The following is a 144,179-nucleotide window of genomic DNA, read 5'->3' on the forward strand; positions in this document are numbered from 1 at the left end:
CTAAAAGACTGGCTCCCTTGCCTATCCCACAGGGCATGCAGCAGCGGCTGGGACCTCATTTAAGGCTGAGAACTGCACTTACCTTTTCTATGTGGCCACCTGGCTCCCTGGGAGCATTGTAACTGGGTTCCAAGAGGGAGAACCTGAGGGTGCTGAGCAGAAGTTACATGACATTTTACGACCTAACTCTGCAAGTCACTTAGCATCTCTTCTACCCTCACCACAGGCTGCCTAGATTCACAGGGAAAGAGGGTGGGCTTGATCCCACCGTGGGAGAAGTCTCCTTGTAAAACTGAAAAACCAGCCTCCACTTCAGAGCAAAGCCTGTCCAAGGAAGGGACATCACCTTTGGTCTTACACTCCTAGGCACATTCCCACCCTGCTAAGTGGTTTATCTACAAATAACAGGAGAGATCTGCTGCGCCAGGTGTCCCTGACTCAGTCAGGCTAGGTGGAGACCCATAGGAACCCCATAGAAGCCACCAATCAGCATGAGAATGAAAGGGTAAAGTTTCTAAGCTACAAAGCCTAAATTAAAATGTAAAAGACTGGGCATTGTAAAGTTTCTAAGCTGTGCAGTTTGTCACAGGGCCCGAACCAATCAGTTTGAATATGTACCCTGCTTAGGAGTGACCAATCACCCCCGCCGACCTGTTCCCGCCAATGAATGTGCTAATCATGTCTCAATTTTCCTGTGCCTCATGATGATTTGTTCTGATGTATGCAAAGCCCCCCCCCTCCAAAAAGTGTACTTAAGCTCTGCTTGACCTCTGCTCGGGGCTCTGGGCTGCTCTATCTTCCTGAGTGAGCCTGGAACCTCAGCATGCTGAATTAATAAATCCCCTTTTGCCAATTGCATGAAGCCAGTCTCTTGTGTGGTCTCTTCCTCTGGACCTTTACAAGACAGGGAAATACCTGGGATGCCAGATGACCCTCCCAGTAGTTTATGGTGGTTGATAACGTTTTGGGAAACCCCGTACACCCCTCTTGGCTTAAGCCAATCAGTTCAAATGAATACCCCTTTTGTAGTAACAATCATCCCTACCCAACTTGTTCCTGCCAGTGAATGTGCTAATCATGTCTTAGAATTGTTATTTGATTTTCCTGCGGTGTGTGAAGATTTGCTAAGAGATGTATGTGGGGGTCCCTGCCTTCTCCAAAGAGTGTATAAAACTGCTGCAAACCCTGGGTTCGGGGCCTCTCAGCGTCACCAGTTGCTGTGTGCGTGGACCGAGCTAGCTCGAAATAAACACCTCTTTGCTGTTTACATTGATCTTGGTCTCTGGTGGTCTTTTGGGGGTCCCGAATTCGAGCATAACAAAACAGGAGACTTTGCTGTGGCCAGCTGGACAATAGCTTCCTGCCACAGAGAGGAACTGGCAGAGGAATGGAGTCTTGGGCTGCTTGTGTGAAAATTAAGGGAAGACAGGATTGTTATTTTTTTCACTTTATATAGATAACAGTTCTCAAAAGACTGGAAAAATATGGTGGGTGGGGGTAGACAACTGGCAATGTAATAGGAAACAGAATTTTCTTAGAAAACAAAGAAAAAGGAGATAATTTGGAACATGCTGTAAAATGAAGAACCCAAATTGTTTTCACACAAGAATTGTCTTATCTAGAAAAGCCTTCCTTACAACAAGATTATTCATCCAGAGTTGGGATATAGCTCAGTGGTAGAGAGAGCACGTGCCTAAAACACTCAGGGCCTTAGGTTCAATCCTCTGTGCCCCTCCCCGCCCCAACCCACACACACACAGGCACACACACACATACAGGCACCCACACACACGCACTCACACACAAATAAGATTTTCATCCATATCTTAGTATTCTTATGGTTTAATTTTTGACACATGCGGAAATTAATTTTTTTTAAGAATTTTTTTTTTTAGTTGTAGATTTTATGTGGTGCTGAGGATCGAACCCAGTACCTCACACATACTAGGTGAATGCTTTACCACTGAGCCACAACCCAAGCCCCTGGAAATTATTTTGATGAAAGGAGAGAGGTAGGTGTTCAGATTAATTTTTTTAAGTGATTAACTAGTTGAAACATGTTTATTGAATAATCATCTTTATTTGAAATTTTACTTTAGCTGGGTGCAATGGTGTGTACGTATAATTCCAGCAGCTCAGGAGGCTGAGGCAGGAGGATCCTAAGTTCAAAGCCAGCCTCAGCAACTAACTTAGCTAGTCCCTAAGCAACTTAGCAGGACCCTGTCTCTAAATAAAGTACAAAAAAAGGACTGGCATTGTAGCTCAGTGGATAAGTTCCCCTGAGTTCAATCCTTGGCACCAAAAATAAATAAATAAAATTTACATTCTTATACTAAATTCCTGTATATTTTGGAGTCTACTTCTGTAATCAATTATCTATTTTCATCTACCTTATCCTAGTAAGATAACACCCCAACCCATTAGCCAGAGTTGGGTGTAAGCTTAGAAGCACCTTTACTCTGGCTACTTGATCTCTTTAAGCCTCAAATTCTCTCTAAGTTTGGGTAAATATGCATACTTTATTGGGTTATTTTCAAAACTAGGTGATTTAATATATGCACAATTGGTCAGCATGGTCTCCAGCACTTCTGCAGGCTAGGTTCTCCAGGAAATTAACTCTCACATGGAGATTCATGTGCAGGATGTTTATTTGCAATGCTCTCAAGATCAACAGATGTAGACGGGCGGGGAAGGAAGCAGGACTGGGTGGAGGGAGATGAGAGTCACAGCCTCAGCTCACCTACTGGGTAAGTCTGAACTCACAGCCCCGCAGCATTGCCTGGTGTTGAATAGGCTTTTGTACACCCACACCAGTGAGTCCTTGCTTGGGAGCCACCATGGAAATGGAAGAGGTGGCTCTGTGTGGCTAAGGACATTCCCTGAGGAGCTGATAGCTAGTGGACTTCCAGCATCTAGGAGACAAGTGCTTGGTTAAGAAGGGATCTTGGTTGCACATCACAGTATCCAGTATCTTGTTCAAAAATGTTTTGAGTTTTTCTCTTCTTTTTTCCCCAACTCTGAGTGAAGAGCCATTTGAGAAAGCTTCATACTGAAGGGTTTTTTGTGCAAGGGTCTCTTGTATGTTGAAATTTCGTTATTGTCAGCATCATGGCGACAGAGAAAAGACATTAAAGATGTACAGTGTGTGTGAGATGCAGGAAGACGAACATGGCTGACAGAGAGGAGCTGGACCAGGATTTGGCAAACCTGAACTTTTCATCTTAGATTAAACCACTTTTCTTGTGATAATTTTTTGTTGTTGTTCTAGATCAGACAGTTGACTCTAAAGGGGGATGCTAATGTGATAACCAGAATATGGAATGACCCCCCCACCCCACCACCACCACCATGATTATCTGGAACGGGAGCCAGATTTAAAGATAGGTAGTTAGTGTAGTTAGGTAAATCAGGTCTAATACTGAGTAAGATAAAGAAAATGGAGACCATAACAAGAATGGAGTCCAGGTGACCAGAACAACACCTGGGGAAATTGAAATGTTAATATCCCCAAGGCCCTCCTAAAGAACTGTTAATGAAGTGGCTGCCAGCAGATTGCTCCTCCAGTCCACCTATCTCCCACCTTCGGCCTTCTCACCTGCATTCTATCTCTGCAGGATACAGGGAAACAAAGGACAGGAATGTGGGAGGACTAAAAGAAGACCTTTGTTATAAAAAAGGGAAGACCTCCCCTTCCACGGATTCTGCCTTTCAGGTCCCCTTCTTCCTCCGGGAGGAAGTCTTTTCTTCTGTCCTTTAATAAAGCCTTCCACTTTCCACTCTCCACTTGCCTCTGCGTCCTTCTCTGGTGTTATACTTCAGCATTGGGGAAGCAAGGACTTGTCACTGGTCAACGGTGGTAACAGAATCATCTTGGGAAAGTATTAGCATAGATCAAACAAAGTGAGGTCAACAATTTGCTTTTCCTTTTATTATAAAAGTAAAATAAAAAATAGCATTTATAAATCCAACATTTTTCCTTTAAAGTATTTGATCTAAAAAAAAACATATTTACAATAGCAAAATGCAGAAAAAGGGGAAAATATCATTTTCGGCACTGATTATAACCATGTTTAAATATTGATAAGTTCTTCTTTTTTCCAAATCACTGAGATAACCACATTAGAAAAAGCAATGAGCCTTTCTTTTTTAATTGCACACTAAGTGACTCTGATTTTAAAACACCTCTTTTCTTAATCCTTAATCTGAATGCACAACTGTGCCTTGGACGGCTAGAAAGAACACCAGGTGGGGACACCCTTTAATGACAGTGGGAATGCAGCAGAGGGACAGCAGCAATGACGACAAAAAAAGCAACTGTAATCCAGCAGCAGCCAGTAAAGCTCAATAAACTACCTCATCCCCAGGTCACATCAGTTCAGTGCAGTGAGGGGATTGCTAGATACTTATCTGCAAGTGAATCAACTAAAACTCATTGAAAAACCAGGAAAGGAAGCCACGTTTAGACGGCCTTGAATTAAATCCAGCATGATTCAGGCAGGCCGCTGTTCCTCTGAGCACCTCTGGATGCACTTTACCTTCCTTCTTTTGGACAATGCAGTGGAATTTTAGGACTTTGGTTTACACAGCATGGGAAACTGCCCGCAGGCTAAATTTTGCCTTCTATAGGTCCTTCCTGCCCATAATCGTGGGGCATTTTGTTGAGAGTTAGCAATGAGCTGCTGCTGGTCAGAGACTCTGTAAAGCTGAGTTTGCGGAAGGATGTCTCCACACCACTGTCACAGATGCTGTCATTGTCTCGAAGCTCATCTAAGGAGAGAAAGCATGAATTCATTGGGGGCACAGCTAGGACAAAGATAAAGCCTTTGTTCTCATACACCTTATGCTCCAGCTAGGCACCAAGTTTGCCTCTGAAAGGCTGTGGATGGACCTTGATGTACACAGCCTGCCCGCTGGTTCCACCAGCCACCACATACCCCTTCTGTGACTCCTGCTCATCAGTACTGTTCACAGTGATGTGAAGGGAGAGGGTATCAGTGACCTTACACACTGTGGAGATGTCAGATCCGGCCAATGTTTTCACATCTTTCTCCTGCAATCTAGCCTTTGTTTATCAAAATCTTTTCTGAATTCTCTTGACTCAAAATACACCTTTTTTTTTTTTTCTTCTTAGAAATCAGGTATAATTTTCCAACCACTGCATTACCTATTTTATAGCTGGAGAAACTGCTGATCCTAGACAAAACTAATTGGTAATCGAAGTAGGAACTAAAAATGAGATCTCTCTCTGAGCCTCACATGTTATTTAACAGTATACATAGCCTCAAAAACATTTCTGGTAGCAAGAAAGATGTTTTTAATACAAATGCACCTATACTGGAAAATTAATGTGAATTCTTTGTTAAAAAGTGTCTTTAGGAATCTAATCAATGCAAATTATTTCCTACATATATGTAAACAGAGACGAGGCACAAGTCTAGAACACACTAAGCATAATGCTATCTTCTTATATAGATATGTGTTAGGATATTAAGACTTTAATGATAGTGCCATGCTATTGTCTTGGTACTAATTTACTCAATCAATCAATCATCTTTGGTATCTATTGAGTGCTGGGAAACGTGGTATTTTAAAAATAATACTAATTGACTTTTTTCTTTAAATATTTGTGTAGACGGAATACCAGGAAATCTGGGGTGTTTTCCTGATGGACACATTATTCCTTTCAGCACTGTGCAAATCCTACCTGTCTTAGTACCCAAGGAGGCCCTGCTGTCAAGGTGACATTGGAACTGAAAGTGAATGGCCAGAAGCCGCCTGGTTAGGGAGCTCTCCAGGGAAGGGGAAAAGAAGGTTCAAAAGCCCTTGGGCTGCATCAGACTTTTGAGATCCAGCCTTGTGAGCCGAGGACACACTTGGGAGAGTCAAAAAGCCGTCTTTGAAAGAGTGAAGGGCAAAGCAGGGTCCTGGCCTGATCTCTAAAACCTGAACTAGTGCCAGGCTTACAGTATATGCCAGATAAGGATTTGCTGAGTGGATGAACTGGAGGGAGCGCAACTGGAGACCCATGATCCCAGTAACTGGTGGACCAGAGATTGGGCCGAGGGAAGACACCAGAACACAAACACAGAGGAGGACGAGGAGCTACAGTAGGAAACCAGGCAAGAAACGAGGGTAGACTGGACTGGGGAGCTGATGGGTTGGATGTGAGGGGAGGAGGGCCATGAAGTACTCATGGGCAATTCTTAGACTTGGTCTTAACCCCCTGGAGGGGGGCAGTGCCTCTTACAGATGGAGCCAAATGGAGTGGTGTGGGTCTCAAGAGGGCTGCCCAGAAGAGGCAGGCAGGCGCAGGACAGGCTCTAGAGGGCTATAACTTGAATAGGTGGGCATGGAGGAAGCTGCAAGGTGGACGCGCTGTGGAAAGGCCAGGAGTGGAGGCTGAAGTGGGAGGGAGTGGCTGACAGTGATGCTGAGAAAATGGGAAGGATGACAACAGCAGAGCTGGTGGGGGGCTGGGGACAGAACCCACTGGGGTTCAGGTAAAGGACAGAAGGTGAAGAGGAGGAAAGAACAGCTTCAGAACATTCTTTTGAGAAGTGCTACTGTGCAGAGGAACAGAGAACTGGGCTGCAGCTAAAGGGGATGTGGGATCAAGGGGGCCATTTTTTTTTTTTTTCTGTTTTGTTTTTAGAGATGAGGAAATTCTAGCCTGCTTGCTAGGTGATCCAGTAGGGTGGCGGGTTGAGGGGCGAGAGAGGCAAGGATCAGGGAAGCCAGGACCCGCAGGAGGCGGGAGGGGAGGGACCCTCAGCACTAAGCCCTTTCGGAAGGGGTCCGTGTGAGCACGGGGCATGGTCTGGGGGCTGCAGACTTGACGATGCCAAGATGAGACACTTCTTGTGGCTTTTCTATTCCCCATGGTGTGTGAGGCCAGAGTACAGGACGAGTAAGGAGAGCGGAGGGGTCCTGGGGGGCTTAGAGACAGAAAGCATGAAATGGTTGTCCAGAGTGGAAGAATACAATGATCGAGAAATACAGGACGCGTGGGCTGTGTGGAGGGTCCACTCCCTACGGGTCCGTGCTTTCCGGTGGGATGACAGATGGCAGGTCAACACGGGGAGATGCAGTCAGTGCCACGAGCGAGCACGGGAGAGGGAGCCGAGGGCAGGGGACCACAAAGAGGAAGCACATGGAGAACTGCGGGGCGGGGGTGGGGGTAGACACCCATCTGTCGTCTGGGTTCCAGTCCTCATTCTACAGACCTTAGACTTGACATTTTTCTCTCTCTGAATCTCCCTCTCTTGACACTTAAGAGAGCGAGAACAGGAACAGTACCCTCATGAAGAGTAGCGTCCAGACGGGTAGAGAGTAAAACGGAGGACAGACCAGTCTTACCAGAGGATATATTCAGGAGACGATGGGGAGGGAGCTGGAATATGCCAAGAAGACACCAGCCTCGGGGAGCAGGGAGGTGTCTCCACTGCTTTGTCTGTCTTTTATCTTTACCTATTTGCTGCCTTGTAGAGGAAGGCAAGAAAGGCAGTGAGTGGGCCTGAGAGGTGGTCTTCACGGGGCTGGAGGCTTCCGAGGTGCAGAAGGCCGCCTGGATCACTTGGATTGCTTCGGTGTAGCCCATCTGTCTCAGGGCCTCTACCAGCTCTTTGATGGTCCCCCCAGAGACCTGTGAGGAAAACCAAGAGCGTGTTCTTTTGTGTTTGAGTCGCCATGCAGGCTGTAGACACCAACACCCATCCCTTGTCCTCTTCCAAGCTGTCTTGTCTGCTCAGTGAGAGAGCAATGTGGGACTGGAAAGGGCAGAGGGAAAAGTGACTGAGAAAACACTCTATCTTTGAGTCAGGTTTCCTGTTTCTGCTCAAAGATCACTCAGGAAATCACAGAGAAGCAGTTTATCGAGAAAACATACCACACACACACACACACACACACACACACACACACACACACACAGAGCATGTGTTGAGGCAATAAAACACTACCTGGAGTAAAGTACCCTTGTGTAAGCCAACACTGTGAAATACACAGAGAGACAATAGCTAACAATGCCACTTTCAAAAGAAAATAAATACATTCCATGTTCTTCTCCCTTTTATTTTTAGAAATGAAGCCACCACCTGGTAATGGCTCCACCAGGAATCACCCAGCACAACAACGATTCCGTGTCCTGACATGTGACCAGAGCATTCTCCTGGGGTCAGGAAGATGTGTGGTTTTGTGACAACCTCAACTCTCTAAGCAGCATTTCTTCAGGAAGTCTCCAGGTGTTTAAAAACAGGCAGCTTCTCAAAGCTTCTGAACACAGAAAATGGGCTTCCATCCTGACCTGGGTGCCCACCTATGCCCTTGGGACAGAACTGGTTTTCTTTGTCCAAGTTAAGGAGCAGGGAAGGGGCTTGTGCCTTGGCCAGGGATGGTAACAGGACAGAGTTAAATAAAAATGGTTAAATATATAAGGAGATGTGGTACCTCATAGTTGTCCATGAGAGTTTTGGAAGGAGCAGGACTCAGCCGGAAAGCATTATTAAGTATCCCCAGACCTAACTTCTGTGCCAGAGTAGCCCAGTTTTTGTCTGGATCAGGGATTTCTAGCAACTTGTAGAGCTGCAGTTTTGCATCTTCGGTCAGCTGTTTCATGTCTCCTGAAGGAAATGAAGAAACACCGTTCGTCCTAACCTACAGAGACACTCTGGAGGGACAGATTCCTGCCACCTGGTTTGCCCTTCCTCCTAGTGGAAGCAACCAAGCTACTCAACTTGAAGGCCCAGCTGAGCCAAAGCAGGATATATTTATGGTAGATTAAGTCCAGATAGTCCCCTTTTCAAAACTCTAGGGCCTTTTGATTCTAAAATGAAAACTGTGCCTTTCTCAGGACACCCTGGATAGTGCTGCCTCTCCCCCTCCCCCTTTGAAAGGCAGTGTGGAGCCAGTACTGGTGGAGAGAAGCTGGTTCCACCACAACCTACCTTGTGCCAGCAAATCCTCAGATGTAAACTCTGGCTCATACGGCTTCCCATTTAAGATGTCAAATACCTGTTAGGAAAACACAGGAACACATTACACAGAAATGTCTTAAGTTAAAAAAAAAAAAATCCATAGCTATGCCAGTCTTTCCAGTGCTCTTTGTGAACCTGGTGAAGATGATCCAGGGTCACTGAAGGAGGTGAGCTTTCTGTGTTCTGGGGCAAAGCCTTCAGATGAGGTACCATCATGAAGGGGGCTGAGGGGGATGGGATGACTGTGGAATCTCCAGGTCACTCAGCCCTACACGAACTGAACTGGGCCATCAGGAAGCACATAAGCATCTCTCTCTCTCTCTCTCTCTCTCTCTCTCTCTCTCTCTCTCTCTCTCTCTCTTTTTTCAGATGTGGAGTGCTTGCCCCTAGAAAAGTCCCCTGTGGTGTCAGAAGTCTGTATGACGACAGCTCCTCCCTCTGGCTCTTTTCTCTGGGTCACAAAGACCTAGTATCTGCTCTTCCCCTTTAGATCTCAGTTCAGTGGCATTTTGAGAAAGCTCTGAATCTACTTATCTGTTCATATTTATGGAAATCCTCTGAAGAATTCCCCGTTTATTTTTATGTTCCAAAATCACTCACCTAAGTTCTAAGCAAAGGATAGTACTGATCCTGGCTTCAGAAATCCAGCCGGTAATAATTCTGGCACGTGCTTGAAATGCAGAACTCTCATGTGAAGTTTGTGCTCCCTCGTTTCTAACCTGGCTCACATCTCGACTCTGATCTGATTAGACATACGCTTTTACATTCTGAGCCCATCTGACCTAGATCTTTCATGGATAGGCTTTTCAAGATAAATATAAAGTTGGCTCTTGACAGGCAGACTTTCTTAACAATGAAAGCATGTTTCTTTAGGGAATAAAGCACCCGAAGGCCATCTGTTCTTACCTTCCTGAACCTCTGGCTTCCTCAGCAGCCATCAGATGGGCGGAGCAGCACTCACCTGCCAGTTGGCGGCCATGTCTAGGGGTGTGGTTCCAGGCACAACCCCTTCGTCCTCTCCTGCCTTTTCCCAAGAGTCATCCAGGTCATAAAGGGGCTCAAAGTTCTCCACCAGGGGATCTGCTCCTGTGAAGTTGGGTGGCACTGTGTTAGGTAAACCCAGATCTCAACCACCAACAGCCTACAGGGGTTGCATTTCAAAAGCAAAGCTGGAGGTAATTACCTGGACGATTTCTAATGCATGAGACATGTTTCTACTGAAATATCCTAAGAACATCTTTTTAAATTCTAATTTACTTCCACTATAAAGGTGTCCTAGTACCCAAGGCCATTATTGAAAATAAGACTCCAAATACTCTTTTACATTCAACTCTATAGGATATTTTTCAATTGAAAGATGTCTCTTAATCTGAGGACCAATGGACAGTTGTTAATAGAGACGAGGGTGCAGTCTGAGGGTCAGTGTCCTAAATGTTTAAAATTAGGTCTGCCCATGAGCATCTCTCACCTTCTTCTCTCCCTCACTCAAAAGAGCAAAGACGCTTGATGTCTAGTGACAGCCTGGTCAGTTTTATTCTTGGGTACAACACTGCCAGGGCCCTGATCCTTAAATAGAAAAACATCAAAAGAATCTTCGGCTAGGATGTGTAGTTACTAAAAAATTTAGGGCCAATGAATCTTGGGAAATCTAGTCTATTCTTGTACTTCTAGCACAAAACACCGAAAGTAACTCAAAGATTAGGGTGAAATCACTTATCAAAGGTTTTAAGACTATTCCTATTAGAGAGTGATTAGCCTGATGTCTAATGAACTACTCAGCACACCCTTTTGGGACAAAGAACTTGTTTTTATTTTTCTGGCAGAACATTTGTTTTGGGCCAACTTCAAAAATGGAGGACTGCTTAATGAAAGCCAAAGAAGGACTGCCGAACTATGTCTTGCTTTCACTCCACCAAGCCTGGCCTGAACATACGAACGTGGAGAAACCAAGACCAACAATTTCCAGGACTAACAACTGGAGAGGTCGAGTTATGGCTGTTCTTCCTTAAGTGCTCTTCTTCATGCCTCTGAGTTTGGAACTAGGCTTTTCATCTGAGAAACTGCTGTCTAGCCTGAAGGCCATTTCTTCCATAAAACTGGTGACTTTTAAAACAATTTACCACCTCTGAGACCAGGGCCTCTCAGCAAAGAACACATTCAATTTAAAGGCTGCTGCGAATGTGGGGTATGAGTTTTACTTTGCAGAAAAATACGGTGCCCTCAAAGAAAAGTTCTTATATCTTCAGGACGGCACCATAGCCTGCTCTGTTTTCTTGAATTTCTGAAGCATTTACCTTCTAAAAATTTTAAAATAACTTCTAAATTAAATCAGATATGTCAGGGCAAGCTTGAGATACCCGTTTCATTAAACATTTTTTTTAAGGTTCTAAATATGCAAGGTACTGGAAATTTGAAGATGAGTAGAAATAATTTTCTATACTTTGCAGGATTAGAGAATTAAATGGAATAACATCTGCAAACTCACAAGCTAGGAAGATGGGAAAAACATGGTGAGAGGATAAAGTCTGGAGTTTGGTCTGTGGAGGTGTGACACACAGGAATGGGGTCTAGTGGCCTCTCAAGTCTGATTCCTTGGTTCTAAGATATTAGATGAACAATGCTTATCTCAAAGGGTTATTGTGGATTTAGTGAGACTAATGAAACAGTGCATGTAAAATACCAGCACAGTGCCTGATACACAGTAAGGCCAATATGTGATAGCAGTTTTCAATGTTTTATGTGTAACAATAGTCAATAGGTAGCCCATTGGCTTTTGCCTATTCTTTCAACTTCTAAGAAACCTTTCTTGTAAAATGAAGTTTTTAAATTATTTCTTCCTTTCTTGTGAAGGAAGTCTTTAAATACTTTTCTTCTAGAGACTTCTGATGTAATCAGAGACTGACGCAGCTCAGAATTCTCTTAGGAAGTAAACTCTACTTTAAGAAGATCCCTTGCTTTGGGAATCAACCTAAATAATCCAAATCCAATACATACAGATAAGTCAGAGAGTAAAAACTAACATGATGATGAGAGTAAAACCCTGATCTGGTCCAAATAGTGCCTTAATAATAGTTGAAAATGTGATTGGTCAATAAATGAGCCAAGGACTGAACAGACACTTCTCAGAAGAGAATATACAATCAATCAACAAATATATGAAAAAATGCTCATCATCTCTGGCAATCAGAGAAATGCAAATCAAAACTACTCTATCATCTCACTCCAGTCAGAATGGCAGCTATTATGAAGACAAACAACAATAAGTGTTGACGAGGATGTGGGGAAAAAGGTACACTCATACATTGCTGGTGGGACTGCAAATTGATGCAGCCAATTTGGAAAATAGTATGGAGATTCCTTGGAAATCTGGGAATGGAACCACCATTTGACCTAGCTATTCCTCTTCTCGGACTATACCCAAAGGACCTAAAAACAGCATACTACAGGGACACAGCCACATCAATGTTTATAGCAGCACAATTCACAATATCTAAACTGTGGAGCCAACCTAGATGTCCTTCAGTGGATGAATGGATAAAAAAAAATGTGGCATTTATACACAATGAAATATTACTCAGCACTTTACAAAAGAACAAAATCATGGCATTTGCAGGTAAATGGATGGCGTTAGAGAAGATCATGCTAGTGAAGTCAGCCAATCCCCAAAAAACAAATGCCAAATGTTTTCTCTGATATAAGGGGGATGACTCAAAGTGGGGTAGGGAGGGAGAGTATGGAAAGAAGATTATTTCTAGATAGGGAAGAGGGGTGGGAGGGAAAGGGAAGGGGAAGGGGATTAGCAAGGATGGTGGAATTTGATGGTCATCATTATACAAAATACATGTATGAAGATTTGAATTTGGTGTCAACATACCTTATATACAAACAGAGATATAAAAAATTGGGGTTTATATGTATATTAAGAACTATAATGCAAAAAAGAGTACATGTATAGTGGCATAATTTGGTGTGAACATACTCTAAATAGTTACAAAAAATTGTGCTGATTATGTGTAATAATGAGTGTAATGCATTCCACTATTGTTGTGTATTTAAAAAATAAATAAATTAAAAAAATATCATCTCACTTTTCACCCAGTTTAAAAAAAAACAAAGAAAATGTGATTGTTCATATAATATTTATACCCACACTTTCAGCAGCATGTCTGAGGCCACAAGGCAGCAACAGTGCTGCTCTTAAGTCAGGTTTGCATTTCAGATAACCGTCCATCAATGATGGCAGGGCCACCTACCTGCTGCTTTTAGAAGAGCTGCCAGCTTGGTGGACCCTCTCCCGGCTGCGATGTGTAGGGGTGTAGTTCCATCATAGGTGGTACTGTCTACGTGGGCATCTCCCTAAGGACAAGCCCACACAGAGAAGAGTTAGTGAAAGGTGCTCTTGGCCTTTTGCCCCCACCTGCCCCTGTATATGACCCCTCAGGTCACATTACTAGCCCCAAGTTGCTACTTGGACTGGCTCTGCCATTGAAGAAATCCCTAATTAGAGATGAGGGGCAAAAGGTTGGGGGAATGCCTGAAGGTGCTACTCTGAAGTCTTGCAAAAATGTCAAATAAGTAGAGCTAGGTGTGAGGAGGAAGGCTGTTACTGACATCATTCTTTGAAAAGATTTCTCCCCTGGGAATTCAATGCAAAGACAAGTGTGTCTTTCACCTCCAGGAGCAGGCAGCCTGCCAAGGAGATGTTGTCATGCTCCACAGCCAGGTGCAGTGCTGTTCGCCCGGACTTCTGCTCCTGAGCATTGACGTCTGCTCCGGCGGCCACCAGCAGCAGCAGACACGGCAGGCTGTTGCTCATCACGGCTATGTGAATGGCATTCAGACCTAGGGCCCAAGCACAGGGACAGACACAGGGTGGGGATGCTGCTCACTGACAGCCCTCAGTGAAGCTGAAGGGATGGCAAAACTGGATCCCAGGGAGGGAAGCCGTCAGGTTTCAGCACTAACAGTGTTGAAAGAGTCTCAGCTCAGGGTTTTCTGTAAAGGCTCTGTAAGTCTATTGTTCTGTCTTAAAAACCCACAGTCTCCTATTATGCTCTCAAGAGACACTGAATAAATAAACATTCTCCAAATAAATGATGCTTTATGTACTTCAAGACGAATGTTTGCTCAAGCCTCTGCTTTTTCCTCCTACTGACTAACCATTCCAAATTGTCTTTAAAGGCATTAGTTACAGTGAGCCACAAAATTCCACCAAGATAGGACCAACTCCAGGTGACTAAGGAAAAGCACTGTGAGTGAAACTCAAGTAACACACATGAGTGAGCATCTAGAAGGTGAACAGGAGAAGGTTGTACTAGCAATGGTGACTCTTACCTTCCCCGTTGGGATGGTCGATAAGTAGTGCTGCCTTTTTGTGCTTGAGTAAGACACTGAGAACTTTATCATGTCCTTCTTTGGCAGCTAGGTGCAAAACAGAGTTACCCAAGCGGTCCAGAAGGCTCAGGTCAGCCCCGGCACTCAGCAAGTCCTCTACCACATCTTCTTGCTTAGTGATCACTGCCAAGTGCAAGGGCGTCTAAGTAGAGAAAGGGAAGGAGATTCACTGTCAGTGGTGAGCATCTACAGCCCACAGGTTGGGAGCTGTCATAGCAGTACAGGACATCAGACTCCAGGGCCCTTTCTCATTCCTAGATTATCTCCTGACCTTGGCAAAGGAGCTCCCTGTTGCATACCATCTTCTAACAAAGCAAGTGCACTAAACTAACATTTAATCATTCCATAATTGAGATTATTAGGGTGATTTTACATTTATCACTTTCAACAGCTTTCTTGTTTCGTTTTTTTGCCATTATACGTGTACTTTGTTATTTTTTTTTTTTGCATTATAATTCTTTCTTTTTAAAAATATTTATTTTTTTAGTTGTAGTTAGACACAATACCTCTATTTGTTTCCATGTGGTGCTGAGGTTCGAACCCAGGGCCTCGCGCTTGCTAGGTGAGCGCGCTACCACTGAGCCACAACGCCAGCCCACATTACAATTCTTAATACACATATATACCACAATTCTTCATATCTGTGTATATAAGGTATGTTGACACCGAATTCAAGTCTTCATACATGTACTTTGTATAATGATGACCATCACATTCCACCATCCTTGCTAATCCCCTGCATCCTCCCTTTCCCTCCCATCCCTCTTCCCTATCTAGATTTCTTGTTTCTTTCTTTTTTTTTTGAGAGAGAGAGAGAGAGAAAGAGAGAGAGAGAGAGAGAGAGAGAGAGAGAGAGAGAGAGAGAGAGAGAGAAAATATTTTTTAATATTTATTTTTCCGTTTTCAGCGGACACAACATCTTTTTTATTTTACGTGGTGCTGAGGATCGAACCCAGTGCCCCGCACATGCCAGGCGAGTGCGTTACCACTTGAGCCACATCCCCAGCCCTAGATTTCTTGTTTCTTAACATAGCCCATTTGTCATTTCTTTAGCTCATATCATAGTAAATATGGTCCTTTTGAGTTTCTAGTAACAATCTAACTTCAGTTGATAATCCCATTTGTTAGCAAATCAAGACTATGATTTTACTGAAGGAATGTAAATAGACTTCCAATAAAAAAAAAAGATTAACAAAGGGGCCATCATTATATACTGATACAGAAAATAACTGCATTAAGTTAAAAAATATTGTTGCATAGACTGGGTTCCTTGTAACTCCCCTACTTCCGATTCATAGTTGGTGATTATAAGTGGCATAATGAGGACAATACAACTATGTCACTAAAAGGGCTCAGATGAACAGAAAAGCTGAGTTGCTGGAACCTAAGAGATAAAACAGTTCATTAGACTACCCTGCCCACAAAGTGGTGGGCGAATGCAAATGTGATGTTTCAAAAGCTGTGTTTTCAAAACACAGCAACGAACCCAACCTTGAAAGCATCTTTCAAAAAAAACTGAATCGCTGACAGAGAACAGGGTATATTTTTAAGAATAAAAATCAGTCTATTTCACAGGAGCCTAACTAGAAAAGCCAGCCTGCCCAGCGGCGATTTGTCTAAACTCCCTTATAGCAAGCAGTTGCTGGCCACGGCCGCAGTGGAAGGGGAGCCACCAACATCCTAGACATTGTGGGCGGCCACGCCACAGGGAGCTGCCACATGAAGATGGCCAGGCTGTGTACATGGCAGTTACAGCAATTCTGGAACCCAGCAGAAATGAGACCGGAGTGTGTGTGTTGCTAACTTATCATTCTCGCTCGATTCTTTCACATACTAGAATTATAAATCCTGGCTTGAAATGGAATGATCTTCTCAAAACTTGTGGTGTTGTTACCAAGAGCCTTCAACTCAAAAATGAATCAGTCAACAAAGGCTGTGCTTACTAGACTGCCAAGGGAAGTAGGAAAAAGAAAGAATGACACTGTAAAAAAGACCTCAAGTTATAAGGGGTGTGTGTGTATGTGTATAATTACAGGTACTTATACATATAATTCAGAAATTGAGATTTATCCCTAGTTTTACTATAGTTTTTTATGCCATACAAATTTTCTTATCAGGAAAAAAATTTTCTTTTTAAAAAAGTTTTTCCTTCAGTGCCACCAAATGTTTTCTGTGACATTTTAGGTTTCTGGATCTTAAAACCCAGGGTTGTATCTTAAACAATTATAAGTGTGGGACTCTGGGACCACACATGCCATGTCTTGTGGTACCACGTGTGTCTCCAGCAGATGTCACACGGAGGACCAAGTACATGCTCAAATGTCGCAGCAACCCACAAATCTACCAGAGGACGTGGGTGAAGAGGCACACTATGGGATTCTGTTCAGGAGCAATAACAATGAACCATATGCAGAACTTTATGGATAAATTCAATAAATAGCCAAGGTAGAAACAGTGACACAGAATAAAATGTCACACATTTAAAAAATGCATATACGAATAACTATATGTATTTTACAAATAAAAGCTATATGTGTTATATATAAATGTTATATATACACATATAATTATGTTTAATATAATTATATATTATACAGTAGTGTGTATATTAACATTACACCCACAATTTTATTTATTTATTTTTTTTGAAGCCAGGATCTTGTGGCATTACCCAGGCTGCACTGAACTCTTGGGCTGAAGGGCTTCTCCTGCCTTAGCCTCCCAAATAGCTGGGACTACCTACATGTCACTACTCCTGGCAATACCATATGCACAAATAAGTGCATGTAAGACTGGAGAAATCTCATTAGGACCTGTGGATTATATCAGCATTATTTGTTGGTTTATATATTGTGCTATATTTATGAAGCACGTAACCAGTGGAAGAAACTGGATGAGGAAATCTCCTATTAGCAGCCATTAAATACACTACCATCTCTCACTATGTTATAACTTCCTATGAATCTATAATCATATCAAATTAAAAATTAAGAAAAAGGTTAATGCATGTGGCAAATGCACGTATAATATAATTTGGGTGGTTGTATGTGAGAGTACTACAGTACGTATTTCAACTGCACGTACACATATAGCCAGCTCTTGGGAAAGTACTATACCTACAAACGCAACAGTTAGCTTTGGAAGTAGGGCTAGAGGACTTGTGCATTGCCATGGAGGGCAACTTGGACTTCCCAATGTTTATCCTTTTGCAGTATTTTAAAAAACAATAACTGTATGTTATATTTATTAAAATTAAAAACATAAAAGAAAAATACATGCATGGAAAACACTAATGTTTTATGGAACATATACAATATAACAATTAATGTCAAATAATGGAGTGGTTGTTGTTGGGGAAGGTAAATATAATTTAAAGAGAATATTCTCAGAAAAATCCTAACTCCATGCTCTTGGTCTATTTTGAACATCTCTCTACAGGGTGGGTGGGAGAGGAATTTGATCATGACAGATGGTCACAGAAATGTACTTTCAAGATTAGTGAAAGGTATCTGGGGAAAATGTTTAAGATGAATACCAAATAATCCATATAACTTAGATAACTGTATCTTTTTTTTAATCAAAAATAGTTATCAGAAAACTTGACAACAGATAAACGAGAGTTCACTTCTTAGCATTTTCTTGTTCTCAAATTCAAGGTTGTCACCAAAAGGCATACCAAGAAATCCAGACTGTCTGCCCATTAACCAGAACAGTGGGGAGCTGGGGAAAATGGAGCTGTATTCTCCTGAGGGTTTCTGAATTAAAAGGGGCAGAAGTGTTCTTGGCTGTGTAATGAACTGAAGTCTCTAATGGATTGAAGAGTCTCAATATATGTAACCAAATGATACAGAAAGGAGTTTAGCACATAATAAATCTCAGCTACTAATCCTGTTGTGCTGTGTCCTTTGCAGATCCTATTTATAAACAGAAAAACAAGCAGCACTTCCTTGAATCTGACCTACAGACAGTGGAGGCAAGTAGTCTTTGAAAGGAGGACTGAGAAACTACGCCATCCTGCTCTTGGTTTGATTCATTCACTTGTGATGTTTAAAGAAACAATCAAGACTCTGAGAGAATAAATCTTTGTGGGACAAAGGACTTTCCAAATACCAACAGCCCCCAAAATGATATGAAAGTCTGAAGAAGATATTCCTTTAAATATAAATTTAAAATCAGACGTCATCCTAGTTATTTTATACAGTGAGTTAGTGAAGAGTCCCTACTGTTATTTTCCTCTTGATATGAAGCACAACAGCTAGAGAACAAAACTAGTGTCCAATATTGAGTGAAATACCTACTTCCAGATAGAAATTTACTGAGAACTACAAATCAATATTTCAGTACTTTTTTTTGTGTAGAGGTAACCGGATTGAATATAGGGGCACTCAACCACTGAGCCACATCCCCAGCCCAGTTTTGTATTTTATTTAGAGACAGGGTCTCACTGAGTTGCTTGGTACCTCGCCATTGCTGAGGCTGGCTCTGAACTTATGATCCTCCTGCCTCAGTCCCAAGCTGCTGGGATTACAGGCATGTGCCACAGCACCTGGCTAATATTTTTGTACTTTTAAAGCACATTTTAAAATATGAAAATAAAAAGGAAATAAATGAACTTAAATGCTCTGCACTCAAAACAAATAAATCCCAGGGAACTGGAGCTCTTACTAGTAAATAATTATACACGATGGCTGGGCATATTTTGGAAAGACAGCTCTGTGGGCAAAGGGTCCAGGGGAGGGGAGAGGAAGAATCCCTCAATGGTGGAATGGCATCTTGGACTTGGACTCTGGGCTCCCAACACCCTGCACCCAGGCTTTGGATATGTCCAAGCACTTTCCACTGGCCGTCCCTGCCTCACCCTGAAATCTGCATGTACCCATCAGGCTCTCACTGAGTCTCCAGTTACCCTCGTTTTCTAATGTAGAGCCCCTTGGGTAGCTTTGCAGGTAGGGCCCGGCTAATTTCTGTTTAAAACTCACTAGGGCAAAAACTCTGGTGTACCCAATTTTTCCACTTTGATCTGTTTTTCAGTTTTTGAAAAACACCTTTTCCTCCTCATGTAACCCCTTCACCTCTCTGTGTTCAGATTTCGGTACTCTTGATTTGATATACATTTAATCTGGCTGTTGTCAAAGTGCATTTCGGTAGACCTCAGAATTCTCATATAGTATTGGCTTTTCAGAAAAACCCAATTTTTTTTTCAACTTTATTTTTCTTGACAGATGTGACATTTTTTACTCTAGGTTCTCTGTCTAAAATGTAACTCTTTGATTTTTAAAGTTTAAAGTGTGCCTTTCCCCAGCGGGATGCTGACTTTCAGTATAGGGTGATTGCTATCATCACCATAGATAAAAAGATTCTAATTCAAAAAATAACATTCCCAACTCACAGGCTTTTAGAATTACCAACAAAGTTTTGTTATGTTTTTGATGGAAACATTACCAAAATAATATATACACACATATTAAAAAAAACAAAACAAAACAGTTTTTCTTCAGTTTTCCTCCTTGAGATTTCTGCTTACCTGGTACAGATCGTTTCTCATGTTGATAATGTCATCAGAAATCAAACCAGATGTAACTTCTAGCAGATCTCTCACAAGCTGAGCATGAAGGTGGATGATGGCTAAGTGTAAGACACTGGAATGGAAATACAGAATTAACTAAGGTGTTAATGAACAAAAAGAGTCTCAAGAAATGATTCGACTTGAAAATAGAACCTGACTCTCATACTTAGTTTTATTTGGTCCTAAAACGTTTTAAATTTATAAAATGTCTTGATTGGAGGTAGAATATTCTCTCCAGAGGATCTGCCCCTCCTAACCCCTCATCTAGGACTGCTATTGGTCTCTGCCTGGCCTCCGGAGTGTTTGTATATGACCCCTTGAAGTACAGAGGCACCCCGGCTTCAAGGTGGAGGAATCTAAGCTCAAATCCTAGCTTTACGTCACCACAGCTTTGGGCTTCTTCTTTGCTACCTCTTCTTTGATGTTCTCAGACAAGGAAATTTTCAGAAAAATTTAGTTACTTAGCCCTTCCACCTGCTTCAAGGTATAGTGTTGTGCCTTTTTGAAGATCTTCCTGTATCCCAAGAGAATGGAGGCAGACTTAACTACTGGGAGAAAAATCTGAATTCCCTGCTAGGTTAGGCAACTGCAGTTTTCTGTATGCTACACTCCTTCTCTAGCTTGTGGTCTTTTGGGGGGCAGGTTCAATGTCCAGTCAGCCTAGAAGGCCCTCGCACACGCTTTAGGCAGGAACACAAGAATAAAGGAATGTTGGGGGCTGATGATAAAGAGTTTGAAAATACTGGTGGGTGTCAAGCATCATCCTGGGATAATTCTTTTAAGTTGTTAGAGCACTAATTATTAAAATTAATTTGAAACAACTCATAATGACAAATGTGGCTTCTGTTTGTTGAGAGATTCTGCTTACCAGACTATGATAAGCATTTGATGTACACTGTAATCACAGCAACAATTCAAGGTAATCTTATCTTTGTGTCTTGGATAAAATAGACTTAAAGGTGCACCATAACTCAGCCAAGGTCAACAGAGCCAGTAAGCTGCTGTGAAGCTTGCAATCAAGCCCAAGCCTGTCGTCAGCCATCCTACATAAGCGATAGATGTACCCTGCTCTACAAAGTTGGAGATGAACACCTAAGAGGACTACTCCATGCATGGACAGACTAAGATGCAGAGGACAGAGGCAGTACATCTGGGCTTGGAGAAGCAGGCTAGATTTTTTTTCAATTCAAAGATATAGGTGCCATTTTACCTAGGCCTCTCTGTCTTAGTAATAACATGTATAATTTATTTGGGATTAACTTTGGCACAGGAGGTTCAAAGACTCTTAAACTGTGATTTTAGCACTTGACAGATATTTTTCAATGGGTTTCACTATTTCACGGGGTGCTGGAAGAAGACTTCCGAAAAGGACGCACAGTCTGATGTGGACCTGATGCACATGTATCAAGAAAAAAAATTCACTTCAAAAACTGCCTAAAAATTTCCATGTGCAGCTCAGCATTTCATAGCAGAAGTACATTCCTCCTCCCCCTCAAATCCTCACGCCCTCATGGGAATTTCCCCAATACCAAGGGGCTTTATAATTTTTTTCTTTATTTTAATTTCTATGATGACTAATGGCCCCAGGATTCAGATTGTTAGCCAAATAAGACAAACTCAATGAAAATAAGAGGCTGAGCTACGATGGCCCCAAGCTGCCCCTGTCTATGCTTCTAAGAGGACTCCTATTTGGTTTTGGTTCCACTTCTCTGGCCTCTCAGAGAGCCTGACTGTGTGAGTCAGTGGGTCCCAGATAAGTATTAATTTCCTGCTTAGGCCAGGGAAGCCCACCTCCCCAGCCCCTTCAGGTACGTCCAGGGTCTTTATGTGTGCTTCCCCCAAAACACCCACTGGAATGATGTGCCCTGCAGACCTTCCATAGTCCTCCCTTCAAGTATCAGCATTCCCTTTCTAACTTGCCTGTGCTCATCTTCCTGACACTCATCAATTCAGCAGGTCCCCAAAATGTCACTTGAAACGCGGCTGTCCTGTCTTGGCTAACTGTTTTCTCTTGTGGTTATATGCCATTAGAATGCTAATTAGATTATTTAACCCTGAGAAAACATTCTACTGTTCACGTCCTTACGCAAAGAGACTTGTACCAGTTCCTCTTGTACTGTATAACAAGGCCAGTGGTTATACCACATCCTTGGTTATGCTGCAAGGAATGAGAACAAAGGTCTCTGCTTGAAACCCTGAGGTTGGCACTTTCCTAAAGCATTTGGTTGAGTTTTTAAAACAGAGACTTAAAACACGACACACAAGAGATCTTCCACAGAAAAGCATTTCTCAGCGTTGAAGCTATTTTTAGAAAGTTTTAGATAAAGCACTTGACTTGAATCTGAAGGCTGGTGTCTCTTGTTATTTCTGTAGGCTTTTGAGATCATTTTAGAAGTCTCAATGAAAGGACCAAGAGGACCTTTTTAGAAGGAAGCCAGGTGGCTTTGCAAATAGAATCTCAGTAATAGCAGGAATGGAAGGCATGGTGTTTGGAATGTCAGACTCCCACACAGCATGGGTTGGAGCGGTCACAAGAGTCTGAACCACTCACATTACTGGTGACTACAAATAGAGGCAGAGAAGAACCAGTAACCGGCAAAGAATGACAACCGTCTCTGAATCACTTTACTGTTGCTGCTGTCTTTTATTGGGCTTTTCCTGAATACACTATCCTTTCAAATATACGGTTGGGATCAGAATGCTTCAGGAATTTGGAATCTAATGATTCTCCCAATATTATTTCAATAAATAAGACAAAGTTTTCAAAAAAGTGCCATCACCAACACAGATTAGTCCCAGGCCCCCACCCAGTGAAACCTACTCTTAGATGAGCCCTTCAGCGACTCCAGAATCTAACAGGGTGACTTCAGCAGAACAGGAAAATAAAATCATGCTACTCAATCTCATGACACATTCTTTTTTTTGACAGGATGTTCCTGTTATAGGACCCAATAACTTTGAGCAAGTTTTTGTATCTCTAGCCTCTCTGCCCTAACCTAAAGCAACCCTTGTCCTATAGAAGCCCTGACTTACCTGTCCCCATTCTCATCCTGCACTGCAGTGAGGTGCCGCTGGACAGCCAGCAGCATCTTCACATCTCCCGTCACCGCATAGTCGAAAAGGGCGTTGGCATGCCGCTTGGCAAGCTGCATAGCCTTCTCCAGAAAGAGGTTATCTGCAAGACAATGACCACAGCACAGTTGAGTTTCCTACACCTGCTCCAAGGGCAGGGCAGGCTCCAGGCCAGAACCATGAGCATTGGTGTTCTGACACCGACACACATTTTAATCAAAAATGCTCCTTTCAGCGCTTCTGGGTTGTGTTCACTAGAGAAAGCACAATTAGATACTGACTCACTGAAAAATACAGAGATTGACCTAAAAAATCTGTCTATGGCTTGATAGGGGGAAGAATTTAGGAATGTCTGTTATTTTAAGGAGAAAAACCAATGTGCATTATTCTAAGGGCAACTGATCAATCCCCATTGTTGATTAGATTTGCCATGATTTTTCAATAATTAATTTCTTGGTAAAATGATCCTTCTCTGGAATTTTTAGCAACTACCTGTCTAGTTAATGTATTAAAAAACACAGGCAGGTACCTTTCAATCAGCCATTGGTGTTTTTATGAGATTTGTTCCCTTGAAGTCAGGTGATGGCAAATTGTGATCTTTGGGCTCCAAACAGGACACATTAACCACTTTTTAAATGTCTCCCTGGCTAAACATGGTTCATACATTTTTAAAGGGGTATTACAAATAAAGGAAGAAGAAAGAATATGCAATAGTGGCCACATGTGGCCGCCAAGCCCATATTTACTTTCTTTCCCTTTACAGAGGTCTTTTGAGTACTACAGGAGGTGACCTAGAGTCACAACATAGCAAACAAGGACTGTTTCAAAGGAAACACAGAAGTACTTTCCCTCCGAATCCTACCTTTCAAAGAGGGCAACAGGACAAAAAGAAAAGTTCCGTTTTCAGGCAAAGTTCCATCTAGTATGTCCACAAGCTAGACACTAGAGAGGGGTGACTAAAAGATGTGGAAACCATTCCCTATTATCTGTGCCAGAAGAGAAGCTGATGGTCTCTCCTGATCCCCGCAACCGGCACAAGGACAATAGGAGGATGGACATGCTCATTTCTGTGCTTTAGGTTCACAGAGAAAAAATGGGAATTCCAGTGTGAATAAAATGACCGACATCTGCTTTTCAAAAGGTGAGCACACAGAACTGGAGGAGAACATAATAAGTGCATTCAGGTTAACAGAAAAGAGACCTCCATTCTGAAGTCCGCTTGGTACCTAGACCCCTCCCTAGCCAGCACACACAGAGTGCTGCTCTGTGCACCCACCTACCCTGAAACAGAGAGTCCTCTTCCTTTACTCCCCTGGTGCACGGCAGCGTCACCTCCTCATTTCTGTCCATGGACATGCCCAGTTTATCTTGTTCTGTGGTTTTGATAATGTTCCCAGAGAGATTTACAATCTCTCTGCCACCACTCTTGCCACAATCTTCAGGATCCCTTTTAGATACATCATTCATGGTTCCTAAGAGAAATGCAAAACCATCAGCCATTTCTCAGTAAAATTTATTAATTAAGTTGTAATTCACTGTTTCAAAGTAGATCAGATAAAGGCAAGAAGCAAGTGAATTGCAAAAGGAAAATAAAAATCGTAATTCGAGATCTTTTTAAAATTTTCATATCATAAATAATATTTTGTGGAGCTATTTTAAAAATAGCTTCTAAAAATATTTTTCAAGCATACTTCTAAAAAACTTAGATCTCATTTTGTTTATCTGTAAAGGAGAAAATTGAAATAAAGCTCTGCTGTGTATTGAAGTGAAATGGAAATTTTTTAAGTTCTTGAAAGGACAGCTCTTATTTTTATTTTTTTTTTAAGGCAAGTTGCAAAGATGTGATCTTGATTCTTGATTCGCATTCTTCAGTGTGGGAGGTCTCCCAGTGCTCTATTTCTAATCATGGTCTTTCTGGTACAAATTTGTTATCTTAAAGGTTCTATGAGAGCACCTGGGGTTTACAGGCAGACTGAGTTCAAATTCTGATTCTGCCACTAATAGCCATGTACTTTCAGCGAGTAAATGAACATTTCTGAGCCTCAGCACCTTTCATGTACAGGTGCTAATATTTTCCTTACAGAGTACAAAGATCAGAGTTAAGGGAAACACTTATTCTATTTTATGGAATGAAATGTTGCCTGATTCCTGAATACAAAATAAAGTCAATTAAAAGCTAAAATAAAAACAAAAACACCAGGCACAAAACAGGCATTTAATAAGTGGGAAGATTTACAGAATTATTTCTTCAGTGCATACACTAGTATGTAATTTTAATGTAAGTTGGGAACACATAGTATAACAACTGCTACTTAGGGAAAACACTTGATTGGAAAAGACCAAGCCCATAAAACTCAAAACGATTTCAAAAGTGTAGCACTTGAGGGAGAAAGACAACAGGTAAGTGTTGTGGATCTTTTTCTAATGTTTGAACAGTCAAGTCTCTGTCAACTTCTCTGTAATGTTCTTTTCTTCTGCCCCCATTTATGCTACTTAAAAAGTAAATACATAAACGAATATTAGAAACAGAATCTATACTCTCCAGAGGAAATAATAAGGTTTTTGGAAAAATATTTTCTAAAATTTTTTAAAAGACGATTTTGTTATTGTGATAAGTAACGATGAAAAAACATCCTTTTCAGCATTGATTTCTTCTCTTCCCCTGTTTTAAAGTACTACTTACCATGCTTCAGCCCAGCATTGGATTTAGTGGTTCCAGGGTGGAAGGTAATTCCACCATATGTAGGAAATCCATAGTGCGGGAAGCCGTACCCTGGAATGGCAGGTAAAGCACATGTAAAACTCAGTGTTGGTCCCTTAGTGGAACACAGATTTTGGTGTGGGAGCATAGTGTGGTGCCCACAAATGGAGCATCAGCTTAGAGTCTGTAAGACACACCGATGGGGCCACTGAATTCCACTTTGGCAAAGTTAAATTTTGGCAGCTCAGGCAGTGTTCAGATTGGCACATGGAGGAGTTAATGCTGAGAATGTGTCCCTCTCCCTTCTGAAGGAGAGAGGCTACTGAGGAAGGGTCACACCAGACTCAGAATGGTCTATAGAGAAGACGTTAAAATAAACTCAGGAGGAAAAAAACAAACAAAACAGAGAAAACCTACTGACGCCTCAGAGGAGAATGGCCACCACTGTCCATTCTTGTGCGTTTTGGGGGAGAGAATAAACTGGAAAAATTCTATAGGGAAGCAGCTGGCATTAGATGTTATACCCTTTGACCTTGTACACTTACTTCAAAGAATCTAATTTAAAAACAATCTTGAATAAAAGGAAAACCATTTAGATAGGAGTTTGGTGCAGGATTTTATGTAGAATAGGAGAAACACTCAAGTAAGTTACACTATGGTTTGTTCACTTGATGAAATATTATGAGTCATTAATAATGATGCTTAACAAACTGTGCTTATGTGAAGTCTATATTACCACGAGGAAATATGCTTATGTTAGGTGAAAGCAGCACGTGACTCTAGACACACAATCATGAAATGATGATAATAAATAGCTGCTATAAATAAATAATAAAGTAATTAGCATGATGATCATAGCTGCACTTGGGAAAATTCATAAATATTTACCATAAGATATGGTAAATTAAAAATGTTTAAACTTCAATGGCAGGATTTTATGTTTTCAAATTTTTCTGTAACATAGTATATATAATCTACAATGTAGCCTATGTAGATATATAATATACATTGACAATCAAGTATATTATGATATGGAATCTTTCTTGGGGGGTGGGTAATAGGGATTGAACTCAGGGCCACTCGGCCACTGAACCACATCCCCAACCCTATTTTGTATTTTATTTAGAGACAGTGTCTGAGTTGCTTAGTGCCTTGCTTTTGCTAAGGCTGGCTTTGAACTCACGATCCTCCTGCCTCAGCCTCCGGAGCTGCTGGGATTACAGGTATGTGCCACCGCAACCAGCATAATATGGAATCTTTTAAATGTTTCCAAACAATACCAAGACAACTAGTACACTATAATATTTAGAGAGGTATCTTTCTGTAGTTAGATGATTTTTTAAAATTTAATTTTTTGCTTTCTGACAGTATAAGGGCTTCAACTCAAGGCCTCACACAAGCTTGGCAAGCACGCTCCCACTGAGCTATATTCCAGCACTGGATGAATTTCTTTCTTCTTAAAGTTTTTGGAAGACACCACATATATATAGTAGTTTTCTCTTATTCACAAGGGATAGGTTCTGAGATCCCCAGGGGATATTTGAACCAGGGATAATACTGAATGCTACATATACCACATTTTTTCTAATACATACATACCTATGACAAAGGTATGCAATTTGTAAGTTTTTTTTAAATTAGGCACAGTAAAAGATCAACAACAATAGTAGCAACATATAATGCTGAGAATGATATATTGTAATAAAAGTTATGTGAATGTGGTTTCTCTCTTGAAAGTCAAGATAACTATTAGTATTTTTAGACTGAAGTTGACCACAGGTAACTGAAACCATGAGAAGTGAAACTGTGGATAAAGGGAGTCTGCACTGTAAGACAAACATGTGTTTTCTGAAAAATAAATTTACAGTTGTAGGGAAATTTTCGTTAATTGAAACTCATGTACTTGACAATGCCACTGCCACTCAACCCAGAGACCTGTTTAGAAACCCAGGGAAGGAAAACAGTACTCTCTCCAATTTGAGAAAGCTTTCAAAAGAACAGACTGTTTTGTACCTGGACCCGTACTTCCAGTGCTCCCTCCTCCACCGCCGCTACCGAACATGCCTCCACCTCCAGCCCCGGCACCACTGCCGCCTCCGAAACTATCCGAAAAATTGGGCATGAGCTTCTGCCGTTTCCTCTGCACTTCCTCTTTATCTGTATTTACAGGAAGAGAAACCAGAGGAGAAAAGATTGATTCGGTTCCACCACTAGCCACAGAAAGACTATTGATTCTCATGGTATTTTTAAACATCGTAAAGGGAAATAGAAAGCACTCAAGGAGGAAGAGATGCCAAATTTCAAGAAGCATTATAATTATTCCAATAGGTACGAAGAATGAGAACGGGCCTCGGAGAGACCACAGAGTAGTACACACCCAATTCCACTCTGCAAGCGACAGCTTCCTGAGTCCCCAGCATTGGTAAAATTGTGAGAGATTAGATTGCCCATCAAAGATTGAGATATCAAAGATACGGAATACAAAAACATGACTGTACACGTTTGGTCACACAAAATTATTACCCTATCCAGCTAACATTCATTGTGCACTTAGGGTGACCTAAATGCTGGGGATAAGGAGAGGCACAACAGGTCTTTGGTGTCAAGAACTCTCCTCCCCAACATTAGTTCTGAGGTAGCTGGGGAGAGATTTAGCAAGACAGCACTCTAGTGGTTACATGGTAGATTGATGGTGCAGATTCATAGGACATGGACTAGGAGGAAGAAGATGAGGAGGATGTTCTGGGAAGGGAATACGAAGGGAACAGGGTAATGAAGGGAAGACGTGCCTGGGGTGCTTAGAGAACAAGATGTTTTGGGCTTAACTGAAAGGTTAGTATGAGGAATTCTTGAGAGGTGGGACCACGCTGAGATGTATCTGGCGTATGAACCTAAAGTTCTTAATTCACAGGTGGAAAAGCTATTGAATGTTTTTGAGTGGGGGAATGATGTGTTTGGGCTTGTAGTTTTAGGAGATTCATCTGTCACTTGTGGACAGGGTTAGGAAAGACTCAACCGAGGCAGGACAGTGCAGAGACAAGGTGGTGGAGACGTGTTCCTTAACGGTCACCATGATAACAGAAATGGGGAGGATCCCAGAAACACACTGAGAGAGGCATCTGCAGGCGCTGGTGACTGATGTTACAGGGGTCCAGGAGTCTCAGAACACTCCTTGACCAACATGCAGGGACAGCCTCTGAGACCCTCGATGGTCCAGGTCCGGCTGCCATTTGGAACTCTTTCCCCCATTCCTTGTGTGGTCCTCGTTTTCTTCTGCTTCCCACCAGCTCCAATGCCCCTTCTGAGTTCTGTCACTGCCTTTGATGTCCACCTTTGTGTTCTCTTTCTCTTCTGTAATTTTCCTACCTATACTTTGTTTTTTCTCCCTTCTGTCTTTTGGGCTGAAGCCGTGAAGGAGGTTTTTCTTAGTTTACATTAAAAAACAAAAAACAAAACAACAACAACAACAACAAAAAAAAACAGTCAATGTGTTTTAGTCAGCTTTTTTTCAGTCAGCTTCCCAATACTTAAGAACTGTCCTATTTCTGATGCTTCGGTGTCAGTTTTTTTCGCTCATTTCTAATTCTGTGGTTGTTTCAATCATCTCAAGGCTGGACGGAGGCTGCTGTTTACTGATTATCTTGTGATCATCTCACTGCAGTTGAAAGACAGAGCAGAGGAAAGTAGGGTACAAAGTGCACTGAATAGTTTAAAAACTGAGTATGCCCCTACTTATCAGAAGAGAAAGGCCAAGGTGGGTGAATTTTTAGAAAAATAAGCTTCCACTAGAAGGGAATAAAATCTAACAACTTCCTTATCAAAGAATTATGGACAGATTTGTAAAATTTCCCCATCTGTTATACCATAACTAATTAATGGCTGTACTTATTCATTTTATCATATAAACTATTGATCTCACATAGAAAATTACTCCATTGTGCAAGTATGAACTACAAGAGGAGAGCAGGCAACTTATTCATCTTTGGGAATAACTGTTATTTATTGACATGATTTCCAGCAAAGACATTGGTCAGTATTTTCTATGAACTCTTTTTGCCTTTTAAAGTAGACATGCTCACTGCTTACATTTCACTGTACAATGGGAATTTTTAAAAAGATTTAAAAAAAAATTTTTTTTTGTTGCACATGGACACAATGCCTTTATTTTGTTTATTTATTTGTATGTGGTGCTTAGGTTTGAACCCAGTGCCTCACACATGCTAGGCAAGTGCTCTACCACTGAGCCATAACCCCAGCCCATTAAAAAGATTTTTTAATTTGTTCTTTTTTGATACACATGACAGTAGAGTATATTTTGACATATTATACATACACGGAATGTAACTTATTCTAGCTAGGATCCCATTCTTGTGGTTGTACATGATGTGGAGTTTCACTGGTTATGTATTCCTATGTAAACACGGGAAAGTGACGTCTGATTCTACAATGGGAAGTTTTAAGAAACAATTCTAAAAATATTAGCTATACTACAGCCAGTATGATTCCAATGACAAGAAACCGATTCAGAAAATCCTGTGAGACACTCTTTAAAAAAGAACCTAAAGGTCAGAATCTCCCCAGAATGAAGCGTGGAAATGATGTTCACACTTGGTCAAAGGATGACAGCACCCTTGTGGACTGCCTTTGACAGTGGCACCAGGGAATGAAAGAGTGACCTACTCCAGAAGGGACCCAAGTGGCTACCACCACAGATTCTCCTTTCACAGAAGAGAAAACTGAAGCCGCAGGGGTTAAGTGACTGGTCTGAAGTCAGGGCAGAGTGAAGATCAGATCTGAAGTCTAGTGATCTTTTATTATATTTGACTGCCATCCTCTGGGAAACACTCCAAAATAGTTTTGTGGTAATAACTGATTAATAATCAATGATTTTAGATAGTGGTTCATGATTTTAGATCATAGTTTAATTATACAGATAGAATTTTAGCCTCTACCTCTTCTTCCTGTTTATGTGCTCTAAGAGTAGCTCATCCTCACTTTTTGGGTTCTAGTTTACAGGTTGAGATGCCTGCATTTACTCTGACCAGACCTTTCCTAACTTAAAGTCGATGATTCTATTTCTTCCTCATCTCCACCTTTTTAGACTGACAGGTCACTGTGGTCTTTCTCTGCCTTCAAATAGCAGTTCCTCAACTATGTTCTTCCCTTGCCAATCATCCTCCTTTTGATTACTGTAACTGTGTCTCCTGAACCCAACCTTCTCCATGAAGTTTTTGTAAGGTGCAAAGCCAATGACCACAGAGGACACAAGAGTTCAGGATTGGATGATTCTATATAGTGAGAGGACAATGTTTTATGATCTAGCGTCTTACTTGATGGCACCCAACATATTGCTGGCCCTTTGCATCAGATGGCAACTTGCCTGGCCAATCAAGAAGTCAGCCCACAGACAATTAATGTGCATCTAGTATATGTGACAAATGCTTTGTTGGATGTTAGAGACACAAACACCAAGTCTCTGTACTGAAGAAGATTCTTCCCACTAGGAATGGGAAGAAGACAAGAGACAAGTAGATAAGACAAGTTTACATACTGATAGAAATAATTAAGAATACATCATTAGGCAATGAGATAGGGAGTGACTACAGGGACTGGGGTAATGACAGGTGTGTTTAGTGACTTCTGGGAATTGTAAATAATGACTCTGTTGGTTGTACAGTTTGGATGCATGCAACCTGGCAAGGTTATTTCTCCTTTGATCTACTCTCTTGGGTTTCTAGTATAACTCTGAAGATTTTATAAAATAAGACTGCTAGACTTAATAAGACAGTTTTTCTTTCTTTCTTTTCTTTTCTTTTTTTTTTTTTGGTACTAGGGATTGAATGCAGGGGCACTAAACCCCTTTTTATACTGTATTTAGAAACAGGGTCTTGCTGAGTTGCTTAGAAGGCTTCACTATCACTAATTTGCTGAGGCTGGCTTTGAACTTGCAATCCTCCTGCCTCAGCCTCCCGAGCCACTGGGATTACAGGCATTGCCACTGTGCCCAGCCAAGGCAGTTCTAATAATTACTCAATTATATACATGTTGGCCATTTCTTCCTTTGGAGCTCAATGGCTAATTCTCCCTTTTCTAGATGGTTCTTACAATGGTTGTACTGTATGGAGTTTGAATCACTGTTAGCCTCTAAGGTAAGTGCCTGAAACACAGATACAATTTTGAATTTTCAGGAGACAACTCTCTAAACCTACTATGAACAGTCTGAACATGCCCTTGCTACAGCACACTTTCTTGATGTACAAACACCACTGGAAAAGGTAGACAGGTAGTCTAGAAACTAAGTTCGGCTTTGACTATTTCTAGGCTCCTATTTCTTTTTCTGTGTCTACTTTAGAAGAAGGGTGTTTCAACCAAAATGACGATTTCCACAGTTCTTGTGTAGATGGAAGCATTCAGAAGGCTTTAGGCAGTGCCTGAAGGTGGGGAAGAGAGAAGAGGCAGGAGAACCTCCAGGAGAGGCCAAGAGGTGGCCTCCTGCCCTATTCTCTGGTGCCCATCTGGCCTGGACACTAGGATTCCCCACGATATCTCATGTGAAGTTAAAGGAGGCTCTTATGCTGGCCATGCTTGCTGACCCCCTGCCCCAAGTGCTCTGCCAGTCTGACCAAGCAGCGATGAGGTCACAGCTTCAGAAAGAAACACGAACTCAGAGTAGAATTTTACAAATGCTCTGCCTCAGCGTGAGTTCTAGGAAAGGAAAGCCCTCTTCATAGATCACCCTCATGATCTGCTATCACAGGATCCAACATCGTGTGGCTTGCTGCTGCTGCTGCACCTTTGTGGTTTCCAACCTCAGCCAGGACCTGGGTGCTGTCTACCTGACCTCCCTCTCCAGTCTCACTCGCATCTAATCCAGAGGTTTCTAACTTTATTGTACCCCAGGCCCTTATGCAGCCTGGCAGAGTGTAGGAACATCTCAGAATCATGGTTTTCAATATGTACTATACAAAATAAGGGGAAAAGAACACTTTAATATAGTTAGTTTCTCCACAGGGGTCAGTGCAATTGGATTAAGAAATGCCTCTGAATAACTCTCCAGTTTGGTGCCGGTCCTATCTCATCTCAAGATGCTTCTGAATGCTGAACCTCCCATGCTTCCCTTCCTTGAATTCCATTCCTGCCCTTTGAGCAGCCTATGAGGATTCTGCAGTTGAACTTCCACAGAAACCTAATGGTACATGTTTTAAGCTGAACTCCTCTTTTCCACCCAAACCTACTTTTTCTCCCTTGTTCCTTTCATCTAGTCAACCATGATATAAGCTCCCCAGTCTGGAAATCCTAGAATCATCTATGACTCCTGAATCTTCCCTCTTTCCCAGCTCACCGAACATCCAGGTCCTCTTGACGCCATTGCCACATTGTCGACTGGATCCACCCCTCCTTTTACACCTGAACACAGACACCTTTGCTAACCTCACGGTTGCTCACTTGGATTCTTGCATTACTCTTCTGACTCACTGTCTGACTCCCAGACAGTGCCCTCAGTGTTGGCTCAGACAAGTCAGGGCCATCATTCCAACACAGGTGGGCCTGCCCATCCCTCTGCAGAATCAAGGCAAAATTCTTCAGCTGCCACTCACAGCACCCTCCGGCGGCCCAGCCCTGGCCTCCTGCACTTGCCTTGGCCTTCAGCGGTCCACCTCAGCACTGTAATGGCCACTTCTCTCTGAATACAGATACAAACTGTCACACCATTGCACTTGAGTACCTCCAGCGTCCTAAATCTAGAAAAGTTCTGAGTTCTGTTTATCTTTATTTCAAATTCTATTCCGAATGCTATCTCCTGAAAGAGGCCTTCTCTTTGGAGGCTTCTTCGGAGTGAAGGTATCAAGGGCTGTCTCCTCCCTACTCTTCCCTGCTTCTGGAGATGCTTCACTTTGGGTACTTACTAAAATCATACTTTGCAAAATAAATTTAATTAAGACTATTCTGTCCCTTTCTTGAAGTTTTTTTTTCTGTGTGTGTGTGTGTAAAAGAAAGGTGCGTTATTCATTTTATAGTCCTGCGTGCACGGTGGCTGAGTTTTCTGCTCCATGACCTGGGGCTGGTTGTCTCAGCGGCTGATTCTCTCCAACAGCAAGACTTATTTTCTCATCTCAACTGTCTGAAGCCTGAGTTACTCAATAAATAGTGGATTCCCAAATTCAAAGACCAACTCTCAAGTGCCAGTATTTCATACAAGTTTTTTAAAAATATTTTCTTTTAGTTGTTGATAGACCTTTAGTTTTTATTTATTTATATGCGGTGCTGAGAATTGAACCCAGTGCCTCACACATGCTAGGCAAGTGTGCTAGTACTGAGCCCCAGTCCCAGCCCTCATGCAAGTTTGATGGAGAAAACATTATTTTTAAGTTGGACTAATTCCATGACCTGAAAAATAGTACATTACGTACCCGTCTCTTCTCTAAAAGATAAGTGCCATGGATGCAGGGACTGCTTCTAGGAAGCTGGTCAAAGGAGGCGACTAGCCAATTTTTTCTAATTAGCTTGTCCTCTAATCAAGCATGGGAGTCTGAACACCTTAGTTACCTTTGATTTCAGGGTAGTAGAGAAAAGGTTTTGGTTCACTAGTTTCCAAATCAGATTTTCTCCGAAGCTGGACGAAGACAGAGGCTGGCTTTGTAATGTTGACATCTTTATACTTTGGGGTTTTGAAGACGATGGCGAACTACAGGATACAAAGATCCAAATGTTGGTTTGGAAGTACATTTTTTTTCTTAGAAACCCTGTACATTAAACACATTCCTTATGCTTTTATTTATACCCAGCGCTTAAACAAAGTATGCTAAAAAACACAGCACCTTGGAGAAAAAGTTCAAAACTCAGTGTTCAATACACACGCATTTTTATTACACTGTCACTGTGAAATTGAAGTAAAACACTGTGTCAACAGATTGCAAATCTCTATTATTTCAATTTATTCATATTTCAAATGTCTTCTAGTCATAAATGTCATACATACAAAATTCACTGCATCACTTCTTTATTCTCTTTCAAATCAGCCTCAAAATATTCCAAAACCATTTAAAAGCAATGTCAGAAAAGTTGGGTGTAGAAAAAGTTGAAGCAAAGGGTCTAACTAATCAGCCTGCAGTGTGGCTGGTGAGAGGGAGTAAACCAACCCTATTCAGGAGACACCACAGAACATTAATTCCTCTGCTGGCATTGGAATAGTTATGCATTTTAACATTTTTTTAGTTTGATTTTTTTTACAATGTAAAATATTCATAGGAATCAAGACTACAAAATATAAAAGGCATACACAATGGTATACATTAATAATCTTCCTTGCCATCCCTGTTCCTCTTCCACACAATTCCTAAGAATGCCAGCCCCCAGAGACATGCACACTTGTTAGTTTCTTACATCCCCATCCAGAGTTTGTGCATATCCATATATGAGCACAGAACCACTTTTACATACACTTTGTTCTACACCTGTCCTTTAAGAGATTTTACATTTGTATCTTTGGGATCTTTCTAACTTAATACACAGGGTTCTCATTTCCTGTAATGGCTACATAATATTTCACCACATGGATGCCCCATAATTTATTTAACTAGCTACTTCCTGATTAACATTAGGACTGTTCCCAACTTTTAATGAAGACAGTATTTCTCAATCACTCATAAGAAGGAGTATAATCCTGAGGATGGGGACTCAGAATGTTTATCCTCTGGTTATATAACCAGTTGTCCCTGGGAAATCTTCATTATCAGGGTAACATCAGCCTTTACTAGAAGATCACTCCTGTCCATACTCAGCACAGTACCTTCTTAACAGGTCTCACCCTAACCACTTCAATAGAATACCTAAACATTTCCACTGAAGGACTGAGAGCCACTGCCTTATGGGACAGAGGCTCAGACACCAAATGAAATGCCTTGCCTGTATCTCAGAACCAAAGTTCTATTAGAAACTTTCCCGTAATTCTATGATAGGTTAGTTTTCTGCATAACCCACAAGAGTCTTAAAAATAGTACTGTTTCACAGATGTAAACACTTGTGTTTTTTCCATTTTCATATATGGAAATGAAATACTGAAAGTCCACAAGGCAGAAAATGTAGAACGATAACAACAGTAATAATCTACTTACTTGTCTATGAACATCTGTGGGGGAGAAATCTCCAAATCCTTCCCAAACTCCACCATTTTCCTCCTCTTCATAAAACCGAATCTGGATATCATCTGTAAATAGTCACATCCAGGTGTAATTGCAAATAATGTAATAATATTTTAAAGCATGCTGAAAAATAAAGCTGATTTAACCTACTGTATACTTAAAAAGTAATTAATATGAATAGGTTTTGACGCATTTAAAATTTTCTCAAGTTGCTGACTTTTTATTCAATGGTAGAATTAGATTAGATTTACCTAATCAATCTGAGTGTTCTCTTAATCAGTGTTTGACCTTCCCACTTTTTCGTCTTTAAACCAAATCATTCCTTGAGAAACATGGAGAATGAGAGTAGAAGAATATGGGAATCTCCAAATGTGGTTCAACTTGATATATAGATGCACATAATAATAATTAACTTGTATGTTTTACTATATGGCAGATGCTGTTCTAGGAATTTTACATGTAAATATTATTCACTTAATCTTCCCCAAACCCTGTGATGTAGGTGTCCTGTTATTATTCTCATTTTGCAGAAAAGAAAAGGGTCCAGAGAGTTTTTCAAGTAACGTACCCAAGGTTGAACAGAAAGTGGACGAAGAAGCCAGGATCTGAACCCAGACATCGTAGTTTCAGAGTCCAGGCTCTTAAACACTACTGTGCTGCCTCCCTATAATACTTTATCAGTCCATATTGAGTAACTGGTCAAAGTACTGTGATGGTCAGGTCCTTTGTGATTAAATCAGACTAAATTTCATACTCTAGGCATAAGCTCCACTTCAGCAATAACAGGATAATCCACACAGGTTGGCATCTCCCTAGCTTCAGTTCCCATTTTGTAGGAAGGACCACACTATGGACTAATGAAACGAAGTTTCTATTTCTATTTTAATACAATTTTAGAAATAGTAGAGTTGGATAAAACATCTCATGGGCTCCTGGTTCAGTCCTAGGCTATCCTGGGCCCAGTTATTCAGCTCCTCTATGCCAAGTATAGGACTTCTCTTACGAAGATGTCCCAATGCAAGGAGCAAGATTAAGAAATACAGTGGCAAATAAAGGTACTAGAATTGCATTTACTCATGTGCACACACTCAGGAATCTGGAATGGAGTATTACTTTACTCATTAGAGTGGTTGGAAGAAGGCACTGTAAGCAGAGAAAGTGCAAACATTTTTTTTACATCTTTATTTTTATTTGTTTATTTTTACGTGGTGCTGGGGACTGAACCCAGGGCCTCACACATGCGAGGCAAGCACTCTACCACTGTGCTACAACACCAGCCCATTGTGCAAACATTTTTTTAAAATAAAGTATATATTTACTTTATAATCTGATCCCATTTCTTCTGGCATTTAATCTCAAATGTGATTTTTTTTTTGAAAAGCTATAATTCCTTTATTTAAGGACCATTTCCTGTTATATATCTGCTTACTTTGAAAATGTCTACTTTGTATAAGTGGGGTTTTCTTGTTTTTGTTTTAATAATGTCAGGGATCAAACCCAGGTCTTCATGCATCATAGTTAAGTGCTCTACCTAGCCTAAGAGGTATGTTCACAGCCCTTTGTACTTTGAGACAGATCTTTTTATGTTGCTGAGGCTGGCCTTGAACTTGTGATCTTTCTTCATTAGAGCCCTGAGTAGCTGGGATTAAGGAGTGAGCCACTGTTCCTGGCTTCCATTTACCATTTTATTTTTAAAAGTGAGTGAATTTTGAGCAAATAACATGGACTCAACAATTTTACATCATGTAAAACTTAACATTTATTCTCTGCATGTGTCTGTACATGGGCTATTATTCATTTATTTGAGTCTAACCAAGTACAGATAGCAAAGCTTAGAGCATAAAATTACGGAGAGTCACTAGTTACAATCATCATTATTTTAAAAATTTCTCTTTATTTCTTTGGGAAATTTTAAAATGAATTATTTGGTTTGGTTTTAAAATATAACACAGACAATTTACACCTGGGAAATATGGAATGTGCACAAGTTTTTAAGAGTTCTATGGAAAAGAGGGGATATTTCTATTCTGTTGCTGAAAAGGGACTGATATACACTGAGAAAATTATATTCCACATCTTGAAATCGGAGTGTATGCTTACCTTTCTGAACTTTGTCACAGAGAAGATAAATTTCTTCCCCTCCAGTTACACATCCAGCTGTCCTGTCCATTCTTACAATTTTCAAATTGGATGCATTGGGGGCTTCTGTTCAAAGGGGGAAAAATAATAGACTTCAAGATTTATTCTCAGCTTCACAGGCTAATCCCCTCTGAGGGATGCTGCACTGACCACACATTACCTGAGCAAAGTTCACATAGATGCTTCACTCCTATCACTTTAACAAAGGTACAAATAAAACAAGAATGGCTTCCAAGGTCCTCAGAGCCCCTCTGGGGCATGGGCCATTCCTTATCACTAAAACAGGTGAGGTAGAAAGGAATAGATGAGGTGGATTAGATGATGGTACCTGTTCTCCTTCTAGCACAGAGATCGATACAGAAAGAGAAAGAGCTTTTATAGTGTTTCAGGAAGTACCAAGCCAATAGATGGCTGGAATTTCAATTAGGGGAAGATTACAACCCCAAACTTGTTTCCATGCTAACGCTATCCCATTTATTAAAGTCCAAAATTTCTTAGGAAAAATACAGTTTTTTTTCTTGAACTACTGATTAATTTTTATTCTACAAAAGGAAAAAAAAAGGAGATGTTGTATTTCCTTTCCCCAAACTAAATTAGAATTTCTATGTGGTTAGGGGGCAAAAAGTTTCATGTGGTAATACTGTAAAGCTTCCTTTTTTTTTTTTTTTACTTCAACAGCTGCATTTTAAGGTGATCTGTGATATATATGTCTGTATCATTTTGTAAACCTTTCACTTCCCTTCAATCTTGTTTAAATTAGAGAAATCAGTTAGCTGTTGTATTTGAGCATGGAGTTTTCTACCAATACCAAACTCCATATAAGAAGCCCAAGTACTGCATTTGCAGGTTCTCTAGAAATATCTGCTTAATAAATCCCATGCATACCAAACAAGTTGCATGGTGAATGCTAAAGACCACCGTGAAACTTTTTAAAATTGAAGGCACATACTATCTACACTATTCATTCTATTAATTTGAAGTTCCTATCTTGGTAATGTTTAGTAACCATGTGGGAATGAAGATGGACAAGAATGATAATTGTCTTCTATTAACGTCTTTTCAGAACCTCCAAGAAAACATATCAAGATACTTTTTCCCTTCGAAGAGCACAAACAGTCTATCCTTGAGTAATAATGCGTTCGTTCATAAATGAGAGACTTGTAAGAGTCTATCATGCACACCTGAGGAAAGATAACTACATTTATTGAGCATTTCTTAAAAATACTGAATGGAGACATAAGCTAGACCGCAGTGCTCACATTTGGTAGATGTTAAAACTCAAGGGTCAAAGTGGTTAAGTTACTTTCCATACAGCTCAGAGCTGGCTACTAAGTGGTAGGGCAGGGCTGGAAGCCTGTTTTGACACTGTTATCGAGCTGCGTCCTGTTAGAAGCCAACTACTCACTGCTGTCATAGATGGCGTCTGACACCACGGGTTCCAGGCGCCTGGTGAAGCTGCCCGTGCTGTCGGGAAGAAAAGCTGTAAACATGAGCCGCACCACGCTGAGGTCCATCTCCTTCGTCTGCTGAAGAGCTGCCTGGCGGATGAGCTCCTTTTCCCGATCTGGAATCACACAGCACAGTCGTTCATGCCGAAGGACGGTGGACAGTGTGGGCTTTTACAACAGCTTTTATAAAGCCCAAAGAATGGGGCCTTAAAAACCTATTTTTTTTCCCCTCTCTTGAAATTCTTTATATTATTAGTAAACATTTTTAAGTAGTCTCAGTTATGTCATCTAAATTAAAGTTATCAAAATAAGATCTGAATTTTTTTCTGGATTTTGGTAAAAATTGTCTTCCATGTATCAGACTGCCTCTCTTCTCCTGTCCTCCCTCATTCTGCCTGCCTTCAACAAGAGTCAAAGGCACAAAGATTGTGATAAAGTGGGATGGAATAATTCTATTATGCACCAGCTATACAGAGAAATGTGAAAAACGATTGTTCCAAAAGTTCATTAAGCACAGGAACTGTGCTCCTTTCATAGAGGAGAGCACAGGGCCTGGCACATAGGTGCTCAAGAAATATTTGGGAAGAAACCAAATGACTTGATCACATTTGCTCTTTTCCTCCTAATGACGCTTACACCCTGATGGATAAAGTCACATTTAATTTATAGTATCCTAAAAGGGAACAGTTTAAGTGATAAGTACTGCCAGAGAGCTACAGAGGAGTGACGTGGGATTTTGAGGGAGGAGAGTTCAGAGGCTTTGAAGCAGAAAGAAGAGACGTTTGCTCTAAATCTTGAAGGGATGAAAGAATTTGAACATGTGCAGACTGTGGATAAGGGCATTTCAGGAAGAAAGGAGAGCAAGAATAGAAAAAATGTGCCAACTCTGGGAAGTGAGAAACCTTGGTTCTTCTATGGAGCGGTTCTGTTTGACAGCAAAGGGTGGAGTGGGGAACAAGAGTCAGAAATGCAGATGGGGGGGGCCCAGCATTTGGGAGGCCTAAGATGGCAGCTTGCAGAATTTAGATTTTGTAGGCAATGGGGAGATGCCAAGTAATGGTGAGTTGCAGGGTTTAGTGAGATTTATCCGCCACAGGGTGTAAACTGGACCAGAAGTGGAGGGACAGAGACCAGGGAGAAGATTCTCACTGAAGCCATGAAAATGGGGTATGGAGTGGAATGCCAGGGAGCACAGCGAAGAGCTGGAGCAGGGACTGAAGAGGCAGCACAAGTGAGAAGGAGACCAGGATGAGGGGCAAGCTCAGAGGCTGGGTAGCAGAAGACGGAAATGCTTAGTAGAGAAATGACCTTCAGTTCTATGATTACATGAGCATGAGATGATGACAGGAGGGCCAAACTAAAGGACAAAATGGGCCAGGTGTGGTGGCACACACCTGTAATCCCAGCAGCCTGGGAGGCTGAGGCAGGAGGATTGCAAGTTCAAAGCCAACCTCAGCAACTTAGCAAGGCCCTGAGCAACTCAGCAAGACCCAGTCTCTAAATAAAATACAAAAATGTGCTGGGGATGTGGCTCAGTGGTTAAGTGCGCCCGAGTTCAATCCCTAGTACAAAAAAAAAAAAGACTACCCCCAATATAAACAAACAAACAAACAACAACAAGCCAAACCAAGTAGAAAAATCCCAACAATCCCTGAAGGACAAAATGTAAAATAGAAATGGGTCATTTGATGGGGACAGGGAATAAAGTTCAAAGACAGAATACATTCTGACTACAGGCAGAAAAATAGAAAATCATTTCATTATGATGATAAAAATAATACTTGGATGTTTTCCTTACAATAAAGCAAGCTGGGGGTGGGTATAACAGGAGGTGTTCTTTGGACCAATCATGCTTTGGTTTTGACTGGCTGAAAGGAAAGGATGGGTGCTGCTGGCAGAGAAGACATGTAGGTCAGTATGAATATGCATCAGGTGTTCCCAGAGCAGTGAGAGCAAGAGGTGAGAGCAGGGTGGGGCTGGAGATGAGCCTGGGAGGATGGCAGGTGACAGAATGGGAGGGCTTTGGACGCCAGGCCACGGAGGTGTCCATTTTATTCTAGAGGCTGCAGGACGCCATCAAAGGTTCTGAGCAGGGAAATGGCGGGAGCTGTGTGGGGTACAGACTGGGAAAAGGAAAAGCCTAAAACAAATAGATGAACGTAGAGTTCCATGCCTGAGAAAACAAAAGCCTGAGCTCCTCAGAGGAGCAAGGCTGGGACAAAGTGATGCTCACCTGTGAGCTGCCGGTCTCCTCCACCTTCTGCTTGCAAATAGGCAAGGTCAGGATGCACGAGAAGTCCCGGATTGTAGCCCCTGACACACGCGTCTGTCATCCGTGCTTCCAGTGTTTCAAATACTTTTTTCTTTGTCACATGAAGTATACCCAGGTTTGCAAAGCTGGAGGGACAATAGTGACAGCAACAGCAAAAACAGTACAAGGTTACTTAATAAACGGAGTGTCTGGCTTCACTTTTGTAAGGTAGATTAAAGAAATACACAATGTTTTATCCAAATCTCTTGAGCTAGATACTTTAGAAGGGCACTATATGGAATATACTGCATATGACATAATGCTCTCGTCAGGTCTAAGGGGCACAATGTCATCAAACATGCTAACGTCTGCAGAGAAATCCATAACTAGACGCACCAAATGGAAAAATAAAGATTATAAATAGCTGCATGTCAGGTCAGAGCAGATTTTGCTACCAAGTGAGTCTGCAGTAAACTTAAATGAATTCCAAACTGTGATTAAGGGAGTGGGTTGTATTTGCATATAGATCTCAATAAGGAAGCTGTACCTGGATTCCTTTTAGGGCATTTTCTATGGGATCATATGAAATAAAATTTAAATTCCAAATATATACTAATATCTCCAACACATTTTTATATTTTATTTAGAGAGAGGGTCTCACTGAGTTGCTCAGAGCCTTGCTAAGTTGCTGAGGTTGGCTTTGAATCTGCAATCCTCCTGATCAGCCTCCCAAGTTGCTGGGATTACACCACACCTGGCCCATTTTGTCCTTTAGTTTAGTCCTCCTGTCATCATCTCATCTTGAAGAACAAGAAAATCATTACATTTGGAAGAAATCTTTCTTTCTTTTGGATCATCCTTTTTCTTATGGATCATGCTGGGTGAGATTTAAAGTCTACTTGGAATCCCATTTCCTCCCTGGTGATCTATAAGGTTGGAATTACTTATCACCACCAGAATGTCATCTAATTCCACAGCACTCATGTACTAAAAGTGCCCACATAATCAGGGACGGAGAAGCTTTATCTCACGAAGGCTACATATTTATAGAGCAAAATATGTTCACAAGCTAAATAAAGTAATTGAAAGGTTTTAAAAAAATTAAATGCTCCACCCATCAAATTTTTAAAGTGCATGAAACAAAGAAATCTATTTAATAAATGTGATGTGACACACTAATAAATGATAAAAAAGCACTTTATCAAGGAGACTTATTTGTTCAACAATATTTAAGAAAAATAAGATAGGAATGAGGAATAGAAGAAACAGTAGGAAAAGGCATGACACTTTAAAATAAGGAGAGATCAGGAAGAACTCAGCAAAAGGGTGAAAACTGAGCAAAATCTGAGGAAGATGTGGATACCGGGATGCAGAGTACCAGAATGCAGGAGGAACAGCAAGTGCACACATCCTGGGATGGGACCAGACTGGTGTTTTGAAAACACAAGTGTCCAGAGGTCAATGTGGCCAGAACAAAATGAGCAAGGGGTTCCCCATAGGAAAGAGTTCAAAGAGGTAAATGGGGCCCAGACCTCCTAAGCACTTGTGAGCTTTTGTAAGGACTTTTTTTTCTCTCTCTCAGAAACAAAATATGTCCGTATCCACAGAAACTTATGTAATATAGTATAATATCATATAAATCAGTAGAGGAAAGAATGAGATGTTATGACAACTGGACTGAATGAAAGAACAAACTAAAGTGGGAAGGTCATATAAATGAGGGAAAAGAAAGAGAAGAGGTGAAGACAGAATGAAATAAGCTTTCACATGGAAGCCCAGACATGGGATGTGTCTAGACAGAGGAGATAAGGTGGACAGCAGAGACACATGCAGAGAATAAAATATACCAGTAAAAGATATGCTCCTTGAGGGTAGAGATCTCTAATGGCTGGGACGCTGCCTGACACGTGGGACTTTAGTACATGTCTATTGAATACACGAATGCTGCCCAGAAAACTATGCACTATGAAGACCAATATGCACAGAGGCATCAACCCTCAGCAGCACCTGTATTACTTGTCCCTTTAAATCCTATTCCTATATAGAATATCCATAATGATTGGAAAACAAATATTTAAGAAAAACAAATATTTAAGAAAATGGTGATCTCCTAGGAGTATCCATCTTCTAGGAATAGAATGTCAGACACCTATGCAGCACTTTACACTGCATCATCTATAAAATACGTTTTGATGTTTATTTTGATGTATATTTAATTTACCTTCTATGAGAAAGACATCATTCTTGTTTATTAGGTGAATCACGAATGGTTTAATCTGGTTATAAAACAATGTGAAAGTCAGTCTTCCGCTTTAGGTTAATGATGGAGTAACAGATTGCATGGAAACTCACATGTGAAAAAAATGGTTGTCAGAAAACAGGCAGCACAGAACAGCCAGACTTCAGAAAAGAAAATAAGTAATGTGAGTCTTACAATTCTCTAGCTTAAGACTTGGAAAGAGTCCCAGGCTATGGCATAGGAATGGGGAACCTAATCCTAGCCTCCAATACACTTGATTTGAGGAGGCACAGTTAGACATCTGAGGAGGCCAAGGAGGCTGGGATTCCCAGGCAGAGCAGCAGAGAGAGACGGCATGCAGTGAGACTCAGAGATCCACTAACATCTTCAGCTGAGTCCTAATCATAGCATGTATGGGGGGAAACTACTCAAGGCTGGGAAAGGAGCCACCATAAAGGAGCAGGTGCAACAATTCTTATAGCATAAGGAGAGCTATAAGCATTCAAGAAATCTCATAATGCATGGAGCATCAGATTGAATATTCAGAAGGTAGTGCCAGAGTGATGGTGTTAACCTAGACTAATGGCTTCTCTGGTCTCCCTAATAAAGCTTAAAAGTAAGTCTAGAAAGAGTCACAAGTTTCCCAAATTCAACTTCATTCTAATTCTCAAAATTATTTAAAGGCATATCCACACACACACATACACACACACACACATACACACACACACACAACACACACACACACACACAACACACACACACATAAATCCAGCATCCAACAATGCAAAATTCAAAGTGTAAGGCACCTAATAAAATATTACAAGGCACAGAAAGAAGTAGAAAGATATAATTCATAACGAGGATAAAAATCAACAAATAGAAACAGATCCAGAAATGTTTCAGATGACAAAATTTGTAGACAAGTACATTGAAATAGCTATTATAGATAGATTCCACATGGTCAAAAAGAAAGCAAGCACTGGTGTGTCAAAGGAGAAACACTGGAGATACCAAAAAGAGCTCATACAAACCGACAGATGGAAACTACAATTTCTAAGGAAAAAAGTACATTGGATGGGATTAATAACCTACTAGACACTGTAGAAAAAAAAGATTAGTGAACTTGAAAACATACGAATAAAACTATTCAAATGAAACATAGAGAAAAAGAATTTAAAATAATAATAAGAAGGGGTGGAACTTAGTAGTAGAGCACAAACATGCTCAGGATAAGGCCCTAGGTTCTTTACCTGTTGAAGGAAAAAAAGAAAGGAAAGAAAAGGGAAGGGAAGGAAATGAGTCATTAGTGAGCTCTGGGATAATTTCAAATGGCTAAATATGTGTAATCAAGGCTACAGAATTAGAGAAAAAGAGGAGTAGGGAGAAATAAAATCTTTGAAAAAACAATGGCTGAAAAGTTCAAAATTTAATAAAAATATAAGCCCCAGATCCAAGAATCCCAATGAACCACAAGGACTACAAACAACAACAACAACAACAACAAAAAAAAACTACACTAAAGTCCATCATAATCAAATTGCTTAAAACTAATGATGAAAAAAAAAATCTGAAAAATGGCTGAAGAAAAAAATTACACACTATGTTCACAGGAACAATGATATAAGATTGACAGGAGATTACTTGTCGGAGATAGGCAAGCCACAAGACAGTGAGGCAACAAATGTTAAGTACATGAAAGAATAACACTGTTAGCCTGAAATTCTCTATTGTTCACAAATCTCTCTGAATAACAAAGCTGAAGTAAAGACATGTTAGATATATGACAACTGGAAGAATTCATCGACATCAGATCACCAGTACAAGAAAAGCTAAAGGAAGCGCTTTAGGCAGAAGAAAATGATACCAGATAGAAATCTTGACTTATAAAACAAATGATGAGTGAGGCAAATGGTAAATATGTGTGTAAATATAATTTTTTCCCTAATTAAATTTTTTTCTTTCAAAGATAACTGTCTAAGGCAAAAAAAAAGTGTAAGATCTATGGCACATGTATGACACAATAGCATGAAATGTGGAGAAGGGAAATGAAAGTACACTGTTGTAAGGTTCACACATTATACAGAACAGGAAATAATGTTACTTAAAGTTAGATTCTGATAAGTACAAGATGTGTAGTATGAACCCCCAAATAATTGCTAAAAATACAAAGATGTATAAACAAAACAAACAAAGATAAAATGAAATCATAACAAATAATCAATTACTTCAAAAGAAGGAAAGTAGAAACAATAAACAGATGTGACAGAAGAAAAAAATCAAGATAGTGGACTTAAGCACAGCTTTATCAATAATCACATTAACTATAAGTGGCTTAAACAATCTTATTAAAAGTCACTGTCTGAATAAAAAGCAAGACTGAACTATACATAGTATATATTTATTTTGAGTATAAATACTTAAATGGGTTATAACTAAGAGGATGGGAAGAAAATGTTCCATGCTAACATTAACAAAAGAAAGCTGAAGTAGCTTAGTATCAGTAGATTTTTAAGCAAAAAAACTTTTTTTAAGCAAAAAAATTTATCAAGGATAAAAGAGGACCACTTCATAATGAAAAAGGGATCAATCATTAAGAGGACATAAGAATCCTATATGTTTATGCACCTAATAAAAGAGCTTCACATTACCAGAAGCAAAATTTTATAGAACTGAAAGGAAGAGTAGATATATCTATAAATATAGTGAGAATTTAAAAAAAATTTTTTTTTAGTTGGACATGATACCTTTGTTTATTTATTTCTTTTTTATGTGGCGCTGAGGATGGAACTCAGCATCTCGCACATGCTAGGCGAGCGCTCTACCTCTGAATCCAAGCCCCAGCTCCTATAGTGAGGGATCTTAACACCTCTGTCTCAATAATTGATTGAACCAGTAGACAGAAAACCAGTAACAACATAAAGATTCGAACAATACTATCAAACAACTTGACCTAATTGACATTTATAGAATATCTACTCAGCGAGACAAAGATAAACATTATTTTTAAGTACATATGGAAAAAAATCTTAAAAGACCATATTCTGAGCCATAAAACAAGTCTTTAAAAATTTATAAGAATACAAATTATACCTATTATATACTATACTATATATATTATATAGTATATAATTTGTATATCATGTAAATAATATATATTATGTTGTTTATAAAATATACAAATTATATACTATTTTTTACCATAATGGAATTGAACCAGATATAAATTGCCAAAAGACATTCAGGTGGGAGTATATTTAAATCAAGACTGGCCATGTAATAATTGTTGACTCCGGTGATGGGTTCAAAGTGTAGGCTTATTGTACCATTCTTTCCTCTTTTATGTATATTTGAAAGTTTCATAATAAAATGTAAAGAAAACAAGAGCAGACTGTTAATACTAATAGAATAAAGGAAAAAACAGGATTACACATATGAAATGCATAGAAATACAAAATGGTACAATCGCTTTGGAAAGCAATTAGGTAGTTCTTAACAAGATATACAAACACTTAGCATATGTCCCAGCTATTCCACTTCTCCATATCGACCCAAGAGAAATGAAAACTATGTTTACATAAAAAGCGCTTTTCATCAAAAACTGGAAAGAAACCAAATATCCCTCGATAGGTGAATGGATAAATGTAATGCACTGATATCATGAAATACTACTACTTACTATCTAAAACATATCAACCACTCATGCACAGAACAGCATGGAGTAATCTTACTGCATGACACTAAGTGAAAGGAGCCATACTCAAAAAAAAAAAAAAAAAGCCACATATGCTGTGGTTCCATTTACATGTCACTCTGGAAATGGCAAAACTATAGGGTTAGAAAACACCAGAAGTTTTCAGGGTGAGTTGGGAAAAATAATTGAATAAAAGAGAGTATACAGGGGACTTGGTGGGTCATGGAACTATTCTGTATTTTGATTGTGGTGGTTATATGAATATTTGTCAAAATTCATAGAAATTGATATTTTAAAGGGAGACTACCATAATATTTAGATTATGCTTCAAAATACTTGACAACATTTTTAAAGAAAGGTTATCACTGCTAATAATGAGACTGAGACTACAACCCTGTTTCTTACTCAAAATGACATATTTTTGGCACAGTGGTTTTCAACACGTAGTTTCTAGACCACCAGCAGCAGCAGCATTAACTTAGACTTACTATGATACAAATTTTAGGTCCTACTGCAAACCTACTGAATCAGAAACTCTGGGGTTGAGTCTTATCAACCAGTGTTTTACCAAACCGTCTGGTTGCTTCAGATGTATCCTGAGGTGTAAGCGCCTGACTCAACAGTACTCTTTCCAAGGAGATTAGGGTCTCTGGGAAGGGGCCTGGCATCAGAGTGACCCAGGGTGTCTTTAAATAGTAGCCAAGTTCAAACTTGCTGCAGTCTGCCAGATGCTTCCATCATGTAATCATCTGGGACCGTTGCTGCCCTCCAGCTACATCTGAATCCCTGTCATTGGGCTGGAATTCAAAAGGGGCCCCTTTCTGTGGCCTTTCTTTTTCTCAGGACTCTGCCACTGACTTCATAGAATTTAAAAGCAGCCTCTGACTCAAAATACACAGTCTAACATGGAAGTTTGATACTTCCCACCTTTGGTCCATACTTAGTTTTCTTCAGTCATCTCCTTTAATGCATGTTAAGGTTCAATCCAATAAATTATCAATCATCAATTGATTTTGGATCTATAAAACAGTGATTTAACATGGTTTACACTAGCTCAGTAGCAGGCCTGATGTTTCTCCTTTGCATTTTTATATTTATTTTTCCACTTCTAGGGCTTACCTGTTGCTATATACTGTATGTGTTAATTGTGAAAGAAAAAAGTATTCCATATCTCTCTAAACCCAGACTACCAGGAAGCAAACAATGTGTGGTGATTATTGCTGGGGAAAGCCACCTACAGCAAAGATAAGTAATTACAGAATTTTCCATTGAATGAAAATTTCAAGGAACTAAAATGTTGAAGAAATTGTTGATATTCAATAAACAGGACCATATCAAACTAAAAAGCTTTTTCACAGCAAAGGAAACAACCAAGAATTTGAAGAGAGAACCTATAGAATGAAAGAAAATCTTTGCCATCTGCACTTCAGATAGAGCATTAATCTCCAGAATATATAAAGAACTCATAAAACTTAACACAATAAATAAATAAATAAATAAATAACCCAATCAACAAATCAGGAACTGAACAGGCAATTCACAGAAGAAATACAAATAATATGGAACCTATTGTCACTGTGTGAAAGAATGTTTACAACTGCATTATGTGCAAATGGGAAACAATTCAAATATGTATCAATAATTAAAGAATGAATAAAAAGGCTCTGTTATTTAAAAAATAAAACTATGATTAATTATTAGATATTTGTTTTTCAGTGATGAAATATCTGAATGAAAAACACAGCCCCAAATTGTGGGCTCAGTTTAAATAGTGTCAAGAATAGAAATGTTTCACCAATTCCAAATATTTATTTGATATATTTACTTTTCTTTAGATGATTGGTATTAATGACATTAACAGCTGGACTTTCTTCTATTGAAATGTCTTATATTAGTTTGATCTTGTTTTGTAAAATTTACAGTTTGTTGAATAAGAATAGAATATGACCATTTGTTTTTAATAAACTTTGAAAAATAAAAAAACCCAAATACATGAAAAAATGTTCGACATCTCTAGCAATTATAGAAATGCAAATTAAAATTTCCTCAGATTCTATCTCATTCCAGTCAGAATGGCAATTATCAAGAGTAGAAGTAACAATAAATGTGGGGGAAAGGTACATTCATATATTGCTGGTGGAACTGCACACTGTTGAGATCACTCTGGAAAGCAGTATGGAGATTATTTAGAAAACTTGGAATAGAACCATTTAATGCAGTTATTCCACTTGGTCTATACCCAGAGGACTTAAAATCAGCAAACTAGAGTAACATGGCCACCTCAATGTTTAAAACAGCTCAATTCACAACAGCTAAGCTATGAAACCAACCTAGTGCCTTTCAACAGAGGAATGGATAAAGAAAATATAATACACATACACAATAGAATATTACTCAGCCTTAAAGAATAATAAAATTATGCCATTTGCAGGTAAATGGACGGAGCTAGAGAATATCATGCTAAGCAAACTCAGCCAATCACCCCCCTCCCCAAACCCCAGAGGTTGAATGTTCTATTTGATATGAAATGCTAACATACAACAAGGTGGGGAGGAGGGGAAGAAGAGAAGTTCATTGGATTAGACAAAGGAGAATAAAGGGAAGGGAGGGGGAACAGGAATAGGAAAGAATAATGAATCTGACATAACTTTCCTATGTTCATTCATGAACACATCACTGTATGTATGCAGTGAAACTGCATATCACATACGCACACAAGAATGGGATCCTTATTAGAATAAGTTATACTCCAGGTATGGGTAATATGTCAAAATACACTCTACTGTCATTATATTGAAAAAGAACAAACTTTTTAAAATGGGAAAAATTGTTGATATTCCAGGTCAAAATAAAATACCAAACTAAGGCTCTTTTTTTCAAGAAAGATAGTAAAAGCTAACTAAATAAATGAATAAGAAAAAAAAAGAAAAAAATGAAAGATAACTAAAAAAAGAATTAAAAAAGCAAAAAAGACAAATCTCTCACAGTAAAGCAAAAAACCCTATAGTTAAGACTTCAAGTGCTGGGGAGTGATACTGGCCAAATTAGACTGTTACATTATGTATTGTACAAATATATAACAATAAATCCCATCAGTATGTACGACTAAAATGCACCAGTAAAAAAAATGTGGGAAAAAATAAGGAACATTTTAAAAGAAAAAAAAGTTATTTAAAACAAATAATTTAATAAAGATAAAATAGTTTTGAAAGCTACAGAAACCAAGATTATTGAAAATTTATGCTGAGAGAAAGGTGAAGATAAACACTCCAGAGAAAGGTAATTCATTTGATTTTAGGAATTTCTAAGGCTATTTCTTTTAAATGTAATTTATTATGTATCTTTTAAAAAATTTGTTTTAGATGTAGATGGGCACAATATCTTTATTTTTTTAAATGTGGGGCCAGGAATTGAATCCAGTGCCTCTTGCATGCTAGGCAAGCACTCTACCACTGAGCCACAACCCCAGCCCTATGTATCTTTATTTGGTGTGTTAGATCAGTGTTCTGCTTGTGAACCCATACTCTTAGTCTAATCTGTACTATTGAAAACAGATTATCTTGATTCTATTTCTAGTATTGACAAGTCTAAGGAATAACTCTGGCTATCTTCCTGATTTTTCCATTTGATATTCTGGCCTGCAAGTCAGAACGTTATAATAATAATCAATGTCATGCCACAAAAAACATATGTGGGCAAGTTTGCTCATGTTATTTCATAATATTAGCTAGTGTTAGCTCAGTCTAGAAGTTTGGAGATATAAAGAGCCTGGAGATAGATTCTGTAATACAAACTCATTTTATAAGGGAAGGGATTAAGGTCTCCAAAAATGTCACGCCACTTGCCCCTCGTCTTACTCGTTTATAGAGTAATAGAACTGAAAATAGAATTCTGGTTTTCAGAATGCTTGCATGGTTTTCTTTCTACAAAAGAGCAATCAGTTCTGATATTGAAAACTAAAAACGAGAGACAGAGACAGAGAGTGACAGAGAGAAAGACAAATGAATTATAAAGGAAACAGTGTGCTTTGACAAAAATCTCTCCGCTAACCAATCAAGTGAGAAAGGAGTACCAATCTTCACAGGCTACGGAACAAGAAAGGCCGCTGAGTCTATGTAGCACTCGGGGGCTTCTCCTTGATTAAATTCCTCAATGAAATTGTCTAGGGTGAGAAAATCTCACAGAGCTACCACCAAATCAACATCAGAGAGTTCAAACTCGGGAGTTTAACATGTTCAAAATGTTTGATGAATGAATAAATGAGTCAATGAACGATGAATGCTTCCAGCTTCTAAGCCCTCTTTATCCCTTCCCCTCCACACTTTGAAGGAATAAAGGTACTAAATTTTCACCTTACTTGGAGATAGATAGGGGATTTACTTGTACTATTATATGCCCATTAGTTCCTTCTAAAATCATCAAAGATTGCTAAACAAAGCTCCAGAAACACTAGACAATGTACTGGAAGTTTACGTTAACAGATATTATTAGTAGGGAGCTTTAACTATAATTTCCTCCAAGAGAAAGATAAGCACACAGATTAAACAAGACCAAAGAGAATCAACACTTCAAACTAACAGGAACCCATTGGAGTAAATCTGTAGAAACACTAAGTGATGAATGAGTTTAAAGTGATAACAATTACCCTCCATTTCAAAGCTCTCCTAGGCCAGTCAGAAACTTGGAGGGGGTATTCCAGAACAGACCTCCAACCGAAGGTGACATTCGGCAGGAAACAGGCCAGTCTTTCAAGAGGATGTTGAAACAAGTTCATATGAAACATACTTGAATTTTTCAAATCAACTTAAGCTTCTTCCTTCAGTCTAGAGTCTTTTTTTTTTCTAACATCAAAAGAATCAGGTTTTAGTAACTTAAAAGAAAGCTCTCTCTCTAGGTTTTTCACACTTGAATATTTTCACAGTCAAACAAAGAAATACCTGGGAACATAACAACTCAACCTCCTTGGTAACAACCAACCTGAAACTTGACCAGAATTTAAAACCTGAAATGCTATCATCAGCTTAATGATAGATGAGTTAAACAATTCCTTCTTTTTGAGTGAATAGCCCACATTATCTAGAATTTTAGCATTAAACTATTTAAACCAGGATTAGAAAATGGTGAAAGATATTTTTAAAAATTAAATAAGATTAATTAAAAATTTCTTATCTCTGGTTTTTGACGAATCCAAAAGTAGAACTTAAAATAACCATTCTAGGGGGGCGGCTGGAGTTGTGGCTCAGTGGTACAGCACTTGCCTAGCATGCACAAGGCACTGGGTTCGATCCTCAGCACCACATTAATGTAAAATAAAGATATTGTGTCCACCTAAAACTTAAAAATAAATATTAAAAAAAACCATTTTTTGGGATTATTGACTATAGATATCAGTTTATGTCATGTGTTAAATTACCATGTCGTGTGCTATTTTAGTGTGCTATTTTAGGAAAATGAGAAAAAATTTATTCTTTAGCATAATATGTTTTATTAAAAATTTTCTTGATTCTTTTGGATTTACATTATTTCTATAAAACTTCATTCATTAAAAATTGTTTATTTGGCCAATCCTTGAATGAACATGTCACTTTCTATTTACATTTCAAGTCTATGAATGACCAAACAAATCTGCATTCCTTGGCTTCTTATCTGTGCACACTTTTAAAGCAGCACAGAGTCGGAACCATATTTATCTACTTCATGCCCCAAAGGTTCACACTAGAAATTTATTAAAGGCATCATCAAGAACAATGCAAAAACTATCTCTAAAGTGTTGCTTTCTGCTACCGTTAGGGTTCTTCAAATTTGTCCTGATCTTTTTTTCTGAAGGAAAATATTGTTGAAAGTGACACAAATGCCTTCTAGTCAAGTAACCATGTAATTTATCATCCAAACTGGGCCACCTTGGAGAGCAGAAGAGGGTGCTACAAATAATTAGTCTAGGATCACAGATCCAAGGGCTGTCTCAGGTAAGTCCGCTCTGTGGCCACCCTCCTCCTTGGAGTCCAACTGAGAGCAAATGCCCCCCCCTTCCCTTTTAAGGCCTGCCGAGGGTCTTAGAAAGGTGCCTAGTGAGAAAGGCTTGTTATTCCTCATCTCTGCATCTGGAGTCTATCTGCTCCCACCTTCCGCAGCACCCGATCGATGCCCTCGCTTACCCGACCACCATGTCCTTGGGTCCGGCATTCACAGTGCAGATTCCATCCTCACAGTGTTTTCCCACCAGGCTGTGGGCGTGCAGGTGGATATTTTTCCCATTTGTGACCAACTGAACAATCACCTTTGCAGGTCCCACATAGTTGCAAATCTATGTAAGAAAAACATTTAATAAGTTAGCATATCTGACTGCAAGATCACATGAAAAAATGTATGATAAACTGGTTAAGTAGAAGAAGTAAAATACGAAATCATGCATATCCATACATATGCCTGCAGTTCTGTTTTGAAATGTGATGAATAAATGAAAGGAAGGAAATGAACTGAAATGTTCATGGAAGCTGTCTTATGTGCTGAGAAGAACACACTCCAGAAGCAGGCCATGGAGAAGAAGACAGTATGCATTGCTCAGGCTGGCTCCGCACATCCTGGAGGATGCCGTGTGGTCATGAAGCATCCCTTTACCACTCACCGAGAATGTGCTTTTTCTCTGAACCCTCATCACAATTTCTAGTTACAAAATCTGGGTAAATGATCAATGAGAAAGGAACGGGTGATTGATGGAAACCAGGAGAATAAGGGAGGTAGACAGAATAGTGCATTGTACGCCCCTGCGGTGTGATTAGGCAGGAGCTTGCCAAGGACCTGGCTCTGAAAGTTGGCTTTGAATACTCAAGCCGACTGAGCTGGCTGACAGTCATCTGTTAGAACACCTCAGCATTCAGAAGTCCTCACTGCCATGAGTTCTGTCAATGAATTAACATGCACCACACACACACACACACACACACACACACACACACACACACTCAGGTCACTGTTAAGTTTCCTTAGTTAAAAAAAAAAAAAAAAAAAGTGCACTCCCTAACTGCAAATTCTTAGATTTCACACCTGTTTAGTTGTTTAGTTCTTAGTTTATAAAATCAGATTTTTTTCCATTTAAGGTCATTTATCTTTTTAATTTGTGTATCCTTAAAATGAGGACAGCAAAAAGGGAAAAGCAAAAGATCTTGGACACCCCTTCTCCTCCGGTTGTTTATCCAGCCTATCAGCAGACCACAGACTCCTTCCTTGAGAAAGTCCCAACACTGAAATCAGACCCACAGAAAAGACCCGTGGCCTCATTTTTACTCTACTGAATCCTATTAAGTTAGAACCCAATTGTAAATTCAGGCAAATTCTTGGAAATGCACGGTGTCTCTGGAACTCCTTCTGACATACACTTAAAGTGGAACCTACACTTGCCAATGAAACTCCCTGGAAGGAGGGAGAGTCCTTTATAACCAGCCTGCTTCTATTAGAAACCCTGTCAACTGGATCCATACTCCACGGAGGCAGGATTTTTGTAGGATGTTCCCAGTACGGATTTTTTCCCAGTCCAGTCTCTGACTGCCAGAGTTGATCATTGCTGGGATTATTCCCCTGATGCCTAAGGAGTGATAGTGTCCCCTGAGCAAAGGGCAGACTCCCCTCCAGTAACTGTGTGGCTCTGCTAGGTGCTTTGGGCCTCTCTACCCAAGCTCTAGTGTTGAGCTGTGGCAGAGATTAGTTCTGAACCCTCTTTTAACACCTACCAATGGTTGGGACACGCACGCCACCATTTGTGGAGAAATCTAACGCTCGCTGTGAGTATTAAGGAGGTAGAAATTTAATCCAACTCCAGACTGGAGGCGGGGCCTTTGGGAGGTGAGTAAAGTCAAATGAGCCACAAGATGAGGGCCCCGATCCAACGGGGCTGGGACTTTCTAAGAAGAGGAGGAGATGCTTGAGTTCGGACATTCTGTCTCACCATGTGATGGCCTGTGTTATCTTGGGACTCTGAAGACAGTCCCTCCAGAAAGAAGGATGTGGCTGCCCAGTCCTGAACTTCCCAGCCTTGAGAAGTATGAGTCAGATGAACCTTGACTTTATATGAATGACCTAGTCGATAGCATTCAGTTATAGTAACAGAAAACAGACTAAGACATCCTCACTCTCAAGGCCCAAGGCCACCTGCTGGGGATGGGCTTCCAGTCCTTGCAGAGACTAATTACAAAGGGGGTTTCAGATTAAATTTGATTTTGACCACCTCAAAGCACAAATCAATGTCTGAGGCACAGTGTTTAAAAACCCTTCTGCGCATAAAGCTCATTATGGATTGAGCATGTTTCCCTGTTTTACAACAGGCAGGAGGCCTTTGCTTCTGAGTGCAGGACAGGGAATATGGAGTGCCCGACCTGCTCCAGGCTAACTGTACTCCCTGGATTACTGTAGTTCTGGGCCTTGGAATGACATCTGAAATCAGTCTTCATTAATGAACAATAAAAGAGCACTAAATAAACCAAGTAACTTCACTTCTAAGGTGACAGTGAGCACAAGAGCAGGAGAGTGAGGCGTGATAAAAAACTTCACTTGCATAAAAAGATAAATGACCTTAAATGGGTGAAACCACCTGAGAAGTCCGGGATTAACCCGATCGCCCTGGACACTTGGACCCTTCCATGTTACTGCTACGACAGAGTTACTCACTAGCACTGATGGAAAGTGGTGGGAGGTGTGTTCACAAAGCACTCACATCTTCTTCTTACGATGACTTCATGCCAGGAGGGTGGCAAGAATGAGGAACTGGGTAGTCTCTGAGGTAAAGGATCTGAAAGATTTGCCAGTGACTAATGTGCTGTTTGATCCATTTGAAAGAGTCCAACTCAGCAGAGCAATGTTTGGTTTTTACACAGACCACAGGGCAACAACAGGGAGGTCCCTGGGCTTTGTGGACTTTCCAAAATACCAACTGAAAGAAGAAAGCTGAAGTGTGAGGACAGACAAAAATGATACTATTTGCAAGTTATATGGTACATGAAGACCTTAGCAAACTCACTCCAGGGAGACCATCCTTCATAAAATGCCATGACTGATGCTCACCATCTCTAGCAGTCAGAGAAATGCAAATCAAAACCACCCTAAGATACCATCTCACTCCAGTAAGATTGGCAGCCACTACGAAGTCAAACAACAACAAGTGCTGGCGAGGATGTGGGGAAAAGGGCACACTTGTTCACTGCTGGTGGGACTGCAAATTGGTGCGGCCAATTTGGAAAGCAATATGGAGATTCCTGGGAAAGCTGGGAATGGAACCACCATTTGACCCAGCTATTGCCCTTCTCGGACTATTCCCTGAAGACCTTAAAAGAGCATGCTACAGGGATGCTGCCACATCGATGTTCATAGCAGCATAATTCACAATAGCTAGACTGTGGAACCAACCCAGATGCCCTTCAATGGATGAATGGATAAAAAAAAAATGTGGCATTTATACACAATGGAGTATTACGGAGCACTAAAAAAATGACAAAATCAAGGAATTTGCAGGGAAATGGATGGCACTAGAGCAGATTATGCCAAGTGAAGCTAGCCAATCCCTAAAAAACAAATGCCAAATGTCTTCTTTGATATAATGAGAGCAACTAAGAACAGAGCAGGGAGGAAGAGCAGGAGGAAAAGATTAACATTAAACAGAGACATGAGGTAGGAGGGAAAGGGAGAGAAAAGGGAAATTGCATGGAAATGGAAGGAGACCCTCATTGTTATACAAAATTACATATAAGAGGTTGTGAGGGGAATGGGAAAAAAAACAAGGAGAGAAATGAATTACAGTAGATGGGGTAGAGAGAGAAGATGGGAGGGAAGAGGAGGGGAGGGGGGATAGTAGAGGATAGGAAAGGTAGCAGAATACAACAGTTACTAATATGGCATTATGTAAAAATGTGGACGTGTAACCGATGTGATTCTGCAATCTGTATTTGGGGTAAAAATGGGAGTTCATAACCCACTTGAATCTAAAGTATGAAATATGATATGTCAAGAGCTTTGTAATGTTTTGAACAACCAATAAAAAAAATAAAAAATAAATTTAAAAAATGCCATGACTGAGAGCTATTTGCAACTGATTCAGAAATTCATTTGATCTATGGAAAATTTGTCTTCATGTTTTCCCTTTCACTTCATGGAACAGTGACGTCTTTGAAAATTAAGTTGATAGAGAGCAACTGTATCTGTTGGAAAGGTTTTCCTGAAAGAGTCTGTACAAGACTGACTTTTGATCAGTACTGGCTTAAACATAAATTAAACTTCCCAATACAGCCAAGGAGATAAAGGTGAAGTTACCGAGCAGTCAGGTATGCAGGGACACTGTAAGCACATGGACACCAGGCCAGGCAAGCCGCATGACCTTGCTCAGTTTCCTCATCCATAAAGTGGGATCATAGTACCTTAACGGGTTGTGGTGAGAACTGCCCATGTTAATCACTCAAAGCTTTTAAAAGAGTGCTCAGCAAATAATAGCAGGATACAGTGTTAACTGATAGCTTGTTTATGACTGTCATGTGCTCTTCCCCCTACAGATCGTTTGATAACAAAATCGCCCTGAGACGACTTTTTAAAACATCCTGTTTAAAAGTGGGTGGCAGGAATGAACGACCAGTTCATGCCCCTTCTATTCCTGGGGTAAGTCTTTTATAGTCCTGAGTTACCAGGCTTTGTTAATTTTCTAGTAATCACAATGTCTTTATACTAGCAGCTGACATTGTTGGGAGCCTTCTTGGCTTCCTTGATGACATTTGAGACTTTCTTCCAGAAGCTTTGGGACTCGCAGATTACATCTGCTTTTCAAATAAGAAGTAGAAACCAGCAACTCAGGAGGCTGAAGTAAGATAAAGTTGAAGGTCCTGTCTCAAAATAAAATATGAAATTTTAAAAAAGGGCTGGGGATGTGGCTCAAGGTAGAGTAACCCTGGATTCAATCCCCAGTAAATCTCCCCCACCTCTCCCCCCAAAGAATTAGGAACCAAGGGTCTTGGTACTGATCGTAGACAAATCAACTACTTTCATTCAAAATAATTCTGACATACTATGGAGAAGCACTTGCAGGTTGGTTCTTCAAAGTTGGCTCAAAGAAGTTGTCTAGAATGAATTGGAAATTATTACTCTAGGTGCATATGATTACACAATCAGTGTGATTCTACACCATGTACAACCAGAAGAACGAGACGTTGTACTCCAGTTATGTATGATGGGTCGGATTGCACTCTACTGTCATGTATAACTAATCAGAACAACGACACCATTCTAGTCTAGAATTTTTGGGGAATCAGAATTTGAAATATCCAGTTTCCTCTCTGGGTCAATTTGGCCAAATCACACTGGCAGAAAGCTCAGGCAGCATGAATGTAGGATGTGACACATGAAATTGCTCTTCTCTGCTTAGATTTTCCTGTGAAGTAATAATGGCGATGATGACAGTGAAGAAGGAAAAGACGGCTAACATTTCTGGGTTTCAGTTTTTCCATCTTGAAAAGCATGAATATGCTTGCTGTTTTAGGGTTGTTAATACAGTGCTTGGCACCTAATGGGATCAGCAATCCCAACTATAGATCCTCTCTCTCAGCAGGGCTATGACTTCACTGATAACCAAAACTCATCTATCTATTCAGTGAGCATATATTAAGCCCCTTCGAAATGTTCCTCCCACGGTCGTGCATCAGGGAAAGAAGGGACACGCCGTGAGTGCAGAACAGGTCTGAACCCTGTTCTTACAGGAAGTAGAGTGGGAGTGATACCAATCAAATAATCTCACACACAAAAACACATAAAGGCATAAATGTGAAGAACTTATCAAAGAAAAGATCTGTAATAGGGTTTTGACCTGGTCAGGAAGTTCAGAGCTTTCTGAGAGAGTAAATCAGGGCTGAGATCTAAAAGAAGAGTAGGAGTCTAACAAGAAGAGGGGTGGTAGGGGCCCAGAGTGTGTGCAAGAGCTCAAAGGTGAGTGCCGCCCCCCCCCCAACACCGTGACCCTCAGACTTTCTCGCTGCCACTGTATGGTGTTCCTTCAAGTGGTTCTACCACCCAGGGGTCCTTTCTCTTTCCAGCCAAGAACCATCCACTCCTCCAAGGGAAGAGCTAAATCTGAATCTTTCGTGACACTGTCCTCACTACTTTAGCCCACTAAGGCCCTGCTACTGTCCCTGTTTCGGGAATGTGATCAGAGGGGACAGGACAGGAAAATCACATGCCATCAGCTACGAAAGAGTCATTATCTTACCTGTTAGTTAATTTTCAGGCCATCTCCATCTTTACTGGCTAACTTGCTGTGTTTTTGAAAGGAGAAGGAAGATGTCAACTCAGTCAATCCCCACAACAGCCCAGGGTTGGGATGGGGTCAGCAGTGATACCCCATTCCACAGCTGAAGGAAAGGAGACCCAGTAAAATGAAGTAAACTGCCATGGTTCCTATTCATGTGGGGACTGAGCAGCTTCTTGAGCTTGGATCTGTCCACCTCCAAAACTCACATTTTTCATTACACTGTGCTACCATTGGACTCCATCACTTTGGTATATGTGCAAACTCTTCAGGGTTTTATAGCTTTACTTTGTCTACCACAGTGTTGGTACAGGACAGTTATTCCTGAAAAACCTGTTTGTTTGGTATTGTTGGTGTGTGCTGTGAGAAAGGCCTCGCAGACAGTTGTGAAAGGTGGGAAAAGTTCTCTCGTCCCCTTGCATGTCTTCTTCATTTAAAAAAATCATGTGGGGCTGGGATTGTGGCTCAGCGGTAGCGGTAGAGCGCTCGCCTAGCACGGGTGGGACCTGGGTCCGATCCTCAGCACCACATAAAAATAAAGGCGTTGTGTTGTGTCCATCTACACCTAAAAAAATAAATATTTTTAAAAAAATCATGTGACAGACATGAAACCACACATTTATTCTTTTCTGTCAGGTTGCAAGTCAGGTTATAAGGAAAAAAGAGAGGAAGAAGAAAAAGGAAAGAAAGAAAATTATTTTGCCTTTTCTCTCAAGGATGAAAAGTATCCAGTTCTTACTGGTTCCTTGTTATTTATTACTTGAACAACCAGAAAGTACAGATTAATTTCACTAAATGACAGCATGCAAAGCTGTGTCTCACGTCGTTACTGGCATAGGAAGATGCTCAGTAAAGTTAGTCTCTTCCTTCTCTCTAAAGCAGGGGATATCAAGTTCTGAGATCAATTCCTAGCTTTCCCCCCTCCCAGATCTGTGGCCCTACACAAGTTAGATAACTTCCCTGAGCCACAAGCTCCATGTCTACAAAATGGGCCAATAACGTGACATCAGAGGGCCGCCGTGAGAACTACACAGTGACCGGCATGTGGTAGGTGCCATGGAAGTATAGGTTTTTTCCATTCTCTCTTTTTGCAAAGGCCTCCTAAGCTTCCTGACAAAATTGTGAGGTAGGCATGGTTGGCACTATTACCCCCATTTTGCAGATAAGAAAACAAGTTTAGACAGATTGAGTAGCAAGAGATATCACCCTAAGTTAGACAGCCAAGACACAGAGGACCCTGGAAATCCTTCTGGAAGTCTTGTGAATGTCTTTGATCCATTTACTGTTTTCCAGTAGTGCCCAGGGATTTGCAGTAATTTATTGATGTTCTTTTACCTTGCTTAGTGCCCTACTTGATTGACCAATGGCACATATGGTTCAAGATGTTAGGCTGGGTGGAAAATAGCAAACCACCATATCTCAACATCACAGGCCGAGAGGGACTCATCCACGACACAGAAAAGATGAATAAAATCTCTATCTACATATAACTCTGCTCTGAAAGTTTAATTTTTTGTGTGTGTCTCATGCTAACCTAGGGTTTCCTTTTTTAGGTTTTTATCTTAATTTTCAGTTTTATGACATCAGATACACTTGTTTATAAATCGTGCTTCTTTAAGAAAATCAAGTACAAGAAGTATACTATTGTTAACAGAACTGCTGAGGGTCTTGCACCTCAAAAAGTGTCAATAAAGCATTAACAAATTATAAATAAATCCTCACCCTTTGTCCAGTCAATTAACCATGATTGCAAAAGGATATGGAAAAAGTAGAGTTGGCGATTTTGGGATGAATTGTGTTAGAAATGTTCCTACATAAACCAATTTTTGCCAGTTGGGTGCATTCTTGAGCAGATAAAAAAAAAGTTTAACATAGTGGAATTCTGGTACCGTTTCTTTCTCTAATTAATGGATTCTCAAATTCCTTTTTAGAATCAGATATAATATCTACAATATCAAGTCAGGTCCTCAAAAGATACCCCAAGTCTGACCACTTCCCACATAACACTGCCACTTAGATTCAAGCCAGTATCCTCTGTCTCCTAGGTTTTTGCTCTTAACAAGTCTCCTGAGCCTGTTCTGCCTCCCCACAACTGATCTGCCTGAGCAACCCTGTCCAAGTCAGGTCATGCCAAGGCTTGTTATTCCTCTGCTCAAAACTCTCCAAAAATGAAAGTTGTCGAAGCTGAGTGATTGGTACAAGGGAGCTCATTCTATTCTTCTGAGTATACATGATTAAAAATCTCCATGTAAAAAAGCAAAACAAAATGAAACAAACTTTCCAATGCCTCTCCATTCTAAGAGCCAGAGTCTTTATAACAGCCAATGAGGCCTGAGGCCATCTGACCCCTCATTTCCTCTCTGATTTGGTTTCTCACACACTTCCCTGTGGTCACATCAGACTCATGCTGTTCTTGAACTAGCAGGTGAGCTCCCACCTGAAAGCTACTGTTCATGATGTGTCCTCTGCCTAGGACGCTCTAGCCAGGATCTGTGTGCATCCCTTACCTACAGGCTTTGCATAACTGCCAATTCTCAGGGGGCTTTGTTGGATATTGTACCTCTACCTACGCTCACCCATCCCATCCCCACATTCCTTATTCCTCTCCCTATTTTATTTTTCCCTGGACATTATTGCCATTTAATATACTACACATTTCATGTGTTTTAATTTTGCCTCTCTTCTCCACCAGATTGCAGGCTCTATCAAGAAAGAAAACACTGATCTCTCTCCTCTTATTCCCCAGTTCCTGGAGTAAGGTTTTTTTATATTATGGACATTCAATAATTAATTCTTCAACGAGCACATAATTACATAATTAAGGCATAATTAAAAAGTTATTTAGGGGCTGGGGTCGTGGCTCAGTGGTAGAGTGCTCACCTAGCACATGTGAGGCACTGGGTTCCATCCTCAGCACCACATAACAATAAACAAATAAAATAAAGTCATGTGTCGACCTAGAACTAAAGAAAAATATTTTTAAAAAGTTATTTAGTGAAGGCAGTTTACTGAAATATAGAGTTGTGTTAGGAAAAAAAATTAAGGAGACTATATTCTTTCTTTTATTATCTTGTCTTTAAAAAGAAGGCTAGACCTAAAGTAGCCTCTCAACAGGTGATTTAAAATACACTGTAACCACCCTGCACCAGAGCAGAACACTGGCCTATGCTGGTGGAAGGATGTCTAGCTAGGGACTCTGGTAGCTGCCATGACCTATGGGTAAGAGGAATGTAACCTTGAAGAGACAGGAGTTCCAGCATCTGTGGGGCAGTGAAGGGAAAGTGACTTTTACCTCATCATCCTTGGAATATCAAGGGAGCAGCTCTCCTCTTAGATCTCAGACATCCCTCGTACATCCCTCTTGCCACCCTGACTGCTGCTGCCCATGCGGTATTCTCCCTTGTACTGGTGAGGCTCAGCACTAGCCTCACACATTTCCTCTACGCCTGTCTCAGGTATCCAGGATTCACAATTCTGGTCCATCCAATTTCACATCCCTCACTCTTCAAAGGAGAGTGTCCCTCCCTCCTATCAGTGGCTGATAGGAATCTTACCATAGATCTTATCAAAAGATCCTACCATGATGTGGTGCAGGGCTACACTTCCAAGATCTCAAACCAATGGACTCTCTCTTTCAATAAAGAGCACAGGCTTTGGAATCAGATGGACCTGACTCTAAATCCTGGCTCTTCCATTACCAGCTTGGTGACCCTGAGCAAGTTACTTGGCCTTTTCTACCTGTTTTTTTTTTTTCATCTGTTGAAATGTGAACACAAATGCATAATTTCTGAATTTTGATGAGGATTAAGGAGACCAAGTGTTTAGTACAGTTCTTTATAAAAAGCAGGCATGAAATAAATGACAGCAATTGTTACTTTTCTTTTCCTGCCTTAACAGACATCTACAGTAGAGATATCCTCTGATTTTAATGAGAAGGTAGAACCCACAAAGCCTGAGTTCCTTTAACCTCCCTTCTCCTTACTGTTACTGAGGCTCAAAACACCCTGCTATTTCACATATCCCTCCTAATTCAGAGAAACGCAAGTCTGTTCTCTTTTCCAGGAATAAGTACTCCACTGCTCATTCCAGACTTTGAATCACCAGCTCCCTCCTTCCTCTCTGAGGGGTCCATTCTTTACCTCAATTTCCAGACAAGCACACTGCCCTTTCTTATTCTAAAAACAACCCTTTCTTGATAAGGGGATGACTTTCAAGCTTAGCATTTATTGAAACCTATGGAGCTAGCCACTAACCAAGAAATGAAGACCTGTTCTTTCATTTGATGTTTCCCGGATCCAATGAGAAATGAGAAAAGATTCTGCTCATATCTGCTGGAACAGCATTCTCTCTCTCCCTCCCAAGAATGCAAGAAAGTCTCTAATTACCAAAGTGGAATCATCTACTTCATTTGCAGCCTTTCGTAAATTAACTAATTCCCCTATTCTTAAAAAAAAAAAAAAGTGCTTAAAGGTCATGACTGACTTCAAGTTTCCAAACCTACTAGTCACTTCTTATTTTTTCACCCCACTTGGCATCTCTGAAGCATGGGATGTGTTACCATTCCCTCTCAGACCCCCCCCACACACACACACATTACTGGCTGCTTTGACTAAGGCACTCTTTTCCTTCCCAAGGCAAAGTCTCTCCAGAGATTGCTCATTGGTCCATTTCTAATATTTACCATGACACCTTTGACACTTACCCACTCTGGACTTAACTGTCTACTCCATGTGGATGATAACTAAATTTAAGTCTCATGTTCTCACTATTCTTTTAATCATATTTGACATTTCATCAGCTCTCAGAACATCTTATTATCTATACCACTTTTACAACTCTGTGCCCAAGGCTGGACTGAGCACCTTCCTTCTCAAACCCATTCCACCTCTGTTAAATAGCACTACCATCTTCTAAGCAACTGCATGGAAACCCTCCTATCATCTTGAATTGCTCTGCTTCTTAGCTTCTGTAATCAATGGCTACATTTTAACCAAGCGGTACCTCCCAAATCTCTGCATTTGTCTCTTTATTTTCATTGCCATAGGTTATACATTTTAGCTTGAACTCTAAGTTTAACTTACGCTAAATCACTGCAATTCTTCTAACTGGTGTCCCTGGGCTTTTCCCTTTCAAACTATGAGATTTATATTCCTGAAGCACACTGCTGATTATGATATATATTAAAACTTCTATTGCCCCATTTTCACAAAAAGGTTAGTCTATATTCTTGCATGATCTGTCCTGTTATATCTTTCTGGCCTTATTACCACCTGTCCTCTCACGTATTCTTCATTTCAACAGAATCTCTCACTAGTCCCTATTTGAGCTCAGAGATTTCTATTTTTGAGGCTTTGTTACTGATTTTTCTGCTTGTGCGATTTTCTCTAGATAGATCTTTGCTTTCAAACATCTACTTTTCTCTTCAAGATCCAGCACACATGCTTGATTCCCTCAAATCTTCTATAATGAGCTAGCTAATTCTCAGAAATTTATCTTTGCTTGAAGCTATTAGATCATTTATTCTTTTACTCAAAAAAATATTTTACTCATCAGGTCCCATGCAGAAACTACTGGTTATACAAGGCTGAGTACAACAAAGAAGATATCACTGTATTTCAGCTATTTAAGGGCCTCTCTTAGGGCTTCAGTTCAACTGATTGATCACTGAGGACAGAGACATTAATTGTATTTCCCCAATCCTCTGCACAGAACTAGAAGCTGCTGAATCAATATCTGTATATAGAACTAATCACTGGCTCCAGGTTACACTGAAGAAGGAGGGAGCCAAAACGTGGTCAACTGCCCCGAGCAGCATTAGGAAAGGATGCCAATAGCAGGGCCACCAAGCCATTTTCCTTTAAGGACTGTTGAAGCGTTCCTGTCCTGAGGGGTTCATCTCAATCATCTGACTCTAGGAATCCCTAAGGACTTTCTGAAAAGTCCCAGCAAAGGTGAGTAAATGAAGCCAATTAACTTGTGAAGTTTTACTGACTCACTGGCTTGATATCCAACTTGGGAACACCTAACCTTGGCACAGCCATTTCCAAGAGGATTATTTTTTGAAGCCCTTGTACTCTCTTAGCCTTTTCCACTTAGAAATAACAACTTTCATTTCCAGAGAGGCTGGCAGCAGGAATGCTAAAACATCTTTAATTTTCCTAAGTTTAACTCTCAGGTAGAATTCAACCCTGAAGCACAATTTCCTAACTGTGCTGGGGCTTGGCCAAGGTGGCAGGACGGGTGGAAAATGATCATGAAGAGTCAGAGTCGGAGCTAGATGAAGCAGAATTGAGACGGGGGTGGGAGGAGAAGCCCAGCCTGGGCTGCAGGCCCCGTGTCCGTGTCATCTGGACATGCACCTCACATGTCACTGCCAGCGAACGGTGCCAGGACAGCCACAGGCAGGCTTCCCATCAGCGTCCCCAAGACACGCTGTCACTCTCCCACTGGCAAAGAGTCCCAGCCCTACAGCGTCAGTTTATGCTTCTGAGTCATTTGAAAATATCTAGAAGTGAAAAATCAGGAAACTTTTCACTACCTCAAGTTGTACTTTTTTTCAAGTCTGATTCCAGGTTTGGAGAAAGCATTTTGGATGTTGATGAAGAGTCTGAATAAGTTGGGTTTAATCTATCTGCCTCAAAATTCTCAAATTTGAGAATGTCCAAAATTTCCATATGGTATAATGGGAGAATGTTCCCCTTTCTACTAAATACATTAGAGTTAGCAAATCATTTCCTGAAGATGGCATGACATGCTTAACTTTGTCAAAAATATTCTAACTTCTTGTTCACTTAGAGGCCTGGTTGAATCTGCAGTTGTTTTTTTTTTTTTTTTTTTAAGGTAAGAATACTTGGGTTAATTTTCAGTGCTGTAGTAGGAGGCCAGGGTCCTAGTCACCAGTTATTACTATGATTTTGCGTAAGTCACCTTGCCACTTTGGGCATTTTGTGTGTGTGTGTGTGTGTGTGTGTGTGTGTGTGTGTTGCTGTGGATTAAAGTCAGGATCATGCACATGCTAGGCAAGCACTCTACCACTAAACATATCCAAAGCTCTATTTTACTTTAATTAATTAATTAATTAATTTTGCAATACTGGGAATTGAACCCATGGGTACTCTACAACTGAGCTACATCCTTAACCCTTTGAAAAAATTTGTATTGAGACAGGGTTTTTGAAGGGGACCTCAAACTTGCAATCCTCCTGCCTCAGCCTCAAGAGCATTACAAGCCTCAAGGGATTACAGGCATGTGCCACCATACAAAGCCATCTGGACCTCTTAACTTTTTTTTTTTTTTTTTTAGAATGACATATTTTCCAGCTCTAAAATTCTATGATTCCTAGTCATATATATAAGACACACAAAAGACAATACCCAAAGATCACAATTTCAAACTGCAGAAAAAGAAAGAGGAAGGAGGGAAGAAGGAAGGAAGGAGGAAGGAAGGAGGAAGGAAGGAAAGAGTTTAACACCATAGAATTTCAGAGATGGAAAAACCTTATAGATCAACTTAATTGAAAAATTGAGAACATTTTAAATACATTTTACCACAATTACAAACTGAGAAAACATACAGTCAACACTCAAATTACCTGTTGTAATGGGGCCTCTGGTAGCATGGAAAATCAAAATTTAGAGACAAAGAAAAACCTTTATGTTAGGCAAAGATTTCAACTTTTGTCATTAAAGCTGAAACTGAGTACCCAAAGTGTTTATTTTCAACAAATCCAAAGAGTGCCCTGCCCTGGGTCATTAAATGCTGATAATAAAGAACTGTCTGTTCTGGAAATATGTCAGAAATGCTTCAGTTATACAAGTTGGCAGGGAGGTGGGGGTCAGGCAAGCCAACAAAATAACAAATTTTAATCAAAAAAGTTTTAAAAATTCCTTTTGAATAACTTAAAAATAATTAGAGGGACTGAAACACATGTTAGGTGTGATTGAAATAACTCCAAAATAAATATTTTAGGACTCTGACATTTGTTTTTTGAAAACAGAAATTGCTAATATAAATGTATAAATCTCTACCATTCTTTTAAACTGTTTTTTAAGTCTCTTAATACTTTGTATGTGGTGGTGGTGGTGGGATGCTGGGGATGAAACTGAGGGCCTCCAGTGCACTAGGCAAGCTACTGGGCTAAATCCCTGACCCTCAACACAGTATTTTTCTTTTCCTTCCTTTCTTCTTTTTCCCATTGTTTCTTTCTTTTTTTTTTTTTTTTTTGGTACTGGGGATTGACCCAGGATGCTTTACCACTTGGCCACACCCCCAGCCCTTTTTACTTATTTTATTTATTTTTGAAACAGGGTTTCACCACCCTCCTGCCTCAGCTCCCAGAGTTGCTAAAATTACGTATAGGCATTCGCCATGATGCTTGGCTACCACAATGTTTTTCAACCAAATCTAATTTGAGATAATGAGGGATTTCTCTGACTCTGAAAACTCATTTGGAATTAAATATGAAACTCATTTGGAATTAAACATGACTGATTTCTTTCTTGGTGGAGGCATATAGTCACCTCATACTCTTCTTGCTTGTTAAACCTACTCTATCTCCTTCGCAGAAGCCTCTGGTTAGAGGAGCAGTGAGGCTTTCCGTGATTGACAGTACTTAGAGACCTCCTTCTGTCTGGAATTTAATTTGTACCCTAGTAAATACAGCTGCCTTGTATAAGAATTTGGGCTACTCTGGGAAGAAGACAATGAGCTGCTCTTTCCTTTAGAAGGAAAGTACATAAGATAAAGAGCACTTGAGCTATTCTCCTGTGATTTCCTCTGGAAACCCCCTACTATATTAGGAGAATTACAAGTGAGTAGAAATGGGAAATTTTCTTTGTCTGATTTCTTGGTGTCACTTTAATTGTCATTTCACACCCCCAGACACTAGTACGGCAAAAAAGAAATCATCCTCTAAGTGTCAGACTGAGGTTAACCAAAATATTGTACCATCTGCATACTATGATGTAAACAAAAGTAGGAAGGGGGAAACACCAACATTTCTACCAACTTCTAGGATAACATCAGCCAGTAACTTAAAGTATAACAGTACTTTAAACCAGGAAAAAAAAAAAAAACAACACTCCTTTCGGGTGGTAAGTAATTTAATGTTTAGCTTATATAAATAGATTAATACACAAGTATATGAAATAAGTCACACATTTTGAGCCTTGGATAAAATGGTTTGCAAGCTACTGGTTTCCATTATTTTGGGGATTTTTCAGAGAATCTAAACTGCCCTATAACCATATCTTGTTTAGCTGTTATTATAAAGTTATGGCTTATTTAATTCTTTCTAAAGACAAAGTGGGTGGAAGGGAAGGGAGAGAGGATGGACGGAGGCAGGCAGGCTGAATTGACTGGCTAGTTGTAAGTCTGTGCGGAGCATCTTAGTCCAGGTGGCTCCCTGCCCTGTAGTCCTCCAGTTAATTTTTGAACCGTTGCAGTGGCAATGAACTCACTCATCCTGATGCTCTGCATTCCACCCGCAGGCAGCTGAATCCTTGCTCTCCCAGGGCTCCTGCTCATGGCTCCCCATTCCTCTAGTGACAGGACACGTTTCATCCTTCTTTTCATGACAGCCATTCAACTAGCTGAAGACAACCAGACAACCCTCCAGGCTGTAAATATTCTTGGGCACAATAACCACTCCCCATTTCAGCAAAGTTTGAGTCCTGTCACTATGCTGTTCTGAACAGACTCACGTGGGTTTCTATCTCTGCCAGCGAGGGGCCCAGCAGTGGACACGTATTCCTGGTGTGATCTTTCAATAGAGTGAGAGACTACCACCTCCGTGGGCTTACATACTATACTTTTATTAATGCAGCCTAAATTCCTTGTTTGGCAGTCACATGGTCTTCTTGGCTCACGATGAGTCTATCATTAACTCCTAGATCTTTTTGCATGCACTCCTGCTAAATCATCACTCCCACCCTGTACTTGTGGTAATTTGTTTTCTGGATGCACGTATCTCTTTTTAAACGTCATTACCTAAGAATTTGGCACTTTGTCCCAGCTTTTTAAGATTAATTTAAATTTAAATTATTTGCTATCCATTACTTTATGTCACTTGAAAATTTGGTAAGAACCTTAAAAGGGCTCAAGATTGAGGAAGTATATTAAAATAGTGGGGTAAATAGATCCCTAGGGTTCATCACTGGGAACGTCCCTCAGGTTGTTTGTCACCAGCATGGGACATACAGCTAATCTCTGAAGTTGCAAAACAGCGATCTCCAGCATCTTGCCATCTCACTATTTTAGAAAGCCTGACCCAGAAGACAGTGTGATAGGTGATGTGATCTATCACCTCACATTGATGGATAACTTAACTGAAAACAGTTTTTCTTTCTAGATTGAATCTATGGGTACTTAACCTCTGAGCTACATCCCCAGCCTTTTTTTTTAAATTGAGACAGGATCTCCCTAAGTTTCTTAGGGCCTCACTAAGTTGTGGTATACCCCCATGGCCAACATAGGAAGGACCACCTAGTTGGGGAGTGATCTTAGGAAGATACAATTCCCCCAGCCCTCCCCAACACACACACACACACACACACACACACATTCTCTCTCTCTCTCTCTCTCTCTCTCTCTCTTCCAGCAATTCCCTGGGGCAGAGAGCTGATCACATTCAAGTGTGTGACCACAGAGGACAGCACTGCGTCTGGCAGGTGGTGTGCACTGGATAACTACATGCTACACAAAGGCGAGGCAGAAAGGCCAACCAAGGAGGCTCTGAAACCTACAAGGGAACATTCCGGGTGTGGATGAGTTCACGTTCCTGAAATAACCATTCAGGATGCACTTTAAATCAAGGCTCTGCCTGCTGGGTTTTATTTTCCTATTTTTAAAAGTAATAAAACAACTTGACTTTATAATAATTTAGAAAGGGTCTAGTGAAACTCACATAAATGAAAAATTACGTGAGACTAATAAATGCTATATTCAAAAATAAAATTAAATCAATAGGAATGAGAAAATTCCTAAAACTTGACATAAAGATCTGGCTTAACTCTGTAGCTTAATGAAAATCTAATTACCTAGAAGGAAAAAAAAAATAATACAAAAGAACATTACTCTGAATATCCTGAATATATTTGGACAAAAGAACTGCAAAGAAATCTCAAATTGTATTTAGTAAATTTGTAGCTAGAATTGGTACTGGCACAGTAATTCTAAAACTATACAACCTTTCTTTTTTTATTATTATTATCTTATTTTTTTGCATTACAATTCTTAATACACCTTTATACCACAATTTATCATATCTCTGATTGTATATAAGGTAATAATATTTATTTTTTATTTGCCATTGGACACAATACTTTTTTTATTCATATATTTTTATGTGGTGCTAAGGATCGAACCCAGGGTCTCGCACATGAGGCGAGTGCTCTACCGCTGAGCCACAACCCCAGCCCACAACGTTTCTATTAATGTTTTTGTTTGTGTATATTACAGGACTCAGCAAATGAGTGAGTACATTGCCATCACTGGCAATAGGGTTTTTCACTATATAAGAAAGATGCAAATATGGGATGGGGAACGGGCAGGAAGAAGCCTGTGGTGTTGGGATGGAATTAGTGATGTGGATTAGAGTATGAGTCTAAGACTCTTAAAAAAAATCAACTTCCTAGTCAGGGGTGGTGGCACACACCTGAAATCTCAGTGGCCCAGGAGGTTGAGATAGGAGGATCCTGAGTTCAAAGCCAGCCTCAGCAAAAGCGAGTCACTAAGCAACTCTGTAAGACCCTGTCTGTAAATAAAATACAAAATAGGGCTGGGATGTAAAAAAAAAAAGAAAAAAAAAATCAGTTTTCTAGTTCTAATGAAAGAGTCTAGAAGAAATTTTTCTGCCAAAAGGAATGAGGGCTTCTTGGAGAGATGCATGATATTCCGGGACTGGGCAGGGAAAGTAGAGGGTGAACACAGAACAGCTCATGGTTTCAGAAATAAGAAAGCATTAAAAAATGGGTGGGGCACGTCAAAAAGGCAAGGGAGCTAGCTTCTTCAGCCACATGGTAACTTGGTGGGTTTATAGGGAGAACTACTGTGGAGGTAAGAAGGACTTGGGCCTCTGTATCTAAGCTGCTGGCTCCTGTGAGATGGAAGGCTCCCATTGGCCAAGATGAGGACGATTTAGGAATTGTAATGAATAAGACAAATGGCTTACAGTATCTTGAGTAACAAGAGAATCCATGATCACATTTATCTGAAATGCCTGGGAGTAGAAATGGTTCAGATTTTGAAGTATTTTGGATTTGGGAATATCTGCATAGATTTTATCAGTTTTCCATCCTAATTTAAAAATCGGAAATTGGAAATGCTCCCAAATATGAAACTTGTGAGATGTATATATATATATATCTACACACATACATATATATGGAATATTTTATACATTTATAAAATTTAGGTACATATACATATGCTTACTGTTTATGTTTGGTATATATAGACAGATAGATAGCATAAAACCATGAGAGGAAGGAAATGAAGAAAGAAAAACTGCTTTTAGTTAAGTTATCCATCGAGCTTGTTTCTTAAACTAAAAATTGAGATAATAAGATTTCCCTTGCAGAGTTGTATGAGAATTATGCAACACCTGGTACACAGTAAGAGTTCAATAAATGACAAGGGGAAACAGCATAACATGTTTCATGTGACTTCTATTACTCATTGAGGCAATAATTGAGTGCCCAAAGAATGAAAAGGACTTCAATTTAATTCAGCAAATATTTATTGTACATCTACCAGCTGGAGATGATATAATGAAGCACAAGACATGGTTCCTGCCCTCAAGAAATACAATCTAGAGATGAGGAGACAGGAGTGTAAGTAACTGAAGCAATAGGAGGCTCACAGCAATGAGACATGCAAGGGTATCATGGCCCATTATGGAGGGATACTAAAATGTCACCTGTAAAACAGCTGATCAAATGAGGGCAAATCAGGGCAGACCTTCTGAAGAAGTAGTTGCGCTGAAAAAGACATCATGAAAATACACAAGAAGTAAATGAAATGACAAAGGGCTGAAAATAAAGCCAGGGGGGAAAAAACTGGAATTTGTGGGTGCAGTGGTGCATGTCTGGAATCCCAGTGGCTTGGAAGGCTGAGGCAGGAGCATTGCAAGTTCCAAGCCAGCCTCAGCAACTTCGTGAGGCCCTAAGAAACTTAGCAAGACCCTGTCTCAATAAACAAACAAACAAACAAACAAACAAACAAATAAATAAAAAGGCTGGGGATATGGCTCAGTGGTTAAGTACCCATAGATTCAATCCTTAGTAACCAAAACAAACAAAAAATAAATAAAAAATTAAAAACCCAACAAACAAAAAAAGAATTCATAAGAAATAAGGAACATTTATAAAAGGAAAGTTTGATGGATAGTAAAAGGCAACTAAATGACAAAATGTGTTCAAAAGTCATAAAGACGGGGTTCAAGCGGGATTATCATGACAGGCCTTTGGAGCATGTCCGTGATAAAGAGAGAAGAGGAGATGGATTCAGAGGCTGGCAAAGATGTTGTGCACAAAAGCAGCAATAAGCAGCTGTATATGGTCAATGAAATGGCACACAGTCATTATGAAGAATAAGATAGATATTCAAACCTGGCAGACCACTTACCATGGGACAGGCACTGCTCTTTACAATACTATTCATTTCATCTTCCCAACAATACTGTGAGGTAGATGCTGGGTTTTTTTTTTTTTTTTTTTTTTTTAACAGAGGCACAGAGAAGTTAACTAACTTGCCCAAGGTTACACAGCTAATAAGAGGCAGAGCTGGATCTGAACCCAGGATAGCCTGCCTTTTGAGGTTTCTATTAATCACTTTGCAATCTCACCTCCCTAGATATCTATGAGATTCTAAAGACTGTTTAAAATTCATTAAGTGAAAGAATCAAAGGATGGAATATTTTATACATTTATAAAATTTAGGTACACATACATATGCTTACTGTTTATGTTTGGTATGCATTTGGACATATAATATACCTGTGCTTACAAGAATACACATTTGCATGCAAGCTTGTAAATGCATGGAGTATTTTTGGAAGCCTACTTAAGAGATTTGTAATGGTGATTCTCTCCAAGGAAGACAGAGATTTTGGATAAAAGGGAAAGTTGCTTTTCACTATTCTTTGTAATTACTTGAATTTTTGTTAAATGCAGATGATACTTGTAAATAAATTAAAAACTAGTTCTTACTTAAAAAAAACAAAAAAGAAAGAAGTCATGCATTGGGGATAGCACCAAGAAGATGATTTCCAGAGAGGAAGAACAGAATCACACAATCAGTAATGAAAAAGGTTTGGAACTCTTAGGAGACTGTGGGAGAGAGAAATTATTTGATGTTACTTCTGAATTTTACCAGTACACGGATCTCTTGCTTGGAACACACAACCCAATTCAGCCCACATGTGTGTGGTGCAGCTAAGCCCACTTCCAGAATCAGGGGTAAAGCCTAGGAATGTCTGTTAAGGAAGTCACTCACTTGGCCCCACATTCCCTATCTCTAGGGTTACCTTGAGAGGTGGGTCGCCAAACAACTCAGACCAACCAGAACCTAGACACCGCCAGTCTCAGATCTCTCAAACCTCTCTTTCAGCTTCCAGGAAAGCAGACTCTTTGCTGCATTTGGACATATAATACAGGTGCTCTCCAGGTGAGCCTAGAGCTGCCATGAGGGCCACCTTCCCAGCTGCAGGTGAAGCCCATACCAACGGAAGCCACACCGTATCATTTCATCCCCGAATTTAGTGGAGTTAGAAGCCACTTAGTTCTTCCCCAGGAATTCTCACTTTTTTAAACAACTATGTCTCCTTGTTGGTTTTTATCTCAGCTTATCATTTTTTCCAATGGATTGAAAAATGGATGCAGAAAAGGCCATTTCAACCCAGAAAAGGTTTGGTGATATGTCTAAGACCTGAGTTGGGACTAAGACATGGCCGTCCTCACTACAAGTCAAGTGAGGTTGGAGAGGAACAGGAAAAGAAGGCTGGGGAGATGGGAGCACAGGGAGCACACCTGGAGGGAGCCTGGGGGCCTGGCTGAAGACTTGTGCTGCTGCCAGTCACAACCTGGTATTATCACATCATGCTATCTGTTTCTTCCTTAGTCACATCATGGCAGAAGCAGTGCTGCTTATAGGAAGAGGATTCTCACCGCTTTCTGCCCACTGAGCATTTATTCAATATGCAAACAGCCACTGGCCACCTTGTATACACTAGTCGTCATTCCAGGTGCTGGAGACTAAACAGGCGAAATTCCTTGCTCTTATGGAACTAACAATCACATTTCAGGCATTCTTCATGATTTTTAAAAATTAAAAAATATAAATATGTCCTGAATGAACATCTAATGCTATATGCATGCCAGGAACTATGCTAGTTGATTGCATGTAAATTACTCATTTATTCCTAGACTCTTCCTGCAAGGTAGATATTTTTATTTTCCACTTATACATGAGGAAAATAAAGTTTGAAGAGATTAAGCAAGTGGTTGAAGATCACACAGTCTGCAAGTGGCACAATCTGGAGTAAGATCTAGCTTTTGCTTTCAAGTATGGTGTTTTGCCCACTAAACCACAGCTCTTTTTAACTACTCTACAACAGATGTCTCCACTTCAGCAACTTAATTGGTTTACTCAGATCCTACAAAGTCCTTGGTAATTACATTATGTAACACATCAGAACAGAACCTTATAGGAAGCAATTTATTATCTTCTCTTGATTTGACTACTGATCATTGGGTTAATATCTAGGATGTAATCTCATATCTGTTTTCTTTATGAAATCTTGCAGTGGTATGTTGGAAATAGCTTGACCAGCTCCAAAGGGTCAAAGGTTACATTTTCAGAAATTTTGCAAGCCACTTAAATTCACACTAATATCTTAAAATTAAATATGCAAGAAAATTGACAGATGTTATAAATCAGGTTGTGTACATGTGTAGGGGTGTGTATGTGTGTAGGGCTCCTACCTGAGCTAGTTGTCAGACATTTACTAGCACCCATCATTGACTCAATGAGGAAATATCGTTGGGATTTCTTTTTCTTGAATAGAATAAAACACTGGTAAAACTGGCAAACACCTGTAACTTAAAAAGATTTTCTACTACTTCCTAAATAAATAAAAATGACATACAAGGGAACACCACATGGATACATGTAAATTTCTTACTGAGTACGTCATGGGGCTGAAATAAGCATTATCCATACCTCAGGACTAATGGTTTATCAGCTCAATACCAGTATGCACTTGTAATGGGTTGAATAGTGTCCCCCTAAATTCATGTCCACTTGGAACTCTAGAATGTGACCTTACTTGGATGTGGATTCTTTGCAGATGCAATTATTTAAGGTGAGGTCTTACTGAATTATGGTGCCCCCATCCCCCAAACATGGGTTGGTGTCTTTGTAAGAGAAAGAAGGAGATTTGAACAGACACACAGAGAGAAAACAACCACATGAAAATAGAGGCAGAAATCGGAGTGATACAGACAAAGAATGCCAAGGACTGGAACTGGAGACAGGCAAGGAAGTCAGTTTCCCTCGGGTCCACAGAAAGAACATGGCCCTGCTGACGTGAGGGTGGACCTAGAGCCTCCAGAACTGTGAAAGAATGAATTTCTGTTGCTTTAAAGGGGTCAACACTCCATCATGTAGGTACAGGCAATGACTTGCTCAATACAACCCATAAAGTTTAGGAAATAAAACCAAGAATCAATAAGCGGGATGCCATCAAACGAAAAAGCTCTGTACATCAAAGGAACGGCTAAGCAAGTGAAGAGAGAGAGCCTACAGAGTGGGAGAAAATCTTTGCCAGCTTTCTTCGTACAGGTGATTAATATCCCTAATATATAAAGAACTCAAAAATCTTAATGCCAAACAAATCAAATAACCCAATTAATAAATGAGCCAAAGAACTAAACAGAAACTTCTCAAAAGAGGAAATACAATGGCCAGAAAATATATGAAAAAATGTTCAACATCTCTACTCATCTGGAAAATGCAAATCAAAACTCCACTAAGATTTCATCTAATTCCAATCAGAATGACAAGTATGAAGAACACAAACAATAATAAATGCTGAAGAAGATGTGGGGGAAAAGTACACTTACACATTGCTGGTGGGACTGTAAATTAATATAAGCACTATGGAAAGCAGTGTGGAGAGTCTTCAAAAAACTAGCAATGGAACCACCACTCAGTTATCCCACTCCATAGTACTTATCCAAAAGAACTAAAATCAGCACACTACAGTGATACAGCCACCTCAGTGTTTATAGCAGCACAATTCACAATAGCCAAATTATGGAATCAACCCAGATGACCACTGACAGGTGAATGGATCGAGAAATTGTATATATACACAATGGAGTTTTACTCAGCCACAAAAAATTGAAATAATAGCAATTTCTGGGAAATGGAAATGGAGAAAATCATGTTAAGTGAAATAAGCCAGATTCAGAAAATCAAGAGCTGAATGTTTTCTCTCATATGAAAGAAGCTACAGCAAAATAAGGGAAAGATGATAGTGGGGGAGGGGACTGGATACCATGAAGATATAGGAGAAGAGGAAGGAAAACAAGGAGGGAGAAAGGAAGGGAAGGGGGTAGAAAATGGAATGAAATAAACAGTAGCTTGTTTTATATATATATACATATATATATATGTATATATATATAAAAGAATTTTACACACACACATATATATATGTATATAATACCAATATACCATATTATATATGTGTGTGTGTGTGTGTGTGTGTAAAACACCAATCAAACATAAATAGATAAAGGAGTGAAAGGAAGATCAATAGAACAGAAGAGAGGGAATAGGACGAGGAGGAGGGATGGAAAAGCGGGGGATGAGGATGGAAATCAAATTTCTTGCACCTATTGTTTCGTCAAAATGAATACAAATTCTATATATAATTATGATGCTCTAGTAAAAAAAAAAAAAAGGACCCAGGTTGTGTAATTTGTTATGGCAGCCCTAGGACAATAATATAATACTTGTTGAAATTAGCATATGTATAGTGCGTAAGAGAACACAGTTGAAGAATATAATAAGAATTTATAAATTCCTTTCTAGCCTCCTGCTACCTGTGAGATTTTCCTAAGACATCATGTGCTACTTCTGAAAGTAAGAAATTTAGTGATGTGGTAAAACTTTCAGATAGTTCCATGAATCCATAAATCAATCAATAAAGCTGTCTTTCAATATTCACATTAGTGTATTTAGGCACATAAAAACAGAAACAGCCATTATTTTTAAGTGCTTACTATATACCATGCACTGACTATTCAATTTACACATATATCCCATGAAGGAGGAATCGTTTTTGTCAATTTTGCAGATAAGGAAGCTAAGATTTAGCCAAGTTTAGTAACACTGCTAATAAAATGGCAAAACCAAGAATCAATAGTATGCCTGGCCCTCAAATAATTGATGTCAAAGCCAATGCTTTAACCCTAAAAGTGCTGTCCACAGACCAGACTGCACCTTCTCCTGTGGATCTTGTGATGAAATCAGTATATATAGCTCTACATCTCCATCATCTCTCACCTTCAACTGAAACAGCTGGTAAGCATAGCTATTGAGTGTGCTTCACATTTTTCTCCCTTCAGTATAAGGTCCTGACACTCAAGGCAGAGTCCCATGTCACTCAACCAGTTTAATTCATGGGTAAATCAGCTAAAGGTACACCCATTTATTTTTTTTTTTTTTAAAGGAAAAAAGCTCTTAAAAAAAAAAAGCTCTTTTTAAAAAAATACTAATATAACTAATTTGGAATCCTGCTTTTTTCCTTAGTGTTAGATTATAAGCAGTTTTCAATGTCATATTTGGAGTGTTTATAATTACTGTTTTTAAAAAACACCATTCTATTTCATGGTTATGTTATGATTAGTCTCTTTAATCATCTGTGGTTATATGTCATCATTATATAATAATCCTAGTCCTTAGAAGTTATCACAGAATTATAGGCTCTAGTGTGGTTCAGCACATGTAGAGTATGTCCTAGGTATCTCTGTAGAAATATTTTTGGATGATTCTGATACACACCATGATTAAGAACCACAAATTTAAAGGACACCCTGCAAGAGACAAATCCTTAATATTATGATAATTAATAGTGTTCTATGGCATGTAAGAGTGTGGGTGGGCTCTTATCTCATACTGCCTGAATGAAAACCTCAGGTTGCATCCCCCAGAGGCTGGAGACTGGGGGTTGAGGTTGGGGGGGGGGCTTCCTCATTTGCTCCAGTCTTCCATTTTCTCATTGATAAAAGGAGGATCACAGAAGCTCTCTCAGTGAATTGCCCTTGAGATTAAATGGGATGTTGTAAATAATTATTCTGTTGGGTGGATGGGGACCTAAAAGTGAAAGGCACTATGTGTGCAAGTCTACATGCATCTTCCAGCTCACCTCCAGGAGACTTCAAGGAAGTGAAGGTGGGCTGAAGGACTCTGCTCTGGAATCCACCAGGGGAGGATTCTACCAGGATGGGAGAAAGGATGGAGACCACAGGAAAGCTTCAGCATCACCTCTAGATCCGCAGATGGGTTGGAAAACAAGTTGTCTGTGGGGGACGCAGCAGCAGACATTTGAGGACCTTAGTGCTTCTGTGTAGCCACCTTACCTTATTGAAAAGAACTACCTGTATGCAATTTAATGAAAACAGGATTGCTGAATAGAATAGCGAGACACTATGTAATCTTCAAATGAAGACCACTGGGTTTAGAAGCCATTCTAAAGTTGCTTCAGATTAAACAATAATCCCAGGAATAAACATATTCAGGGAAACATAGAGGCAAGAAAAATGCAAACAGCCAACAGAAGGTCACCAAGCCAGTACTGAAAAGTCACATATTTAAAATTCAGACAATTCACAAATTCAAGAAGTCTGTGGATCTCTAATAATTTATGAGGGCTAATTTTCATAGTTATGATCTGTATTAAAAGTTTCTCTTAAAGAGCAGCTTTCTCCAGTTTATAATGGTGATTTTGATTTAGAGGGCTATGTTCAAAAACATTTGACAAGGTAATATTTTGTTCTAGGAGCCAAATGCAAAACTCCTGAACTAGTTAAAAGAAATATTATGTAGAAGTCTAGGATGTGGTTATACATGGGAGGTTCTGTCTGCTTGCCTGATACACAGTGTTCAATGAATATCTGTGAAATAACTGTTTTCTCTCTTTTGGCTTTAAGCCCTAATCATAGTTAACTTCACGCTTAGTCAGTATGTGTTGGGGGAGGGTAGTAAAGCCTATTCATCTTTTCCACCTATTGACACTGGTCTTACTTCTTTTTTATCAATATCTTTTTTATCAACTGGCACACTGAAGGAAAACTTTATTGACTTTTGTGTTGAGCAACCTAAAGCATTTTAACTCACTTAAAATGGACAGAAAATGCAAACATGCAGATATTAAAAATTTAAAAGAAAAAAGAAAAAAAGTAAGAAACATTATAGAGATCACTTTTTTTTTAAATTTGCTGCTATCAAAAAGTCAAAGTGACATGTACCCTATGGCATTAATTCTTAACCATGTTTGTCTTTGAAAATCTGATTTTAAAAAGTTACATGCATTTCCCCCAGAAAAAAAAATGCATACACATAGACATAAAACTCTGCATATAAATTTAGGAGTCCAAAGGCCCTCAGAAACCACTAAAAGGGTCTGTGGACTTCAAGTTACAAAGCCCTTCTCTTCATTAGGCATCTATTTTCTTTGTGAGTTACAGAGTACATGTTATATATAATGTACATAAGGGGTAGGATTGTTTTCTCTTATTAACATATGCACACAATGAACAACTTAAGGGTCTCAATGGAAATTCTAACAAATGTATGATCTATGTTTCTTATGCATGCCCAATTGATTATTGGTGATCTTCTTTCCTGGTGTTTTAAGTAAATGAGTCAGACTGAATTATTCAAAATTAGTTTTTCAACCAGATCCTCAGAATGGAAAACTTCTTGAATCAGACAAGTCTATACAAAGGAAAGGGAGGTTATGCAAAGATATGTGATATCCTTAAATGCCAAAGCAGATCAGTCAGTCTTCATTTGACCTTGAAAGAAACTTGACATTTAGGATTTTTAAGTAAGAGGTACTGAGAATAGATATTCTTTTTAATCAGAGGGGGGGATATGGAGGTGGAGTGGGGAGTGGAAGGGGCATAAAAAAGCTGCTGTTGAACTAAACATTCAACACATGTCTTTTGCTCAATATAAAACACTCAGGAAAAGAAGCATATGTAAGAAGCAGCTTTCAGAAAATATTTGATAAAAAATAAGTACACTGCTATCAGTTGTTTCAAGTCCCTTGTTATTTGATATTTATAACAAAAGAGGAAATAAGAATTCCAAGTGTTAGCTATTTGCATCTTGGAAACAAAATCACTGCTGTTGATGTGTGTTTTGCACAGTGAGGCATGCAGGAGGATGTCACAGAGGCCGAGAATGGGAGTGAGATTAGTTTCTGATGCCCCAAGGGGCTACTCTACTTGGCCTCATTCCACCTCTGTAAAAAGGAAGGCAGTTTGATTTAAAATTTTTTATGCACAACTTTCGGGAAGTAGAGGGCGATGAGCCTCCCCTGGCACTCCTTGCTGAGTCAAAGACAGGCAGGGACAAGCTTGGCCTAGAGGAGGTTCTCCTGCTCTTCTGCCAGCCTCCCCCATTAGGAGTTCCATGATGAAATAAGACCTGAGTAAACATTAAAGCGAAGCTTTATAGGACAGTACAATAGAATATTACATGTTTAACAACAGGAAAACCTCTTAAAATAGGGCAAGATATAAGAGTTAGTCTGCATAGTTTCTTTCTCTAGATTTTTTTTTTTCTGGTTGTTATTTTTTGCTTTAAGAGTTAGCATAAACTCCACACAGTGAAGGAAACTGTTCTTAAACCAGATAATAAAGAGGAATCAGCAGGAGCAAAGCAAGCACTGTTTAATCTTCAGTGGGATCCAGTTTTTACACTCATTTGGCCCGAAAAGAAGCCATCATCTATAATCAAAATTTTGAGATGATGCTAGCAAACATTAATTTTCTTCAAAATGCCAATATTTATCAATGTATGCTTAGGTAGTAAAAATATTTTAAAAAAGAACTCAGAAGTTCATAGCAGTAGTTAACCTATGGAAAAGGAAGAAGGACAAGTAATAGATGGGTGGGGCCTTAAATGCAATTATGTTTTGTTAGAGAAGCAATAAATACAGGTAAATGTTCATATCTATTAAGTCTACAATGTGGCATAAGGTATCTGTTATTAGTTTTTAAATTTCCTTTCTGCTTGAAATATTTTTTTAATATTTATTTTTTTTTAGTTGTAGTTGGACACAATACCTTTATTTTATCTGTTTATTTATTATGTGGTGCTGAGGATTGAACCCAGAGCCTCACACGTGCTAGGCGAGCACTCTACCACTGAGCCACAACCCCAGCCCTTGCTTGAAATATTTTATAATTTAAAATATTTTGTAAAAAGAATATGAAATACTTGCATGCAACATTAGAAAGCTAAATGGGATTCTTTCTCTCAGCTACGTGAAAGAAACATACATACCACCACATAGTACAGTAGCCCAAGTTCTAGAAACAATGTTAACATGGCAAGAGGGTGTCTAAGCCTAGCTTGCACCCCCCTTATCTGCCACAGAGTTTTATGAATGGGGGCACAATTCCAGTAGAAAATGAAGGACATGGGTAAGGCCCTAGAGTTGGTTCTAAAATGGTTTAACTTGAGGCATCAAATCTAGACGTCGGTGAGTCACCCACATGGGTTATATATTTACATGTTCTATAAAGTGATGTTTAGTTTGCACAGCTCCCAAGCCAGTCAGTTCCAGAACTTTCATGTTGGCCCCTGACCCTTGCTGAAGCCTCCACAGGATTGAACACACAAGAACCACCAGCCTTCCTGGGCACCTCTCCAAGGAAGGTGGTGGTGCTTCACAGAGGCCGGGAGTGAGGCTGGAGGGGGAGAGAGACTTCAGGTGAGGCAAAGGCAGGGCCCATGACATTTTTACCTTCAAACCTGAACAAGTGCACTTACTAAATATGGCTCCCCAATTTCTCTTCAATAAATGCAAATGCCTTCCTTCTGAGGCTCCTGCAGGAATGGATTCTGTGGCACTCTCATAAGACCTCCCCTGACCTGAAAGCACCATCCATAGATGTTCCTGTTGTTAATGCAGGTGGATGGAGCCCCTGCCTCCACTTCCCCTTTCTCCTCTATAAGTTTATAACAGATCGCCAACAGAACTTCCATATTAACGTTTAGGTATACAGTCACCATAGGATACAGAACATTTAAGATTTATGTATTTCTTCCTTATTCAGACATCATGATGATCACCTTTAAAATAAATGTCTGCTAATAATTGGGAAGAGAGCATGTGTCTGTAAAATAACATGTATATGGACAATATTCTATGTGATACAGCTTCTGAGTAAAAAGGTACACAAAGGAGTATGGTTAAGACTAATTTGACATTGCATCTAGACCAGTGGTTCTCAAACAGGGCTGATTTTGTACGACATGGGACGTTTGCAAATGTCTGCAGACATCTCTGGTTGTCACAACTGTTGAGATGCTAGTGGGTAGAAACAGAGATAATGCTTATATTCTGTAAGGCACTTCACAGCAAAGAATTTCTGGCCCAAAATGTCAATAGCGCAGAATTTGAGAAACTCTGATCTAGGTGAACCTGTCACTACTTGCCTTGCAGCCTCACACAGAGCAGATGCTTAGTAAAGTACTGCAGAAAAGAAACACACAACTGAGAAGGCACTCCTGATAAAGAAAGACTGAGAGCAGATTTTTGAATGCCTACATTTTGTAGGAAAATGGGATTTACAATCTCTTTGTAAACTGAAAGTTCACCCACTCTTTTTAAAATATTTATTTGTTAGTTGTAGTTGGACACAATCTCTTCACTTATTTATTTTTATGTGGTGTTGGGGATCGAACCCAGGGCCTCGCCTGTGCTAGGTGAGCGCTCTACCACTGAGCCACAACCCCAGCCCGACCCATAGCTATTCTTTACAAGGAAAACTATTAGAAGGGACACTGCAAGAAAACCTCTGGGAAAAAAAAGACCTCACAATTATCTCTCTTTCCCTCTTTCCCATCCTTCTAATGAAGAGATTCTAAAATAAATAGGTAAATAAATTAAATTAAAAAAGCCCTTTAAACTCTCAGCGAACAACGAGAGGCCTAAGGACAACTTGTAATGGCCAGGTTCTGTAAGCTCTAAGTTCCTCCTTTTCTTTCAACTTCATTAAGTGCTTAATAAATATGGGTGGAATTAATGAACAAAAATAAATGGCTGGGTGAAATAATGTACTCTGGCTAAAGAGATAATGACCAACCTTCCACATTTATACTTGACTTGTTTTATTATTAGTTGCTCACTTCTCTATGCTTTTCACCAAGTATTCAACTCCTTGATGTAGATGTGGTTCAACAAGAAAGTCTAATGCCCATGAAGTTGTTTCAATTCTGAACTATTTTGTGACTGGGAGGCAGGAAAGTTTCTGAGTGGGTGGAAGCACCACATGAGAAGGAGGCATGAAGACTGGGCATAAATGGAGATATAAACTTTTTTATTAGTCAATAAACTTACAACAAAGTTAATGCCATGGATTTGTTAGTACCAAGAATGTTACTTAGCCACAAAATACTGGAGCCAGAGAAGTAAATAGCTCATAAAACTGTACGGGACTGTATAGCTTTTCTCATAACATTAATTCTTAAGTAGTTATCATCAGTATCAGGGCTGACTTCCATTACCCTTCAGCTGTACATACACATAAACACACACATGTGTGACATACGGGACAGACACGTGTGTTAAAGAGTGCTGGATCTGACTTTCTGGTACTGAGCATGCTTCCCCTACCCTTCTCTCTCCCGTGTTTTCTCCGATTCCTATTCTCCATGCCTTATTCCATCACTGTCCTCCCATGTCCCTGCCCCTTGTCTTCCTGTCTCCACCACCTCAAGTGTGCACATCCTAAATAAGAGGCTCAGTGCGAAACAGTCCTCTGTAGGGTGAAGAACCTCTGGTCCTGTGAGAAGAGCCAGTTACTTCCTCTCTTTGAGCTTCAGTTTGCTCACAGGCATCACACCTTTTTATCCACTAGGGTTGTTATGAATATTCAAAGTGATATTGGGTGTCACACACCTGGCAAATTGTTGGTGCTGAATAGATTCTAATTCCTTTCTTTATTGGTGCTCCTCATTTAAAAAAAAAAAAATATTTATTTTTGTGTGGTGCTGCGGATGGAACCCAGTGCCTAACACAGGCTAGGCAAGTGTTCTACCACTGAGCTCCAGCTCCAGCTCCCTATGCTCCTGATTTTTCACCCAGGGTGGTAAAGGGTTGAAGCCACGACCGTTGTAATGATTCATTTTTGGTGTTAACTTGAATGGACTAAGAGATGCCTAGAGAGCTAGGACAGAATTATTTCTGGGTGTATCTGTCAGGGTGTTTCCAGAAGAGCTTGCCATGTGAATCTTTGAACTGAGGGGAAGATCTGCCCTTAATGTTGGCAGGCACCAAGGAGAAAAAGGCAGAGAGAAAATTCTCTACCCACCCCTCAGAAGGTAGGATACTCCTATTCTGCTCTTGGACGTCAGAACTCCAGGATCCTCAGCCTTTGGACTCCAGGACTTACACCAACAACCTCCCCGCTACCCCTTGTTTCTCAAGCCTACCATCTTGGACTGTTACACCACCATCTTCTCTGGTTCTGAAGCTTCTGGACTTAGAATGAGCCATGCCGCCAGCACCTCTGAGTCTATATTTTGCCATGGGGGACTATACCTTCCTCCCTCCCTCCCTTCCTATCTATCCATCCATCCATTGATCTATTTTCGCCTGTTGGTCCTGTCTCTCTGGAGAATCTGGAGTAATGCAACCGCATTCTTCTTCTATGGACTCAAGACATTGCATTTCCCTGTCTAATTACCTTTAACAGGGAAAACACCTTTCATTCCATAACTAGAGCTAAAAGTCTCAAAATGAAGACATGACTATGGGTGAGTTTCACTTGAAAGATAAAGAGTAGCATCACAATGCTTTTCTTTTGTTATAGAACAATGATAAGAAATTAGAAAGGCCTGGGCCTAGAAGTGAGATAGATATAAGAAAAGGAAAAAAAAAAAAACAAAACAGAATCCAAGACTGGTAAAACCAAAGATAAATTCCCTGACATTGCAATTTTGCTGAGGGACAGCTCTGTTGAACATCTACTAACAAAAACATACCAACAAAAAAACTGAAAGGATGCACACTCCTAGTGGGGAGAGTGTTGGTAACTTTTTGTCTAGGTTTTGAATTACTGAATATATAAAAACTTTTATAAATGACTGAACTCCAATTGTTGACTGACAAAACTATCCTCAGTCAATTTATGAAACATGGCACCATATTATGAAAATCAAACTCAACCTAACTTAGAGAAGACATTCTCCATTAATTCACCTAACAACAGAAGAGCATGAAGATGGCAAAGGAGCGCCCAAGCACCCCACCAACATATCAGGAAGCCACGCATTCCAAGAAGGGCCAACACATATGACTGTACTGCACAGATAGGGTGTGGGGGACTTTCAAGTTTTCAATAGAGTACTTACATATAATTTCTCATTCAATCCCTAGAAGACCTTATGAATATTTCTGTATTTTTACACATTAGGATAATGGGGTTTAGAAGGGTTGAGTAAACCTATTCAAATCCTACATAGCTTGTCACACTGTCTGGATCTGAACTCCGTGATCTTAAATGACATCTTATACAATCCATATACTCATTACCTGTTTATTTCCCCGTAAATCTGTACAGAGCCCAAATCAAGCATTTGTTTCAAAATCTTATTAAGGTTTCAGAGAGTAAACAATATAGAAACCTTTTAAGATGGCCAAGCATTAATAAAAATTTCTTAGCTGAGGCTAAAAAGATTTTGTTATTTAATGGAAATGTTGGCAAAGTTTGAAAACCTGTCACTTTTATTGCTATGAGACAAATTGCTCTTTAAAAATTATAATACTCATGTGAACACATTTGCTTAGGGGCAAAGGTAAATTGTACTCATTTAAAGCAATTCTTTGGTTTTGCTCCTAGAAAATTAAATCTTTGAGAATCCACATAGTAGGATACTATAAACTTACTTTAACCTGAGGGTAGGACTTCTTGTTCTTCTCACTAGATGCACCAGGAAGTCCGCCATGGGATGGGCCTTCACAAACATAACGGAAACGAAATCCTCTCTGCAAAGGTGAATACACAGCCAATAAGTTTTGAGAAATACTTACTAAAAATGAGAGAAACAAAGTTACTCACAAATTTCTAATGTTCATGTGTCCCAGATTTAAAAAATATGAAACAATGAGAACATGGGGAATGAAAATTACTTTCCCTAAATTATCATGACTACCCTATTAACTGGTACCTGTGCACTGAGCTGTGGCACCTGGGTTCTCCTCCCCTGCGGCACAGATGTGGACAGTGAACTACTGGAGTTCAAGCTTTTGGATGTGATGTGCTATGGCTTGTCTGAATTAGACATTCAATTTCAAATTGCTGCTGCCAAGCTCTGAACTTTGCCATATTTAGTAAGTTATGCTTCTTTGATTGCTACTTAAAGGAATTCCTTTATCTGCTCTGACTACATTTTGTTTGGGGTGAGGGATGACACAAATATTGATTGCTTCAGAATTGTAGAACACACTTTATGCTACACTCTGCATCTGGTGGGCTTCTCTCTCCCATTCAGAAGATCAGATCTTTGATTTTATGATTATTCATGTAATTGAGCTCCAGCTTGAATACTAACTGACTTGAATGAATCCAAAACCAGATAGTTCCTTATACTATCTGATCAAGAAATTTTACAGATGTGGTTAATCAATAAAGTGTCAGCTGGAAGCCTTTTCTATGTGAATTATTGGGGACTGATAAATACCTAAGTGCCATGTTTTTCCATCTGTACATATGAGAAGACTGTGCTAGACCACCATTAAGGTCTCCAGTTCTAACAGTTTGTAATTTATAAAAAAAAGTAACTTAACTATATTTACACATGTTCATATACAGAGAAAAAGAAAAGTAGGCAAATATTAAGGAATATTTCATTGTATTTTCTGAAACACTCAGCTTTAAAATGAATAATTCAATTGATGGCAGTGTTAGTTGTTTATGACTATATAATAACTCAACTGTATGGGTTTTTCTTTTTCAATTTCACCTTTCAATGCCATAATTTAAGAAACATCTTCATCTTTCATTTACTTTTATTGTGGGGCAGGTGCCTCATCCTCAGTGTTGATCGTTAGTCATCAGGAACTCCCATGCTCACTATTTGCTGGTGAGGGTTTCTGCCTTATGTACTCACACATTACAGATCTGCAGCCAACAGGAAGGTTTTAATGACTTTGAGCTCATGGACCAAAGTAAAATCTTTGTCTCCGTAGACTGTACTACAGTTCATTATGCCTACTAGGGTCCTACAATCTTTAAGTGGTCCAGGTGCCTTGCATTTACTTAAATCTCTGCAATTGCATCTGCAACTGTCTCTAAATTCTCTGAGGACTTGCTGATTTCCAAAGAAAATTGGTCCTCTAGATGAGAAAGGCCCAAAATAAATTCCCTAGTCTGGGAAAGTCCTCAAGGCCTACATGGGATACTCAACTCATCAAAGTAAGACCTAAAGCAACTCCTGCATATGACTCCATAGGAGACCCCAAACCTGAATACTGGTGGAGCCTTCAAGGTGAGTTTTTAGGGGCAATTCATCTGTTTCACTTCTCACAAAATTCAAATTTAAAAATGAACTACAAATTCAGCTCTACATCTTTTGGAAGCAATAGTAATAAGATTTCTAAGAGCATGAGAAAATAAGAGCATGTACTACAGTTAGTCTCCAGAACTGGCTAACCATGAAGATAGACATTTACTTGGCTGCTAATCAATTCAAACACAACTTCACTTTTAAAACTGTATTAGATAATTAACACCAAATAAAAGCACAACAGAACTGGGTATTCTGAAGATTAGTAATCTATGCTATGACTCATCACCATCAGAGCAGGGGAAAACCTGTACCACAAAGGCCCCAAAGAAAAAGAACATTTTCTAACTTTAAAATAAGAATAATAATAAAATAATTTATTATCTTTAATCGTAAAGTTCCCTTGGGGCAGTTGAAAAAAACATATACATATACATTTTTTTCTTATTGACAGAGGTATCAAATTGACTATAAGTAAATAGTCAAGGCTTTATAATTTTAAAGACACTTAAAAGATATTATTCTTAGTTGCAAAAGAGCATCGAAAGATCAATGAAAAGCAATTTGTAACTTGAGGATGGAAATTTATAATTTTTATTTCGGGAAGATAGATGTTTTCAAACGTATTGTCTAGATATATTTCTGATTCTAAATTTCTGAGATTAAAGATTTGCCAATCCACAGCCATTCATCTCAGTAACTCCATTTGCTCAAAATGAGTCACTGACCTCAAAGGCAGGGCTACATTCATCCAGTCAGAAAGCCTGACTTAAACAAGACCTGCTTACTTTCACTGTAGTCAGATATCAAAACAATACCACTTTGATAAACAAACACATTGCTTTACTCACATGAGTTTTTATATAGTCACACATAATGAATTGTTTTGAATTCTGGAATGACATTAACTCTTCAAACAAATCATAAATGTCAAATTTTTCTTTGTGATCATTGCGCCCCAAGAAGAATTATATGTTAAAAATTTATTATAGTGTTATCCTTATAAAAATAGGTATTTAAAAAAATACTTTGGTGTGCAGAAAAAATTTTAGTTGGCTTAACAGTTTCATGGATTACTAAATTTTACAAACAGAATTTTTTGGGATGCTGGATTCCTGTGTAAAATTTCAGGGAATAAAATTCCTCTGAATGGTTGTTTAAAAGAACAGGTGAATTCATGCGAGAAATCACTGGTACAAGAATTGGACATGGAGGTAAAGCAAAAGAAAATGCTTTTGGTAAACTGTGGAGTCAGGATGTGCCACTTGTAAACAACTAGAACAATGCTCCAAAGTTTCTCATGGAATTCCTGTCCCCACAACAAAACCTTTCATCTAATTTCAACCTTGTAAGGAAAGTCTGGTTTTCATTAAGATATTCTATTCTTTAAATTCTGACCAAATCTATTACATATATAATGCCATGATTCTGGAAACCACAAATGTAGTGGTTGCTTTATATAGCTCTTGACATTTAAGTTCTTATATTTATTAAATGTTACTCAATATAAAAGTGCTACACTCATTCACCTGGGTTACCTCAAAGAACACTTAGGAAAGATATTGGGTAATATAACTGCAGGAGGACAGGTATATGTATGCTTAGTTTCACACAGATATGATAAGCACATCCGTTCAGAGATTTAGTGACTGTCATTCTGTGGGAGACTATGCTGTTACTTTTATCCCCTAATAATTGAAATGTCCTATGGGCAAATATAAAAGATTCTCTTTCCTCCTATTTCACAGCACTGGAGCCATGCAGTTTCCAATAAATATTCATGCACACAGCTGAGACATGGTTTTGAGGCCATTTCCATTTTCAAGCTATCCTCTATAAAATCTAATGTTCAGAGGAAGAGCCCAATAAGATAAAATGTTCCTCTCTTTGCTGCAAAGAGACTGAGTCTAAAGCTAACACCAGAAGGAAAGGAATTCAACAATCCATTCTAATACTTTACCTCTGCCTGATACTTTAAGGCCTTAAGTTACATGTTCCACAGATAAGAGAAAAAGTCGAAACTATGAAAGCACGGAGAAAGGTTAAGAAATACTATTCACGAGTGGACATGATTGATAAATTTAACTCAAAGGCTGTGTAGTGCATGTATTTCTTTATCAGCGAAAACGATTGGAAATAACCTATGCCTTTCCTAGGAGTGCTGATAAACTAAGCTGCCAGAGATAGCAGACTACATAAGGATCTATAATTAACTGGAGTTCCACAGAACTATGCACAGAGGTTCAAGACCGTTTAAAGAATGACTAAGAGCAATGTAAAGTGGATGAACAAAGTGTTACATAATTTGGCAGCTTTGATCTTCCAGATAAGCTACTTCCTTCATAAAATTTATTTACCATTGTTTAATATTATGTAATGCTTAATATTAGATGTAGGGCTCTAACATTTCAGAAAAAGTCCCATCCCTTTCATCTTCTTACCTGTTTAGGTTGCTCTAATATTTGAAGGTATGGGCCATCTGCTAAAAACAAAAACAACAAACAGAAACCAAAAGAAACTGTGAGGCTTCTCAAATGTGGTATAAAATGTAAAGCAAGTCAAAAACTGAAATTATGTTTGTAAATTGAGGTTTCAAATCATTTTTGTACTTAACATTCCACAAGGACATAATTTCTCTTCCTCGTTTGAACTATTAAATTTCCAATATTACCCTTTTTTAAATAGTAGTTTTACAGTTCTAGAGAGCCACAATAAGTGAATGTATGCTGACTGGCAATGGCACACTGCCCAACTCAACTAAGGGTGCCCAGATGGGCAGGAAGGGGAAGTCAATAAACTCCACCATCTTGTCTCCCAGCACAGCATTTTCCAAAAAACACGAACATCAATTACATGCAGCAATCGATTTCTAGGTGTTATGACATGTTATTTTTCCTTCACATCACTGGACTTTTAGTCCTTATGGGCTCAATGTGAAATTAAGGATGGAGCTAGCAATCTACACGTGTGAAAGATGCAAAAGATGATCCCAGGCCAGCTGTTTCTCCTTACACTACGTTTCTGTTCTTTTCCCTTACCTGAATCTGGCCTTCATTATCTGACTAATTTGTTCTTCCTTTCCCCCTAATAATTTAATTTTGTCTATAACACATTGTGAATTTTTCTTATTAATCTGTAGCTCTGGACGTTTATATGGAATTTCTTAATATTGTGCTATCATATGAACTCTTTCTAAATAAACACCACGAGCATTTAGAAAACACTGAAAATAATTTCATTGAAGTTAGGTGCATACCAATTAATAACTATAAAAGCACAACAAAAGCTACAGGCTTAATCCATAGCCCAACTATCTGACCTGAAAATTCCTGAAATTCAGATGATAATCAGGACCTCTGAGAGCATAAATATGAATTTGCTCAAAGTGAGAAAGTCACTAAGCACCATAACTGGTTTTTATGTCAAAAATACCATAACCCATACCATACCGTTGGAATAAATTATGATGTATGGAATTTCATATTTGTTTGAATATAAATAAAGATGTTTGGTATTAAAAACATTCTAGAAGAATACTTCTGGGTCCATTTGAATCTTCACTGTTTCTACTGCTAGAAGCTTAAAGACTTATTTTGGATAAATCAATTTGCAAAAAAGAGATAAATCTGGTTGAAATTTAAAATAAAATAAAAATTAACATAATTTTTTGTCTTTTCAGCATTTTGTTGAATCAGGATAAAACTAAAGAACTGTAGAGAAAAGGATATAATTATTTTTGTTAGTATTCAAGAAATTTATAAGTCAGCTGAAAAATGACTGAATTTGAAGTGAAATATAGATAAGAAAGGAAAAATTGGGTGTCACTGGCCAATATGGTATGTATCAGATTACTTTCTTTTTGTTTGTATGAAATTCATCCCTTAACATTTTAAAGTACTTTTAGAAAATAATCTTAAAATTTAAAAAAAATGGCACAAATTTAATTTTTGCTAAGGAAATAACACTGATTAGAAATAAAAATATTTTCACACCACTAAAATACAGCCTGTAGGACAATGTAACAGATATGGAAATATTTCCTGTAAAATGTTAAAAGAACACCTTAAGAAGAAAGCTCTCTAAGAAAGCAATATTTGGATAAGATGCCATGGGAAATAGATAGAGCTGGAAGCACATTTACATTAAACTTCAAGTCTCTCCCTTCTTGTTAACTCTCCTAAAAATACTTTCAGTTTTGGTGTTAGTTTTTCTAAAGGACTTAATCTTCTTTAAATATGTGAAATTCCATGTGAAATGGCTCCATTTTTCTCTTTCAGAGAACACATTTAAAGTTAAATCAACTAGAAAATTAGATTCGATATGCACATATTTGTTTTAAGGCCAACTTTCTTTTGGACATGTTTCTGTGCCATGAAAGCGGCATCCCACTGTGCATAGAAATTTAAGTTATCGTAGAGTGTTACAAAACTAACAGTTGTCCCATATCCCATAGTTTTCAACAAGGAGCAGATTTACCAATGGTTTTAGATTTCTAGAAATCCAGAAGACTGAAAAAAAAAATCCATATTAAAATTCAAGTTAATATTAGTTTAGAGAGGCTCCCTAACTCCTTTAAAATTTGAAGGAAACATCTCATGTATCTTGGACTATAAAAACAGAACTATGTGACTGGAATAAAGAGGAGGAAACATCCAGAAAAGATGATGGTAATATCAATCAGAAAATAAGATTTCAGAGATAATTTTGAGAGATTTTCCAATATTTTCAGCAAAATAATTTCTACAACATGAAGCTCTGACACAGAATATTCACTGAGATGGTATTTTGATAATCTTACTTCTATGTCTATAAACCTAAAGAAAAAAAAAACACTTAAAAAAGAAAGATCTTCCTCAAGATAGCTCTTTGGTGTTTACAAGGTATTAAATAGAAATGTGTATACTTCCTGAGGGAAGAATCAAGTTCTTACATTTTCAATAAAACATTAATACTAAGAAAAATACTTTGAACCCCAGAATAAAAAAGTGGACAGGAAACACAGATGCTACTAAGCCGTTTATTTGTTCACAGGAAGCTGACCTAGAACTCAAATTGGACAGCACTTCACAAGACCACAGATACTATAGCCTGAAAAGTATGTTGTGGGGTAAAGACAGAAGGGCCTCTACCAATATAACTTCTGCTATCGAAGGGCAAGTGTGGCAGATTGACTGTTCCCTCCCATAAACTCCAGAAATATTAAAGATACAAATGCAGAGAAACATTCTTCTCTAAAGCATTAATGGCGAGTACCAGAGTCACCACAGTAATTTTAAGTGACAATGATAAAAACAGGGTCATGTCTCCCCATGAGACAAGCAAATCCACAGTAAACAAAACACTTGCTGTCCACGCCAGTGATTACCAAACTTTCTGGTACACAATCTCTGTAATTCACCCACACTGATTCAGAACATCTGTTCAGTCCCACAGATGTGAGGGGTGAAACAAAATAGAGCCCTCAAACCATGCTTATGCACAAATCAGTAAAAAAGAGGCCAGATGAGATTGAATGTTTTATTACATATGAGATTAAACAATTTTTGAATTCAGATAACGAACATAGTCATGTTCTGAGAGAAGATTATTATTGTAAATTTTGTCCAATTGGACAGAATGCAAAGCTAAAAAAGATTTTTTAAAATATGTTTTTTTTTTTGGTTTTTTTTTTTACTGAGTTGATCTTTATGATGTTTCCTTTGGCTGGCAGGCATACAACAGATTGTCATATATATATATATATATATATATATATATATATATATATATATATATATATATATGTTTTTAGAACAGAGCTGAGGAGTACAGACCACTTTGCATGAGTGTGGGACAAAACACAGGAATTAAAAAAGAACTGAGATAGTAAAATTGGGAGAAAAGGGAAATCCTTATATTGAGAAAAGAAAATCCTCTGAATTGTCCTAGCAGACAGAGCAACTGTGGTTGCTAATATAATAGATAAGTGAGGTGAAACAATTTTGTGCAATTATATGTTGAGAAAAATGTATTGAAAGATGGGTTTTTAAAACATAAACCACTATTTCCTTTCTATTCATATCCCAAATTTCTAAGACTATTAGCAAAGCTTGAATTTTTTTTTTTTAAGTGAAAGTAAAACAATAAGGCAAAGGTGATAGCTTTCTTACCTGTAGGCAGTGGCATCTCCGGGGGAAATAATTCTGGATTAAATATAGTATGAGGCAAAGGATTCAAGTGAAATATCTGTAAAGAAAAAATTACAAATTATGTAATCATTACTTTTCCAACATTATATTAAGAAAGTAATGTTGATATACCTAAAAATTACAAAAATGAAAACTCAAGAAAAAAACCCAAAGCCTGAAAATATTTAAAATCAAGATTTAAAAGAAAACCTTATAAGACTAATTAAACTCTCATGTGTGTGGAATTTGCAAAATGAAGAGAATGAGAAAGGATAAGCTAGCTAGAAATCCCTAAGGCAAGGTTCTGGCTTGCTTACTAGTACATCTTCAGAGTCAAGTATATGCTCATCACAGAGTGGGTGCTTAATAAATATTTCAATCCAGCGGCATTTAACTAGTGAGCGACATCCTCAGACCATGTTTTGAGACAGGGTCTTGCTAAGATGCTCAGAGGCTCACTAAGTTGATGAAGTTGGCCTTGGCCTTGCAATTTTCATGCCTCAGCCTTCCAAGCTGCTTTGACTTTAGAATTCTGACATCTAGACTATAAAAGATAAATGTGTGTTTGTTCTAAGCCACAAGTGGGTGGTCAGTACTTATAGCAGCAACACAAAATTAAAACAGTAGGCACACAGTATATTTAGAGGAAATTAAATTCTATCTTGATAAGTTACTACTTATTTGGATGATTTGGAGCTAGTACTTTCTTAGAAATATAAGAATATAATCCTGGGTTGGGGCTGTGGCTCAGTGGCAGAGCACTTGCTTAGCATGTGTGAGGCACTGGATTCGATTCTCAGCACCACATTAAAAAAATAAACAAATAAAGGCATTCTGTCCATTTACAACTACAAAAAAATTTTTTAAAAAAGAATATAATCCTAAAATAAATATTTCTTTTATGATGGCAAATATATCTAATCTAGCCACTCAATTTCAAGACCTGAAAGAATTATTGACAGCAGCTCTGGAACAATATCAGATTACTAAAAAAGAGAATTTTTCAGTCCAAGAAGCAGATAATTTTCTAAGGTAATAATTATTATTCCAGCCTGGCACAGTGGGTCATGCCTGTAATACCTATAATCCCAATAGCTCATGAAGCTGAGGCAGGAGGACATGAGTTCAAAGCCAGCCTCAGTAACTTAGAGGGGTTCTAAGTAACTTAGTGAGTCCCTGTTTCAAAATAAAATATAAGGTATGAGGTATGAAGCTCACAGTGGTTAAGTGTCCCTGGGTTTAATCCCTGGTACCAAAAACAAAGAAATTTATTTTCCATTTAGTTCACATCTGTTTGAAGTGTTTGTGGATAACATCGGAACCAACCGTACTTCAGTTTTTATGATAGGTAGCAAGTATGCTGGATATCAATAATTTTCTTTAATAGAGAGTACCCTCTTCTTATTCGTAAATTACTGAAGGCTCTTGGGTACTTAAGAACCTAGTCAAATCAAGAGTAAGAGAAGCAGTATTTAAATAAATAACACTTTAGTTGTTAGAGTTGCAAATTTTCAATTGAGGAACAAAAAGTGTGCTCTACTTCAATGCTTCAGAGTAAATCTCATTGATGCTATTTACTGTTTGCTGAAAAGGAAATACAGGAATAAGAAAACACATTCTACAAAAAGGGGCCCCACCTTACCAGTATCAGAGCAGAAAGGCTGACCTAGAAGAAAAAATTTCCTTTCCTATGGGCCTGGAGGTGGCTAAAATGGCTAAACTGATAGCAAAAGCAAGAAAAGATAACACTGTGTTGTGCTGCAGCTTCTAGTATCAGATTAGGGTGGAGAGCAATCTGCAGCACACACAAATGAAACACAGAGGATATCTCATCAAGGACATGTAAACCTTAGGAAAGACAGACCGTGAAGCTCAAGACAAGAAAACAACAACAGCGAACAGAAACAAAACAAAACAAAAATGCCAACAAAAAAATCTTCAAGGTCCTCTCCCCTCAAAAATGGAACTGCAAGAATATGCTCCACCCTTGTTGCTAACGAGCACAAAATTGCCTACATAAGAAACTTTCAAAATGAATGTTTTCAGCAGGTTTTACTCTTGTGTGGCATAAAGGACCATCTCTGATTGATAAGATTTCCTGTGTATAGAGACAGGAAAGCCTGGTTTAAAAACCAAGCAGAAACAACCCTCATGCTGGTTAGAGTTTGCCTTTAATTGTTAGAAATCACGTATTAAAAGTGAAAGGTAAAACAAAGGGTTTTGATAATATGAGTAGCCAAATGTCTTTCATTCTGCAATCAAAGAAAATGTTCCTAGATTTACCTGATATTGCCATTTTTGCAACAAAATTGGAAAAGAGCATCCTAATGTGGAAAGCTACTCATTCTTCCTAAATCAATCAGAATATTACATCAAGATTAATGACTGTGGGGGTGAGGGGGTTGAGGGGTGATGGAGGTGTGGCTCAGCAGTAGAGCATGTATAAGGCCTTGGGTTTGATCCATAAATAATATAAAGGTATTGTGTCCAACGACAACTAAAAAATAAACATTTTTTTTTAAAAAGATTAATGACTGCTCTAAGTCTACTTTAAGAGAGCAACACCAGATTCCTTAAAACTTCTCACTTTTGGTTCTGTTTTCTGGCTAATTCTGTGCATGAGTAATTTTGGGAAATCCATTGTTTTAGATGATTGCCATTACAATTTAAATGAGACATGATAATGAATATTGGACCAGCATGTCCTGGTACCTGCGGTTCTCTCTCCTGGTCTATCCTAGAAAATTACATCTTTTAAATCTCAGCTTTTATAGATCTCTTTGGAAAGTCCTCCCTAACTGTTCATCCCCAAAGTGGCACCCAGTAATCCCTCTCAACACTTCAGTTCAGCTCTGTGCAGATCACTATTACTATAGCATTTATTACCCTAGGGAAACAATGTCTCCATCCCTCTTATTAGAATGGCAGCTTTCTGAGACTAGACTCTATGTACCACTTATTTGGTTTTCTGTTTGTTTTGGTATTGGCCATTTTCACCCAGAGGTGCTTATTACTGAGCTGCATCTCAGACCTTTTTATTTTATTTTGAGACAGGGTCTGGCTAAGTTGCTGGACTGGCCACAAGCTTGTGATCCTCCTGCCTCAGTTTCCTGAGTCACTGGGACTACAGGCATGTACCACTATGCCCAGATATTTTACTTATTTTTGTATCTCTACTACATCAAAGTTCTGGTACATAAAAATGCTTCAGGAGCATAATAAATAGAAGAGAGAGAAAGAAGCAAAGTGTTAGTAACCAGCAAAGATTTGTTGGAATCTTTCAAAGTAAAAAGTTAGGGAAAACCAAAAAAGAACACTGGTATTCCTTCATGCTGCTAATTAAAAAGAAAGAACAGTTTTGTGCTCCCAAAACATGTTACTTAAATATGTAATATTTAAAACCACAGTGAATGTGTAGCTTTCTACTTTTCAAATGAAAAGTGAGGATGGGGATGTTTCATAAGTGATTTTTCACTTAGAAGAGCTGATTAGTAGCAGTCAACACTTACATAATGATCTTCAAATTTTAAGTCCAAAAGGTTCTTTTCAACTACACAACTCTGGCTCCTCAGTAGAAGAGTTTATATATATATATATATAAATAAAATTTTTAAATATATATTTTAATGGGCTATAATGAACTGAACTATGTTAAATTAAATGTAAAAATGTTTAATTTCTATTTGCTGGAATTTATGGATGTGCCTTTATTTGGAAATAACATTCTTTCAGATAAACAAGATAAGATGAAGTCAGATTAGATAAGGGTGGGCTCTAAATCCAATGTCTGATAGATACCTTTTTAAGAAAAGAGAATCATTGTTACTGCTTAATTTCTACTAACATTTGTTTAAGGTGGGAGTTCAGAATAGATACTATTTTGATTTGAATTTCAACTGTCTTTGCACTAAATAAAATTCATCATATTCTTTAAGAAAAAGAGAGAGAGAGAGAGAGAGAGAGAGAGAGAGAGAGATATTCGGATGCAGACACACAGTAGGGGAAGGGGCATGTGACAATAGAGGCAGAGATTGCTGGAATGCATCCAGGAGCCAAGGAATGCCATGGAGTGAGAGCATCAGAGAGGCTACCTCAGAGTCACAGAACCAGTCCCATCAGAGTATCCAGAAGGAACCAACCCTGCCAACACCTCGATTTCAACCTCTAGCCTCACAAACTGTGAGACTCTTTTCTGTTGTTTCAAGTCGCAGATTTGTGATCATTAGTTCCGGTAGCCCTAGGAAACTAAGGGCTATTGTTTTAACTACAACATCAACAATATTTATACAATAAGGCTTAGTAGTTTCAGTGACTCATTTTGTATGACATGTCTTCTCTAACCTTACCTGGAAGGACAGGGAAACTGAAGAAAAAATTTAAAAGAAATATTTACTAATTTTAGAGTTGTATTGGTATTGAATTACTATGTTTGCCTGTATCCATCTTGAAAAGTGAATCCATTTAAATGAAATTAAAAAATAAATAAAATTAGCAGTAAGATGGTAACACTTACTTGTTCAGGCATTCCCCCGTATGGATTGTTTCCTGCCATTCTGGAGCTGTATAATAAAACAAAACAAAACTGTAACATTGGGGTGAACCTTAAAAATTCCATCAACATGGAATGCATGATTATGGTAAACTGTAAATTCTATGAAGATTAAATACAATCCTTTTAAAGACCTTTAGAAGGAGGACACGATATAGTTCCCCTTTGATATCTAAATCTAACAGCAGGGAGATTGCATAATTAAGGAATTGCCACTTACTATGATACAGAACCTCTTGCTGAGCTCACACAGTGTCCTGAGTTTGGTACAACGGGTCTACATCCTCTCTATAAAAAACTATGCATACTTGAGGCCATTTCTTTGTATCACCCTCTAAACTTCAAGAATTTACAGTTTGGGCTTTTATGTATATTATTTTTCGGCCCTCATGAACTCTGTGATGTTCTAAAACTGCCTCCAAATTTTCTGCAAGTCACTCCAGTTGAGAAGTTCAAAGGGCCTGATCAGAGTTTTGCATAGCACCGGGGAGGACGGCTACAGTCTGCCAGGCTCTGTCTTCTACTGCATTCCATTGAAGCCATTTTCCTGCCACTGTCAAAGTGGAATAGAAACTCTGTAATATCAAAAGTATAATTAAAAACACAAAAATAAGAGCCCTTCTTATCAAGGCTATGGATCTCAACTTACTTAACTCCAGCCAGGTATTATTAATACACTGCAGGCCCTAGCAATCTTGTTTGACGCTGCGAATCCTGATAACATGAAAATGATCACATAAAGATAGTACCTAAAATCATGTATCATTAGGGATTTACTTAATTCAGAGATATCCTTTCATTATTTTAAATATAGGTTATTTAGTTGAAATTTACTTAGATCAAGTTTAAGCTACGTGACATGGAAAAAGTGTTTTCAAAAGCAAATATTAATTTCTGAGACAAATTTATCAATTTTTTCCACAAAGCCTATAAAGCATGAAAGGACACCTGGGATTGCAGCTGAGAATGTTGTCTACCAACAAGTGCTCTCTCGTGTTCCACAGCAGAAGGGGTGGAGAAGGGACTGTGACAGTTCAGCTAGAATTGCCACATACTTCCCGGGTTAGAGATGGCCATTTGACAAAATGCTCACCGATGGAAAGTCATAACTACTGTGGGCTTAAGGTCCTTGAGAAACTCCCTCCATATTTTGCTTCTCTTTCCTAATGGATAAAACCCAGATGAAGCTTCTACCATGCAGGTAACGAGGAACAGCCTAGCAGATGGCTGATAAGTAGGAGGTACCAAATCTGGGTCCCTGAACGACACTGAATGACTGATGGAGAGAGACAGCTTCCTGAGAATTCTCAGGGATGCAAGGCAGAGTCCAACTCTAACAAAAGGGAAAAGAACAGCTCCCAGTCTATAGAACAGGAAGTCCAGGCAGATTGGCAGGGAAATATTTGCTTTCTACAAGAAATAGTGAGTGCAAATATTCCAACAGGTGCAATTAAATACATATCTATTAAGGTAAACAGTTTAAAAGAGAAAATTGACTTGATATAGTAAAGAGAAATTAAGTAATTCAAAATTCAAGAGTTCTTTCATGCCTGGGTGGGTGACCTTGATTAGCTCACTCACTGTGGCCTGTTATCTCATTTGTAAAAATGAGAGATTTGGATGGAATGGAATTTTGAAAAAGGTAGAACTTTGTTGAGCTTGGAATATGTGCTAGCTAATAAATGGCTATCCAAAGAATACATGCTCTAAGTCATTCTTTGGTAAACTTGAATTTTTGTATGCATTTTTAAGTGGATATCTACATTAAAACTCTGTATACATATTTTTTATAATCATATTTCTATATTAAAGAATCATAAATTTCAGTTACATGGAGAATACCAGTAAAAAATGTTATATTGAAATTGCACGTTAATATCAGTTACAACAATCTTTTTGAAAACCCTTAAACTTAGACCACCCAGGAGCTCAAACTTTCACAAAAATTTTAAAAATATTATTTTCATTTTAGACTTTCCATTAATCTGGGGTGGTGTCCTGATTCTTTCCAAATAATCTTGACCCAGAGTCTTCCAAAGTAGAGGTGAGATGGTTGACGTATTGAACCAACAGAACCCATTCAGTTACCTATATGGTACTGATTTATGTATATACTAAAACTGTTGATGATTTCATATAACTTTAAGTGTGGATTTAACATAAAGTAGCCTTCACTGTAACTTTAAAAAGTCAACTCAACTTCCTTTAGCAGAACTGACACAGATTAAGTATCGTGATCACATATTGTAGAGAAAGCCTTAATGAAGAGCTCCAAATTATAGGTATGTGAACAAACCACCAAATTAAATAGTCTTCCCTCCAATAACATCCCACTTCAAGATTTATGCACTAGTGCATACCTATGAAAAATAGTTTTAAAAACCCTACAGCAACTTGAGAGACACCTGGGTGAATATTAAAAGCTGAACTTGTACCACTTTCAAAGATAGCTGAATTCACTGAGAACTGAGAGGTAAGAGCTACTCCTAGGGTGATGTCAATGCTAACTCAAATTTTAAAATAAAATGTCAAAAGAAACCAAGAATCATTTGGAAAGAATGAATCATAAAGAAATATTTGCATTAATTGTAAAAGCAGGTTTTACTTCTAAAATGTTGAAATACCAACTAAGCTTTTAGAACTGAAGGATTTGAAAAAACCAGGGAAAGCCCCTTCAGTCCCCCAGGTCCCCAGACCTTCCCCTCGCTTTCCTTTTGCTCAGTTCTGTGCTTTTGAGGAAGGACCCTGAAACAAAAAAGCAGATACTGAGTCGTCTGGGGAGAAGATGGGTCTAATCTCTGCATCTCTCCCCCCAACAACAGTGAGGTTTTTAAGGAAGATTTTCATACATGAAAAGAGAAACAGAAAATGTAACTAGCTAGCAACAAAGAAAACATCCAGTGAACTGTTATTTTTCTATAGGAAAAGCAAAAGGTTACAACTAGCCTAGTTCTGAATATGTGATGAGTTCAATGAAATGCCCAGTGGTTTACTTTCTACACCCCAACACCTCAGGGGCTTCTCTCTGAAGAAAACTAGACTGAGTGCATTAACTTCAATTTTTTCAAACTCATTAAAATGATTTCATGACTCACTATGGCTCACAATTTTCAGTTTGAAAAACAGAATTTTAGGTGCCATCCAGAAGATACAGTGGGAATTAGATGAAGTATCTCTGTATTCAAGAGTATATTCAGCCACAACACACATCATTTATGTGCAATTTTAGTATGTCATCTTGCATAGCAATAAGGATGAAACTCATAAGAAATAAAGCTGACTTTTCACCATTTCTGTAAGGTAATAAATATATAAAGAAAAAGAAATCTGCTGAAGCCTCTTTTTTACATAGGAATTTGTTAGAAAAAGCATGATATAAGGTAATGCACATGCGCACTGCATATAATGTAAAACATTCAAGTAACTGTAACTTTTCTTTCTGTAATTTCAATTTCAGGAATTATCTGAGCAAGTACGCAAAAAAAAAAAAGTAAGTATAAGGATAGTCACTGCAGCAAATAAACTAAAACAATCTAAATGTCCTTTGGTAACAAATTGTTTAACAGTTGCCTAACTGTTAATGAATAAGTTAAATATTATGCAACTGTTAAAAACAATAATTCAGATATATAAAATGACACGAAAACACTCATTTAATTATATATTGCTATATTTTAATTTTCTAACTCAATTATATAATTGGAAATATATCCTTAATGGGAAAAAGAAAACAATAAAATTAATAAACCTGTCCTGAATTTAAAGTTTAACTTTGACATCTTTTTTTTTCAAATTTAAAGAATTCCGTTTATCAGTTTAACTTTGACATCTTAATGATGACATACAGTGAATAAAACATGAAGTATGAATGAGCCCAAAATTTCTAAGTACTCCTGGAATTCTCTCATAAGAAATACAATAGAAAAAAAATTTAACTTTAAAATGTCTGTTCATTTACATCTTGCTGATACTATATGGTGCTAGAAATGATGAAAGATAAGTTGACAGTAGACTTGTTTTTTTCAGAAGAGATGATTTCCAAAAATTTTTTAAAAGAATAATTATTTGTATGCTACCATACTGAGATATGTATAGACACAGTTTTCATTTTGTTCTACTGCTCTCTGCATTTTTATACTGGTATTGTTTCATTTGGGTATAATGTGACCAACTAAAATGTGGAATATCTACCTAGTGACTACGAATACATCATGCTCAGCACTGGTAAAGATAAGGTCCCTGTTGAGGATGGAATGTCAACCTAACAGGGATGGCAGACACACAGAAAATATTCAGCTGGTTAATTCATGCAAAGCCTATTAGCACAGTGAATGATTTCCTAGCAAATGTTAGCCATTTTAGTAGAAGAGCATAATAATCTGTTCATAAATTATTAAAAGAGCAATACAGACAGCAAAAGTTTTTAAGTATTCTGAGAAGAATCAAGTATTTTATTTCTTTTCCATCTACATTTACAGGTACACGGCCATATTATTTCTCTAAAGTGATTATGTGTCACTGCTGAATAAAATGTTTGCATTATGCCCCCAGGGGACATCTGGCAACCAGGAGTTATTTTGTGCTGTTGGGGGCGGTCCTAGAGGATTTTAGTGTAGAGAGGCTAGAGACACCACTAAACCTATAATGCACAGGACAACCCCTCACATTAAATGATTTCCCAGCTCCAACTGTTAGTAATGCTGAGAAGAAACCCTGATGAATGCTATGGTACCAGGACAGTACTTCTGTTCACACAGAGTATGAACTAAACTTTACTACTACCTCCCATGAGAAAGGAACTGTGGACAGTGCTTCACATGTTTCACTTAATTCTCACATTAATCCTGAGGAATACTGATTGCCCCGGCTGAAAAAACTGAAAATTAGGGAGACTAAATCATTTGCTCAGGCCGACAGAGTAATGCTGGCTAATCTGTCTACTACCACGTTTATTGGAGGTAGATGTGATTTTCTTCTTGACTTCATTATTTTAATACAGACCTTTGCTCCAGGTCTCCCAAGTGTTCTACTTGGAGCTGGTCTACTTGCAATGGTAGCTGCTATAGCTGGAAACTTACAAATAGAAACTCACAGGACCAGTCACCTGTGCTTGTGGAGAAGTGGCTGCTGTCTCCCATGATAATAGCCAACATTCAAGTTGTTTTTTTTTTTTTTTTTTCAGGGAAAGCTCTCCAGAGAAGAATGTAAGGAACCGGTTTAAACCAGCCCCCAAACAATCAACCCCTCTTCTAGATGTCCTGGAATGAACTTGCTCTTTACAATCTCACTATAATGCTATATTTGCCCCAGAAGCTCCCAATGCACCATTTTTGAACATATGAAGAAGATGATCTCAAAATGCACTTTCATAGAAATGTGTGCTCTTTGACATACAGACAAGTCTCCCCAATTAGATTCCCTTGCCTCCTTTTTGGGGGAGATACCACTTTGGGAGTCACCCCATGCTCTCCTTATTTGCTGCAAACCTTCTTTCACTCTCTGATTTCCTGGTTGTGCTCATTGGCTATGCACCCACAAAACAGCAAAGCCTTAGTCAACACATTATTTGGTTCAAGTAGCATAGCCTGAAAAGCAGAATAAGACTCTGACAATGTATGAAATTCAAATGAGTTATTTACAAGAAATCAAATGTGAAAATAAAAACACCAAATAATATGAGTTCAAGTGATATTTTAAACCTATATGCACATATGAAAATATATACATATATGTATAGAGAGAGAGAGAAAGAGAGAGAGATATGTAAGGGGGGATGATATCTATATATCTCCATTCATTGGTAAATTTCAAAGGAGAATAAAGAGATTCTCTCTGAAACATGTCTGTAGGAAAAACATACTCACTGACCATATTACAAAAATATATACAAATTTAAAGCTAAATTTGAGCTGTGCCAGTATTGGCAGCCAAGAGGGGAAAACCGGTGGTTGTTGTGGCACATGCTGTGCACTGTGTGACAGGTTTATTTGAAATGTTACCTGGATGTTTTCCTTCCTTCATTAGTTTACTCATTCATTAAAAAACAGTTATGCCTACTGTGTCCACTTCCAAAGACATGATGCTACACAATAAGAAAAACACAGTTCCTGTACTCACAGAACTTATAGTTGTGGTAGAATGAAATAATGGTCACATTTTTGTCTTTACCCTCACCCAACAGAAGGAAAAATATCTATGTCTCCATGCTTTGAATCTTGGCAGTCCTGTAACTAGCTCTGACCAAGAGAATGAAGGAAAAGTGTGGGTACTGCACACTGGTTTCAAAAAGCGATCACATTCTTTCTCTCTTGGAACACTGCTGCTGTGTGAACCAGCCTGGGCTAGCCCACTGGAGGATGAGAGACCATATGGAGCAGAAAGGGGCAAGGCTGGCTGAGGCTCCCCTCGACTAAGCAGCACAGGCTGAGCAGGCGAAAACTTCAGAGATCAGCCAGGCAAGTCCAGACAGATGATTATACAGCCCACGGACTTGGAAGAAATAATGAATGCTGGTGTTTCAATTTGCTTTGTGGTGATTTCTTATGCAGTAGAAGTTAACTAATGTAACAGTTTAGTAAGTAGGAAGATGAACAGGTTAAAAAAAAAAAAGTGCAACCTAGTAAGTGTTACGGGAAACGGAGAGTATGTGGGGCATGAGTTAGTTATCTTGGTAATACAATTCAGTAATTACACTCCTGCACTGACTGGCTTTTATTCTTATTGTCTTATTCAATTCCCAACTGAACAGAAGAAACAAGTACAGTTCGTCAAAAATACTTTGCTGTGAGAACAAAATTAGAACTGTTAAAATTTTCAAAATGCAAATATTATTCAGTCAACTTTTAACATTAAGTAATGATGACATTATAAAATAAGTGATGATGTTTTAAATTTCCTCCGCTTTCTAATCTCTAAAGCCAATTTATCATTTCTTTTTTCTTAATATATTAATTTTTTAGTTGTAGATGGGCACAATACCTTTATTTATTTATTTTTATGTGGTGCTGAGGATCAAACCCAGGGCCTCGCACATGCTAGGCAAGCACTCTCCCACTGAGCCACACTGCCAGCTCCCAATTTATCATTTCTGATGCAGTAAACCCTATTCTTGACTCCCCAATTTCTGCCAATATGTCATTCTCAAGCATCCAGTCAATAAGCAATTTCTGCTGATTCTTTTTCTTCAAGTTGTGTCTTGACCTTTCTTTCCTGTCCATTTCCACTAGCACACCTTAGGTGAGACCTTTATTGCCTCACCCTGAATCACAATAACAGCTTCCCTACTGTTCTTCCTCACCATAGTCTTTCTTACACATCTTTCATATTTTTGCTATATTACTTAAAAGATTAAGTCCAAGGACCACAACCACTCATATCACACAATCATCATATTATGTTAAATGATATTATAGTATAAGCATATTATAACATCACTTATTACCGTGTTCCAACCAAAACTATTACTTCAGGCAGACTGTTTATTCAAAAACGTCTTGCTCATTTCCATCTCTTGTGTTTGTTTAGTGTGCCCTACATCCTGAAATGCCATCTTTCCTATCTAAGTATTACCCACTCTTCAAGGCTCTACTTAAACCCAACCTTAACCATAAAACCTTGTACTTTTCCTTATAATTTATAGCCCTGTAATCCACATTACGTCTAGAACACTTACAGTCGTGGTGATTCTACACTTTACAGCACATGTTCTACTGCAACTTAATTTTTCCTATATATTTAAAATCTTCTCAAGGGAGTATAAGTGCCTAATATAAATGGGAGTTTTGCTCTTCTGTACTTCCCAACCAGCAGACATAAGTATTTTTGATTAATATAGTATTAACTGTAAGAAGCATTGAAATATCAAATTTGTGAAAATATTGACTCCTGGTTTTGATCCTGACAGATTAACAGTTATCTGAACTTGTTCCTTAATCATGTTCAACTGCAAAACTACACAAAATACTTTATGCAATAGGTTAAGACACTGAACAACAGATATCATAGTGCTATATATCATAGGCTATCAGCTCCAAGTCCATCCTTACTTTTTGAACCATGGTCACTTTCTACATGGAGTAGAGCCCAAACAGAGAGCAGCAATGTCACAGAAAAGGTTTACAACAGGAATAAGAGCCTCAGAAATCTGCATAGAGGTCACCTCCAGTCGTTAGCCAAATATTAAGCTATGCTAGTGCAAGACAAGACCCTGAAAAGCCAACTAAAAAGCAAATATTCAGGATATAAGAGTTGAATTCAAGAAGTTACATGGTGCTGAGAGACAATGAAATTGCCACATCCCAGGGTGGAGAGACAATGCTGAACATTCTAAGCATTCAGTTGTGACAGCTCAAAAACCATGCAATGAGAGTTAGGAACACACCCTAAAATTACAGCTATTCTAAATCCATCTTATAAAACCAGTTGATTAACCAGTAAACTTACTGCCTATTACTACAAATTCAACACTGCATAATGGAAGACAAAAACACAAGCTTTCCACAGTGTAATATGTAAAGGCACAATTAAAAATTATAAAGCCTGCAAAGAAACAGAAACATATGACCCAGAAGAAAAAATGCAAAACAAATAGTGAGATTAGCAATGAATGATTTCAAAATAGTTAACAACAATATATTCAACAAGTGTAAAGGCAAAGATGGATATAATGAATGAACAGATACAGAATCTTAGCAGTAATAAGCAAACTTTTTTTAAAAAGAACTAAATGGAAATTCTAGAACTGAAATGAAATTTCAACAAATGGATTTTTTCAAGAACTTTGATAACATAGAAGAAAGAATTAATAAACTACATCAATAAAAACTCTCCAACTTGAAACATGGAGAGCACGCAGAAAGAAATGAAGACTTGCTTGAGTGGTCTAGGGCAAAATATCAAGTAGTTTACATATTTGTAATTTAGAATCCCAGGAGGAGGGGAAAAAGATAGGGCAAATATTTGTACAAATAATGACTGAGAATTTTCCAAAGCTGATTTTTAAAAAATTGGCCTATTATCTAAGAATCTCAAAGATTCTCATGTTGGAGAAAGATAAATAAAACTATACTTAAGCATATTATAGCCAAACTGTTGAAAACTAATGCTAAAGAAAAAAAAAATCTCCAAAGTGTCAAAGAGATAAGAAAGGGCAACCTAGGACCAGGCACAGTGACATATGACTGGGATTCCAGCTACATGGGAACACAGGACCAGCATTAGGTGTCTGCTGAGAGATGCATCCTCCAAAGGGAAGAACACTGTGCTTCACATAATAGAGAGTGGAGGAGCTAGAGGGAATGCACTCCCCCGTCATGAGGAACCCTCATGATCTTAACACCCCTTAAAGGCTCTACCTCTCAATACTATCACATTGGTCATTAAGTTTCAACATGTGAATTTGGAAGGGGATACATTTTTAAACCATATTAGTAAGAACACTATAAGATTTAGGAACAATACCATGAATCAAATGAACCTAAGTCCATGTACAGAATACCACAACCTTTGCAGAATACACACACTCTTTGAGAGCACATGGAACATTCCCAAAGACAGACCACACACTGGGCTACAAAACAAGTCTCCATAAATTTCAGGTAAAGCATACAGAGTATGGACTATGGTTTGGCTAAGGGCCTTCCAAAGGTTCAAATGTTAAAGGCTTTGTCCCCAAGGGTGGCAGCATTGGGAGGTGGTGAAACTTTTGGGAGGTAGGGCCTATTGGAAAGTCCTTAATGCACTTCTTCCCTTTTGCTGCTTGGTTGATGGGTAAGTGGCTTTCACAGCCACATGCTCCTACCCTGAGTACTGCCTCGTTAGAGGCTCCAAATAATAGGCCCACCTGATTGGGAATTGGAGCCTCCAAAATCATGAATTAAAATAAACCTTTGCTTCTTATGAGAAATTTACCTCAAGTATTTCACTACACTGACAGCTGACTAATACAGTATATTACCTAGACATAATGAAATCAAATCAGAAACTAGTAACAGTAAGATACCAATAAAATCCTCAAATATATATGTAATGAAGTCAAAGGGGAAAATGTGCCTCTTAGAATCAATTAAACATAATAAATAATAACCTCATTTGCCCTGTCTGGAAAAAAAAATTTAAATTCTTGCCCTATCATGTTCACTATAACCAAGGGGGACAGGGATTTTCTGAGTGAAGTGATTAGAATGCATTCCAAGTGTTCCATAAGAAACAAATCTTTGCCTATGGTTGTGTTCTTGATCACAGCTAACATTCATAGGATCAAAAAGATGTTTTGGACACATTTTAATTACAGTGTCATTTATATCAAATGGCAGATTCCATTCTAAGTGAAATTCATTTTTATTAATGTTAGGGTAGGACAACCTGCTGAGAATAAATTGTACAGCTATAGAAGCTCTATGGATTATAATAAATTGGGTAAAAACCTGTGTTATCACTTAAGTAACTTTTGATACAATCCTGCTTTCCATTTCCTCTAAAAAACCCATTCAATGCATCTACTTATGATTTGAAGCCTTTCATTCAGGTGTCACTAAAAAAAGGTTTGATATACTGGACTTTGTTCTGACCTTTCGCTTCTGCATTTCTAATGTTACAGGTTTTCTCCTTCCCTTTAAAAACAGTACAGCAATTTAATTTTGATATCTGGCCTTTGCCTTGAGTACCATTTTTAAGTATTTACATTATCAGATTAAGGTAGAAGCAGACTTCATGGATTATGAGTTAAGAGACTAGTATTCATTTGTTCAACTATAAAGAAACAAATCCTGTTCTCTTGACTCTGAATATGATTTATTTTGGATTTTCATCTTATTAACCCTCAAAAACCTATAAAAATATATCCTTTGTGTTTTAGCAGTGCTAGAGGTGGAACCCAGAGCCTTACACAAGCTAGACCATGCTCTGCCACAGAGCCATATTCCCCAACCCCTTGTCCTTTGTTTTAAAAGAAAATGATTCATCATGTGAACCAGCAATGTTTGGTTCTATGTCTATGGCTACCATGGGCCTGGAGGGAGAAAAGGCTGCCTTGAGGGAACAATCACAGCCACGTGCTCCTACCCTGAGTACTGAGTACAGCAAAGACCTTCCAGTTACACATATAAAAATGTAATGATTTGCATGCATCAAAATCAGGCCTTATGCAGGGAGCTCTCAGTCCTTAGATCCAGTTATGAGGTCCTTTCCACACCGACCATGGACTGATATAAATAAACCCTTTAGGAAGAGATGAACTACACTGTCTTATATCTGAGAGTCAGATGTGCATCCTTATTTCTTCCAAGTCTCTTTGTCAGTGACCCTGAAAACTTAGCAATGAAGATAATTTTAGTCTTAAATCCATAAATGATAAATTAATGTGAAATGTGATTTGTTCTATATACTTTTTTTTTAACTAATGTCTTATGCAAAAAACAAAAACAGAAACAAAACAACAACATTCTGTTTGATGAGGAATATCTGAACTGACCGTAGGGTCTTTATCCATAGCAGAATTCTTATTTGTGTGAACCTCATTATTGGCAGTTCAGAGTTATTAATCCATTCAGTGAACTCTTGATAGTCTTATGAGTCATGGAAGTAATGTACACGTAATCCAAGAGTCATTAATGGAACCTCTCAGATGAGCGGAGGGTGCGGTCCTGACTAAGAAGGGGCAGTAGGGGGCTTTTGAGGCGTGGTGATGTTCTACTTCTTGACCACCACCTAGGTTAAGCGTCTCAGAGTGAGACAAACCATTAAAGGTGCACCATTGCGATCTGTGCACTTTTCAGTTAGGTGATTCCTCAACTTCAAAAAAAGGACTACTACAAAAGAAAAATTTAAAACCAAGAAGCATTACATGACCTAAGCTCCCTGATGGTCTAGATTTCTGTCCTGCTCAACACTGTGTTCCCCGTTCTCAGAACTGTGCCTGGCACATAAAAATACCTTGACATACACTCAAATGAATTACTGTTGAAAAACTAAAATCCTACTTATGTTAATTTCTTGATTTAATCATTTTATACACACACACACACACACACACACATGCATAAAACTTCCTCTTGTACAATAAATATATGTAATTTTTATTTTTCAACTGTACTGTGATAAAGCTGGAGAAAATAAAGGAGAAAATAGTAAAAAATTTCTACTACATAAGGATGGGAACACATAAATAATCAAAGGTTCCCTTACTCTACACCTCTTCATACTGCCAATCTTGCTTTTCAGAGATCCTAGCTTTTTAACACTCATAATTTTCTGTGTTTGGTTTATCTGATGGATCTATTCACATATCCAATAATTTTATATCTTTTCTCTTGACTTATCAATTGTAGACATTCCTTCTATGACAGATGAGGAGTCAGCTCAGACTCTATCACTTTCCCTTTTTCCTCCTCCAAATAAAGTTATAATTAATGAGACCTAGCATTGATCTGGAGTTTAATATTTAATTTTATATTCAATTTCAGTCTTAAGTTTGCCATGACTTTCTTTAGAGAAATATAAATAAGAGAATCGTTAATAATAAAATATCTGGATGTCGGGGAAAAAACTAGATTGGGACCAAAGATTATAATTATTATCCACAAAATAGACCATTGATCATATCTTTATATTGATAATGAAGAATGGACTTTGCAACTACTCATGAATTTTTCTTAAGTCAATCTATCTCAATTACAGCAAGAAAAATTGAAGTCTTCCAACTAATGCAATTACATCAAAGAAACACATTATTTTAGAGGTAGATGCCCATTTAATCTAACCCTCTCATTTTTTTTTTTTTCACAGAGAGGTTAACCACTTGCACAGAGCCACAGAGCTTAATTAGTGGCATCGTGTCCCAATATTTTATTCAGTTACTGAATAAGTAAATAAGATAAACCCTGCCCTGAAGATGTTTCGTTTTTTGGAACAAATAACAGACTGGGACAGAATTCCTGATGCGGAGGTCAGGGAGAGTGAAGGAGGACCGCAGAGGTGGTGATGCTTGACCAGATCTGAAGGTTGCGATCAGCAGGAGGGCTGGGGAGAGAAGTTCTCATTCAGGGAGGGCTTAAGCAAAAGCATCCAAAGTGAACAAATAGAAGGAGGATAAGGACATGACAGCTGTTAGAGAGGACTTGGGGATAGGTGAGGAGTAGGGGTGGGAGGTGAGGTATGCAGGAATCCACTTGTAAGGACAACTGAGATGCACTTCAGAAATTAAAGACAATGACCTGGTCAGATTTATACTCTAGAAAGCTCACCCTTACACAGGAAAGAAAGATGCACCAGGAAGCAGGAGATGATGCATCAGAAGACATGGCAGAAATAGGAAGAGAGGGATGCTGGAGTTGAGAAGGATGACTTGATAGAACTTGACAGACTGAAGGAGTGTATAAAGAAGGGCTCTGAGACTGCTAGCTTGGGAAACCCACTGCAGGGCCCACAGTGGGCTACCAACTGCATTCCCTAATGTGCTGGGGGTAACAATGCTGGCGATAAATTTAATATTGCATGTTGATGAGGACATCCTCATGAACATACCTAAGTGCCTTACCATCAGATCCTTTTCTAGACTTGCCTGGAATGGCTGGACTTCTCCAGTTTAACAGATATTTAAAAAAAACCCTCACCTCTCTGTCTCAACAAGGGATTAGACTACCTCTCCAAACAACTTGGACTAACTACTCCTATTTAGTTATTACAGTAGACTTTCTAAAAGAAACAGAATACTTTCCCCACCCATCATAAAAAAGAACCATAATTGCAGGGTAAATGACTGATAATGTAATGTTCTAAAATAATCAGGAAATATTTAAAAGGTTCTGGGTGCTTGTTAAATTTAGTTAAATGTCTTAAATGGGAAATTGGGTAAACTCATGGAGAGAAACCATAAAGACATGTCAAATGAATGCTATAATATGGCACGAGAGCAAGGAAATACATTTAACTGATGCCAGATACCATGTTTTTGAAATTAATTTCCCAGGTGAACTGATGTTTACTCAGTCATAAGAGACTTCTAACATGCTCTTGGAGTACAGGGAGAGTGTCCATGGTTTTCAATTTATCTAAAATAGGATATTATGCCATGGAATGCCTGCAAAATGGTAATATTGATGGGCAACCTCTCTGTTCTTTTCACTCTAACCTCCTCCTTTAACCATGCAATATGTAAATGATCCTTTTCTCTGAAATTCTGATTTATTTATTTTGGTGCCGGAATTTGAGCCTAAGGGCTCTTTAACATCAAGCCACATCCTGACCCTTCTTATTTTTTGAGAAAGGGTGTCCAGAAATTGCTTAGGGCCTTGCTAAACTGCTGAAGCTGGTTTTGAATCTGCAATTCTCCTGCCTCAGCTTCTCAAGTCACTGGGATTACAGGTGTGCACCACCACGCCCGCCTTCTGATTCATTTTCTAGATTATTTTCTCTTCACATTCAAGACTTAATTTTGTATATGCTCTCCTCTTAATCCTTTATCTATTCTTTTATTATCCTTTGTTTTGACCAAATCCATCAAGTCTCTTGGTTTAATAATACACACACACACCCCTAAGCAGACATATTACTTATATATCTTAATGTGTATTCGCAGCCTCAGAAATGCATGAATTAAATGAATAGGGTACAAAACTGCTATATTTTTGTTTCATTTTAATCTGTCTCCTCCCAGGCTTTCTGGTTGGTTTGAAATTAGCAATTTGTGCGCAGTTAAAAAAAAATCTTTTCCAATTCCTAGATTTTAATTCAGTTTTCAGTTTTGACTTTATGTAAATCGACAGTTTTATATAATCCCTTAAAGTGTCTTCCTGAATATCTAATAAAGCAAAATTAAATTTGAGTTACTTTTATTCTTAACCTTCTTCATGTTTCTTCCTTTCTACTTCAAATTTCTTCCAATTCTTCCAACCTTATACATCATCTTGATTTTAATTTTCTAAGTCATAAAAGTACTTGTCTTACATGCACAGCATTACACTACAACTGTAAATTGTAAAGAATTCTTCTCCTTTACCCTCAATACCATACAAGGGATTAGACTACCTCTCCAAACAACTTGGACTAACTACTCCTATTTAGTTATTATAGCAGACTTTCTAAAAGAAACAGAATACATAACTCATTTAAAAGAAAAAGACAATGGATCTTATAAATCAAGTCTTAATGGCCAAACACCAATTTTGTAGGATTAACCCTACAAAATAAACCTATCCTTAAGAATTAGTAGACAAAGCAGTTCTTCAAATAGCTATAAAACGTGTTAGGAATTTATGTTAAGACATCCAAAATTAGTCATTTTTTCATTCCTAAAATTCTCATCTTGGAGGGCATGTTTTCTAAGATAATTAAGTAATTTATTTTCACTATTTAAATTATTTGCAGGCTTGGGAAGAGAACCAGAAAATATATAGACTGATTAGGAAGTCTGCCATCACTTTAATTTTTCTTCTTTGCATGCTTGATATATGTTAGAATCAATATTTGGGGAAAATGAGGGATGAGTATGCTCTGACATTGAAATATGGTTTGTCTAGTTCAAACCACATGACACATAATAAAAATAATACTTTTTGAAATGGCTGCTATTTTAACAAATAAAATGCATCAAAACAATAAAAATATTTTTAATGTTCCAATATTTTCTCTAGAAATGTACTTAATTTATGCAGGTCTTGTTCTTTCTTTAGTTCAAGTTAGCAAAAAGTAAATCTATCCTAGAAACTTCAGTGAACCTCATTTATCAAAATATTCCCATCAAAAAAAAAAGTTCAATGGCTTTATTAAGTCTACCATGAAATGTATGAATTGTCCATATACTTTTGAATAGCACTGTAAAGATTATGACAGAGTTATAGATTTGTTTGCTTTGTTTATGCCCAGAAGCTGAATTGATCATGTAATGGAACATAGAAAAATTTATCATTCTCTGATAGCCATCCCATGGGGAAGTAGAAGCAAGTGCTTGGATTATTTTATTACTCTAAGTAACAAACAATGCAGCTATTCAAGTTCAGAGTACTTTTCAGTAATGACAGGTTAACAATGTACTGGTTATATATGTAGACATTTAATTTGTTTGTTGGCAACAAAAAAGATTTAATATACACATATGTATACACTGATTTTTAGAACTGATTTTAAAAACTTGAATGTGTTTGCAAGGGATGCAAAGAGAGGTCAGGGTCAGAACAAGAATTAGGTGGGCAGGAAAGCTCAGTGAGCAGTGTTCAATGGCTCTGTCTTCCTCAAAGATTGTCTTAGGGCTCTCCCAGAGCACAACACAAGGATGGGAGTGTTGTCATTTTGTTCTTTTATAAATTGTGTCCACAAAGAATAAATGGTCAGAAACAGGGTTTCAAGGTCAATTTTTTGAAAAAATTTCAACTGAGAAATAATGTACAAACCTCACCATGAAGAGGCCGGGATTTTATAGTGTTGCAAAACCGTTAAGCTATGAAAGTGGAAAGTACTGTAAACCCTGCTAACTGCCCATTTGTTTCTAAGGTTTCCCATCTAAAAATTCTAAAAGTCGCAGATTTATGGATGGCAAATATTTAATTCTGGAGGTCATAACACATTTTGTTTGTATTTTTTGGTCGATGAATTTACCTAAGTGTTAATAATCCTTAGATTAGAAAGCAGTATTTACAGTAATGTTTCCTTTTTTGGAGATGCTCATATTGAAACTGCATTTTCAATGGAGTTTAGAGAAATTCTAACTTTGCCAAAAAGTAACATTTTTTTTTATCTTGTACATGCACCATTTATCATTTCAATTACTTTACTGCCTTGCTTGACAAGTGCCTCTAAAACTTTGAAACTACAAAACCCTTTCCAGTTCATAAACTTCTATTTTAAAATGAAATGCTTCCTTTTGGGAAGACACTGGGTACTTTTAAATAATTTACTTGTCCTACTAATCTTCAAGTACACTTTAGATAATATAATATCTAGGAGGCAATAACTATGTTTTGGCTTCTTTCTTACCAGAAGGCAAGAAAACTGTATTTTTTTTCCATAAGCAAAAGTATGCCCATTTTAAAAAGTGAAATAAAAATAACTTAAATGCATTCATTCATTCAACAGTTATTGCTCACTATGCGTCAATAAGCACAATGCTAAGTATTTCTTTTCAATCTAAATTAGATATTGCTTCTTTTTAGCTAGAACTATAGAATTTGTTCTATAGCTATTTTTCAAATAGCTCTTTGTTTTTCTTTTTAAAATAATTTAGGTTCTTCAAAAGAATAAGTTATCCAGAATATTTACATTCTTCTTTAAAGTTTAATACTTTTTCACAGTTTCAAGAAATAGCATCTACAGATAGTTTAAAACTGCTGATATGTGTTGACAGCATGGATCAGAATAAGACCCTAGTCATAAGGTTTTTGGTCTAAAGGTGAAAGAGAAATGAAAAATAATAAGCCAATTTATAATGGATAATTAAAACACAAATATCACTATTTCAATTTCAAAAACAGGCAATGAATTAAGGCAGATGAAACTTGCATTACTGATAAATCTGCACTTGTTACTATACAAGACATAAGGACTAAAAAATAATGGATTTCTTTTTAAAATTTAAAATACAATACAATAGTTTTGATTAATTCTCTAACTTAAACTAATATTTTCATCCATATTCTCTACTCTGATGGTTTCTACAATCTTTAACAAATTACATCTTATATTCTTTTTGCATAAAACTATTAGGCTTTAAATTCTTTGTGGTAAAACAATACAAATTTGTTTCACAATTTATTTTCTAAGCAATTGGTTGATCTTCAAGGCCAGGTCTACCCCCAAAATATAGTCTATTAATTCGCACCAGGGACACCCTCTAAAACAGTAGAGACCAAAGATATGAAGCAATTTCATCCTTATGAACATATTACTACTTTATCCTTTTTCTCTTTATTTAAAAGGCATTGTACACTCATTTAAAAAACAGTACAAAGACAAAAGACATGTTTATGTTGCCTTAACTATTAAGTCTGTGAAAATATCACTCTTACACACACACACACACCCAAATATACACACATACACACGCATATTCAAGGACCAAACTCACTTGCAGGACTATGCCACAACATCCAAACATTCCTGAGGCTGAATAAGTGCCTCTAGTTGTTTAAAACCTCAAATCTCCTAATTTAAATGCTCCTAATGATTTACCTGCTTACCTCTATAGAAACGCCACAATTAGGCTGAGCACTTACAAAAAAATGCACAGCACAAATCATAATTAATTCCCAGAAAACAGGATAAATTGTTCCAAGTGGTTTACTGGTTACCAAAAGACATTGGTCAATTAACCCTGATCAGAAATAAATGTAAATGCAGAAGCAGACATCTACCTTGAAGTGTCCTCCAGTACTGAAATTCTATTATTTTTTTCTCCTCCTGCTTCTTCTAACATGACCTTATGTAATTCATAGTATAAACAGAAAATCAATAAGCCAACCAAACAACAATCTTCCCACTAAAAATACAAGTTAGTGAGACATTTTGCATAGCCATAGATTCATATACATCCATTCCTGCTCCAGGGACTCCTGTATAGTCTGTAAACTAGAAGAGTATAATGTGAGTATTTATTTGTGATCTATCTGCATTCCAGGTATACTTCCTATTGCAGACATCTCTAGGCTCAGAATAAAAGATCTACTAATAAATTCTGAAGACAAAAAATATAATATTTTGAATACTTTATAAAAAATGCAAATGGCAGAGCTGCAGTACATAGCTCCAAACACTTCAAAGCAATAACAACCATAACAAAAAAATTCTTATAGCAACTCAATATAATTATTTTAACATAGTGTTTAAAAATGTTAACTACTTTTCTTACTTTGCCTGAGTTCAAATTAATTGAAGGTTATGAAGTAACCACTTCCCCTAGAAGCCAGAACTTTCACCTCTGCTGAACAGGGGAATACCTCTCTCATAAATTAGGTAAAAGTATGGACTTGCTGATTGAATGGTAGCCCAAGATCCATGCTGCTGCCAATTCATTATCTAGACCTCCTACCTACCACAATAAGCAATCCCTGAAAGTCAAGGTAGTAACTTACTTAATTAGTTTTTTGGAACTCTAAAAGGGGAGTAAAAACAGCCTGCACAAACTTTGGTTTCTCAAACTGTTCAATGTGTTTCAAGAAACAATGACAAGAAAAATGTAAAGAATATGATTACTAAATCTAAAATTCTGCCTAGTTCAGACAAATTGAGCTTTAACCAAATGCAACTCAGTCATCAAAGATGATCTTGTTTAAGAGGTACAAGTAAAAAAGGAAGTGCAAAGATCAAAGCAGTATTTACAAAGGAGAATGACTACCTCTGTACGTATACTCCAGTATTTACTAAGTTTGAAAAATAGGGGCATTTATTCAGCTCAAATGATTGCCAACTGCAGAACATAGGATAAAACTGAAAATTCAAATTAAGGATAACAGGTTGTCAAATTGCCACCAACCTTCAATAGGAAGACACTATTTTGCTTAAAAAGTCTTTCAAACAGTTTAGAAGTAGTTTATCTCTCCCAGCAAATAGTATTTTAGTTCCAGCATTAAATCTATATATGAGTCCTCCTTCATGTTCAGGTTTGTTTAGTAGTCTGCAACCTAGGAAGACATTTTATTTAAACAAGTGAGGGAGAACATTTAGGAATTTGGGGTATATGGATATGGATGAACAGTTTCAACAGATTTCATGTTTCCATTCATTATATATGTTCTTTTTATTTTAGCACTTCAATTAAATGATAAATGTAAAATGCTATAGGAAACAAAGCTCTGTATTTCCTGTCTTTCCAAGTTTATAAGCTCAAAAAAGTACTTTAAGTTTACATAAGTTTTTAAGGCATCAAACATTAAAATAATTCATCTCTAGAAAGCACAAATTTAAAATCAGAAAAACAACTTACTTACTTATTAAAGGCGTTATTTTAATCAAGTTCCCCCTATAAAGTTTCAATAAACATGATTACACAAGAATATTCAGTTGAGGAATTCTGTTAGAAAACTAATTGAGCATCTTGATCCCAAGTTTTAGTATTTACTAAAGAACATCAGTTAGTACAAGAGTCTGTTGATAACACAGCTTTTAAATGTTTTAGTAATATCACAGCCATTACTCAGTTATGAGCTTTATAACAAAAATCTAAGAGATAAATATGGTTATTTCATAAGGAGCAAAGTTAAGCTCTACTTAACAAAGTCCATAAAAATGTCTTAAATCTTGATGACTGAATCCTGTATCATTAAGTCCCATTTAAGGTACAGAATAGACCAATAAATCAGGGCCAATATCTCCATCGGTGTCTATTTTAAAATACCACTAGAAAACCTGTTTAGGATAGGCTTTGTTTATATCATTATTTTTCAGAGGTCATGCACAATGCAGGGTGCCACCGTCCAAGAGTTTTACATAATCAAGTATCTAAACAGTGCTTTAAGGAGGTAATTTCTTTTCTTTCTCAAATGCCAGACATTGAAGGGTAAGTATCAAGTCCTTATTTTTTGAAAATCATCATGCAGGTCCTCTAGCAGGTGAATACTTTATGCCGCGTGTATGCGTGTGTGCGTGTGCGTGTGTGTAAGAGGGAGAGAGAAGTAGGGGGGCTTCTTTTAGAAGTAGGAAAGGAAGGAATAGGATCTCCTGTTCAATTTTGGGGAGCTGGGAAGGACTTTCCTAGCCAAGAGGACTGACAAGCACTTCTGCTTTCATTTCATGGAACGCCCTTAGGTGAAATCTGGCTCTGCACTGCACCAACCACCTTCCCCTCTCTCCTCCGCACCGCAGCGCACCTCAGCCTTCTCGCCACCCCGCAGCAAGAGCTGGAGGTGGGGATTTAAAAAAAAAAAAAAAAAGTTTGCAAGAGGTGCCCTCCGGCTCTTGTTCCCGCCGGTGGAGACCTGAACAGAAATGCCGGCCCGCGAGGCCGCGGCCCTTCGGCCGACCAACCCCTACGAAGTCCGGATGTGCCTTTTCCCCCTTGTCGCCAAACCCATGTGTCTCTGAACTACTGTCAACCTTGTCCCACGGTCTAGCCCAGAGGTTAGCGCTGGAATGAGGAAGTCCAAGTGCTGCTGGAGGGGGCGCGGGGCGGGTGGGCAGCGGGACTCGGGCCACACGTCCCCAGAGTGGCCCCCACTTGCCCGAGTTTGGCTTACCCTGGTGGCGGGTCCGCGCTCGGCCTCCCTGCGCCTGTGGACTCCCCTTCCGCGGCGGCGCGGGCCAGCGGGTTGGGGAAGGAAGAGCGGCGGCCAGCCGGAGCCTGAAGAGGCCCGGTGCGGGTCGGGTCGGGTCGGGTCTGGAGAACGCGCGCGCGATCTCGCCGGGCCGGGTCGGGCCGGGCCACTCAGCGCCGCGCCATGTCCGCGGCGCGGGCGGAGGGAAGCGCAGGGCGCGCGGTGGCCGGGCGGCGGCGGTGCCGCCTTCCTGGCCGCGGGGTCTCGGGCCTGGGCTGCGCGGGGCTCTCGGAGCCCGGCCGGCGGCGGCGGCGTACAGGCCGAGGGCGGCGGCGGCGGCGGGAGGCCGGACCGACGGGAAGGGCAGGGGAAGCTGTCAGCGCGTCGCCGGGCCGCTCCGGTGGCGAAACCTCCTCTTCCTGCCCCGGCTCGCGAGTGTACTTCTCTCTCTTTCTCTCTCGCTCACTCTCTCACTTCCTGGCTGGAAATTCCCACTGACGTCGAGATAGAAGACAGACAGACGGACACACGCGCGCACGCAGCGGGGGCGGGAGGTGGGGTCGCCGCCGGGGGTGGGGGAAGCCCGCACTTGTGGGGGCGCCTATCGCCCCCAGCCCGGCCTCGTAGCCCAGCTCGCTCCCGCCCCGCGGCCGCTTCGGGGCTGGGCGAGGGCGCGCGCTAGGCGGCCCAGGATGCTGGGGTCCCCCTCCCGCGGCTCTGGCTTCCCGGCCTGGCGCTCCCGAAACTCTTAGGGCTGCAGCGGGTGAAGACGCCCCCAGGAAGCGCCTGCGGGACCGGATTGTGTAGGGGAGCGGGCGCTGCGGAGGCGGTGGTTGTTGGGCTTCTAGGGTTGGGCCGCCCAGAGCCCCTAAGGGCAGGCCCCGGCAGCTGGAGGGGAAGAGGGTTCGGCAGGGATCCAAGTATGCCAGCATATAAAAATAAGTCTCCTGTGTATATTCCATTTAACTGTGTCTCAGTTATACTCAAATCTCTTTACAGATTAAGCCGGAATTTCGATATCATAACTGACTTCTGCCCAGTGAAGTATGCACATCTGCTGGGGACTTGGGTGATATCTTGGTTATAGGTCAGTTGTTCAGAACTTTCATTTGCAGAGCACTTTCAGGCCATTACAATTGCTTGGAGAGAATTATAGCTAAGGGAGCGACTGATCTAGATTTACAACTCAGAAAGAAAGAAATCTTCATCTGGTGGAGGTGAGTTTTCTTTTATTTCTGGAGAATCTGCTACTAGGACTCCCAGTGATGACCATTCATTGGCATTTGAACTTCTGTATTCCACGGACACTGTGCCAGGCAGGCACAGTCTGGGGATATCACGGGGTGGGTTAGCTCCCCAAATAAGTTTTGAGCCAAAGTAGATATTTTAGAGCGTAATGAAGTCAAATGTCAATTTAATCTGGAAACATCAGGAATAGGTAGTAACTAGGCGGTGTTGCTATGGTACCCAGATCGCCCATAGCATGGTTGCTCTCCTCCTTTCAGATCTACTTCCTATTTCCCCTTCCTTATGAGGTTATAAGAACCTTCTTGGCGGAGGTTTGGCAGAGAGAGAGAGAGAGAGAGATCTCCATTTTACTGGGTATTGAGTGAGCCTCTGTGGTGAACTTGGGGCTGCCTAACAATATGCGTCCAAGCTATTTAGCTCCTGAGGCTGTTCAAACACCTAGAATTCAGAGGATTCATACACATAAAAGGCAATGGCTTTTAGAAAGTCTGTGTTATTTTTAGAAAGTCTGTGTTACTATGGGACATTATTAGAAATTGTGCCACTATTATATTGTAGTAGATGGATGTATAATCTATATAAAATGATTTTTGCTCCTGACATGAATCTTCTCCTCTTTGTGGACTAGTTGTGAGCATTCTACAAGGGCCCTTCATTCTAAGAGGGCTGTGTTTCCAAAAGATGTAGAGGTAGGATTGTACAAGATAGAATCATCACATATTTGGGGAACAAAAATTGAAGGGGATTAAATTTCAAACTCAAAATGGTCTCTGACTTGAAATTGAGGCTGGAGTGTTAAGCAGGTATATTAGTTTCCTACAGCTGCAGTTAACAATTACTACAAACTGGATGGTGTAAAACAGCAAGAATTTATTCTTTCACAATTCTTGAGGCTATACGCCTGAAATCAAGGTGTTCTCAAGGCCATTCTCTCTCCAAAGGCTAGGAAAAAATCCTTTGCCTCTTTCTAACTCCTTTTGGCTGGCAATCCTTGACATTCCTTGGCTCAGCGGTATCATTCCAATCTGTGCCTCCATTGCCATGTGACCATCTTCCTCATGTCTCCTTTCTCTTATTTAGAAACTACTGGTGAGATTTAGAGTTCACGCTAATCCATTATGATCACCTCTTAACTTGATTTCATCTATGAAGGTCTTATTTTCAAATAAGATCATGTTCATAGATACCTGGGGTTAGGACATGAACATATATTTGGGGGGAGATGCTACTTATTGCAGTACAGCATCCAAAACTAAAAGAGCTCCCCATTTGCTCTTTTGGACTCTCTATTAAAACCTTCCCATTTTCCTGCTTTGTTGCCCATTTTCTGTATGCTCTCTATAAACCTGCTTTCAGGAAAGCTTCTGAAAAATTCGTCCAGTCTATAATGTCAGAAGGTATTTGCTATTTTCAGGCTACAAAGAAAAAATGCAGGATTTTGGGCACCAATACTATAGAAAAGGTAGGTTGTGTTTGTCATTAGATCTCTGAAATCACATGAATTTCTCATGAATCCGAGAGGTGGAAATGGTGTACAGAGAGTTCTGAGATTAAGATCTGTATAGTAGGGGGCTGGGATGTGGCTCAAGCGGTAGCACGCTCGCCTAGCATGCGTGCGGCCCGGGTTCGATCCTCAGCAGTACCACATACCAACAAAGATGTTGTGTCCGCCGAGAACTAAGAAAAAATAAATAAATGTTAAAATTAAAAAAAAAAAAAAAAAAGATCTGTATAGTATACTCATTGACAGTGAGAAATTGTACAATGTATGAAGGTGATTCGGACATACACCTGAGTCTTGCAAACTCTTAAAAACCATGCTGATGGGGCTGGGGATGTGGCTCAAGCGATAGCGCGCTCGCCTGGCATGCGTGCGGCCCGGGTTCCATCCTCAGCACCACATACAAACAAAGATGTTGTGTCCGCCGAGAACTAAAAAGAAATAAATATTAAAAATTCTCTCTCTCTATCCCTCTCTCTCACTCTCAAAAAAAAAAAAAAAAAAAAACCATGCTGATAATAGGAGTGAATTGTATTTCTGTAAAGGATACAACTTGCTACAGGTTATGAGGACAACCTCAACATGCTTAGGAATACACAGATCTCAGGTCTTAGCTATAAGGAGTCAGGATGAATGGGAAGACTCACCAGACTTAAAATCAGACCTAAGTGGAATCCTAATTTTGTCTTGAATTATCTGTGTAACTTTTGTGGAGTAATAGCTTGTTTAAGCCTCAGTTTCTTCATTTGTTTATTAAGCCTATATCATTATGGCTTATAAGCTATATGACCACTTTATATAATAGTTTCCATTATGGATGTTTTAAATATATGTTTAACATGTATGCTTCCTTATGCAAATATATAATAACAACATATGTTACATTGTAATAATCCTAAGTCACAGGAGAAAAAGAATGAGAAGGTCTATATAAATGTAAACAATTAGTATAAGAACTTATAAAGTAAAACAAATTGAAATTAATTTCCTCATAGTCCTAATGCTTGCACTGTTGACCACTAGAACATATGTGCATCATGTTACATCTCTTCCTATTCATAGTGGAGTATTTCATGAAACCTCCATTAAAATGACCACCATATTCTATCTTGTGCTTGCATAACGGCATGTCTTATTGAAAGAGTACTCCATTAGCCTCTATAAGTGTTTCAAAAGAAAAAGAAGATTATGATCTCTACTTCTAACATAAAGCTTGGAAGAATGACTACTTGTATAGTAGCCAGGACAAAAGGGATTTGTACAATAGATTTTATCACTGAGAGTGAACCCAACAAAGAAGCGCAAGAATGCTTCTTCCTCATCCAGAGAGTCCAGAATTGTATTCCCTTAATGATGAAAACATACTGAAATGGAAACATCAATAAACTGGAAAGGAGAATGTCACTAGTTTTACAGATACTACATCTCTGTCAGTTCTGAAAAAAATAAATTTATAGTTGTAGATAGACAGGTTGCCTTTATTTTATTTGTTTATTTTTACGTGGTGCTAAGGATCCAACCCAGTGCCTCACACATGCTAGGAAAGCACCCTGCCACTGATCCCCATCGCCAGCCCCTCTCTGTCAGTTTAAATGAATATTTATACTCTGTCATTGCTGTCTTCAAAGGATTCACAAAGCACAAAGGAGTGCATGTGATTGTACAGTAAATGCTTTCATGGAGGTATACTCAAATACATAGGGAGAGAGATTACAGTGCTAAGAGCATGGTCTGGTAGTTAAGATCTCAGGCTGTGAAATCCAGTGCTCCCTTCAAACTTGAAGCCAGAGCCTGAGTGGCACCTTCACAGAAAATAATTCATTCCTGTTCTTCCCTGTGTAGCTGTGTGACCCTGAACGAGTATGATCATTCCTCTTTTTACTCACTTTGTAAAATGGGATGACGATAATGCCCAGCTCATAGTGGTAGCATAAGTGTCAAATGACATCATGTAAATGAAGCACTTACTGAGATGCAAGATTCTCAGGAAACCTCATTTATTTTGGTTCTTAATAATACTGTTGTTTCTCAAAAGAAGTTTTTTGATGAAAAGGTTAGTATTTAGTGGATGTTGGAAATGGTGGATAAAATATGATATCAAAATGAACAGGAGAAAGAAAACAGATGGATGAGTGGGAGTGAGACTTACAGACATGAAGTCAGGGTTTAAAACACAGCTTATAGCACAGTTTTATAGTGCCTAAAATATATTCCATAAATAATGTAGACATGTTCAGAAAGACCCTCTTCTTTCTAGTCCAGTGATGAAGCACAGAGCTGGCATACAAGGAAGCCCAGAGTTAAATCCTCAGCAACAACACACACACAAACACACACACACACACACTTAGGGCCTGATGAAAACAAAGAAAATACACATTGTTTTACCAAAGATTGACTATAAAAGCATACTCTATTCATGGAGAGACTCAGGAAGATAAAGACAGTGTGAGAGAGCCAGGATTTGAACCTGAGTCAACTCAACATCTACATTCAGGGATCCTAGATGCACGGGGTGGTGGGAGAAAAGTTGCAGTGTGTAGGAGAAGACCTGGTGTCATTTATCCTGCTTATTTCAAGAAGTGAAGAAGAAAAGGAAATAACTAATGTTTTTCTTTGCATTGAAGACACAAAATAATATTCTTTTTCTGCCATTTCATAATTACCCTGGAATTCACCAATGACACAATGGAGCAGAGCAAAAACTTGTATAGAAAAATATATCCTAAGTAAATTAACTTCCCAGGCAATATCTGATGTTTTATGTGGTCCTTATATTCTAAGTGAAAGGTGATTTGGACTCGGTCTAATATACTAGCAGTAGAAAGAGTGATCTCTGTCATTTATTGGGTATTTACTATTTGGGATACTGTTTCCATTGTATTTACATGATGTTTGGGGTAAATAATACTAGCACCTATTATAAATGTTTTTAAAAACAAAAAGGGAGTATCTGTAATTTAACACAATAAAAGTGTATTTCTCTCACATCTAATACCCACTGCACAAGCTCCTGACTGCATGGCTCACCTGGCTACTTGCCTCGGCGTCATGAGCCAGTGACTCAGATTCCCTCCACCAGCTGACAATCATCAAGTGTTTCTTCCACAGGTGCCTCAGAAAGGGAAGAGAACATAGGGAAAGTATGTCTTCTAACTTCATTGGACTAAAGGTGACACCATATTTGCCCTATTGGTAGAGTTAATAGGACATGTTTTCAGATTATGTATGTCATTTCATTGAGAGGAAGATTTGTCTCTGTGTTTCTAATCTTTTTGATTACAATGGTAATACTGTAACTGAGAAAGGATTTTCTCAGTTTTGATGTGTTCCGTTTCAATATATGAAACATGATAGGCTCACTGAGATATCCATGTGGGAAAAACTAATGTTCATTTGGAAATTAGAGTCTGATGCTCAGAGATATATAGGGTTAGAAATCTAAATCAAGAGATTATTATAAAGATGTGGTTGTTGTCCTGAGCATGTTTCTAAAAGGATCACAGAGAGTTAGGAAAGAAGACCAAGACCAGAAATTTGATAAATGACTTTATTTCTGGGGCTGATGTGAGATAGGGAGAGGGAAACTTGTCCTTGAAGACTCCCCAAATGGCTGGGCACAGGGGTACACACCTGCCACAGTCTGGCTGGGCACAAATCACGAGCCACTGAAGCAGGAACAAACTTTATTTCTGAACTCTACCAGCACACTCCACACACGCTCCCCCCTCCCCAACTCTCCCCAACACCACGAGGCTCCTCCAGGAACCACCAACCGGAAATCCCTCCTCCGGCCCTTCCCCAACCAATGGGAACTCTCCGGGGAATCCCTGGAGACCTCCAAAGTAGCAGGCAGTGGCGGACAGCAGGGGTCTAATATACACAGCTTAACATAACCATTATCATCTCAATGGCTTGCTGGCGTCACCTCTCAACCACTCAGTTCTGGCAAAAATGCCATGCGTCATTCGGACTCAGCAATGGCTCTCAGCACACACCTGTAATCCACACTATTCAGGAGGCTGAGGCAGGAGGATCACAGGGTTGAAACCAGAGTGGAAAACTTAGGATGACCCTGTCTTTACATCTAAACCTTATGTGCTTTAAATCCATGAACACAAATATGAATTTTAAAGGGTATTTTGACTTCAATTTTCAATGTTAAATTTGGATACATACCATAATAGATCTTATATAGGATTCATCCTTGCATCCCCATATTTTCAATATATATTTATAGGATTCATATTTTAATCTTCCCTGTTTCCGATCTTGTATATTTATATGTTTCCACCCATATTTTCACAAGTACTTCCTGATGAATATTCATATTTCCCCATATTAATGTGAATTATCTAACCCTAACCCTAGCTCACTACAAAATTTGATATTACCCTTTCCACACCTTTACAGCCAAACGTAATGTGACTTAAATAAATGTAGATGAATATGAATTTTAAATGGTAAAAAAAAATAATTAAAAGGGCTGGGGATGTAGCTCTGTAGTAGAGTGTTGCTGTGTTCAATCCCCAGTAAGGCAAACAACAACAGCTCCTGAGGTGCCATCCAATGCAGGAAGAAGGCTTGGAAAACCAGAGAAGAGTTTCCAGGGTGAGAGAGTGCTCAACACTATCAGATACTGCAGCAGGTTCCTAAGACAAGTTGAAGATGAGAACCGGCAGTTGAATTTGGGAATTACAAAATCCTGAACTTGGCCTCAGGGCATGGCTGGTGAAGCTTAATACAGAAACAAGGTTCTTGCTCTGCTCATTCCTGCTCACTCTGCTTGGAAGTCAAGGGGACTATATTAATTCTCAACACTGCTAGCAGTGACTGTGATCTTACTTCTAAGAGGAAGATTCAGCTCTGTGTTTCTAATCTTGTGGATTACAGTGGTAACACCGTAACTGAGAAAGGATCTGCAGTTTTGATGTGTTCCGCTTAGATATATGCAACGTGATAGGCTCAGTGAGATGTCCATGTGGGGATAACTAATGTTCATTTGGAAATTAAAGTCTGACGCTCAGAGATACATAGGGTTAGAAATCTAAATCAAGAGATTATTATAAAATTGTGGTAGTTGTTTCCACATAAAGAAGAGAGCCAAGAACCAGACTTGTAGGGAATGGGAAAAGAGGGTGGTGAGTGTTAAAGAAGGTCATCAAAAGTTTGGAGTGAGAAGAAAGGAGGCAGAAGTTAGTGTCATCCTTCATTAACTTGAGAACCTCTTATGGAGTGCTGTGGCTAAAGGAAGTTTGGAAAAGAGGAAGATAGTTTAATGAATTAGTAGATTTAATAAGATAAAGACTACTGAAGGGACAAGGTATCAGAAGAAAGGAGAAGCGGAAAGTGTGGAGGTCATGATCGAGGTGAAGTGGAAGGGAGGTCTTCCTTGGTGAGGAATGAGAAGAGGAGGAGGTAAAGCTTAGACCCTAATCACTGGCTGAAAGGCACCACACAAAATCTCATAGGAATAACTATAAGAGAGTTGTGTCAGTTGGTGAGGGTTGCCCTAACAGAATTCCACAGACCAGATGGGCTTAACTGCTAAAATTTTATTTTCTGGAAGTCAGAAGTCTGAGAACAAGGTGTTAGAAGAGCTGGATTATTCAGAGGCCTCTCTTCCTGGCTTGCAAATAGCTACCTTCTCCCTACGTCCATGTCCTAGTCCCTTATTAGAAGGACACAAGTCATATTAGATGATGATCCATCCCACTGACCGCATTTTAACTCCTCTTTCAAGACCCTAAGTTCAAAGCAGTTACATTGTGAGGTTCTAGGGGTTAGGACTTCAACCTATGAAGTCCAGTGATACAAAATTGAGAAAATAACAGAAATATATTTTATCAATTTGCACAAAAATACAAAAACTAGAGAACCAATTCATTCCAGTTGCCTGGGATTGTCTTGGTTTTAGCACATAGGGTCCCGCATCCAAGAGCCCTTCAGTTCCCCAGTAAACCATAGTGATTGATCATGCTATATGAAGCCAGTGAAATTGTTTCAAGTGAAATCAGCATAGCTAGTGGGCATCCCATTGAGACAATTGCCAGTTAATGTGTTTTTTGGAGGGGTCTTCTGAGAGGTTTTATATCTGGCTGTCAAGTCTATTTTAAAGTCATGTTCTGATGCATATACATAGCCTTTTTAAAAAAAATTGTTAGTTGTTGATAAACCTTTATTTTATTAATTTATATGAGGTGCTGATAATTGAACCCAGTGCCTCACACATGTCAGGCAAGTGCACTACCCCTGAGCTGCAGCCCCAGTGCCTACATATCTTTTTAAATAGGATAAAATTACCTTTCCATGCATATATCTCCTGACCAGAATTTATAGAAATCTGAAACAACCCATTGTAATAATATCAGTTATTATATAGATCTCTATTGTTATAATGGCTGCAATACTTTTAAGGAGAACATTGTCAGGGCTTGTTAAAGTAAAAATTCATGCAGTGCTGCTTTCCTGTTCATTATTTTGCAGTTTCAACTATTTTTTAAAACTTCAGATCCCAGTGTGTTTTAAAAGTACACTCATTGCTTGTAAAGGAATTAACACACAGTCTTCAGAGCTAACTCTGTGTGTGCAAATAAGTGTATGTATACACACATGTGCATGTGTGCTTCGAAAAACATTTCTTTTAAAAACAATTTTTTTGTTCTAATTAGTTATATATGACAGTAGAATGCATTTTGACACTTCATACATAAATGGAGTATAACTTTTCATTGGTCTGGTTGTACATGATGTAGAGTCACACAGGTTATATAACCATACATACACATAGGGTAGTAAGGTCCAATTCATTCTACTATTATTCCTACCCCCATTCCTCCTCCCCTCCCTTCACTCTGCTCTGTCTAGTTCAAAATACCTGTATCCCCCTGCCATTGTGAATTAGCATCTGTATATTAAAACATTCAGCCTTTGGGTCTTTGGGATTAGCTTGTTTCACTTAGCACAATATCCTCTAGTTCCACCCATTTATCGCCAAATACCATAATTTCATTCTTCTTTAAGGATGAGTAATATTCCATTGTGTATATATACCACAGTTTCTTTATCCATTTATCTGTTGAAGGGCACCTAGGTTGATTTCATAGCTCAGCTGTTGTGAATTGAGCTGCTGTAAGTATTGATGTGGCTGTGTCACTGCAGTATGCTGTTTTTAAGTTCTTTGAGTATAACCTAGGAGTGGAATGACTGGTGGTTCCATTCCAAGTTTCCTTAGGTATCTTCATACTTCTTTCCAGAGTGGTTGTACCAATTTGCAGTCCCATGAATAATGTATGAGTGTACCTTTTCCCCACATCCTCGCCAACCTTTATTGTTGTTTGTTTTCTTGGTAATTGCCATTCTGACTGGAGTGAGATGGAATCTCAGTGTAGTTTTGATTTGCATTTGAGAAAGCGTTTCTATCCTAATGATTCATCTTATTTAGGAAGCAGATGGAAATATTTGAGAAATGTTTAATTTCTCAGAATAGAGAATAGTGTTTCCTATAGCAAATTATGTAAGTATTTCTTTTCAAAACTTTTTTTAAATAAAACCAGTAATTTTTTTGAAAGGAGATGTTTTAGCTAGAAGTCATTCATTTGTCTGCTGAAAACCAGAAAATTCTTTAGAATTATGGAAAACTTAACAGAAGTAGAAGGAAATTTAAAGACCTTGAAATCCAACATGAAACCCAAAGCCTGTGAATAATTCCAGTGAGTAGCTTGAGGGTTTACCATTTTATAAGATGCCCTTTCCATGCCTAAAGAGGTCACTATGAAAGGTTATTCTCATGTTGAGGACAAATCTGTTTTTTTTGTAATTTGTACTTTATTCCCCATTTCTGTCCTGTAGACCAACAAGAAAACTTTATTCCCTTATTCATGAAACAGTACTTCAAGAGAGTTAAAGATTCATATTAGTACCTCTCTAGACTTCTGGTACTTACTGTCACCTGCTGAAAAGACATTTAAAGATATATATTAGTACCTCTTTAGATTTTTGGTACTTTGTCATCCCCTAAATGCTGGGAGTTTTATCTACACATGGCTTTCAATCGCCTCAACAATCTAATTACTTATTCTATTTCCCAGATGAGGAAACTGAAGTGAGAAAAGTTTAGTAATTTGTCTGAGGTCCCAAGTGACGGAGTAGAAGTAAGAACTCAGGTTTTCTGATTACATTAGGAGTATAATTTGGAGGTGAGAGGTAATGGGAAGAGTTGAGGTAGCTCTTGCCTCTTGTGATCCCTGCAGAGCCCTGGCAATCTCAGCCTTTCACTACCCGAAATAGAAACATAATTCAAGAGTAATCCTAGGCTTAGTGTGTGCTGGAGGATGTCGTTAGGGGCCCAAATAAACCCAAAACACCGAGAAATTATTGATAATCTGCATTTAGGCCATAAATCAACAGGAGTCAGAGAGAGGCCTGGTGGTTAAGACTTGGCCTCTAAAAGTGGGCTGCGGGAGTGTGGGTCCTACTCCCTGATGCTCAGTCTTGGATAACAGATTTACCTCTTCCCTGGGGAATGAAGTGAGTATTAAGAACTATTGGGGAGTTTGATGGTTTCAGGTGAATGTCCTCACAGCTACAGAGCTTAGGTACTCTGACGGAAGCCTGGAGCCTGTAGGAACCACTAACTGTGTGGTTCTGTAGCTGTGGCATAGTGAGACCCACAGTTCCAGAGTAGAAAGGGGATGCCCCAGATTGAGATACAGCTGAGCTCTGCTTACTGGTTGGGATTCAGCTCAAATGGCACCTTCTTAAGGGAATCTTTACTGAACCCCAACGTTGCCTCAGGACCCCCCTATTTGCTTCTCTAGTACCTGGGAACATTGCATTTAGCTCATTGCTTTGAGTTGTACTGTATTGAATACATGTTCTGAATATAAAGATAGGTGAAAATCCCAAAATATAATTTCATAAGATAAATACAAAAGTAAAACATTTAAAAAAGCAAAACTGATAAATACAGCTAATATTTGCTCCGTGTATGAGAGTGTGAGAAGACAAATGGCACTCTCCAGAGAGTAATTAAGGAGCTCTTAATGAAGGATTATTTATAGGGTTGTGGGCAGAGTTCAGGGAATGCTGTAAGGAATGCCAGAGCAGCCTAGGGTGCACAAGCCTTAACCACCCCTATGTGTGGAAGGGCAAGGGGACAGAACGTTGCTGGAACCAAGAAGTGGTGCAGCTGTGGAGTTTCTGAAAGGAGCTGGGCACTTCACTGGAGAAACCAGCCCCTGACAACTTCCTGCATGGTGGGCAGGGGGCCAGAGAAGGTATTGTGCAAACTTTCTTCCCACCATTCACATCTTCAGTGTTTCCCAAAATATGGGACCCAGATGGAAGCCAGAGGCACAAAGCAGAATGAAGTATGGTGAAAAGAAGATCTGGAGGACAAATGCAGGGCTTCCAGAACAGAATGCCAACAGGGCATTCAATAACCACTGAATTACAGTAAAACAAGCATTCAGGCAGGCAGTGTGTCATGGTCTATTTGGGCTCAAGCTGTAGCTAATGCATCCTGACAGGGACAGGAGGCTGTGAGACGTAGAATGGAATAATGCCTGGAAACTTCATCATATGATCAAAGTGTCAAGAGCATAAAGTAGGCCTCACCACAGAATAAACTCTTAAACACTTAGTGACCAGTTCCTGTCAAAAAACCCTGTTAGTTGAAAATGATCAACAACGAAAAAAAGACATGCTGTCTGCTTTCTCTTTCTATCCTTGTATCAAATTCCGTATCCACAGAAGTTTTTAAAAGACCAGATTATTTTAGTTCATAGAACAACAACAAAAAATTTTTCTGGAGGGGAGTCCTGGGCATTAAACCCAGAGGTGCTCTATCACTGAGCTATACCCCCAGCCCTTTTATTATTATTATTATTATTATTATTATTAGTTTATTTACTTGAGACAGAGTCTTGCTATGTTGCTGAGGTTGGCCTCAAATTTATAATCCTCCTGCCTCAGGGTCCCTAGCAATTGGGATTGCAGGCATGTACCACCATACCTGGCCTATGAAAGAATAATCTCTGTTGACTCAAGTAGGGGTTATTTCTGAAGCATCTCATCCACTTGATCAGATCAAATCCCTTCTCAGATCAAAGTCCTCCAATGGCTTCCTTTATCACTCAGTAAAGATACCAAAGTCAACTCTATAAAAAGTCTCTTCATGATCCGAGTGTCACCTTGCATATCTTCTACCATTGTGTTGCTCCAGGAAAGGTCTTCTTGATGCCCCGAACATTCCCCCCAACCCCCTCCCCAACCCCTGGAGCTTACACCAAAGCTGTTTTCTATGGTTGGCCTGAATGTACATATTGCTCACTCCCCCACTTCCTTCTAGTGTCTGCTCAAAATCACAGTATAAAATAGCAACAGGCCTTCAACCTCTAGAATAGAAGTACAATTTTATCTAACTTACAGTGTAAATTTCTTTAAAAAAAAAAAATAGAACAATATGGCCAGATTCGTGTATAAAAACCTTACACTTTAGAATTTCTTTAGTATCATTTGGATGTAAGTATATTTTGTCATTGTTCCTAAGAGATTATTTTACTGATGTGCAAATTTATAGGAATTATTTTCTTTTTAAAAATTAAAGATTTCATTCAATTCTCTAGTTTTCATTGTTTCTATTAAAGGGTCAGTCTGGGGGCTGCGGATGCAGCTGAGTGGTAGAGCACATACTTAGAATATACAAGACCCTGGGTTCAATTTGCCCACACAAAGGAGGAAGAGAAGGAGAAATAAATCCAAACTATCATACTTTTGTATGCCCTATTTGAATTTCATTGGGTTTTATATGACTTCTTGGATCTCAAGATTGGCTATCTTTCCAAAAGTCTGAAAATTTGCCAGATGTGGTGGTGCATGCCTATAATCCCAGCAGCTTGGAAGGCTGAGGCAGGAGGGTCACAAGTTCAAAGCCAGCTTCAGCAACTTTGAGGCTACTAAGCAACTCAGTGAGATACTGTCTCTAAATAAAATATGAAATAGGGCTGGGGATGTGCCCCTAAGTTCAAGTCCTGGTACTTTCTCTGCTAAAAAGTTCTGAAAAATTGCTAGTCCATTATCTCTTGAAGTTATTCTCTTTCTTTTTATGTTCTTTAGTCTCTTCTCCTGGAATTTAAATTAAGTATATGATAGACCTTCTCACTCTTAATATTATTATATCATTACCTCTTTATATTGCATTCTCAATAATTTCTTTGGATTTATCTTCTAGTTCACTAATTCACTTTTCAACCATATCTCATAAGTTGCTTAATGCAACAACTAAGTTTTCAATGATAATTTGCTTGTATTTCTTAAAATGTTATCTTGTGAAATTCTTTGAAGGTTAGGTTGAAACTGAGTCCTCTATAGAATTTCTGGGTTTCTTGTTGCCTCTACTCTGGGTACACTATACAAATTAAATTCTTTGTTTGAATGCTTTTGATCACCACATACAGTGTGAGTGGTTATGAAGTCACAGGTGAAAACTTCCCTTCCTACCCAGTGGCAAGGGCTAGACAGAAAACTTCTCAGCTATTCCTTATAGTTTTCACTTTGGGAAATAGATGAATTATTAACATTCATGCCAGCTAAACAATGTATTCATTTTAAAAAAATATGTTATGCAGTATTTCAGTTATTTCCATCAGTTAGTTCATTTTAGTTATTTAATTAGGAGGACCACACTGTCAGAAACACAGAGTTATTAAATACTTTAAAAATGATTTTAAAGTATCCATCATATATTTAACGGTTTACCTTCAAATCTTTAATTATATCTTCTTGAGGGTATTTATTGCTTTTGAAAAACTCCTTATCTTGACTCTTCTAACAGTTCTATTTCAAATGAAACACCTGTCTGAAGTGTTTGTTTATCTTGGTTTTCCTCTCTGGCTTGCTGGTACTACAAGGGCAAGTTGTTATTTTCCACTTCCTGCTCTGTATACACTGACCTATAATTACAGACCAAGTAGTTAGGGTCTTTCATGCAGTGGCAAACCTACCAGGGGAAAGTTTCTGCTCTTGTGGGCTGGCAGTGAACCAGCTGGCAACCTGTCAACACCCAGTTATTGGAAGGAAGCCTCTCTTCTCCCAACTCTCTTTGGGTGCAGGTGAGGACTCCTGCCTAGCCTCAGGGGCTGGAAGTAATGCATTTCATGGGCACAGCTCCCCTTGATGTTACCTGTCCTCAGCCAGACTAGACCATCCTTCCTAAGAATCCACATCAGCAGGCATGTGTAGCTCTTTTGTGGCTGGCCTATCTGTTGTAGGACTTCCCATCTATCCCAAAGAGAGAAGGGCTTTCTTCAGAGATCCTGGAGCCTCTGACTTCAGATGCATCCTTCTTGAGTCCCTGCTTACTTATTCCAGTTTTTTTTCTTGTTAGGAGAAGTAGCTGAGAGAGTGTCAGGAGGGAAGTTTGGTGGGCCTGGGCTCATTTTCCCACATTCTTATAGTACTCTTTGAATCGTACAAGGAACCTAAAAGTCATGAATTAAGAGTGTTAGATCAATCATTCATTAAGGGAAAACTGTTACCAAAAGGAGGAACAAGGGATGAGGAAAGACTCTAAACAGCTCATATCCCTGATACTGTAGCACTGATTCATTTTATCTATTGTAGATATATAAAAATTGATATACATAGATCTATAAAACTAACATACATACCAATTTTACTGATAACCATATCAATAGATACATACCCTTTTTTTTTTAAAACTACATCAAGTAAGTAATTTCATTAAATACCAGAGTTCCATTCTGATGGTATATTATAATTGTTAAAGTGGTTTGCACATGAGAATATGCTGATTCGGTTAGGATGCTTACTCTAGAAGCCATAGAATCCTGACTCAAAATGACTTAAACATTATAGAATATTATTAGATCAAGTATTTAATAGTTCTTAGATAAAGAGATCTTCATATTCTGTTCAATCAGGACTTTGGCTCTGTTCCTCTCAGAGGAATTTGTTTCTGCTTTTTTTGTATCTGTGTTAACAATTTACTCATGCTGGATTTTCTACTGGCCAAAAGATGGCTTCCAGCTGTAATATGGACAAAATATTTCTTCACACTGAGACATCCAGAGAAAGGGAGAGAGAGATGAGATAAAGAGGCAGACAGAGAGAGAGTCAGAGAGACAGTTCTTAGGCCTCTCTCTTCAGATCAGAGAAGAACTTTTCCAGAAGTTTTCAATGTTTTCTTTGGCCTGAATTGGGTCATGTGCTCATTCTTTTTAGAAAATGCTTTCAGTGAGTTATAACTGACGTACGATGAATTTAACACATTTAGAGTACACAAGTCCATGTATGAATAACCCTATGAATCATTACCACAATACAGGTAGTGACCATACAGTTCACTTGAAAAGTCTTCTCATGGCTTTCTGGAGTTCTTCATTCCCACTCCCCGATCTGCTTTCTGTCACTTTAGATTACTCAGCATTTTCTAAAGTTTTGTATAAATGGAACATATACTGCCCATATACAACACGCATGCTTTTTAAATCTGGCTTCTTTTATTCAGCATGATTATCCAAAGATTCATTCACAATGTTGTATGTATCAATAACAGTCCTCTTTAAAACTGAGTATGATTCTGTTGATGGATACTTGGGTGGTGACCAGTTTGGGGCTATACAAATAGAGCTATTAAAACATTTGTATGTAACTGCTTATAGAGACATGTACTTTCTATTCTCATGGGAAATGACTGGAGCATATGGTGAGCATATGTTGCAAACTGTTCTCCTAAAGAGATTTTATTATTCTATATTCCCTCCAGGAGCTCCACCATATACTTTTAACACTTGATATGGCCAGTCTTTTTAATTATAATCATTCTAATTGGTGTGTGTATTGATATCTCACTGACTTTGACGTTTTATCCTACTGTCTAATGGTGATGAGCATCGTTTCATATGTTTATTTGCCATTCAGTGAAATCCATGTTCAAATCCCCCCCCCCCATTTTTAGTAGTTTGTTTTCTTCTCGCTGAGTTTAGAGGGTTCATTTTATGTTCTGGATAAATCTTTTATCAGATTATGATTTGCAAATATTTTCCTTTGGTCTGTGGCTTGTCTTTCATCTTTTGAAGACAATATTATCATTTTGATGAAGTGTAATTTATTATATTTTTACAATATTGTGGTTTCAATGTTTGTCGTATCCAAGAAATCTTTGCTTACCTCAGACTTGCAAAATCTTTCTCCTGTGTTTTCTTCTAAATTCTTATAGTTTGAAGACTTAAATTCAGATTTATGGTAGAGTGTAGAGTAAGTATTGCATATAGTAAAAATATGGATTGATGTTCTTTCCCTTTTTCTTCTGTCCCATGAACAAGGAAGAACAAGGAATGTCTTCATTTATTAGGCATTGTTTAATTTCTCCTAGCATTGTTTGTTTTTTAAGTTTTCAGTGTTTAGGTCTTTCACATCTTTTGTCATATCTATCCCTAAGTGCTGGGCATAATGGTGCATGTCTTCACACTGTTAATCAGAAGGCTGAGGATCACAAGTTTGAGGCTAGCCTAAGCAACTTAGCAAGACTCTGTCTCAAAATAAGATAAAAAGGACTAGGGAGGTAGTTCATGGCAAAGTGCCTCTGGGTTCAATCCCTAGTACTTAAATTTTTTCCCCCCTAAGTGTTTATGTTTTGATATACTTTAAATGGAATTTTATTTTAACGTTTAATTTTACTTTTTTATTACTAATACCTATGCTCCTTGACTATCGATGTAGTTTCATCCCAATAAACCCGTCATAAGTTGAAATGATCATAAGTAAAAATTGTGTCATAAGTTGAAATGATCATAAGTAAAAATTGTCTACTTCACCTACACTGCCAGCCATTGAAGCTGAGCAACAGAGTGCACTGTGGTGCATTGGTTGCTTACCTCCGGATCTCAGGGCTGCCTGGGAGGTGTGGCTTGCTGCCACTGCCCAGCACAGTAAGGAAATATTATCCTGCATAGTGCTGTCTTAGATAAACATCAACCCAAAATTCAGAATATGATTTCTACTGAATGTATAATGTTTTCACAACTATCATAAAGTAAAAAAGACATTCATAAGTTAGGGTCAACCTATATGTAGAAATATAACTGAGTTGTTAATTTATTGAATTTGTATGATATATTTACTTTGCAGTTCTAAGAGGTTTTTTTTTTTTTTTGTAGATTTCACTGGATTTTCTACATTGATAGTCATGCCATTTAAAAAATGCAGTCCTTTTTTTTTTTTTTTTTTTTTTTTTTTTACTGAGACATCTTTTATTTACTTTTCTTGCCTGATTGCACTGGTTAGAAATTACTGGTGCAACATTGAATATATGTGGTGAGAGTGGGCATTTTTGTCTTACTCCTGATTTTAATGGAAAATCATTAAGTTTTTTTTTGCTATCAAGTATAATATTTTCTGTAAGTCTTTATAGCTGATCTATGTCAGTTTAAGGAAGTAACCTTCTAATTATAACTTTGCTGAGAATTTATTATTTATTTATTTATACCAGGAATTGAATCCAGGGGCACTTAACCACTGAACTACATCCTCAGCCCTTTTTATTTTGAAACAGGGTCTTACTAAGTTGCTTAGAACCTTACTAAGTTGCTGACGCTGGCTTTGAACTTGTGCTTCACCTGCCCCAGCCTCCTGAGCCCCAGGGATTTTAGGCATGTGCCACTGTGTCCTGTGAGAATTTTTTAAAATATCCTGTACGTGTTGGATTTTGTCGAATGTGTTTTCTGCATCCACTGAAATAGTCATATGATTTTTAATTTTTATTTTAGCAATATATTGAACTACATTGGTTTTTGAATGTTAAATAAATCCTAGATAAATATAAGTAAATATATCTTACTTGTTAATATTTATTATCCAGTTTATAGATTATTTAATTCAATTTTCTAGAATTTTTATATCTATGTCCATGAGGCATACTAGGCCATACTCGCCCTGCCCCCCCCCTTTTTTTTCCTTGTTGCAGCTTTATCTAGTTTAGGGCTCAAGGTAATGTTAGAATTTGGGGATGAGTTGAAGCATGTTTCCTTCCTCTTCAATCTATTTTTGTGTCTGTGTAGAATGTTCCCTGCCTCCCGCTTCCACGAATACTTAATAGGCTTCACCAGTGAAGCCTCCTGGACCTGGAATTTAATTTGTAAAAATTTTAAATTCAAATTCATTGTCTTTAATAAATCTAGGACTATGCAGGCTATTTTTCTTGAGTGAGTTTTGGCAATTAATCTGTCTCTTGCTATTTCATCTAAGTTCTTGAATCTGTCATCATAAAGTTGTCACAGTATTTCCTTACTACCCACTTAAAAATTATACTTTGTATTTTGACATAACTGTAAATTCACATGCAGTTGTGAGGAGGAAGACAGAGAGATTCTATGTACCTTTTGCCTAGTTTCCCCCAATGTAATATCTTGCAAAACTATGGTACAATATTACAGCCAGGATTTCGACATTGATAAAGTCAAGATACAGAACATTTCCATTACTAGGAAGATCCCTCCTGCAGCTCTTTACAGCTCCACCAACCTCTCCCCGTCCTTGACCCCTTCTCACACCCTGGCAACCACTAATCTGTTCTCCATTTCTATAATTCTGCTACAACAAGGATATTAAATAAATGGAGTCAGATGGTATGTAACCATTTAGAATGGGGTTGTTTCACTCAGTATAGTTTCATGAAGATCCATCCAGGTGTGCGTGTGTGTGTGTGTGTGTGTGTGTATGTATGTATTTGGAGTTCCTCTGTTTTTATAGCTGAGTAGTAATCACAGTTTGTTTACGCATTCACGCATTGAAGGGCATCTGGGTGGTTTCTACTTTTTAGCTATTAAAAATCAAAATTTCGGGTGGGGTTGTGGCTCAGTGGCAGAGCGCTTGCCTCGCATGTGTGAGGCACTGGGTTCCATCCTCAGCACCATATAAAAATGAACAAATAAAATAAAGGTATTGTGACCATCTACAACTAAAAAAATTATTTTAAAAATAAAGTTTCTATAAACATTCTTGCATAGGTATTTGTATGAACATAAAAATTTCCTTTCTCTGAGATAATTGCCCAGGAATGTGATTTTTAGATTGTATGATAGCAACGTGTTTAATTTTTAAAGAAACTGCTAAACTGGTTTCCAGTGGCTCTACCATTTCACATTCCAACCAGAGGTACTTGAGTGAGCCAGTGTCTTCACATCCTCATCAGCATTTAGTGCTGTCATTTTTTTTTTTTTTAAATTTTAGCCATTCTTCTAAGTGTACAGTAATATTTCATTGTGCTTTGGCTTGTACATCTTTAAGGGCTGATGAAGTTGCACATACTTTCATGTGTTTGCTTTCTATCTGATTATCCTCTTCAGTAAGTTTCATTTATGACTTTTGTTCATTTTCTAATTAGATTATTTGTTTACACAGAATTTTGTGAGTTCTTCATCTATTCTACGTACCAGCCCTTTCTTGGCTATGTGGTTTGCAGACATATGCTTCCAGTCTGTAGCTTGGCTTTTAATCTTAACTGAATTTTTTTTCTTTGCATAAATTTTGATGAAACCCAATATATCATTGTTTCATCTTTTCACACATTGTTGTAAAGACTAAGTACTCTTTGCCTAGCCCTAGAACACTAAGATTTTCTTTTCTTTTCTTTTTTTTAGCGATACATTATAATGGTGAGATTCATTGTTACATATTTGTACATGCACACAAAATAACAATGTAATTTGACTAATACCATTTCCCAGAATTTCCCCTGATTTTATGTATAATTTTTAAAAGTTTTATAGTTTACATTTTATATTTATGTTCATGATCCATTTTGAGTTAATGTTTTTATTAGGTCTATAGATATATAGTTGTTTCAGCACCGGTTTTTGTAAAGGCAGTCTTTCCTCTATTGAAATTCTTTTGCACTTTTGTCAAAAATCAGCTGGGGCTATTCTTGTGAGTTTAATTTTGGATTTTCTATTTTTTTCCACAGATCTATGTGTATCCCACTTCCAAAAACTTACTAACTTGATTACCAAAACTCTACATGGTCTTGAATTGGGTAGACTTTTTCTTCTTTCTTCCTCTTTCTACACCTACCCTCTCTTCCTCCTCCTCCTTCTTCTTCTTTTTAAAAATATTTTTAGTTGAAGATGGACACAATACCTTTATTTATTTGTTTAGTTTTATGTGGTGCTGAGGATCAAACCTAGTGTCTCATACGTTTGAGGCAAGTGCTCTACCACTGAGTCACAAGCCCAGGCCCATCGCTTTGAGGAGAATTGACATATTTATTATATTAAACCTTCCAATTCACGAGTACAGCATTTCTTTATTTGTTTGGATCTTCTATTTCTTTCATCAGCATTTTGTAGTTTTTTTTTTTTTAGCATTTAAATTCTGTACATATATTTTGTTAGATTTACACCTGTTTTTTTCCATCTTTTTTGAGTGATCATAAATGGTATTGCATTTTAAAATTTTGTGCTCTGGCCAGACGTGGTGGTACATGCCTGTAATCCCACTGGCTCTGGAGGCTGAGGCCGGAGGATTGTGAGTTCAAAGCCAGCCTGAGCAACACAGCGATGCCCTAAGCAGTTCAGCGGGAACTTGTCTTTAAATAAAATATACATATTATTTATATATATAAATATATTTTTATATGAAATAAAAGGGCTAGGGATGTGGCTCAATGCTAAAGCACCCCTGAGTTCAATCCCTGGTACAAAAAAAAATTATGCTTAGATGTTCTTTGCTAATATTATAGAAATACAACTTTAAAAAGACTTTATTATTATTTTTTTTTAGAGAAGACTCAGTCTTACAACTAAACCAGGAGAAAAGTATAGAAAATTTTCATATTTCCCCCTGCCCCTACACATACATAGTCTCCCCCAGTATCAACAGGCCTCACCGGACTGTTATACTTGTAGAATTGATAAACCTACATTGACACCTCATTGGCACACAAAGTCCAGAGTTTACTTCAGGGTTCACTCTTGGTTTTATACATTCTATGATTTTGGACAATATGTAATGATATGTGTCCAGTGTTATAGTATCATACAGAGTATTTTCACTGCCTCCCAAATCCTCTGTGCTCCACAATTGATTTTTGATTATATATCATATACCCTGTGACATTGCTGAACGCATTTATTAGTTGTAGGAATTCTTCTTGTAGATTCCTTGGAATTTTCTACATAAACCATCATGTCACCTGTAAATAGAAACAGTTTTATTTTTCCTTCTTGGTCTGTATGCCCTTTCCCCCTTTTTTAGCCTTATTGCACTGACTACAACTTATAGTACTATGTTAAATAAGAGTAGGAACAGTGGGATCTTTACCCTGTTTCCAGTCTTAGGGGGAAACACTCATCTTTCACCATTAGTATAATGTTAATGGCAAGGTCTTCCTGCCTTTTTTCTTTTTTTCTAGTAGATACTCTTTATCAAGTTGAAAAAGTTCTTCTCTATTCCTATTTTTCTGAGAGTTTTTCTTTTTAAATCATGAATGGGTGTTAAATTTTGCCAAATGCTTTTGCTTCATTAATTAATATGATCATGTGATTTTTTAAAGATTTCATATGGTGGATTATATTAACTGGTTTTTAAAACTTTTTTTTTTAATATTTATTTATTTATTTATTTTAATCTTTGGCGAACACAACATCTTTGTTTGTATGTGGTGCTGAGGATCGAACCCAGGCCGCACGCATGCCAGGCGAGCGCGCTACCGCTTAAGCCACATCCCCAGCCCAGGTTTTTAAAACTTTGATGCAGTCTAGCATCTCAGGAATAATCCCACTTTGTATAATTATTTTTAAATGTTTCTGAATCTATCTGAAAATCTTCTTGTCTATATTCAGGAAAGATATTGGTCTATAGTGTTTCTTCTCTCTCTCCCCAGACTCTCTTATTTTTCTTACCATCTTTTTGCTGGTTTTGGCATCAGGATAATACTAGCTTTATAAAATAAATTAAGAAGAATTCATTCTTTTTTGTTTTCTGGATGAAATTGCACAGAATTAGTAATGGGTCCTTCTTTTAATATTTGATAAAATTTAGGCTGAGGATGTAGTTTAGTGGTAGAGTGTTTGCCTAGCATGTGTGAGGCTCTGAGCTCAATCCTCAGTTCTGGGTTGGGGTGGGAGTGGGGAAGGTATAGTGGGGGAGAGAAATGAGTGGAAGTTGGTATTCTCTATTCTTGGAGGTGTCTCTTATGGAAGTTCCAAAATTACAAATTCAATTTTGTTTATAGTTACAATGCTATTGCATCCCTAATCTGAAAATCTGTTATCCCAAATCCCAAATTTATTGAGTATCAATATATAAAGTTCCAAGCAGAAAATTCCACATATGACCCCATGTGATGGGTCACATGTAATAAAGCATTATATAATAAAATATTTTATAAAATATCATAAAAGCAAAATTTTATATAATAAAAATTATGTAATAAAAATAGTATATGGAATTCATTCAGGCCATGTGTATAAGGTATATTTGAGACATAAATGAATTCTATAGTAACTTGCATCCCATCTCTGAGATATCTCATATACATGCAAATGTTCCAAAATCTGAAAAAAAAAAAATCCAAAATCCAAAATACTTCTGGTTCCAAACATTTGGGATAAGGGATACTAAGTCTATATCTATTTTCTTTTGGTTGAGTTGTGGTAATTTATATTTTATAGAAGTTGATCCCATTCATCTAAGCTACCAATTGTATGTGGAGTTACTGATAGTATTCCCTTACTGCCTTCTGATTCTGCAGGGTTTGTAGTAATATGTCCTGTCTTATTCTGGATATTTCTCTTTGACCCATTTAGATTATAGTT

General features: G+C 38.6%; 1 protein-coding gene across 2 annotated transcripts; it reads right to left on the reverse strand.

Moving 5' to 3' along the window:
• Positions 1 to 3,901: 3,901 nt before the first annotated feature.
• Nfkb1 (nuclear factor kappa B subunit 1) lies at positions 3,902 to 120,709 on the reverse strand. 2 transcript variants are annotated; one of them, XM_005325744.4, is made up of 24 exons: positions 120,576 to 120,709; positions 99,382 to 99,427; positions 94,851 to 94,926; positions 91,143 to 91,180; positions 87,083 to 87,181; positions 53,774 to 53,922; positions 41,668 to 41,831; positions 39,392 to 39,550; positions 37,948 to 38,052; positions 35,821 to 35,912; positions 34,253 to 34,391; positions 27,719 to 27,862; positions 25,688 to 25,777; positions 24,285 to 24,476; positions 22,966 to 23,107; positions 19,891 to 20,005; positions 14,307 to 14,508; positions 13,645 to 13,814; positions 13,226 to 13,328; positions 9,934 to 10,058; positions 8,943 to 9,009; positions 8,446 to 8,618; positions 7,468 to 7,642; positions 3,902 to 4,767 (listed from the first exon to the last, which is right to left on the reverse strand). In XM_005325744.4, the coding sequence occupies exons 2-24, from the start codon at positions 99,418 to 99,420 to the stop codon at positions 4,607 to 4,609; spliced, it is 2,919 nt and encodes a 972-aa protein (XP_005325801.2). In that variant the 5' UTR covers positions 99,421 to 99,427; positions 120,576 to 120,709; the 3' UTR covers positions 3,902 to 4,606. The 2 variants fall into 2 exon arrangements, with proteins under 2 accessions (XP_005325801.2, XP_005325802.2); XM_005325745.4 differs by having other exon boundaries at positions 91,143 to 91,183.
• Between the last annotated feature and the right edge of the window lie 23,470 nt (positions 120,710 to 144,179).

This window comes from Ictidomys tridecemlineatus, chromosome 9 (assembly GCF_052094955.1).
Source record: "Ictidomys tridecemlineatus isolate mIctTri1 chromosome 9, mIctTri1.hap1, whole genome shotgun sequence".
NCBI classification, from domain to species: Eukaryota; Metazoa; Chordata; class Mammalia; order Rodentia; family Sciuridae; genus Ictidomys; species Ictidomys tridecemlineatus.

Coding starts and splice junctions, on each gene's coding strand:
- Nfkb1 (XM_005325745.4), bottom strand. CDS start 99,420: ATGGCAGGAAACAATCCATACGGGGGAATGCCTGAACAA. Junction 38,053..39,391: donor AGACGCCATCTATGACAGCA/GTGAGTAGTTGG, acceptor CCCTTTGAACAG/AAGCCCCCAATGCATCCAAT. Junction 13,815..14,306: donor CGACCATCCCAACGGGGAAG/GTAAGAGTCACC, acceptor CTTGGGCCCTAG/GTCTGAATGCCATTCACATA.